At 51.4% G+C, this 115891-nt stretch overlaps 4 protein-coding genes and 1 long non-coding RNA gene across 11 annotated transcripts; 1 reads left to right on the top strand and 4 right to left on the bottom strand.

Annotated features, from left to right (window-relative positions):
* Positions 1 to 27475: 27475 nt before the first annotated feature.
* On the top strand, positions 27476 to 52724 carry FMNL1 (formin like 1). Of its 6 annotated transcripts, XM_072746982.1 has the most exons (28): positions 27476 to 27728; positions 36618 to 36701; positions 38243 to 38356; positions 39050 to 39123; positions 39514 to 39597; positions 39919 to 40056; positions 40323 to 40340; positions 41651 to 41759; positions 42469 to 42545; positions 42756 to 42849; positions 43774 to 43848; positions 44157 to 44267; positions 45383 to 45532; positions 46019 to 46120; positions 46255 to 46510; positions 46753 to 47067; positions 47253 to 47377; positions 48166 to 48368; positions 48850 to 49084; positions 49291 to 49359; positions 50252 to 50332; positions 50416 to 50545; positions 50663 to 50826; positions 51073 to 51174; positions 51293 to 51388; positions 51662 to 51770; positions 51928 to 52026; positions 52258 to 52724. In XM_072746982.1, exons 1-27 carry the CDS (start codon positions 27600 to 27602, stop codon positions 52017 to 52019), a joined length of 3336 nt encoding a protein of 1111 aa, XP_072603083.1. In that variant the 5' UTR covers positions 27476 to 27599; the 3' UTR covers positions 52020 to 52026; positions 52258 to 52724. The 6 variants fall into 6 exon arrangements, with proteins under 6 accessions (XP_072603083.1, XP_072603086.1, XP_072603085.1 ...); XM_072746985.1 differs by lacking the exon at positions 51928 to 52026 and having other exon boundaries at positions 38243 to 38326; XM_072746984.1 differs by lacking the exon at positions 40323 to 40340.
* LOC112910693 (uncharacterized) lies at positions 45007 to 46828 on the bottom strand. Its single transcript, XR_011999617.1, has 4 exons — positions 46768 to 46828; positions 46323 to 46583; positions 46002 to 46072; positions 45007 to 45511 (listed from the first exon to the last, which is right to left on the bottom strand). It is a non-coding gene; the product is annotated as an uncharacterized lncRNA (long non-coding RNA).
* Positions 52725 to 52775: 51 nt separating the features above from the next.
* LOC112910681 (uncharacterized) lies at positions 52776 to 56515 on the bottom strand. Its single transcript, XM_025986927.2, has 10 exons — positions 56509 to 56515; positions 56016 to 56070; positions 55591 to 55815; positions 55424 to 55473; positions 54432 to 54575; positions 53990 to 54061; positions 53785 to 53905; positions 53401 to 53579; positions 53135 to 53293; positions 52776 to 52920 (listed from the first exon to the last, which is right to left on the bottom strand). The coding sequence occupies exons 1-10, from the start codon at positions 56513 to 56515 to the stop codon at positions 52784 to 52786; spliced, it is 1149 nt and encodes a 382-aa protein (XP_025842712.2). The 3' UTR covers positions 52776 to 52783.
* Positions 56516 to 57628: 1113 nt separating this feature from the next.
* SPATA32 (spermatogenesis associated 32) lies at positions 57629 to 69410 on the bottom strand. Its single transcript, XM_025986928.2, has 7 exons — positions 69266 to 69410; positions 69011 to 69157; positions 68756 to 68902; positions 60709 to 60763; positions 59759 to 59813; positions 58431 to 59425; positions 57629 to 57798 (listed from the first exon to the last, which is right to left on the bottom strand). The coding sequence occupies exons 1-7, from the start codon at positions 69408 to 69410 to the stop codon at positions 57714 to 57716; spliced, it is 1629 nt and encodes a 542-aa protein (XP_025842713.2). The 3' UTR covers positions 57629 to 57713.
* On the bottom strand, positions 68552 to 115088 carry MAP3K14 (mitogen-activated protein kinase kinase kinase 14). Of its 2 annotated transcripts, none has more exons than XM_025986844.2 (16): positions 114893 to 115088; positions 89635 to 89910; positions 88391 to 88460; positions 86498 to 86708; positions 85775 to 86392; positions 84671 to 84808; positions 78012 to 78141; positions 77644 to 77775; positions 77056 to 77160; positions 74911 to 75074; positions 74285 to 74435; positions 72345 to 72719; positions 72073 to 72179; positions 71494 to 71638; positions 70603 to 70703; positions 68552 to 70241 (listed from the first exon to the last, which is right to left on the bottom strand). In XM_025986844.2, the coding sequence occupies exons 2-16, from the start codon at positions 89888 to 89890 to the stop codon at positions 70077 to 70079; spliced, it is 2868 nt and encodes a 955-aa protein (XP_025842629.2). In that variant the 5' UTR covers positions 89891 to 89910; positions 114893 to 115088; the 3' UTR covers positions 68552 to 70076. The 2 variants fall into 2 exon arrangements, with proteins under 2 accessions (XP_025842629.2, XP_072603088.1); XM_072746987.1 differs by lacking the exon at positions 114893 to 115088 and adding an exon at positions 96061 to 96174.
* Between the last annotated feature and the right edge of the window lie 803 nt (positions 115089 to 115891).

The following is a 115891-nucleotide window of genomic DNA, read 5'->3' as shown; positions in this document are numbered from 1 at the left end:
CAGTGTCTTACTTCCCTCATGCCCATTTGCCTTCCAGCATCTTCTTGGTCGCCTGGGCCAGGAGAGAGAGGCCCACAGAGGCAGGTATTTCACAGGAGTGAAGAGTCCCACCACCCCTGTGTACCCTCGCCCCCTTGCCCAGATCCTCCTTTCTTCCCCATCAAGGACTCCCTCCACCTCAGCTGGAAACTCCCATGTCCAGAGGGTACAGGAGGAGTCTGCAGCAAGTGAAGAAGAGGGGTCTGTGGTGAAGTAAGGAGTATGAGAGAAGAGGGTGACCAGTTCCCACTGCTCCTGTTGGGTATAAGCAAGGATGGCACTGGCCCTTTAAGTGGGGGTGCCAGCCCGTGCCCTCCCCCAGCCAACCCAATTCGTGGGCACACTGAGCATGTGCAGGAGCTGTGCAAGCGCAGGGGAGGGAAGTGGGGGGATAGATTCCGGAGGGAACTCCTCACCCCCCCTACTTCCTGTGGCTGCCCCCACTCTCCTTCCTGGGTCTGACAAAGGAGCCCATGGTGCTCACCCAATCCCTTCCCCCACCCCAGACCCCTGTGGGTGCTGCCCTCTCCAGACTCTGGGTGTGCAAAAGGTGAAGGGCAGGCCCTTTGAGCCCCGGGAAGTCGGGCAGCCCCCCTGCTGCCCTGAGTGACACACACGCACACTCAGCTCAGTGCCATCCTCACTTCTGTGATGTGGGCGGTGGATAATCTTCCTGCTGCTTAACATGCTCAATATCATTCCATTGGCACCAGGGTTTTTAAAAGAACCGTCTACCTGTGACGAAGCTCTGCTCTGAGAATTAAAAACAGCTAAAAAGATGAGGTCCCTGCCCCCTCCCCCAGGAGCTTCCAGTCTAAACTCAGAGGAAGCAAAAGGCTTGGCTCGAAGGTGGTTAGTGCTTATCCAATTCCCTCTCCCTGGTTCTCGCCCTTTCCCCTACAGGCAGTTGGCTCCCCAAGTCCAAGGCTCAAATTCTGCTGCCTCAACAGGCTGCATCCTCCAGACCACCCTTCTCTTACCATCCCCCCACATCAAGCCACCCTGTTTCCCCAATGCCCCCCCCCCACCTCAGCCCGCCTTCACCTTCCCGCTCTCCCCCTTGGCATTTGCTCTATTCTTCCTTTAATCTCTTAGCTCCAGGTACCCTTATTTCTTACTTTTTTTTTTTTTTTTTTTAAGATTTTATTTATCCGTGAGAGACACACACAGAGAGAGAGGCAGAGACACAGGCAGAGGGAGAAGCAGGCTCCATGCAGGGAGCCCGACGTGGGACTCCATCCCTAGTCTCCAGGATCAGAACCTGGACTGAAGGTGGTGCTAAACTGCTGAGCCACCCGGGCTACTCCCAGGTACCCTTATTTCTAAAGTTCACATAACAGAAAATTAACCACTTTAAAGTGAACGACTCAGTGGCATTTAGTACATTCCCAATGTGTGCAACTGCTACCTCTATCTAGTTCCAACATTATCACCCCAAAAGGAAATCCCTGTCCCCATGAAGCAGCTACTCCCCACTGCCACCTTTCTCTAGCCCAGGCAACTACTAATCTGTCTTCTGTTTTTATGGATTTAGTTATTCTGGATATCCTGGTGGTAGAACCAAGAGGGAAAGATGGGTTTCCTGGGACCTGGATCTGAAATGACCTGGGAAGACCTGAGGGCCTCTTGTAGAGGGAGCACTGTACCAGGAGGCTCGAGACCTGTGATCCAGAAGCATCTGGATTGCTCAGTGGTTGAGCATCTGCCTTTGGCTCAGGGCATGATCTTGGGGTCCTGGGATCAGGTCCCACATTGGGCTCCCCGCAGGGAGCCTGCTTCTCCCTCTGTTTATGTCTCTGCCTATCTGTATCTCTCATGCATAAATAAATAAAATCTTAAAAAACAAAACAAAACAAAACAAAACCTGTGATCTATCCCAGCTCTGCTTCTAACTCAGGGGCCTCCTCTCCTTTGTTCAAGGGCATGGGGGCGGTACTTCAGGCTAGTCCAGGATCAGGGCCCTGGAGGCTCCTATCCCTGGCCCACGGGGCTTGTGTCTAGGAGTAGCTGCCAGGCCTGAAAAACAGAACACACCTCCTTGATCCTCTTGGCTCCTCCTCCCCGCGGGGTCCAGGCAGTGCAGGTGGCTGGGGGACAGTGTGATCACTACCGTGGGTTTTGGGGTCAGATGCATGAGATGAGGGATCTTTGGCTTGGAGAAGTTGAGAAGCTAGCAGCCAGTTCGTCTGATTGTGTTTGTGCTGTTGACCACTGTGTTCTCCTGTCTTCAAAGACATAAAATAAGTTAAGGTTTAGCAAAGTGCTGGTGGTGTGGGAGTGCTCTCAGAAGGAGGCAGCCATAAATTTTACTACTTGCAGGGTATTGTGTAATCAAGAAACCAAGAGCTCCATTCCAAGGTGGTTCTTGGGAGTTCCTCTGGCCACCCCCTTCCCTTATCTTTTGGAGAGCATTTCCTCCTTGCCTTCTCTACTGGCCTCCCTAGGATGACTGCTTTTGTGGGGGCTACGAGGGGCTGCCTGGAGCTTGAGCCTTTAGGGTAGGTGGGAGTGAAAAACATGGCTTCCTTCTCCCCGAGATAAGATGTTAACTGTGGCCTTCACCTGGAACTCAGTTCACCCATGTTTCCACTGCTGAACGTCCACTCCTGCCCCCAAACAGAAAGGCCTTTGTGAGCCCAGAGAAGTGAGGGGATGGCACAGGCCTTGCCTGGCAGTGGGACAGAGTAAGCAACTGGTTCCCAGTTGGCCATGGTGTCCTGGCTGCCTGTGGGCATGAACATTCCAGAGCCCACCTGCCCCAGAGATCCTCTCTGGACCCCATCCAAGATGGGCTGCCCAGATCAACCCTCAAGGCACCTGCTACCTCCCACCTCAGGACAGCCAAGATGGGTGCCCTACTGTGCTTTGTCCTTAACCCAGTGGCTCTGAGAGGAAGTTTCCAGGGAGATTAAGTTGTGAGGGAGACATCATGAGCAGTATGGGGCATCTAGACCCTGCCTCAGCCAAAGCCTGTCATTCCAGGGACAAGGAAGGGAATAGGGTTTCCAGGGATGCCTGGATGGCTCAGTAGTTGTGTGTCTGCCTTTGGCTCAGGTCATGATCCCGGGGTCCTGGGATAGAGTTCTGCATTGGGCTCCCCGCAGGGAGCCTGCTTCTCCCTCTGCCTATGTCTCTGCCTCTCTCTCTGTGTCTCTCATGAAGAAATAAAAATAAAATCTTTAAAAATAATAAAATAAAATAGAAAGGGGTTTCCACGGGCCCATAATTCTCCTGGCTCTTATTCCTTCCACCTCCCTCCCTAAGACTCTCCTTAGGCTTCCACACACCCAGTCAGCCAGTTCAGACTCCTTGGCCACAGTGTGAGGACCTGGTCACAGGGCTGTAGGCTCCCACACCTTCATGCCTGGAACCAGCCCTGTAGTTGCTGGGCTGGCCTGCTCCCTATCTTCCCACTGGGTCCAGGCCTCACTGTCCTTCTAGCTAGGACCACTGCCTCCCTTTGTTTCTCAATCCCAGCCTCAGTTATTCCCTCTTGGGCCTTTGAAAAAGAGGATATTTTTTCCTTTGGGCCCCTGGTCCAACTGTCCTCACTTGTAATTTCCATCAGCTGTATTTGTAGCCACAGGCATTTCCTGAGACTCATCCCACTCCCAGGATCCCCCCTGAACAACTCTAGCTTCCTGACCTCCCTGGGCAGCGCTCCTTAGCTGCCTCTCCTCCCCCCCCCCCACAGGCTGCAGGGAAGGCCCCTCTTTCCCCCACAAATGGGTACACAAGTGTGGTCCTAACACCCTTGGAAAAAAAATTTTCACCATCATTTGAAATTCCATGTTTGTTGTAAATGACTTTCATATGTGTGTTTGTGAGTTTTCTTGTCTACTAGTTCTCCATCTTGTTTTTTAAAAAGATTTTATTTATTTATCTGAGGCCAGGGAGAGAGCATGAGCTGGGAGGAGGGAGGGGTAGAGGGAGAGGGAGAAGCAGACTCCTTGCTGAGCAGGGAGCCCCATGAAGGACTCAATCCCAGGACTCTGGGATCATGACCTGAACTGAAGGCAGATGTTTAACTGACTGAGCCCCTCAGGCACCCCTCCATCTCATTTTTTTTTTTTTTTTAGAGATATATGTATTTGTTTGAGAGAGAGCACACAAGCGAGGGTGCTGATAGGGGGAGGGGCAGAAGGAGAGGGAGAGAGAATCCCAAGCAGATTCCACACTGAACATGGAGCTCCCAACTCAGGCTTGATCCAGGACCCTGAGATCATGACCTGAACCAAAATCAAAGATCTGGCATTGGACCCACCTAGCCATCCATGAAGACCCTCCGTCAAATTTACTGATAAAACAGTCACACTTGAAAAATCAGTATGCTGCATAATATGCTTTAGTATCTGATAGCTCTATTCTCTTCTCTTTTTTTTTTTTTTTACTAAAGATTCCTGCATATCCTTAGATTTTTTTCCAGAGTACATTTATTTATTTATTTATTTTTATTTTTTTAAATTTTTATTTATTTATGATAGTCACAGAGAGAGAGAGAGAGAGAGAGAGAGGCAGAGACACAGGCAGAGGGAGAAGCAGGCTCCATGCGCCGGGAGCCCGACGTGGGATTCGATCCCGGGTGTCCAGGATTGTGCCCTGCCAAAGGCAGGCGCTAAACCACTGCGCCACCCAGGGATCCCCCCAGAGTACATTTAAAAGCAACTTGTCCAGATCCTCTCCCCAAAGCATGGGATATCTCCCATATCTACCTATAACCTATCTATTTACCTACAAAGATACAGATAGATATGCAGATACAGACATAGATGTACGTATCTTCAAGAGATTTCTAGACGTTACCTAATTCAACACTGATCATGAGGATTAAATATCTTTCTAAATCTGTGACTCTCTCTCTTGTATTAACTATTTTTAAGGGTATAGTTCAGTGGCATTAAGTGCATTCACATTGTTGTGCAACCATTTCCAGAACTTTTTTTTCTTTTCATGTGCCCAAACTGAGACCCTGTATCCATTCGACAATAACTCCCCATCCCACCCACAGCCCAGCCCCTGGCAACCACCATTCTTCTTTTCTGGAAGCCTTTTGAGATGATCGCTTCCCTGCTGCTTTCAATCCAGCTGGAGTCCAGTTTTTCTCTCTCCTTGCAGAGCTCCTTTGTCCAACAAATTATTGCTTCTCAACTTGACTGCCCATTGGGATTACCTGGGAAAAAATTTTAAAGTTCCGATATCTGGGTGCTACCCCTAGAAATTCGTATATAATTCGTTTGGGGATGCTGTCCAGGTATCAGAGTTTTTAAGGCTCTCTAAGAGTTTCTCCTGTGCAGCCAGGGCTGAGAACCACACTTTCTAAGAACTCCAAATGTTCTCTCTGCCCAGCTGTCTGTGGCCACACGTCCTACGTGTGGGGTGCCTCTCACTTGCCCACATCCCTAGGAGGACTCATAGATGTCATGACCTCTAGTGTGCAGATGCCAAACAGGGAGGTAGGGTGTTTGGGGAGCCTAGAAAGGCATGGGTGTGGGCAGAGCTCAGATTAAAGAGGAAGGAAAGTAGGGATACCTGGGTGGTGCAGTTGGTTAAACTCTAACTCTTGGTTTTGGCTCAGGTCCTGATTTCAGGGTCGTGATCTCAAGGTCATGAGCCTGCATCAGGCTCCATGCTCTGCAGAGAGGCTGCTTGAGATTCTCTCTTCCTCTGTTTGCCCCTCCCACATGTACTCTCTCTCAAATAAATAAGTAAATCCTTCAAAAAAAAAAAAAAAAAAAAAAGAGGAAGGATGTATTTCCATCAATCTCCCCAGAGACTCCTGACCTCTGAGAATGAGCCAGGGCTTATGAGGTGAGACCAGAAAACATGCTGGAGGGCTCCTCCAGCAATCAGATTTTGAAATCTTGCCTAGCAAAGATCTGTTGCCTCATTGCCCCAGCAGCAAAGCTACCCACAGTGTGTGTGTGTGTGTGTGTGTGTGATGACTTCTGCCCCATATGGGTGGGGGGAGGGGAGGACTCTGGACTGTGAATTTACCCAGGCCTCCTTCTACTGGCATCCATCTGTGAACAAGTGCGTGTATGTTTGCCAGGAGTTTCAGAATCCAATGCTATCCTCGCTTCCCTTTTTAGTGCCTTTTTGTTTATCCCTCACCCATTTCTTCTTGCTCCCCCAGAGCAGAGGGAGGAAAGGATGGGGCCACTGGAAGGCTTGGGCAGGGAGGGTTCTCTAGAGCCAGCTGGGCTTCCCCAGGGAGGAAATTCAGAGCCCAGACTCTACCCGGGTTCAAATCCTGCTTTATTCTGCCCACAGCTGCTCGCTGCCCACACACAGAAAGGACAAGCACCTTTGCCATTGCCTGCTTGGACATGTGCATCCTCTCTGCTGGCAGAGATGGCATGTCTCACTGGAAACACCAACAGCACTATTTGTTCATCCAGCAGATACTCACTGGGTGTTTAGTCTCCTAGGGCTGAGGGAACAAAGCATCATGAACTGGGTGGTTTCAAACAATGGAAATGTATTTTCTCACACTTCTGGAGGCTAGAAGTCTGGAACAAGGTACAGGCAGGGCCATGCTCTCTCTGAAACCTGCAGGGCAGGAAGTCTTCCTTGCCTTTCCTTAGCTTCTGGTGGTCTTCTGGGAGTCTGTAGTCTTCCTTGGTTTGCAGCCACATTACTCCAATCTGTGTGTGTCTGTGTCCAAATTTCCCCTTTATATAAGGACACCCTACTGCGCACTTTGGTAGCACTATACTAAAATATAAGGACACCCTAATTACCTCCTTTCAACTTGATTACCTATGTATAGACCCTAGTTCCAAAAAAAGGTTGTATTCTAAGGTATTGGGGATCAGGATTTCAACATATCCTTTTTGTGGGTCGAGGGACTCAATTTAGTCCATAACTATGGGTATTTGTCCATGCTGTGCCAGGCACTGTGGCAGGCACTGGGGTTGTCACAGTAAGTTCTCTGGACACAAGCTCTATCCTCATGGACCTTATCCTCTCTTGTGTCTTTTTGCCTATAGTTTCTTTCTTTCTTTCTTTCTTTCTTTCTTTCTTTCTTTCTTTCTTTCTTTCTTTCAGTAGGCTCCACACCCAACATGGGGCTTGAACTCACAACCTGGAGATCAAGAGTCCAAAATGTTGCACCAACTGAGCCAGCTGGGCGCTCCCCACTACCTATATCTTCTTATTTAACTTTTTTTAAGAAAAGATGTATTTATTTATTTGAGAGAGACAGAGAGTGCCAGGGGAGGGGCAGAGGGAGAGGGAGAGAGAATCTCCAGCAGACTCCCCATTAAGCATGAAGGGCGACATGGGGCTCCATCCCACTACCCTAGGATCATGACCTAAGCAGAAATTGAGTTGGTTGCTTAACTAAGTCCCCTAGGTGCCCCTTAATTCTAACTCTTATTCACAAATCACTCTGGAGTGTTCAAACCGATTTCTTTCACATGAGTTTATTTGTGTGATATGACAAGATTCCCCATTTCTTGAATAGGGAGACCAAGTCTTGGAGAACTGAAGTGACTTGTTCAGGGTCACAGAACTAACAAGTAATAACACAAGTTAACAATCAAATTCAGCTCTTGCTAGATGCCAACCAGTGTGACTTCACACACTTAGTCTCATTTGATCCCCACAAACAGGATGAGGAAATTGAAAGTTGCCTAATGCCATGAGGCCAATAAGAGATTGCACTAGGACTTGAACTAGATGGTCTAGCTCCTGCTTCCATGTTCTTTGCCACCACCATATGGTTCTCTACAGTGAAACACGGCCTTGTACTTTTTTGCTGCTCTCTGCTCTACAACAGCAAGTCAAGCCTGATTACTCATGTACCCTCCATGCCTAGCAGGGAGCCATCTCTTTGTTCTTCCTTATCTAACTGCTCTGAAGCTCCTTCTCTCTTCCTCTTCCTTCCTGTTCCCTCTTACTCTGGACAAAGTTGCTTTTTCAAATGTTTTATTTATTATATACAATATTTTAGATATATGGGATGCCTGGGTAGCTCAGTGGTTGAGCGTCTGCATTTGGCTCAGGGCATGATCCTGGAGACCTGGGATCGAGTCCCACATCGGGCTCCCTGCATGGAGCCTGCTTCTTCCTCTGCCTATGTCTCTGCCTCTGTGTGTGTGTGTCTTTCATGAATAAATAGGTAAAATCTTAAAAAAAAAATATTTTAGACATAAACACTCATGTGCCCACCACCCAGTTTAAGAATTAGCAATATTGCTATTACTGCTGAAGCTCTAGCATCTTATCACTCCCCAATTTCATCATTCGGCACCCTAGGTTGGGCACCCAGAATCCTAGATTGGTGACAATCATTTCCGTGCATCTTTAGAAACACAGAGCTGCTTTTGACAGACAGTAAGGCATTTTTGAGCTTAATTCTTGATGAGAAAAGGTAGCAGAAGGTTGGGATCAAGGTGGGGGTGTAGCTTGAGCCAGGTATCTTTTGCAAATATGTATTATGCCAAAATAGTTCAGAGACAGAAAGGCATATAGAATGAGAGAATGAACCCCCCTGCTTAGGAAATGAAACATTAAAAATGATCCCCAGGGTTTTTCTCCCTCATGGAATCCTCCCAGATGAACCTCCCACCTCAATTTGGGGCTTATCCTTTGGAGCTGAATCTTGGGGGAGAAGCAGTGGGTTAGAGTCGGCTGTGGGTAGGAAAGGACATTACTAGCAGAGAGAACAGCAGGGCAGAGACTCAGGAATGAGTTCAGGAAGCGAATGTTGGACCTGGCTGGCAAGTTGGGGAGGAGAAGTGGGGAGCTTGGGGAGGTAGATAAGCAGCCATCCTTGCCCTCCTTGGGGACCTCCCTTCTGAATTTCCCTCTATCATTGCCCTAATCACACGGAATCCTAATTATTTGTTAGCATGACTCTGAGATCCTAAGGGTAGGGACCCTATCAATCATTTTTGCCACCGCAGCATCTGACACAATAGCTGCCACAAATGGGTTTTTTATCAAATGTTAAATTGGTTAAATGAGTGAACGAGTAGCTGTAGAATTGATTTCAGCCTGCCTTGTGGGGGTGGGGAGCTACTAGGGGCAAGAAGACAGTCTGAATGGGAGGGAAATCTAAATGGGATTTTTTTTTTTTTTTTTTTTTTTAGATTTTATTTATTTGTTTGACAGAGAGAGAGAGAGAGAGAGAGAGTGCACAAGCAGGGGGAGCCAGAGAGGGAGAAGCAGGCTCCCCACTGAGCAGAGAGCCCAATGCTGGGGCTTGATCCCAGAACTCAGGGATCATGATCTGAGCTAAAGGCAGATGCTTAACTGACTGGTCACTCAGGTTCCCCTGAATGGGACTGTTTTTAAAGAGAATCGTCATTTTATTACTTAAACTGCAGGATGCTACTCCCTCCATCAGTGCTGCCAAACAGAAGCACCTTGCTTCTTAATGCCTATCAGTAGGGTGAAGATCTGCTGTGTAGACAAGTGTACGATGATGCCACGGATGACCAGATGGGCTTCTGGCAGCTTCCGTCACACCAGTGTCGTTTGAAACCCTTTAAACTATTAGCTCTGGTTGGTGGTAAGCGAATTATCAGCCTCCCACAGAACTGGACCTATTTCTCTTCCTTAAAAACAATCCTCAAAGCCTTTGAACTGCTACCCCGTGTACTCACTATGCCGTTAACTCTGCTTACTGCTGTACCAGCTGCCCAGCCCATCGTTTGCATTCCTAGAAGCCCCTCTCAGGGCCGGCATGCTTGGGTGGGTTTTGAGTGGTGAGAAGTGCTTTTCTCAGAGGCTGCATTCCACACGGGGCCTAACAGATAGAATGCTTCTGCAATTAGTGGCATCTCTTTGCACACAAAGAATTAATGTGCTGAAGGCTGTTTGCTTGTTTTCTCACCCCAGCCAGATGTGCTCCACAATCCTGTTTTAACCAAACCTTGGCTTAGAAAGTCCCCTTTTCCCACGGAGAGGACAAATGTGCTAATAAAAAAAAAAAAAAAGATGAAAGCATCAAGATATCATATAAATAAATCTTAAAAGGTTTAGGATAAAGAGCAGGTTACGAAAAGATTTTGGCAGCGTGATTCATAGAAATTTAGGCTACCAGATTCTGAATGTGCAGAGTGCTGATGAATGAAGTCGCTTTGTTCCTTGCTTCTCTGTTTCCTATAATTCAGTTTAGATACACAAAGTGCTGAGTAAGTCTGGGGGTTCCTTTGTTGCCACCCCTACACAGGTGCCTCCCAACTTGTGGAAGGGTGAGGAGGGGTGTTGTGGGGCATGCCCTGTACTTGTGATTTGTTGTGGGAAGACTTGACATGAATCCTGGCTCTGAGGCTATTACTGGCCCAATGATCTTCAGCCACCAAACATTTATTGAGTACCAGGCACTAGGTTGGCACAGGAAAGACAAAGATGAATCAGACACAATTTCTTCCCTCGCCTGCATTTGTTTTTGTTTTTTAACACTGAGGAGTATTTTTATTTTTTATTTATTTTTACTTATTATTTTTTTTAGAGAGAGAACATGGATGGGGAGGGGCAGAGGAAAGGGAGAGAAAGAATCCTAAGCAGTCTCCATGCTCAGTGCAGAGCCCAATGTGGGGCTCCATGTCATGACCTAGAGATCATGACCTGAGCTGAAATCAAGAGTTGGACACTTGGGGCACATGAGTGGCTCAATGGTTGAGTGTCTGCCTTTGGCTCAGGTTGTGATCTCAGTGTCCTGGGATCAGGCTCCCCACAGGGAGCCTGCTTCTCCCCCTGCCTATGTCTCTGCCTCTCTCTCTGGGCCTCTCATGAATAAATAAATAAAATCTTAAAAAAAAAAAAAAAAAAAGGAGGGGATCCCTGGGTGGCTCAGCAGTTTAGCGCCTGCCTTTGGCCTAGGGCCTGATCCTGGAATCCTGGGATTGAGTCCCACATAGGGCTCCCTGCTTGGAGCCTGCTTCTCCCTCTCCCTCTCCCTCTCCCTGTGTCTCTGTCTCTTTCTCTCATGAATAAATAAATAAAATCTTAAAAAAAAAAAAAAAAAGGAGTCAGACACTTAACTGACTCAGCCACCCAGACGCCCTGAGAAGTATTTTTAACTATAAAATAAGTCAGGCAATCAGGAAAGTATAAAGTAATAAGAACAATAAAATGAATAGCTGATAAGAACCACCACGTTTAAGAAAACTAGAAAAATGTGTGAAGTGTCTCGGGAAGTTCTCAGTCCCCTCTCTACCCCTAAAATGGTAACTTTGTTCTGCATTTTGTATTTATCATCCTCCTGTATGTCTGCTATTTGTACTATCTAGGTACGTATGCTTAAATAATAAGTAGTGGTTAAGTTTTTTTTTTTTTTTGTAAGTTTATTGTTTGTTTGTTTTTTTTAGTAATCTCTACACCCACTGTGGGCTCGAGATCAAGAGTTGCACTTTTTAAAAAAGTGGTAGGCACTTTTAAAACTTCTGTGGGGGCACCTCGCTGGCTCAGTCAGTGGAGCATATGACTTTTGATCTTGAGGTCATGAACTTGAGCCCCATGTTGGGCATAAGGTTATCTAAAAACAGTTATTTATTTATTTATTTATTTATTTATTTATTTATTTATTTATTTATAAATACTTAATTTATTTATTTGAAAGAGAGAGAATGAGAGAGAGAGCCTGAGCAGTGGGGGGCAGGGGAGGAAGGTGCAGAGGTAGAGGGAGAAGCAGACTCCCCACTGAGTAGGGAGTCCGATGTAGGGCTCTATCCCAGGACCCTGGGATCATGACCTGAGCCGAAGGCAGATGCTTAACCAACTGAGCTGCCACCCAGGCGCCCCTGGGCTTCTCTTTTTAAAGTTCAACTCTACTAGGCACTTTATAGGCATCTTCTGATTTTCCCATTACATTTAACCCATGGGTAGGGTATTTCTGTTAACTCTGTTTTACAGATTAGAAAACTGATCTTTTTTTTTTTTTTAAGATTTTATTTATTTATTCATGAGAGACACACACACACAGAGAGGCAGAGGGAGAAGCAGGCTCCATGCAGGGCGCCCGACAGGGGACTGGATCCTGGTCTCCAGGATCACACCCTAATCTGTAGGCGGCGCTAAACCGCTAAGCCACCGAGGCTGCCCTAGAAAACTGATCTTGAAGAAGTTAAGAAACTTCTTCAAGGTTGCCCAGTGAGGGCTAGAGTAGGTCTCCTGGGTGTTGCTGTCTCCAGCCTCTGTGATCTGGAGCCCAGTCTGGTAGGGGTAGGGGACCCACAAAAACACATCACTGGAAGCTGGTGAGACACATGCTATAATTACATTGTGCAAGTACAGTGGTGGCCCCAAAGCTAAAGGAGGTTGATCCCACTGAGTGAGTCAGAAAGGAACTACAGCGGAGCACTCCACTGAACTGCATCTTTGGACAAGTCAGCTAAGAGGAACAGTGCTGATCTCCAGTGGTCCTAGTGAGGACTCTTAAGTGCTGGCATCCAGGAAGGCTCCAGGTACCTTATACAAAGCTGGTGCTTGGTGGAGGGTTGTTGAAGAAATTAGTGAGTGTGTGAGGTGGGGAGAGTTTGACACAGTTATGGTCCTTCCTGGAACCAGGGGATGGACCAAATGACCTTTGTATGCCCCTTTAATCCTGAGTCTGGGAAGGCCAGGGGACAGCTGGAGTAAAGCACCAGCTCCACCATCCCAGGCAGGGAAGACACTCCCCCCCCCCAGCCCACCTCCCCAGCCCATCCCACTCTACTATAGGGGTGCTGTGTGAGAACAACTCCCTTCCTTCCTTCCTTCCTTCCTTCCTTCCTTCCTTCCTTCCTTCCTTCCTTCCTTTCCATCCTCCCTTCCTTTCTTGTTTTTAAAATGTATTTTAGTAATCTTTACACCCTGTGTAGGGCTCAACTCAAGACCCTGAGATCCAGAGTCGCAGGCTCCTCCCACCGAGCCAGCCAGGCAGTGGAAGAGCAAGTCCTCTCTACCCAGGGGGAAAAAAACACCACAGCGCTTCTCCCTGCCCTCCCCAGCACCCCGTTACCCACTCCCCACGCCCATCCCGATCCCAATCCCCCGCCCAGCAGAAGGAACTGGACTCTTAGAGCAACAACTTCTTGAGAAAGGCCTAGGCAGGCTGGGGATGGGTTGGGGAGGGGTGTGTTTGTTTTGAAAGCCTGGGGCTGCTCAAGAGTAGGAGGAAAAGGAGGAAGAAGAGGAGGAGGAGGAGGGGGAGGGGAAGAAAGGAGGAGGTGGAAGAGGAGGGAGCGAATGGGGGAGGGGTAGGAAGAAGAGGAGATGGGGCAGAGAAAAGGGAGGATTAATTTGCTGCTCAGACTTTAGGGCCTAGGACTGAAGCCTCTTCCTGCTCATCCCCTCCCTGCCTCCACCAGGCGTCATCCTAAGCAGTTGTCTTTGGGGCATCCACGTTGGGGGAGGGGGTGGGAAGTTAGACCCCGGGAAGGACGAGCGAGGCTGCTTACAGACCCTGGTGGGCCGGGCTCTGGAAGCCACTCGGTGGGCTCACCCCCTCCAGGTCCCGGCGAAGCCTCTGCCAGGGTCCGCCGAGCTGGCCCAACAGCGGCACCTGCTGGCCGGGGCGCTCCCTGCGGGGCGGGGCGGGGCTCCCCCTCCGCCCTGGGGGCCCAGCGGATGAGTCACTCGGGCTCGGGTCCACCGCTGCCTCAGCTGTCGGGGTGAGGAATGTCCCCAGGCAGCGGCCTCGGCTCCTCCGGTCACCACCTGTGCCCCTAGTTCTGCCTTGCGGACCCAGGACCCCAATCCAGGACCAGCGCTGGGAAAGAGCAGGATAAATGTCCCTGACTTCAGAGCTCATGGTTGTAGACTTGTGTGTGTGTAACTTTTTTTTTTTTTCGGGGAAGATTTCAAGCTCACAGGAGAGTTGCAAGAACTTACAAAGATCCACCACATACCACTTACCCAGTTGTTAAAATATACCATATACCAAAATATCCATATGCCATCACCAGTTGTTTAAAAATTTTGTCCCATTTGCTTCCCCTCTGTGTGTTTTTTTTTTTTTTTTTTCTCTCTTGAGAGTGGCAGTCATTGTGCTCATTTGCTCATAAATACTTCAGCGGCTATTTCCTAAGACTAAGGGCATTCCCTTACATAACCACAGTAGACTTCCCAACTTTGGGAAATTTCACATTGATACAATACTTGTAAGTAACCTACTGTCCATATTCCAATGTTATCAATTAATTCACTAAGGTCTCTCTTTTTTTTTTAAGATTTTATTTATTTATTCATGAGACACACACACACACACACACACACACACAGAGAGAAAGAGAGAGGGGGTGGGGGCAGAGACATAGGCAGAGAGAGAAGCAGGCTTCATGCAGGAAGCCGAATGTGGAACTGGATCCCAGGACTCCAGGATCACGCCGCCGGCCAAAGTCAAATGCTTAACCGCTGAGCCATCCAGCCATCCAGGGAATCCCTCACTAAGGGTCTCTTAAAGCATTTTTTCCTTCTAGTGTAGGGTCCAAGATCAGGATCACATGTTACATTTTTTTTCAGCCTCTTCAACAAGGAGAAATTCCTTGTCTTTTTCTGACCACATTTTTTCAGAGTAGAGTCCTCCTGCTTCTTTTAATTGAGTACCCCTCAATTTGAGTTTGTCTGGTGTTTCTTTTTTTTTTTTAAGATTTTATTTATTTATTTGAGAGAGAGAGAGAGAGAGAGCGCGTAAGGGGGTATGGGGCAGAGGGAGAAGTGGACTCCCCGTGGAGCAGGGAGCCAGATGTGAGACTTGACCCTAGGACCCCGAAGTCATGACCTGAATTGAAGGCAGACGCTTAACTGAGTCACCCAAGTGCCCCTGTCTGGTGTTTCCTTATGTGTAGATTCAGGCTACACATCCCTGGTGGAAATACTACATAAGCCATGTTCTTGGGGATTGGAGTTTATGGAACCCCTGAATCTCTAAGGACTAACCCCAGAGTTATCTGTATAAACTCCAATCAGATTTTCAACACGGGTTAAGAACGACAGTATCAATTATATGTTTTCTTTCTGTTGATGGTAGGTTAAGGCTCTGCCCCTTTTACTCCCCTTCCCTCCCTCCTGCTTCCAAACTTTGCCTTTGAAATTCAGCTACTCCTGTTGAAAGCATTATCCTTTTTGAAGGCCACTAGGGGTACCTTAAGTGTCTAGGGACACCCTAATTGTCCAACTCAACGTCTTCACAGTCCTTATCCTCTTGACCACCTCTCAGGGCCTGGGACTCACTCTCCTTCCTGAAACACCCCAGCAAATAACCGAATGGTAGCTGGTGCCTGCTGGGGACTCTGCAGGTCCTGGTTTTTCTTGTGGCCTCCTAAAACCCAGTGGAGGCTTCCTCCCACTTTTGGTCTGCAGAGATGGATCTCCAGACTTGTGGGAGAGCTCAGCCTTTTCTTCTTTCTTCTTCTTCTCCTTCTTCTTCTTCTTCTTCCTTCTTCCTTCTTCTTCCTTCTTCCTTCTTCCTTCTTCTTTCTTCTTCTTTCTTCTTGTAGGCTCCACACCCAGCGGGAGGGGCTCTAACATCCTGAAATCAAGACCTGAGCTGAGAGTCAGACCCTTAACCCACTGAGCCACCCAGGCTCTGCCTTTTAGTGGCATCCACATCCCTTTCTTCTTCATCCATTTAGTAGTGCAGCCCTGAATCTCCTCTCCTGTCCGGGCTGGCCCTGTGGATGCCTTTTAGCTTCTAAGATTCCCGAAAGGAACTGTTTACTTCTCTTCCAATCTGTAACCTCATCCTAGTGCCTATTGTGACTCACCAGCTCTCTGTCACCTGCGATCCAAGCATGAGCTACTTTTCACCCTTACATCAAAGCCATATCTTTCCTCTAAAAGATATCTCCCCCACCCCGCTTTTCTCCTGATCTGTTGTTTTGTATTTATTTATTTATTTATTTATTTATTTATTTATATTTATTCATGAGAGACACAGAGAGAGAGAGAGGCAGAGACACAGGCAGAAGAAGAAGTAGGCTCCATGCAGGAAGCCCGGGACTCAGGGCCTGAGCTGAAGGTAGACTGAGCCACCCAGGCATCCCGGTTGTTTTGTTTTTAAATCTGTAACTGGTCTTCAGTTTTACTGTCTCTTTCTGATGTACCCAGTTGGCCATGGCCCTCTGGCTCCACTTGATCCCTCCAACTACCAGGCTTGAGTCTCATAACGTTAGCATGGCCCCAGCATCTTGAGTCTTGGCAGTGGATCCTTCCAGACTCGCATCCTCCCCCTTCTAGGTCCACGCCCTGCATTCCTATCACACCAAATCTGTTGTGTTTCTCCCAACAGATCATTGCCACTGGACTTTTGCACAGGCTTTCTCCATTTGAATGATCATTCACCACTCTTTATCTACCTCCTCCCACTAATCTGGTCAAATGCTCTAATGTCACCCTCTCTGTGAAGATGTCCTGACATCCTTTGGCAGTTCTACCTTTACATCTGGGAAACAGGGGTCCAGCTCTGGCATTCTCCAGCCATATCCCTCCCCACAAGGCAAGGAGCCCACTGGAAGCACTGCTTCACCTTCTAGATCAGAGCTGTCCAATAGCATTTTTTGTGGTAATGGAAATATTCTCTATCTACACTGTCCAATATGGTGGCCACTAGCCACATGTGGCTATTGAGCACTTGGAATGTGGTTCACTGTAACTTAGGAATTGACTTTATAATTTTATTTAATTTTAAATAATTCAAATAAAAACTTAAATAGCTATATGTGGCTAGAGGCTACCATATTGGGAGAGCACAGAACTTGTCCATGCCTTAGGTACCTGGGGTCTTGGGGTTCCCTGCCCAGAAGGCCCCAAGCCCTGTTTCCAGGGCTTGCAAAGGCTATGTCCCAGATTTATTCTTCTAAGGAAAGACTGTGTAGTTGGTGTGTATATGTGGGTAAGGGTGCTGTTTATGGGGTTGTGGATGGGAGTTGGATATGTGGCATATGTGTATGATTGTGGATCCTCTTCATGCAGTGCAGAACCTGGAGTGAGAAGGGGGCACTCTCCTTGAACTGTCATGTTCCAGTGGATAGTCCTGGGTTTTTTTTTAAGTAGGCCTCATACCCAACATGAGACTCAACTCATGACCCCCAGATCAAGAGTCACATGTTCCACCAACTGAGCCAGCCAGGTACTCCAATCCTAGAATTTTTTTATTTGAATCGGGTTTGCGGGTCCTCTTTGAAGATATATTCTTCTTCTTCTTCTTTAAAAAAATATTTTATTTATTTATTCATGAGAGACATTGAGAGAGGCAGAGACACAGACAGAGGGAGAAGCAGGCTCCTCGCGGGGAGCCTGGTGTGGGACTTGACCCCTAGACTGGGATCATATCCTGAGCTGAAGGCAGACGCTTAACTGCTGAGCCACTCAGGCATCCTGAAGGTATATTCTTCTTAACGGGGTAAGAAGATAAAATTGTTGGCTTGATTTATAACTTTTAAATATTTTGATGAATTGTAAGTGGACTCTAGTTAATTTCTGGCCCTTGACCCACAAGTCTCAGGAGTAGAGGTTTTGTTTGTTTGTTTGCTTTTTAAAGATTTATTTATTTATTGGGGCATCTGGGTGGCTTAGTTGGTTAAGTGTCTGAGCCTTTGGCTCAGGTCATGATCTCAGAGTCCTGGGATAGACCCCATGTTGGGTCCCTGCTCAGCAGGGGGTCTGCTCTCCCTCTGCTCTTCCCCCCTTTTCATGCTCTCTCTCTCAAATCATTTTTTATTTTATTTTTTTAAAAAGATTTTATTTATTTATTCATGATAGACGTAGAGAGAGAGAGAGGTAGAAACACAGGCAGAGGGAGAAGCAGGCTCCATGCCCAGAGCCTGATGCGGGACTTGATCCCGGGACTCTAGGACCGTGCCCTGGGCCAAAGGCAGGCGCTAAACTGCTGAGCCACCCAGGGATCCCCTCAAGTCATTATTTATTTATTTATTTATTTATATTTATTTTTTTAAAGATTTATTTATTTATTTATGATAGACATAGAGGGAGGCAGAGACACAACACAGGTAGAGGGAGAAGCAGGCTCCATGCAGGAAGCCCGATGCGGGACTCGATCCCAGGACTCCAGGATCCCGCCCTGGGCCAAAGGCAGGTGCTAAACCGCTGAGCCACCCAGGGATCCCTCCTCAAATCATTTTTTAAAAAAGATTATTTTAGGGAGAGAAAAGCATACATGGGAAGGGGGAGGGGGAGAGGGAGAGGCAGACAGGAGACAGATGAGGGGGGAGAGGCTTGTGAGATTTCAAGTGGGGGTGTGGAGGAGGCTGGATCCCACCACTTGGAGATCATGACCCTGAGGTCCTGAGATCATAATATCGTAAAATCAAGTTGGAAGTGCCCAACTAAGCCATCAGGAGCCCCTCAGAAGTGGGTTTAAGGTTAGTTTTATCACTAACTAAGCCTCTGGCCCACAGAACCTCCCCTCACATCCCCCACTGTAGGCTGTCAGCTCTTCCCAGGCAGGCCTGGGTCTAATTCCAATCTAATAGAATTAGAGAATTCTATTCTACTAATTCTGGTGCCTGGTACGCTGTTGGCCTACCATAAATCATCATTGAATGATGAGTAAAGAGGTTCAGCTGCTTGCCCAAGGCTTTGGCTCTCATTACAATGGCTGGTGGGGCAGCTGGCTGTTTGGGAGGGGGATCTTTGAGAGCTGGCTGGCCCTGCTACAGGGAAAATGGGCCAAGGGAGCTAGGCCCCCAGACCTGGGGTTCCCGTCTCTGCTTTGCCATTTTCTTGACCTTGGACAAGTCACTTTCTGAGTCCCCATCTCCCTTTCTGTGAAAAAATGGGGCTGGGGGCACCTGGGTGGCTCTGTGGTTGAGCATCTGCCTTTGGCTCAAGTTATTGCTCAAGTTGTTGCTCGAGTCGTGATCCCAGGGTCCTGGGATCGAGTCTTGAATCAGGTTCCCTGCAAGGAGCCTGCTTTTCCTTCTGCCTGTGTCTCTGCCTCTCTCTCTCTCTCTCTCTGTGTGTGACTATCATAATAAATAAATAAATAAATAAATAAATAAATAAATAAATAAATAAATAAAATCTTAAAAAAAAAAAGAGGCTAATAATGCCAACCACAGTGTGTTACCCCAAGGATCAAAGTAAATGAGATCCTCTCATAGGCCCAATGCCTGGCATTCAGCAGGTCTTGCATAAGTGTCCATTTAGTTAGCACTTACTGTGTGTCAGCTGCAGGCGCAGTTCCCCATTGTAGAATGGGGAGCACCCTGCTGGGCCTGAGTGCTCCCAGGGGCTCCCTCAACACCCCTCTAGCTTGGTGGCTCTAGGCACCTGTGTGCCCCCTTCCTGGTGGCTGCTGGCTGCCTGAGGCCTCATCTGCTCCAGTTAGTGTGGGCTATAAACACAGAAGACCACATTTTTCATTTTGAGGGGGCTAGCAGAGCTGGCTGAGCCAGACGAACAGACAGACCAAGGTAGGAGATAGCTGTGGTCTGTGGCCTCTCAGCTCAGACACCCTAAAGCTTGAGAGGGGATCAGATACCTTCTTGGCACATCCTTTGGTGTTAACCAAAAAGCTTGTCCCCGCCTCCCTCGCTCAGGGGCAGTATGAAAACAAGAGGGCAACATGTGTTTGCATCCTCCTGGCTGTGTCATCCTCTAGCTGGGTGACTTGAGCTGTCCCACTGGTGGCAGCCTCAGTGGTCTCATTAGGAAAATGGGATGAGGATAATCTCCATCTTACAGGACTGTGGGTTGTAACGCATCCTTTGTTACATCTCTTCCCAGCCTCTGTGGTGACCTTGAAATTCACCCCATCATTGGGTCTTCACTGCCTCCTTTGACCCCAGAATTAACTACTGCCAAGTTTCTCTTACAGACACCTCTCACTCCACAAACTACCACTGAGGCTTTATCCTCCTCTTCCTCCTGCCATCATTAGAACCCTCTGTGCCAAGGACTTTATATGTAATATTTTTAAGATTCTATTCCAAATATTTTCAATTTCTGTTAGGAGGTCTTCAACCCATGAATTATTTAGAAGTGCATTTTTTACATTTCCAAATGCATGGGGTTGTCTTTTCTTTTTATGTTGTCTTTTTATTTATTTATTTATTTATTTTTAGGATTTTAAGTAATCTCTACATCCAACGTGGGGCTCAGACTCACAACTGCCGAGATCAAGAGGCGCATGCTCTTCCAACCGAGCCAGCCAGGTGCCGTTTAATTATTGATTTCTAATGTAATTATATTGCTGTCAGATAATGAGGTCTGTTTGATTGTTTTGAATTGGTCAGAACTTGCCTTGTGATCTAATACATGGTCACTTTTGTAATTGTGTGCCTGAAAGCAAAAGTGTGTTTACCAGTTGTGGACAGGAGAAATCAGAGTATTCAATTAAGTTAAGCTTGCCATTTGTATTGTCCAAACCTTCTACACACTTACTGATTTTTTGGTCTACTTAAACTATCAATTCCAGAGGGAGGTGATTTAAATCTTCCTTTGTATTGGTGGACTTGTCTAACTTTCCCACTCTTTTATGATTTTGAAGCTATGTTATTAGGTGCATATAACTGTAGAATGGTTATATGGTTACATATATATATATATATACATATATATACACGTATATACATATTATATATATATATATATATACACGTATATATATATATTTAAAGATTTTATTTATTTGAGAGAGAGAGAGAGCCCAAACAGAGGTGGGGGTGGGAGGAGCAGAGGGAGAGGGAGAAGCAGGCTCCCCGCTGAGCAGGGAGCCTGATGTGGTGCTTGATCCTAGGACCCCCAAGATCATGACCAGAGCCTAAGGCGGGGACACCCAACTGACTGAGCTACCCAGGTGCCCCTATGGTTATATATTCTTGATAAATTGAGGCAGGCCAGTATCCTACTCTCTCTCTCAGTAAGGAGGGTTTTTCTCTTTTCATGTTTCCCCAAGTTTGTTACCTTTTGGGGACCGTTGACTTTTGAGAGGGACAGATTGTATCTGCTCCAATCTTCTATCTTATGAGGCCCCAGGTTTTGTCTTGTTCCATTTTTTTTTAAAGATTTCATTTATTTATTCATGAGAGATACAGGGAGAGAGAGGCAGAGACAGGCAGAGAGAGAAACAGGCTCCATGCTGGGAGCACGATGCGTAACTCAATCTCGGGACTTCAAGATCAGGCCTTGGGCTGAAGGCAGATGCTTAACCTTTGAGCTACCCAAGTGTCCCAAGTCTTGTTCCATCTTGGATTTGTGCCTTTGGGGATTTTCTTTTCTTGCAGGCTTGGGCTTGCATTGAAAATATCACACACACACATGCATACACACACACTTTATCTTTTCTCTAGCACTTCAAATTGTTTTGTACTAGACGGGTTTATCTGGACATACAGTCCACCTTATTGCTGGAAATAAAAGTCTCTGTTAGCTCTTAACTTGACATTTTACTTAATATTTAAAACAATCCTATGAAATCCTATCACCATCTTTTCATAATCAGAAAACTGAGGCTCGGGCAGCCTGGTGGCTCAGCAGTTTAGCGCTGCCTTCAGCCCAGGGTCTGATCCTGGAGACCCGGGATCGAGTCCCACGACGGGCTCCCTGCATGGAGCCTGCTTCTCCCTCTGCCTGTGTCTCTGCCTCTTTCTCTCTCTCTCTGTCTCTCATGAATAAATAAATAAAATCTTTAAAAAAAAAAAAGAAAAAGAAAACTGAGGCTCAGGGGTTTTATGACTGAGTTCAGACCCTAGCTCTGACATTTACCAGCTGTGTGACCTTGAATAAGTCAGTCATTTAAGAGGACACTGAGGGGCGCCTAGATGGCTTCGTCAGTTAGGCATCTATCTGCCTTTGGCTCAGGTCATGATCCCAGGGTGCTGAGATCAAGTCCCATGTTGGGCTCCCTGCTCAGCGGGGAGCCTGCTTCTCCCTCTCCCTCTGTTCCTCCCCGCTGCTTGTTCTCTCTCTCTCTCTCTCTAATAAATAAATAAAATCTTAAAAAAAAAGAAAAGAGGACATCAAGCTCAGAGAGCACAGCAATATGGCCTGCCTTGCAGGGCTGCTGTCCCATTTTGAATGACGTGTGGAAAGCCTCTGTTGTGGTGTTGATGCTTGGAATACATCTGTGACCATCTAACCTGTGAACATCTGGCTTATTTCCAGTCTTTAGTCATTGCTGTCTACAAGGAAGGGACATGTGCCTGGTACTGGGGCGTGTCCTCTCTTCCCTGGGTGATGTTGACAAGGATAGTACAGTGTCTGCTGGAGACTGGTACCTGGTAGACCAGAAAAGGCACATCGGCTGAGATTCTGACTCAGATGCACTACTAGGTTTGGGCACATGTGTCACCTGGGGTATGGTTCATGAGGTATTCCCACCCTATTCCCCTGCGTTGTCCTTTGGCAGGTCACAGAGACAGGACAGTGGGGTTAATTCCTTCATCTACCGTAAGTTGCCAATAAGAGGGATAGAACAGCTCTCTTTGGTTAGCAAGCAACTGGCTTTTATTTTGCTCTTTTTAACATTTTTCTTTTTAGATTTTATTTATTTATTTATTTATTTATTTATTTATTTATTTATTTATTTATTTATTCATGAGAGACACACAGAGAGAGGCAGAGGCAGAAGCAGGCTCCATGCAAGGAACCTGATGTGGGACTTGATCCTGGATCAAGGAGATCTCCTGGATCTCCAGGATCAGGCCCTGGACTGAAGGTCCAGTGTTAAACTGCTGAGCCACTCTGGCTGCCCCTTTGCTCTTTTTTTTTTTTTTTAAGATTTTATTTATTCATGAGAAGCAGAGAGAGAGAGGAAGAGAGAGAGAGAGGCAGAGACACAGGCAGAGGGAGAAGCAGGCTCCATGCAGAAGCCTGACGTGGGACTTGATCCTGGGTCTCCAGGATCATGCCCTGGGCCAAAGGCAGGTGCTAAACTGCTGAGCCACCTGGGCTGCCCCTTTTTGCTCTTTTTAAATAGGTAATAAATGCATATGGTTAAAAAATCAAGAGAGTTTAGAAAGATGCATTGAGAATTGTTGCTCCCCTCCTCTGCCTTGTTCACCCTGTTTCCCTGCACCTTATAAGTTACTACTTTTGTTCCTTTGCTGACATAAATTTGAGCTAATAATACATTTATTCTTATTTCCACCTCCTTTTCTCACACAAAAGATAACATATATACTGCTTTGCACTGTATTTTTGCTTCAAAATAAATCCTGGAGATCTTTCCCTATTAATATCTGACAGGTTCATTTTTTTTTTCACATCTGCGTATCTTTTCATTGTGGAGATGTACCAGAGCTTATTTAACACTTCATTGTTCAGTAGAGTAGCCACATGTGGCTATTTACATTGAACTTAGTTATAATTAAATCAAATTTGAAATTCTCTTCCTCAGTGGCACTGGCCACATTTCAAGAGCTCAGTATAGCTATTTGTGGCCAGTGGCTATCATGTTGGACAGGATTGATAGAATGGAACGTTTCCATCATTGCAGAAAGTTCAGTTGGATTGCTGGTTTCACTGATTCCCCATGACCAGACACTTGGCTGATTTCCAATGTTGAGGCAGTTCAGTGATGATGCTGCTCATCCCTGGGATGCAGGAGAGCTAGCTGAGTGGGAGCTAGTTCTGGGCATGCTAGGCCTTCAACCTTAGATCTCAAAATCTGGGAGGCTCCTGCAAGAGGAGGGCTATTGAGTTTGGGGCAGGGGCTTGACCAGGGCCTGGAAAGGAGAGTGGCCCTAAGGACAGGTTTCCTGCTTAGCTCTAACTCTCCACTCCCCACCCCCCGCCCCCCATCTCCAGCAAAATGCAATGCTGTTTCCTTTCATTCCCGATTTAAGTCCTACAGTGCTGATATAGGGGCAGAAAAGACAGTTTCTTTCTTGGAGACAGAGATTGTTACCTGCCTTGTGACAAAGACTTTCAAATAGGCCTCAATAAACATCAAAAGGCCTTATAATAGGGATGTCTGGGCTCAATGTCTGCCTTTGACTCAGGGCGTGATCCCAGAGTCCTGGCATCGATTCCTGCATCAGGCTTCCTGCATGGAGCCTGCTTCCCTCTTTGCCTATGTCTCTGCCTCTCTCATAAATAAATAAATAAATAAATAAATAAATAAATAAATAAAATCTTTTTTTTTTTAAAGGCCTTATAATAGCTATAATATAATAGAGTGAAGATGTGGGAAAACAGGCATCCATTCCTGGGGGGTTGCAAATTAGTGCAGATTTTTTTGAGGGCAATTCCAAATCTATCCAATTTCCCAAATATCTACCCCCAAAAACCTTTGACTCAGCACTGTTATATTTATAAATTTGTCTTATGGACACACACATAAGTACAGACACATATATGTACTGAGATATTTCCTGACGGCAACATTGTTTGTTGCAACAAAAGACTGATACAACCTAAATACCCACTAGGAGGGGAATAGTGAAATAGATTGTGACACATTCAGACGATGGAGGACTATGTAGATTTTGTAGAGGCAAATATATTATTAAGTGAAGATAACAAGATGCTAAGTTGTGGAGTATGTGCCATCATTTGTGTCAAACAAACACACACACACACACACACACACAGAGCCCAAAACATCTCTGGAAAGATGCATTAAAACGGTCTTTCTTTTAAACTGTGCACATGTATGTATTACCTTAAAAAAATTTTTTTTTAAGAGGCACCCCCTGAGTAATGGGGCAGCAGGCAGAAGGAGGGAGATTCCTGGGGAGACCTCCATCACCCGAGCTCCGAGTGTCCCCAGTGACTGCACAATTCCTCCATCGGAGGTGACAAGACCACAAAGGTTCAGAAATGTCACCCACGCTGTGACTCCATCTCTATCACCTCTGGAGGCCTCGCCTTGTCTTAGCTGTCATACCTCCTGTGCCCAGCAGGCGGAAGCACAGGCCCACCAAAGCATTGGTTCCAAACTTCACCAAGCAACCCTTCTAGGATTTCCTCCTCTGTGGACCACGATTGGAAAGATAACTTCCTGCCAAGCCAACCAAATTTATTAGGTGATAATTGATTAAGTTCTCTCCCTTTTTTGTGCCTCACTTTTCTGATCAGGGTGCACGCAACAGAATGTAGGCTTGCTGAGCTCATCATTTTCCATATAAGAGGTTCTACTTAGCCCAGCCTTGTTTCCACCAGGCCTTGGGTAGCAGTGGTTGCCAATGGCCAGAGCATCCCCAGGGTTTGAGGGCTCAGGCTGGCAACTACTTCATTAGAGGATCCCCACCCTGCTCGGATTTTCAGCTGTGGCGCACCACTCCCACCCTTCTCCTACCCACTCGAAGAAGTAGTTCTGGGCAAGAGGAAGCATGAACACCTGGCACTGATCTGACTGATGGCAGTCACTCCCCCAGATGTGTTTAGAGTCTGTCCCTTGCTGGGCTGTGAACAGCCTAATACTAGGCAGTCTTCACCTGCCATAGATTCTCCAGGAGTGAGTGCAGGGCTGGGCATAAAGGTTTGTTGTTAAATGGAAAGAAAAAAAAAAAAAAAAAGGAAAGAGACAAGCATTGAGGGGACTGGGGACTAAATTCTTTAAAAAGGAAGGAAAAACAAAAAAAAGGAGGTCCTAGTTAATCTCAAGGGCATGAACTCAGTGGCAAGACTGGACCATCCTTGGCTGAAGATAAGGGTAGGAGCCCAGAATGGATCACCTTCTTAGCATGCCCAAGGAAAATCCTGCTTTGTCTTATCTTATGGGTCCCTGGCTGGTACATGAAATAAGTAACCGCACATCTCTCACCCATCAGAGGTGCTGGTGACCTTGGCAGGAGAAACACTTATATCAGGTCAGTCTGGGGGAAGGGGCTGTTTCATCCCAGGGCCTTCCTTAAAATTAGCTAAATTTCCCAGCTCCTGCTTAACTCCTGGTTCTGAATGGGGCTGGGGGTGGGGGGGTGGGGGGGTTGTAGAAGGAAGAGGAAGCTACAAGGGGAAGGGACACTTATGGCCTCTGGCCTGGCCTAGAGGAAATCCAGGGCTCATTTAGCTCCCTCCTCAGTGTCTTGGAAGTGCAGGGAGGGCAACTGCGGATCTCCACAAATTAAATGGGGGAAAGAAAGGAGCAAGTGAGAGAGAAGAGTCTCAAATACGGGTTGGAGATGGATGTCTCAGACCTGGGGTTCTAGGGCCCTCCCAGTACTCACTCACCTTTCTGGTCTACCCTGGATGAGAGGGGCAGTGGGGGCTAGGAGAGGGGCTCCACGGCAGTGTGGATTTTGAAGGTGAGCACAGAGGAGGCCAGTTTCTAGAAGCCTCTTGTTAGTTGTGTGCCCTTGGGCAAGTCACCTAACCGCAGGGAGCCTCAGTCTCCCATCTCTAAATGAAGACATCAACACCTACCTTCCCTGGTCATTGTCGGCATGAATGAAAGAAGACCTCTGGAAGCATTTCTGTAATTGCTAGCCTTCCGAGATTGTTATTCGCCAAGGTGAGAGGCCACCCTATGTCCCTGGAGGTGATAGCGTCAAGGAGATGTGTTTTTTTTTTCCCTCCTCTGCGGTGCCTGGTCCTCTCTCAGCCTGGATGTTGGCTTTAATCTTCTGTTCCCCAACCGCGAGCTTCTCCTTGAGACTGCCCCGGGGGTCTCCAGATTCTTGCACCTTGTCTTTTTTCCACAGGCGCCCCCATTCTCCCACCCTGGGGAGGTCGGCAGGCGCGCACAGAGTTGGTCCGGTGGGGGAGACAGGTCGCGGGGGTCTCCGCTGGCCTGGATCTGCGACGCCCCCCCACGCCCTGCTTTGGGGTTCTCATTTGCAGATGGTTCCCCCTGGTCCTCAGCTCCGCGGAGGAGGAGGACAGAAACAAGGGGTGGGGGGCCTGGAAGGGGGTTCCCACCTTCTCTGTCGGGAATCCGAGAGGGAGACCCAGACCTTGCGCCCCAGCGCCGCACGGTCATGGGTCCCCCAGCCGCGCTCGCAGCCGCTGGCAGTCGTCGCCAAGGAGGTCGGCCCCTCCGGCCCCCCGGGCCGTGACCCCCCCCCCCGCCCCGCCCCGCCTCACCCCGACCCCGCCGATCCCCTGCTCCGGGAGAGCGGGAGCATGCGGTTCTAGGACCCGGAGGCGCCGCCGCGCGCGCCGCCGCCTCTGCCTCGCCCCGGCCGCCTCCCGCTCCGGCAGGTGAAGCGGCGCCCGCCGCCCCCCCTGCGGCAGGTGAAGCGGGGCGGCGGCCCCCTCCCGGCCGCGCCCTGGCGGCGGCGGACCCCCGGCCCGCGGCCCGCGCCCGCCCCCTCCCTCCAGCCCGCCCCCCGGGGGCCGGGTGCGTCGCGGCGGCGGCGAAATGCGGTTTGCGCGCTCGGGGAGCGGCAGCAGAAGTTCGAAAATCGCCGAGGGGGGAGCCCGCGCCGCAGCTTCCTGCCCCCGGCCCAGCCCTCTGGCCCCGGCGGCCGGCAGCCTGACTTCCTCCCCCCACCCCGCAGCTCGCCGCCCGCTCCTCGGACGGGGCCGCCCCGATGGGACGCCGCGCCCCGGCCCTCGCGCGCCGCTGAGCCGAGCGCCGCCGAGCCGAGCCCGCGCGCCGCCGCCGCCGCCGCCGCCGCCGCCGCCCGGCTCGCCCCCCAGGCCCCGAGCCGCGTCCCCCGCGCCCCGGAAAGCTGGATTTCCGAGGCTGGAGGCGCCTGGCCGACTGGGTGGGGACCACCATGGGCAACGCGGCCGGCAGCGCGGAGCAGCCCGCGGGCCCCGCCGCGCCGTCCCCCAAGCAGCCCGCGGCGCCCAAGCAGCCGATGCCCGCGGCCGGGGAGCTGGAGGAGAGGTTCAGCCGGGTTCTGGTGAGTGCGGCGGGCGCGCGGGGCGCGGGCGGGGGGCGGCAGGGGCTCGGCTCGCGTCCCCGCCCCCGGGGGCTCGGGTACCGCTTGGAGATCCCGGCCCGGTGGCCGCCCCTACAGGACGTGGGAATGACAGTGGCTTCTTCTCAGAGTGACTTAGCACTCTCCCCCCAAAACTTTGTTCTGCAGTCGCCGGGTCTGCCTCCCCGAGACACCCCCTTCCCCAGCGCTCCTGGGTCTAAAGGTCTCAACGAAAATGTCCTGCAGGAAGTTGGGAGCCCAGCACGCTAAGGGGTCCCGGAGCATCCCCTGCCGCACTGCACTCAGGCCCACCCACCGGGCGGTCAGGAGCATCTGCTTGTGTCTCGGGGCCAAGGTGGAAGGGTTACATTTTCATGTCCTGGGAGCTGGAGACTGCATTCAGGTGTCTGCTCCTAATTCGATGGTGCCTGGGCTGCTGGGAGCTGGGTTCTCGGATCATGCAGACGGAGGGGAGTGTCTGTTTCTCACCCCCTACATGTCCAGGAGAGATTGTCTGTGGGTTATTATCTGGGGCATATCCTCCAGCCCACTGAAGGGATTAAGGTTAGGAGGGTCGGGATGGGTTGGTCCACTCTGGCTTGGTATGGTGCAAAAGTCTGGGAGCACCCCCTCCCTTCCCCACTATCACCTGCTGGAGGAATGGGGGGGGGGGGGGCAGGGGGGGGGTCTTGGAGACTTGGCCCCTGGGGAGAGAGCCATCAGCTGTGGCTGAGCCTGGAAGCAGTCAGGATGTGTTTGGGGAGGGGCTCTAGAGCAAAATCAGGGCTCCCCAAGACTCGGTGGGAGGCAGAAGTAGGGAGGGGGAAGGGCCACTCATTTTCACTTCCCTCTCCCTACATCAGCCCTGTCCCAGGCTCCCTTCTCTAATTGTCTGGTGGCCTGTCTGCTGTCAGCTCCCTTGCTGGACTCTGGATGACAGGCGAATGAGGCCATGCTTTTTCCCGGGGGCACTTCCGAGTCTAAGCAGGCTGGCACTGCAGGTCTGAGGGTGAAGGCCCAAGGGAGGCACAGGCAGTAGAGCAAGCCTGGCTGGTGGCAGTGCTCAATTCTTTGTCCCCTCCATCTCCTTGGCATCATTTCCCTTCCCTTGCCGGTCATTGGACTGTACTTGCCAGATCCTCTGCATGGCCCCTCATAAGAGTTCCTAGAAATCTTGGCTGCCCCCTCCCAGAAGGAAGGCTAGGAGGGGTTTGGAGGAGCTTTGGGTGGGGTGAGGTCTGGTCTATCCTTTTGAAGGCACCTTGCTTGATTAGGGGAGAGGGAGAGACTCTGAGGGACACCTCACACCTGGCCAGGCGCTGATTACCCCCATCTGTCCACCTGCTTTCCCTTCCTCAAACCCATGGCCTGGCAAAGCTGAGCTGAGCAGGTGGGGGAGGGGCAGAATGAGGAAAGTTGGTCTCTGGGGGGCCATCTGGGGAGCCTGAGTTGGTGGTGGATCCCTGGACTCTGGCCAGGCTGATGGTGGGGGATATGAGTCTGTCTTTCCCCACAACTGTGTGTCTGTGGACAGGGGTGTGACAGACTGGCAGGGTGAAGTACCGGCCCCAGTTAAACACATTCTAATGGGGAGGAGCTGTGTGAATAATTCAGACCAGTGGGAAATCCAAAAGTCAAATGGTGAGGTTTTGATGCATGTGTACTTCTTGATTGCCCTGCTTGTGTTTTGGCCTTAGCTCTGATTGGCTGAGTCTGATGCTAACCGCCACTGGGAGTCCCTGAGTACCGGGGCATGCAAGGCAGAGGGCCAGAGCTGGGTCTTAGGGGGGAGTTAGGTAGAAATCTAGGGCAGCAGCACCCATTGGGGCTCAGCTTTCCACCCTAGCCCACAGAAACCCCAGTGTGTTTCTACTCTTGGCCTTCTTTCCGGGGAGGGATCAGCCTGTCCCTTGTCCTATGTGAGCAGAACACAACCCATCCAAGGTTGCTCGGCTAAGAACCTGGCTCCCCTCGCTCCCCACCAACAGGGACATGAGCCCCGCCCTGGCATGACAGCTTTGGCCCCTGCCTGCAGCTGCCTGGGCTATGTCTTTGGCTAAACCCACAGGCCTGGCAACCAGTGTCGCAGGGCGTGCCTCCATCAGCACTGCCTCCTGGCCAGAGGGGAGTCATGTCTGTAGTGAATGTCTAAGAGGAGAAGAGCCTCAGACTGCTGAGAGTGATGGGCCCCCCACCCCCAGGAATCTCTGATTCTTGATGGGAAAAGCATAGCCCCTTCAGATGTTGTCACATGGCCCCAGGGAAGCCCTTCCTTTCGCTATTCTTTTTAAAAAAGATTTTATTTATTTATTTGACAGAGAGACAGAGATAGAGAAAGCATGAGGGGGGACTGGAGAGAGGGAGAAACAGACTCCCCCACTGAGCAGGGAGCCCGATGTAGGGCTTCATCCCAGGACCCTGAGATCATCACCTGAGTGGAAGGCAGACGTGTAACCGGCTGAGCCACCCAGGCGCCCCTCTTCCTTTTGCTTAATCTCAGCCCTTTGGTTCCTGGTGGGGAATAGGATCCTGATAGCCAGTCCTTGGCTCCTGGCTGTGGGACCCATCTTGTGGGTGGAGGGCACCCCCACCAAGGCCCACAGCCAGGTAGGAGAGGGAGCCTGCTCCCCCTTTTCCTATGGTGGCCTTTCTCCCATGCAAGGGTGGGTGGTGGGGGGCTACCGTTCCAAGGAGGCTGTGAGAGAGACAGGTGCCCCTGCTTAAAATGGAGGTGGGGAGAAAGCAGGTTGAGCCAGGGTTTCCTACTGCTGCTTTAGCAACAGCAGAGGAGCGATGGCTGCCCAGCGACATGGGCCTGCTGTCATGGTGGGAAAACTAGCCCGCCAGGCTGCACGCTCTCACCTCTCCTATGCCATGCCCAAGGCTTGTGTCTCCCTTGTAGACTTTTCCCTGTAAGGGTCGGCGCTTGGGATGAACAAGGCACTCTTTCCTGGCCTTCCAGAAGTTCCATGCTTACAGCGGCTGAGCATAGGACACCTCTGATTTGTCTGGTCAGGGAGGAGCCTGTAGCCTTGGGACTCGAGGACCAGGGGAAGTTGCCTGGATGTGGTGCTTGAGGCTGAGAGTGATGCTGATCCACGTGGAGGCCAAACCAGCTGGAGACGAGTTTGCCCAATGGGCCTTGCACCCTGGGTGGCCCTCAGCATGTGCCCAGGGATGTAGACATTTGGTGAGGCTATATGGGGAGGTCAGATCCTGGGAGTCCTGCTTTCATCTGGACCCCTTCCCTGAAGAGCAGAGGTAGACTCCATTCTGTTGGCCGGTGCCCTTCTCTGGGATGAGACAGATGAAGTTGGGGACATGTAGCTGTAGGGGCACTCAGGCCCTGTACCTCTTATCTCTGGGGTGGGGTGTCTTACACAGAGAATCTCAATGGGGCTGTGGCCATGTGGGCAGATGTTGGGCTGGGCAGGAGCTGTGGGTTGACATTCTTAGGCAGGGCTGGCACGTGCTGACCCCGGAAACCCAGGGATGTGGTAGGCATGATTCACAGGGACATCTGGGGCCAGTTGGCAAGGACCTGGGTGAGATGGGCAGGAGCAGGTGGGGCTGCTCTGGGGGCTACCTCTGCATTTTTCCTGGGAACATGGAGCCCTGGAAGGTGGCTCAGGCCTGCCTGCCTCTGGGAGGGGCAAGGGTTATTAACGGGAAAGGCAGAGTAGCTTCCTGAGCTTCGGGGTCATTCTGTTGTGGGAATTGGGTTTTGTCTTTGCCACTTATTACCTGTGTGACCTTGAGCAAGCTCCTTAACCTCTCTGAACTTCAATTTTCCCCACATGTAGAGAGAGAATGCTACCGGCATATGCTGGCCTCCTAGGATTGTGGAAAGATTGATTTTGCCCTGACATAGAGCAAGTGCTCCAGAAACTCTCCCCGACTGTGAGGAAGGGGATGATGTTGGAGTGGATAGGATCCTCTGCATACTGGAGGCCTTCTAGGCCCTCCAGACTGTGCCTTTCCCCCCTTCCCATCTCCGTTACCGAGACCAACCAAGGTTACCAACTTCAGTCCTCACAGGCCAGGCTGCCCTCGCTGCCATCACGCAGGTCAGCAACAGTGAGGCCTAGACCGAAAACTGCCTTGGCCGGAAACCACCAGAGGGAGGGCCCACCTCTCCTGGAGGGTGGGGCAGTGGTGCTAACGGTAGCTGTGTGCACATGGGGAGGGGGTGGGGAGGCCTCCACTTCCCTCTGAGAGACGGTGTACTGGGGGGGGGGTTCCCCAGTGAGTAAGAGCTCAGTGTGGGCAACAACAGGAAGCGTAGGGTGCTGGGTGGCAGGAAATGGGGCTGGCTGTTCCTGGTTCCTCAGATGGGGGTACTGGGGCCAGACTGTCTGCAGAAGACCCCTGGGGGCTTAGGACCTACATTTCTCCCTGTCTCCAGTGCTCTTTCTTCCAAGGAAACTGAGTCTTCTTACCTGCTTGCCAGCCAGCTCAGCTTGGGCAAGCGACTTATTTGCTATGTGCCTCAGTTTCCCACTTGTGAAATGGGGATCACAATAGTGTTTACTGTGTAAGCTTCTTTTTGAGTTTTTTTAAATTTTTAAATGTTTTATTTATTTATTTATTCATGAGAGAGAGACAGAGACACAGGCAGAGGGAGAAGCAGACTCCATGCAGGGAGCCTGATGTGAGACTCGATCCTGGGACTCCAGGATCATGCCTTGGGCTGAAGGCAGATGCTTAAGCTCTGAGCCACCCAGGTGTCCCTTTTTTGAGGTTTAAATGAGTCAGTAGATAAAAAGCACTAGGAATTGCACTTAATGCAGAGTGAACGTTTGGGGAATATCTATCATTGTTGCTGTAATTCCCCAACCATTGTGGATTGAATGGGCAGTGCCTGCTGCCCTGGCTTCCACCTGGCTTGTCCTTATCCCTGCCATGGGGACTGTTCCACCCCGAGAGGAGAAGCTGTGAGCTTCTGGGGGTTCTTAGCTCCTAATCCCAGGGCCAGTCACCCCAGAGCCCTCCTCTAAGTCTGGGATTGCCTATGGCAGCCCCAGAAAAACCTATATACTGGAATTTTAAAACGTGGACAAAATTGATTGTTTTTGGAGATACACTGAAAGCTCTAAAACCAAGGTTGAGGGATGCCTGGTGGCTCAGTGGTTGAGCATGTCTTCAGCTCAGGGAGTGATCCCAGTCTGAGGATCCAGTCCCGCATTGGGCTCCCTGCAAAGAGCTTGCTTCTCCCTCTGCCTGTGTCTCTGTCTCTCTCTCTGTGTCTCTCATGAACAAATAAATAAAATCTTAAACACACACACACACACACCCCGCCCCCAAAGGTTGAGGCCATGGAAAGGTGGGTGGAAGAGGGATGGATGAGGAAGTGGGGGACACCTCCTGGCTTCTGGGCTCATCAGGCTGTGGAGCCCCCATAGGGCTGGTCTGAGCCTGGGCTTGGAACTCTAGTTTAAGGGCATTTGGGGACTCAAAGGACCAGACGTCATGAGGAGAGGGTGGGCAGGTGGGTTGGGACATAGTCTGAGCTTAAGCTGAAAGTGAAACCAGAGGGTGTGGCTGTGTCCAAATACAGACTGGAGCCCCTCTGCCTCCAGGAACACCTCTCCAGATATCAGCACTTGGGGGAGAATGGGTCAGGCTGTGCTTGCAAGGGGCTGGTCTTGGGGGAGCAAGGCAAGAGGTTCCTCTTGTGCCTGGAGAGGTAGGGGCAGGGATGGAGAATGATCCCCACATGTTCTAATAGAAAGATTGGGGAATCAGCTCCTTTTCTTGGCCACACCCTCAAAGATGGATCTTTTCCCCTCTTCCTCTGACCCAGAGCATCGAGGGCAGCTGGGAATGGGGGGCTGAAAGGTCAGCTCATTTTTGGCGAGCCTCAGAGACTGGTCCATGTTATCTGGATGTCTTACACACTTCTGCTCATCACCTCATCCCTCACCTTGGGGTCTTCAGTGGGCTCCCCCCAACTCCCAATCTGTGAAACACCTCTTCACAGTGTGTATCACTGAAGAGTATTATTACATCAAAACACAGCTTCTTGCTGGGTATTTCCAGGAGCTCTGAGAGCTGCAAGGCGGGGCGGGGGGGGGGGGGGGGGAAGTGTGCCTGTTTTATGGAGGAGGAGGCTGAGGGGTTTGGGAGACAGTTGGCTAGGTGGGCTCAGAAGCTGGGTCCCTTGAAGCCAGCGCAGCTTCTTCCTCCAGCTACGTCTCCTCCCAGGAGGCAAGTGTTTCTCCTCCCCTCACCTGGACTCGCCTATTTGGGCCCCGCCAGCCCACCTGCTGCTTGTCCCCCTGCTGCCGCCCCCTTGCTGGGGACCCTGGGCCTGGGGTCCTGGTTTCTGGGAGCATGTCACTCCACCCTGGGTGAGTGGCTTTCTCTGCTTCCTCCCTCGCTCCTTAGGGTCCCTGGCTCCTCGGTGGGCACAGCCGAGGAACAGCTGCTAATTAGCGCTCAGCGCTGTCAGAGCTATTTCTGATTTCTGAGCCTAAATTTAGCCTGTCTGGCAGGCTGGCGCAGCCCCGGGGCTTGAGCACACCCAGGTGGGTAAGGGGCGGAGGAGTGCCCTCCCTCCACCGACCGCTGTTGGGATGATGGACCCCACAGCAGAGGCTGCCCTCTCCCCAGTAATAACTGTGGGGTGGCCCGTGGGAGTGGGTTCAGAGTCAGCGCTGGGCTCAAAGCCAGTCTGGCTCCCGGCTTCCGGGCTTTGTAACCTTGGGCAGGTCAATCTGTACTTGCACCTGTACAATGGGACTGCTGGTGCCGGTTGGGGTGATTGGGGCAGAGAAGGTGTCCCCCGAGTGGAGGGCTCAGCGTGGTGCCAGGCGTGGTGAGCGTCCAGGCAGAGATGGCGGGTACCCCATCTGTGGAGGATCATTATTATGATTAGTTGCTTCTCCTAGAAGTGCCACTGGGGCTGTTCAGGGAGCCAGACAGGGCCCTGGGGTCAGTGAGGCCCCAGGAAGACCCATGTTAGGAAGCTTCTGTCTCCTGGAAGGCTCAGTTGCTGGGGCTCAGCCATCCCCCTCACTCCTCACTCTCCTTCCCCTCCACAGCCTCTCTCCTGTGTTGGCCAGCACTCAGTTTCCCTGGCATTGGCTGCCTCCCCACTTCCTCCTTTGCCCTGGCCTTCCCCCCTCTGCCCCGTGCCCCCCCCCCCCCCCCCGCGGGATGAGGATGGAGCAGGAGAGAACAAGGAGAGAGAGAGAGAGAGACAGCGAGACAGATCGAGAGAGAGAGAGACAGACAGACAGACAGACAGACAGACAGGGATCCAGAACGGTCCAGGTCCAATGGAGGCCTTACCCCAGTTCCAAGGGCCCTGCCTGGGCAGTCTGGCCTGTGGTGGCACGAGCCGGGCTGGCTATTGGCAGCTTGGGGGAGTGCAGCAGAGGAGACAGCAGCGGTTTCCTTAATCCAGGGGCTAGCTTTCACAATGGGGAGAAGAATGACGTAGCCCCATTGCCAGCTGGCCTGGGGGGCCTGGTGGGTAGCCAGTTTCACCTCTCAAGTGGGGCTCTAGCCGGAAAGCTTGGGCAATGGGGGCTGAGAGCACCCAGCTTCCTGTTGTCTGGGACTGACCCAAGGCAGTGATTTTTTTTGGGGTGAGGTCTGGCCAGAGCCCCAGAACTAGGCCCAGCACCCCAGAGAGGAAGCTGGCTGAGGAGCCTTGGGTGGGTGTGGCCCCTCTGTGCTCCAGCTGTGGCCTCCTTTCAGGCTCATGTGACTGAGGACGTGTAGACTGAGCCTCCAGAGCTGGTGACAGGGGCCTTTTGACTCTGGGCTGGGGATCCCTGGGGACTCCCACGTCCCCAGCAGGGATGGAACTCCTTGAGGGCAAGAACTGTCTTTTGGGGCCTGACACATAGTAGATCTTCTTTTAACCTGAGGTTTGCCGAATTGGGGTAGACTGGCATCATCTACTGTGTCTATCAGGAAGACAAGTTGAGTTCCAGGGGTGGGGGGCAGGGATCCCTGAGTGCGAGCAGCACTGGGCAGGACCCTATAACTGCCCTGTGAGGGGGAGGAGGACCAGGCAGAGTGATGCTGACCTTTCTTAGCTCTTGAGGGGAGTCCCAGCCTGGGCTACCAGCACCACAGACCTAGCATGTCAGCGGCTGTCCCCAGTTCCTGTGGCTGGGTGACCTTCCCCAGGAATCCCCCTGGCCCCTGCAGCCATGACGCACCTGCTTGGAATTCCCTGCCTGACAAGTTCCCTTGGCTTGTCCCGGTCTCCTCCTTCCAGAAGTAATGAGGAGGGATGGGGCCAGGGAGGGATGAGGAGGAGACTGCCATTGCCATGCTTGCAAGAGGTTTTCTGGTGTTTGTGAGACACTGGTGCCCTAGGCTACAGTGAGAGTCCACGTGGTGTTTGGGGGCATGCAGGAAGGGGGTCCAGTCCGAGCCTGGCTGCACTTGAGCCTGGCTGGAGGTGGATCCTGTTAGCTTCCCACCCAAATGGAAGAAGAGATTATACCCCCTCATTGCACATGGGGAAGTGAGTCCAGAGGAGCCAGAGGCCCCAGGAAGTTAGGTTGAGAACCCACGCTCTTACCATCATGGCAGATGTGTCAGGGAGGTGGTGTATGGATGACAGAGCCCAGGCCCCGGGGTCAGGCTGACTCCGAGTCAAATCCCAGTGTCACTTTCTAGCTTTGGGGCCTAGGCCAAGGTGCTCTACCTTTGGGCCTCAGTTTTCTCATCGGCTGATGCTTATCTCCCAGGTGAGAGGGTGACAGGTGTATGTGTATGACACATGACAGGTGTCCTGTGTATGAGGTCTCCTAGGGAGCTGACCCCTTGGGCTTCTCTGAAAATGCCCATGCCTTGCTCCTCACACTGGGCTCGGGCTCAGAGTCTTGACCTTGTCCTCCCTTCCCCCAGAACTGCATGAACTTGCCACCGGACAAAGTGCAGCTGCTGAGCCAGTATGACAACGAGAAGAAGTGGGAGCTCATTTGTGACCAGGTAGGTACCAGGCCCCTTCTGGCATCAGGGTGCCCTGCCCTGGCCAGGCTAGGGCTGGCAGGAGAGGGGACCCTGCCAGAGGCCTGTGTAGCACCTGCAGAGGGGGCTAGGGGTATCTTCAAGACTCTAGGATCTCCATCTCTTGGACATGGGCCTCCCCAGGGACCTTATGAGTCCCTGGCAGGGCTGGGTCTGCCCTCGGAAGAGCTGGCAAGGGGCTAGTGCAGGGTGCTGGCCAATGCAGCTGGGGCGTGTCACCACCCTCCTTGCTAAGCTTTTTGGAGCAGCCTCTGTTGACCCTCCTGCTCTGGACTGGGGAAAAGGGGGCAACCCCAGGGTTGGGCATCTTTGACTTCATGGGAGGTGTGAAGGAAGGGGCGGGGTCCCTGTCTTTCTTTTCCTTGGCCCCAGAGGAGCTACTGTCAACCAAGCAACAACCTGAAGGTATCCAGTAACCAAGCGGCAGAGCAAGAACCAGAATCCTTGTCTCCTGGAGCTTAGTTAGGCACCTGGGTTTGCCACCTTCATGGCCCACTGGGTGCCCTGTCTCTGCAGCTTCTAGGGCTGCTGTCCGTGGTAGCAAGGAAGACCCCTCTCCCAGTGCTGGGCCAGGGTGGGGCCTGGCTGCTGCAGTGATTCAGTGAGGGAGGGAGGCTGGGGGTGGGGAGTTGGGGAGCAAGGAGCCTCCCCTGGGAGCCAAGGCTGGGCCTTTGGCTCCTGCTAATGGACCAGAATGGGATGAGCCGGCTGTGCAGGAGTCTGGGGGGTAAAGGCTGGGCTGTGGAGGGAGGGTGGGGAGCTGCTTCTAGAGGCTTTGGGGCTGTGGTAGGGATCCCTGCTAATTGACCTGGCATTTCAGGTTGGGGGCTCAGAGGCCTGGGAGAAGTGGGATATTGAGGAGGGTGGCTGGGCATAGCTGAGGGATCTGGGTTGGGAAGGATGGGAGGGAGCTCCTCTGGGTAGGGCCCTCTGATATGGCCCCTGCTTCTCTGTGTGAGTGGCTATCGGAGTCCTGGGGGAGGCAGGGGAGTTAGGGGTTGCTCTGTTGAGCATGGAAGATGAGCAAACACATGCACAGGTACCTACCAGTGCAGCTCGGGGCTAGTGTGTGGCCCAGGGTGGGCAGGTGTGTGACCTGGGGAAGGCAGGTGTGTGATCCAGGGTGGGCAGGTGTGCAGCCTGGGGAGGGCAGGGGAGCTGGGAAGGTGCCACCTACTGGCAGGTCTGAGACCCTCTACCCAACCCCCCTTGCCCCCCCACCAGGGTGGGGTGTGGGGTAGAAGTGACACCTCCAAACTACCCCTCAGGACTGTGCTAGGGCTGTGGCTTGTGAGGCCATAGTGGGGAGCAGAGGTCCGGGACTGGGGTCTTTTAAAGTGGCCTGGCAGGTGGCTTGGTTAGATCTTTGGTATTTCAGAGGGGTCTTAAGATAGCCTAGGACCTGGGGTCAGAGCTGAGAAAGGGATTCCGGGGCGAGGGCTGGTCCTTCAGCCTGAGGTAGCTCTGGCTGGTTCCCTGGACACCCCGTTCCATTTTCCCAGGAGCGGTTTCAGGTCAAGAACCCTCCAGCGGCCTACATCCAGAAGCTGAGAAGCTACGTGGAAACGGGTGGGGTCAGCCGAAAGGTAGCAGCGGACTGGATGTCTAACTTGGGGGTATATGTCTCCCCCTTTTTCTCTGCCCCACCGCCACCCCTTCTAAGCTCTGGGCAGCCAGAGTAACCATGTGAATAAACTCTTTGGTGGGCTTGTGTATGAGTGTGTGTGTATGTTTCCAGGGGACTGAGAGGGCCCTGGGCAGGCACCTCTGCATCCCTGCGTGTGCTTCCACAGATCTGCTTGTGTGTACTGTACTGTGTGTGTGCGTGCATGTGTGCACACTGTGTGGCCGTGTGTGGATATGTATGTATACTATGTACTTTTGTGTCCACATATGGTTGTGTGCCCTTGGGTTCATGTATAGGTGTGGGGTGTGTGTGTGTGTGTACCTCATGTGTCCACGTATGAATGCATGGGTGTCTTATCTGTGTATCCAGGGTGCTTGTGTATGGATGCATATGTGTGTGTGCATGGCCAGGGTCTTCATATATGAATGTGCATGTGCCCTGTGGCTGGCTGTGTGCGTGTGCGTGTATGTGCGTGTATGCCACATGTCTGTGTGTATGGGGCTACGCAGAGCCTGAGAATGCTTATCCTGCAGGCAGGTGTGTGGAGGTGGTGGGGGAGGCTGAGCGTGAAAGGCCAGTCGTAGGGGGAGGGCAGGGGCTGCTGGCTGCTGCCTCAGGGCTCAGCAGGCCTGTGGGAGGCCCCAGGCTTCACCCACCAGACTCTCCTGTTCTTGATCCCCAGTTTAAGAGGCGAGTTCAGGAGTCCACACAGGTGCTGCGGGAGCTGGAGATCTCCCTGAGGACAAACCACATTGGGTGAGCAAGGGCTCAGATTTCCATCTTGGAGCCTGGGGGAGCTCTGCCTCCAGGTAGTTCCTGGGGCTTCCCCTTGCTACTCCGCTGTCACCTCCTTGCCCCCCAACCCCCATGCATAGGCTGCGCCCGTGGGCCACTTCTGGGTTGGCTGTCCAGTGCAGCTTCCCTGCCTCCTCTCTGCCTACTCTCTGCTCACACCTCAAGGCACAGTGGGGCTCTGGATCCTGCTTGAGCCCCCTGGCATCCTCTAGTGCCACTGGCTCTTCTGAGGTTGGGGCTGGCTGGTGTCCTGCGAGGGGAAGGGCAGGAGCCCTGGCTGTGCCTGTTCTGGGCCCACTCTGGGCAGGACCTCCCCACTGGCTGGAACTCAGGGAGCCCTGTGCCCTGCAGGTGGGTGGAGGAGTTCCTCAACGAGGAGAATCGTGGCCTGGATGTGCTCCTCGAGTACCTGGCCTTTGCCCAGTGCTCCGTCACGTAAGCCCCCTGCCCCAGCCCTCAGGCTGCTCCTCAGAGCCCTGGTCCACGTTTCCCTGTACTTCATCCACTCCTCTGGCCGCATCCACCCTGGGCTCACACACACCACACCCTTCACAGTGGGTGATGCCCCTTTCTAAGGACCTGCACGGATAGAGAGGGATGTGGCCTGGGATGGCCAGCTGGGACCTGGGTGGCTTACTTGTCTGTCCCATCATTCCCTGGCCCCCTCCTCTGACTAGCATGGTACCTCAGTTTCCCCCGCCCCTCCCTAAAGTGCCCCTGTAGCATTGGCCTTCAACCCCACTTGAACCCCTGCAGGTATGACATGGAGAGTACGGACAATGGGGTCCCTGGCGCAGAGAAAAGCAAGCCGCTGGAGCAGTCGGTGGAAGATCTCAGCAAGGGTCCTCCCTCGTCCTTGCCTCCACAGCCCAAGAGTCGCCACCTGACCATCAAGTATGTGGGTCCCATCACCCCTAGACCCCTGCACCCTCCCAGCCCTACCCCAGGCACCAGGGGGTGGTGGGAGGGGCAGCCTGGCATTGAGGATCACTGTAAGGGCCTCAAGCAGGGCTTGGGAGATGGATGTGCTAAGAAGCCTTCCAGGGATGGCATCTAGAAACTGGAATCTGGGTGGGTCTGGGATGAGGACGGTGTTTCTGGGTTGGTAAGACCTCCCTGGTACCTGTCTAACCCCCTCTTCTTTCCTGTGCGGCCTCCAGGTGCCCCCCCTCTCCCCGGTACGTAGCCACCTGGGGGCAGGTGCATGCCTGGTTGGCTCCCTGGGTGAGGGTGGGGTAGGGTGTTCAGTTGACACCCCTGGGTTCACCTGCTGCGGATAGGCCACCCCACCCTAATGCAGGACATCCTGCTGGGAGGCGGGGAGAGAGAAGGAGACACCCCTGGACCTCACATGGTCCCTGGCTTCCATCCTTCCCACTTTGGTCTAAGGGACCAACTTCATATTAAGCCCAAAGCTCTCCCAGTATGTTTCTTTGTTTGCTCATTCATTCATTCATTCATTCATTTAACAGATTTTTTTTTTTAGCATTTCCTATGCATCAGGCATGGTGGCAGGTGCTCAGGAGACAGATCACCCTGCTCTGGGGAGCCCTTGGTCTAGAAGGGGACAATGTATGACAGGCTATCATGGAGGTGTGACTGGGAGCTCTGAAAGGGGAGGTGGCTACTTCCTGGGGCATCAGGAAGGTTTTCTAGAAGAGATAGCATTTATGTCTCACAGATGGATACAGGCTTTACAGGCAGTGATGGGGACAAGGAGGGGCATTCCAGGTGGAAGGAACAGCATGAACAAAGACTCAGACATATTTGAGCAATGACAGGAGAAGGACGATGTGGCAGATGGAAGGAGGAGGTGGGGCTTCCCAGTGTTGTTGGAAATGTGATAAAATTGTCAAGAGGCACTGATGTGGAAATCCTGATTGGCAGTTCTGCCACAATGAAAAAAAATCCCATATTTTCTAGCAAAGAATTATCAGGGACACTCATAGCACTTACTATGTATCAGGCAATGTTCGAAGCTCATTTCATAGTCCCCAAAACCCGATCAGGAAGGTACTATTATTACTATTCCTATTTTACAAGTGAGGAAACTGAGGCACATATAAACTTGCCTCAGAAGCGGTGAGCTGGTATTTGAACCAAGGAGTCTGAGTTCAGAGTTGGCCTTCCAAGATGGAAGAGAAGCCCATGGGGCTGTGAGCGCCACCTTGTGGAGAGCATTTCCGTGGTGACTTCCAAGCTTTGGTGGTCTTCCCTCTTTGGGCCTCTACCACAACACAGCAACCCTTTTGATGCCAAGTTGCTGTTAAGGTTCTTTGCCTTCCTGACCCTCTCCGTACCCCCTTGCAGCATGCCAGGCCTGAGGCCTAAGGACCAAGGAAGTCTTCCTGCCCTCAGCTGGCCTCTTGGATTGTGTGGATGGGAATCAGTGGCCTAATGTTCCAAATGTGCCTTCTGAGGGTGGGGTGGGGGTGGGAAGCCAGGAGTAGGACTCTAATCCCAGCTGCCCCCTCCCTCCTCCACCCAGGCTGACCCCTGCCCACAGCAGGAAGACCCTGAGGAATTCTCGCATTGTTAGCCAGAAGGATGACGTCCATGTGTGCATCATGTGCTTGCGTGCCATCATGAACTACCAGGTTGGTCAGTGGGGACAAGGCACTGTGGGATCTGGGGAGCTGGGCCTGTCCTCACTGGGAGCTGCCTAGGCCGCTGAGGTTCAGGGACTGACTGTCCCCTGACCCTGTTCCCCATTGGAGAACCCTGGGGATGGGGGCCATTGAGGGTCTTGAGGCTACTGAGTCATGAGGGGAAGCCCAGATTCCTGTCCCCTTCCGGTCAGGTCCTCTGGAGTACCCTGGACATGACTGGGGGCATGAACCAAGGGAGTCTGAGTTCAGAGTTGGCCTTCCAAGATGGAAGAGAAGCCCATGGGGCTGTGAGCGCCACCTTGTGGAGAGCATTTCCATGGTGACTTCCAAGCTTTGGTGGGGACTAATGTGGGGACCTAGGCACACCCACCAAGGAAGGCTCGACACAGCACCCTCATGGAGAGCAGCTCTGGGTTACTTTGTTTGGAGGAGTGGCTGGTGGGGCAAGTGCTCCTTCACTTAGCAGGCCTTTGAGGGCTCACTGTGTCTGAGGTGCTGAATCCTGACACTGGCTTTTGAACAAAGTTATTTAAAAAGGGGGCCCAGGCTTTGGCAGCCACAGAAAAGGCTATAGTTGGGTATAAAGAACTTCCCAAGCTTGAAGACAGTGAGAGACCAGAGTACAATGGCACTGCTAGCAGTGCTGGCAGTCCTGGGGGTCTGCCTGGAGGAGCTGACCTTTCCTTTCTATCCCTAGTCTGGCTTCAGCCTCGTCATGACCCACCCAGCCTGTGTCAATGAGATTGCTTTGAGCCTCAACAATAAGAACCCAAGGTGAGGTCCGGGCCCCTCCCCTTTCTCCACATCTAGATTATCCTGCCACTTTACCCTTTGTCTACTCTGGTCCCCAGTTCTCAGGACTACTGACCAGGCTTATTCCACCTCTATTCCCCATCAGTTGCCCTGTTCTCCCCCAGCCAGACCTACACCCACCCTTGTTGAGGGGCCTGCTTTCAAGGAATAAACTGGCCCTTCTGTCCCTAGAACCAAGGCTCTGGTGCTGGAGCTACTGGCAGCTGTGTGTCTGGTGCGGGGAGGGCATGATATCATCCTTGCAGCCTTTGACAACTTCAAGGAGGTACTGAAGGCCCCCCACCCCAAACACGTGCTTGTTCTCTAGTGCTGCTTGCAGGCCTGTTGCTGGCAATTGTGGCCTCTTCTGGGGACAGCTGGGAGTGTTGGGTGGGCATTTGGGGAGCACAGGGTGAAGATAATCTGGGATGGGGAAGCTTTGGAGGGAAGGTGCTAGGTCATATAGGGGCACTGTCTGGGGTGACAGGGACAACTATGGAGGTCTGCTGAACCTCTGACCCTCAGCCTGGCCAGATCCAAAGTGTACTTGGTCCATGCATCTCAGAGTTGCATATATACATGTCTGCTGACTCTGGCTAAGTAGATGCATAAGAATATGATGCATAGGGGTGGTATATGGTCATTAATTTCTTTCATGAATACTTGTTGAGTGCCTACTATGTATCAGGCACAAACTGAGCACTTGGGATACATCAGTGAGCAAAAGAAACAAAGAAAGCAAGGGAGGGCAGATAATAATATACAGTATACAAAATGAGCAGGTTATGTGTCTGAAATGATGAACACTCTGAGGACTGAGTCCAGGCCGCTGGAGGGACAGGAGAAATGGGTTGCAGGGTGGTCAGGGAAGCTTCATGGAGATGGTGAAGTTTGAGCAAGGCTGTGAAGGAAGTGAGAGGCTTGGTGTGGTGGCAATCTTGGCTAAGAGCAGGAACAGCAGGCAGCTGGAACAGCAGGTGCAAAGGCCCTGGGGTGGGAAGGTGCCAGGATACCAGTGTGGCCAGTGTAGTAAGTGAAGGGAGGGCTGGGGAAAATGGAGAGGGAGGGGAGGGGAGGTTTTGAGTGGAAGAGCGACATGGCCTGACTCAGATTTAATGTGGAGGAGCCTGTAGAAGCACAAAGGTGGTGGCTACAAATGGCTTAGGAGGTATGTCACTGGGCCCTAGTGACAGCCATTCTCCCCACCCAGGTGTGTGGGGAGCAGCACCGCTTCGAGAAGCTGATGGAGTATTTCCAGAAAGAAGACAGCAACATTGATTTCATGGTGAGCTCAGAAGCCCAGGCTGGGCCTGGCCACCTTCAGTGTAAGGAGCAGCCAGGGGCCTGGGGTATCTGGCTTCTGGGCTCTGCTCCTGTGAATTGTGAGGACTGAGTGGTTTGAGGGTGGGGGAAGGGTGGATGTCAGAGATAGGGAAGCTGGAGGGAGGGGGTTGGGGGGGCGGAGTATGGGTAGGGACAAAGCTGGGTTAATGGAGTGAGAAATGGGGAAGAGAAGAGACTTGGGAGTATATGGGGCACAGAATGTATGCAGCACTCCGGCCCAGAGACCTGCCCATGGGCTCTGCTCCCCAGGTGGCCTGCATGCAATTCATCAACATCGTGGTACACTCTGTGGAGAACATGAACTTCCGTGTCTTCCTGCAATATGAGTTCACCCACCTGGGCCTGGACTTGTACTTGGAGGTGAGCCCTGCATCCCCCTCACTGGGACTCCCTGCATCTCCCTCACTGGGACTTAACCACTCGTCAGCTGCAGAGTAGGGCTGTGTGGTTAGCAACCTGGGTATTGAGGTCAGGCAGGTCTGGTTCAAATCCCGACTCTGCTTCTAAGCCCATGTGACTTTGGATAGGTTTCTTCTTCTCTCAGAGTCTCATTTTTTCCCATTTATAAAACAAGAGACTCATAAAGGTAATGATGACTCTATAAACAGAATGAGGCAGGACATTTTCTGCCACTTAATAGGCCCACTGTCCCTGGAGCTATTCTTGCAGGCATTGGAACAGGCTCTAGGTCACCCCGGGTCTGGCTTTTGGAGCATCATTCTCAGACAGGTTCTGACTCAAGCACATAATGGAGAGCACAGAGATATGGGGCCGAAGTGGGAGCTGGCTCATGTTGGATGGACCCAGGTCATAGGGGAGTTCCTTACCCTGGGGAAGGTAGACCGAGGGTCTTGGTGCTTCCTGGTCCAGCCTAAGCAGAGAAGCTGCAGGTCCCCTGATTCCTTTGGGGCGCTTCTTGGAGGAGCAGGACATTTGGGATTGGCTTTCTAGAGGCCAAAAGGTGAAAAGCTGGCTGGAGTCATACAACCATACAAGGGGATATTAGTCAGCCATATAAAGGAATGAAGTACTGGTACCTGCTACCATGTGGATAAACCTCAAGAGCATTTTGCTAAGTGAAAGACACCAGACACAAAAGTCCAAATACTGCATGATTCCTTTATATGAATGTCCAGAAGAGGTAAGTCCACAGAGGCAGAAGGTAGATTGGCAGTTGCCAGCAGTTGGGGGAGGAGAGAATAGGGAATGACTGCTAACAGGTACAGGGGTTCTTCTAGAGGGATGAAAATGTTCTGGAATTAGACAGCAGTGATGGTCACACAGCCTTGTGAATATACTACAAGCTACTGAATTATATGCTTTAAGATAATGAATTTTATGGCATGTGAATTATAACAATAAAAAATAAAAAAAGCGGGCTGGGGCTCGGGCCCCATCTCATGCTGATGGTGGGGGTGCATACTGGAAAGACCCCTTACATTGGGCCCCACCCTGCTCTTTCCGTCTGGGGACAGAGGCTCCGGCTCACAGAGAGTGACAAGCTGCTGGTACAGATTCAAGCATACTTGGATAACGTTTTTGATGTGGGTGCGCTGCTGGAGGACACCGAGACCAAGAATGCTGTGCTGGAGCACATGGAGGAGCTGCAGGAGCAGGTGGCCCTGGTGAGAGCTGCTCCTGAACCTGCCCCCCCCCACCCCCCACTGGGCTCAGGCATTGGTTCTGGGTGGGAATAGGGGGTAATCGTCTGCCGGGCCCCTGACCTAGACCTGAATCCAAATCTTGAATCCTGTGGTGTCTTTCTCAATGAGTGTTCGCTGGGTGCTGGACCTCGGAGGAAGGCAGGCGCCTCCTCTCCCTGCGCTCAGATCCCAAACCTGGCTTGGGTGTAACGAGGTGCCCGGTGCCCCTCTCCGCCCGCCTCCCTCCTCAGCGGTGCCTTGGTTCCTCCTCCGGAGAGAACGTCAGTGCCCTCAGGATCTCACCTCCTTGGCTCCGGCTCCAGGCTTAGCCCACCCGCCAGGCACCCTGTGCTAAGCGCATCCGGAAGCCTCCCCCAGCCCCGGAGGCAGGCCTGCCTGCTGCCGCCCCCTCAGCGGCGGCGCCAGTGCCCAGCGGCGGGTGGGAGCTCACCATGTGCTGTGCCACAGCTGACGGAGAAGCTTCGGGACGCGGAGAACGAATCCATGGCCAAGATCGCCGAGCTGGAAAAGCAGCTAAGCCAGGCTCGGAAGGAGTTGGAGACCCTGAGGGTGAGGCTGGGGCCCGGCTTCCCGGAGCCGACCCGTGGGGGCTTCTGCAGGGACACCTCCCCTGCCGCGGCGGGAGGGTGGGGCTCTGTGCCCGGCCTGTTGGTAGGCACTGACCCCTCCCCCGGGGCTCGCAGGAGCGCTTCAGCGAGTCGACCCCCATGGGCGCCTCCAGGCGTCCTCCTGAGCCCGAGAAAGTGCCTACCTCCGTGCCGGCGCGGCCCTCGGCCTTAGAGCTGAAGGTGGAGGAGCTGGAGGAGAAGGGGTTAATCCGCATCCTGCGGGGGCCGGGGGATGCCGTCTCCATTGAGATCCTTCCCGTCGCCGTGGCAACTCCGAGCGGCAGTGATGCCCTGACTCCTCCAGGAGTGCCCACCGGCTCACCCAGCCCAGGTGCGCAGGAGCTTCAGGCTGGGCGGGGTGGGAGCAGGGGAACCAGGGTCTGGAAGGGGAGCCCGGGACATCTCTGCGGAGAGAGCAGGCAGAGGTAGGCTCGGGGTTGTGGGCGTGGTCAGGTGGTGGTGGGACGGTAGGCGTGGGCTCAGTGCGCATGTGTGGGGAGGGGCGGGGCAGACCACCCAGGCCCCGAACTTGACACCCCCTTTCCCCTCTCTTGGGTTCTGGGTTCTCTCCAGGCTCAGATCTCCTACCTTCGGCAGAGCCGGCTCCTGGAGCAGCACCCCCGCCGCCGCCACCACCACCACCGCCCCCACTTCCCAGCTCCTCCTCCCAGCAGGAAGCCCCGCCTTCAGCACCCCCACTGGCCTCACCCATCCCTGGCAGCTCGGATCCCCCGCCCCCGCCCCCACCGCTGCCGGGAGGCTTGCCGCCCCCACCCCCGCCGCCACCGCTGCCTCCCGGTGCAGATGGACCAGTGCCTCCGCCACCTCCACCGCCTCCAGGAGGTCCCTCTGATGCTCTTGGAGGGTCCGGCCCAGAGATGGGCCCGGGTGAGTGGCCCATCCAGGGCTGGGGGGAGATATGGAGGTGCCCCGACCTCAGTGTCCTCCAGGACCCTGTGTATGGGGGCCTCCTTTTGCCTCCTGCCTGTCCTGTCAGGCTTCTCTGGGCCCTGGGTCTCTCCAGCCACCCCACCCTCATCTCCCTAGCACTCACCACTCCATCTATGTCCCAGGAGTAAAGGCCAAGAAACCAATACAGACCAAGTTCAGAATGCCACTCCTAAACTGGGTGGCCCTGAAACCCAGCCAGATCACAGGCACGGTCTTCACGGAGCTCAATGATGAGAAGGTGCTGCAGGTGAGTACGCCCTGCCTAGCTTCCAGTGTGGGTGCCAGAGGAGGAGGGGACTTGCCTGGATCGTGCTAGGTCATCTCCTCTACCCCTTTGTACAGATGAGGGCATGGAGGCTGGGGATGGGTGTTAAGCTAAACTGGATTAGTGTATCTGATAGGCAGTATATCTGGACTCCCCAGGAGGCTTTCCTAACTCCCTCACTGTTTTCTTTTTTTCCCTCACTGTTTGAGGGCACGTCTGGCCTCTCTCTCTTCCTTTTAAGCTTCTTTCTCACCACCCACACAGAAAACTAGGGCTTCAACTCTTTTTTTTAATCTCAGAGAAAGCCGGGTGGGGTAGGGTGAGGGGGACAGAAGGAGACAGAGAATCCTAAGCAGGCTCCAAGTTTAGCATGGAGCCCAACATGTGGCTCAGTCTCAGAACCCTGAGATCATGACCTGAGCCAAAGTCAGGCGCCTCTAGCCTAATTCTGCTTTTAATTTTCCAAAAAGGATGTGTTCTCTTGCCTCCAGCCATTGCTCATGCTGTTCCTTCTGCCTGGAATGCCCTTCCCTTTCCCCTTTTTAGCCCTGGCAATTCAGTTCTTCCTTCAGCTGTAAGGGCTTGGAGTCTGGGTCCCCAGGGTCGGGTGCTGCTCTTCCTGTGTATCTCCCATCAGGGCCTCTGGTCAAGCCGGGTTACCGGTTTGTTTCTCTGCGGGTGGTGTGGTCAGGGCTGGAAAGATGGGTCAGCCAGGAAGGTATCAGACCCCAGCCCGCCTAGCTCCACCTCCTCTCTCCCTGTGCCCTCAGGAGCTAGACATGAGTGACTTTGAGGAACAGTTCAAGACTAAGTCCCAGGGTCCCAGCCTGGACCTCAGTGCTCTCAAGGGTAAGGCAGCCCAGAAGGCCCCCAGCAAGGCTACCCTCATCGAGGCCAACCGGGCCAAGAACCTGGCCATCACCTTGCGCAAGGGCAACCTGGGGGCTGACCGCATCTGCCAGGCCATCGAGATGTGAGTATCTCTGCCCTGTGCTTGTGAGTAGCCCAGCCCCTTCGCTAGGCCAGGGTCATCAGGCATCTGGTAAAAGAGTCCCAGCTATGAGGCAGAGGCCATCAAGCTTCATGCTAACCCTGGTCGGGGGGTAGAGCTGGGAATCGCTTCTCATTTTCAGGCCCAAAAACCTGAGGCCATATTGTGAGTCACGCCCAGACTGAGACATTCCCATTTCCTCCCTGCCTCCTTGCCCAGCTGTGGGCACTCAGGCCCAGGCATTTACAGCTGGGCTTCTGTCACTGATGTATGACAGGGACCTCAGGCTTCGCAGCCCCCAACTTCCCTGAGTCCTGCCTCTTGGTCCTTGGAACTGTTGGCAGATAGCGAATACTGAAGTTCACTTATTCAGTGGAGGAAGTGAGGGGAGGTGGTAGTCCTACCCTCCAGATCTGGTGGGTGTAGAAGGATAACTACCCCATCTTCCACCACCTTCCACCAGGTATGACCTACAGGCCCTTGGCCTGGACTTCCTGGAACTGCTGACCCGCTTCCTGCCCACGGAGTACGAGCGCAGCCTGATCACCCGCTTTGAGCAGGAGCAGCGACCCATGGAGGAGCTGTCAGAGGAGGATCGCTTTATGCTACGCTTCAGCCGCATCCCGCGCCTGCCGGAGCGCATGGCCACGCTCACCTTCCTGGGCAACTTTCCAGATACTGTCCAGCTGCTCATGCCGGTGTGGGCGGGGCAGGCAGAGCGGTGTGGGCAGGGCAGGCTGAGCGGTGTGGGCGGGGCAGGCAGGGTGCTGTGCTCTGGGTTGGGGAGGCCGGAAGGCAGCCAGCAGCCTGGGCTCCCAGGGGGCATTTAGGAGTCCTTGAGCCTCCCATGGGCTAGCCCCGACCCTGCCCCAAACTTATCTTGCCTCTCCAATCCCACCCCCAGCAACTGAATGCCATCATTGCAGCCTCAATGTCCATCAAGTCCTCTGACAAACTCCGCCAGATCCTGGAGGTGAGAGCCCAGGGCAAGGGTCTGGGAAGTAGGGCCCACCTATGACTCCTTGCCTGTTCTGGGTTGTGTGAGAGGGATCCTCTCTGGGGATCACCATGTGATTAGCAGAGCATCCACACCTACCCAATGGAGTCTGGTGGAGTATCTGGGACCCAGTAGAAATGGCTCTTGGACTGTGACACCACAGCTGAGGAGAGGTCAGCAGTGAAGTTTTGGGTAGGAATAGCAGAGGACAAAATTAGGTATGCTAGGGGGCATTTTGCTGGCTCAGTTATTATGTGACTTTTTTTTTTTTTTAAAGTTTATTCATATTTATTTAAGAAATCTCTGCACCAAATATAGGGCTTGAACTCCTGACCCCAAGATTAAGAGTTGCATGATCCTCCAACTGAGCCAGCCAGGCACCCTGAGCATGAGACTTTTGATCTCAGGGTTGTAGGTTCGAGCCTCGTGTTGGGTGTAGAGATCACTTAAAAGATCTTAAGGGATCCCTGGGTGGCGCAGTGGTTTGGCGCCTGCCTTTGGCCCAGGGCACGATCCTGGAGACCCGGGATCAAATCCCACGTCGGGCTCCTGGTGCATGGAGCCTGCTTCTCCCTCTGCCTATGTCTCTGCCTCTCTGTGTGTGTGTGTGACTATCATAAATAAAAATTAAAAAAAAAAAAAAAAAAGATCTTAAAAAAAAAAAAAAAGGTGTGCCAGGCACACAGATAGGTAAACGTGATGTACATGGGCCATGGACCTGACAGGTCCAAGGAGGTATGCAGTGTGGGCTGAGCAGGCTGAGCATGTGGGGCTTGCTCTTTGCCACGTTGATTTGCACAGGTCATACTTCAGGGGGTTCCCTGGGCCCCACCACCCTGCTGAACTCCTCCCCCCCTACCTCTCCCAGATTGTCCTGGCCTTTGGCAACTACATGAACAGCAGCAAGCGTGGAGCAGCCTATGGCTTCCGGCTCCAGAGTCTGGATGTGGTGAGGGGCACAAAGCGGGGTTCCCTGGCCTGGGGGATGGGGAATAGCTGGTGGCCTGTGGCTTACAACTGGCCTGCATGCAGTTGCTGGAGATGAAGTCCACTGACCGCAAGCAGACGCTGTTGCACTACCTAGTGAAGGTCATTGCTGAGAAGTACCCACAGCTCACAGGTTTCCACAGTGACCTACACTTTTTGGACAAGGCAGGGTCAGGTAGGGGTGCAGGTATCCCATCCTTGGGTGGGGTGAGGGGCTCCGCCCTGGGGAGGGGACATGGGAATGTGGCCTCTCTGATTCCCTGCCTCTATACCGCCCTGCCCTCCCACTCAGTGTCCTTGGACAGCGTCCTAGGGGACGTGCGTTCCCTCCAGCGAGGCCTGGAGTTGACCCAGCGAGAGTTTGTGCGGCAGGACGACTGCATGGTGCTTAAGGAGTTCTTGAGGGCCAACTCGCCCACCATGGATAAACTGCTGGCAGACAGCAAGACTGCTCAGGTGGGCCAGGGCTGGCCAAGAGCGCTGAAGGTGGGGAGTCTGGGGTGGGGGATGTAGGCCGAGAAGAAGGCCGTGGTGGGGGATGTAGGCCGGGAGGGTCAGGGACACAGTCGGGGATGAGGCAGGGGGTCCACCTGCCTGGCAGAGCAGAGATGATGTGGCCAGGGATGAAGTGGCCAGGGTCTTAAAGGCACACAGAACTCCTGGGGGTGGGTGCTGGTGGGTCTGACAGGCTGTTGCCCACAGGAGGCCTACAAATCTGTGGTAGAGTACTTCGGAGAGAACCCCAAGACCACATCCCCCTCCATGTTCTTTTCCCTCTTTAGCCGTTTCATCAAGGCCTACAAGGTATGTGTGTCTGGTGGGCATTTTGGCCTCTCCACTTGGGCAGTGCGAGGGGTAGGGGACACTTCTCTCTGAGGGTTGGATAAGACTCTCCTCATGGAGACCCACTTTGGCCCCTCAGAAAGCTGAGCAGGAGGTGGAACAGTGGAAGAAGGAAGCAGTAGCCCAGGAGGCAGGTGCCGACGCCCCGGGCAAAGAGGAAGCCCCAGCACCCAAGGTAGGCAGTTGTGCCTGAGCTCAGCACTTTGCAGGGATCCTCATCCCAAAGATCTGGCCCCTTTCCACACCCTCCTTTCTATGAATAGACCTTGCCCAAGGTGAGGATGGTACTTCAGGAACCTGGGATGGGAATGGCTTCCTTCTGCTCCAGCCTGCTGTGGGGGACCAGGCAGGCAGATGTTCTAGGGTTTGGTAGCCTGGGGAGAGGGGATTCTGGAGCTAGAGCTACACACCTTCCATTACCAACTCCTCCTCCCCATCACCACCCAAGGCCCGGCGGCAGCAGATGGACCTCATCTCTGAGCTGAAGCGGAAGCAGCAGAAGGAGCCACTTATCTATGAGAGTGACCGTGATGGCGCCATTGAAGATATCATCACAGGTGAGGCTTTGGCTGGGCCTGGCCTGGCCTCTGTCTGTCCTTCTAATGCTGTCCTCCCTCCTCCCCCACCCTAGGGGTCTGGCTGCCTTACTGCCTCTTGCTTTTTTTTTCTGTCTTTTTTCCCTTTCTTTCCCTCCTCCTCCATCCTAACCGTCAGTGCTCAAGACGGTGCCCTTCACGGCCCGCACCGGCAAGCGGACATCCAGGCTCCTCTGTGAGGCCAGCCTGGGAGAAGAGATCCCTCTCTAGCCCTCAGGTACCTGGGTAGCCTGGCCTCTGACCCCAGAAGCTGCCCGCAACCCTGGGGGCCCTCAGGGGATTGGGTCATGCTGTCCTCCCTGGGGCCACACATGGCTGGGGTGTGCTTGAGCAGGGTCTGGTAAACATAAACACGGCCCCTACAGGGCTGAGGTCTGTGCCCTGGAGCTGTGGTCCTAGCCCAGGGGCAGACTTCTGAAGGGTAAGTGTCTCTCCTCCTGGCTGCCAGATCTGCGGAATCAGCCCTACATCCGCTCAGACACAGGCCGCAGAAGTGCTCGCCGGCGCCCTCCGGGGCCCCCCCTGCAGGTCACCTCGGATCTCTCCCTCTAGCCCGCAGTTTCTGCTCATGGACTCAGTGGGGGATGGAGGTTGGCAAGCCATGGCACGAGGAAGGTGGCCCTCAGCTCGGCTGGGCCTGGGCGACCCCCTCTGGCGCTGCCACCTTCTGAGATGGGCCCACCCCAGGTGGTGGGTGTGGGGATGGGGGAGCGCAGGGGCGTGGTGGACGTGCAGCATTGCTGGCTGCTCCCCCAAATGCTGCTTGCAGCACCCCTCACCCCCTAATAGCCATACTTAGCCTCAGCCGGAGCCTGGCCTGTAACTTATAAAGTGCAACCTCGTGCTCCACCCTGAGCTCCGGGAACTTTCCATGGACCTTATTTTTATACAAGATTAATAAAGATGTTTGCAAAAGATGCGTGTCCGCTCTGTGCCCGCCCACCACACGCAGCCTATTTTGCTCCACAAACGCTTTACTTGTACACGTTTTTCATAGCAGGTTTCTGCAAACAGGCTGGCGAAGGGGAGAAGGGCTGCTGCTGCACTAGAGTTGGGGGGGAGGGAGCCATCCTCGAGGGGCGTAGATAGTCTAATGGCTGGCCCACGAACTCTGGGGGAGGGGGGGCGTGCGGAGGGTCAAGGGGGCTGCTTTCCTTGACACTCCGGGTTGGTGCCCCCTTGGCCTTCCTTTCCACCCGCCCCGCCCCCAGTCCCGCCGCCTGCCCCGCTACCCTGCCCTCTTTCCTTAGGCTCCGCCCCAGCCTTGGTCCAGCGTCCCCGCCCTCCGGGTCTCCCGGAGTCCCGCCCCCGCCCGCGGCTCTCACCCAGGCTGAGGGACCTCTGGGTGGACCCGAGTTTGTGGCGGCTGGGCTGGCAGGACTTGGGAAGGCGGACGTCGGGGAGTGGGGCTCGGTTCCGCGTCCGGTCTTCTGGGGGTGTCCGCCCGGCCAAGTTAGGTATCTGGGAGTAGGGGCTGCGCGCACCTGGCCCCGGGGAGGCCGGGAGGAGGACAAGGAGAGGCTAGTCCTGCCCGCAGGTCCCGAGTCAGGGTTGGCCCCTCCGGTGGGTCCCCGCCCGGCCCGGGGCGCACCTGCTTTGTGCAGTCTGTGCAGTGAGCGCTCCAGCTCGGAGCCCGAGAGGCCGCCCAGGCGCGCGGCCTGGCAGAAGAAGGTGAGGCTCGCGTGAGTGCGCACCGCGCCGCTGGGGCCACGGGCCTGGCCCTTCCAGCCTGGGTTCAGCCGCAGGGCCCGCTGCTTCTTCGTGTAGTAGCTGGAGGGGAGGGGGGGCGCCCCCGCCTAGTCAGACCCCGCCTCCCCCCACCTCTGTGTCTGGAAGGCCGGGAAACCAAAGCACGACAGGAACGGACCCAGAATTCAGGGCTCCTGATTCTGGGGCAGGAGCCTCAGGGCACCCGGCCCCGCGGCAGCATCTGCTCCCCCCATCCTGGGCCCTGAAGCTGGGGACAGGGGCTTACCTCATCACTTCCTGCACCACTTTGTGGGGCAGGAAGCCCTGGCTCATCAGCTTGAACAGCATTTCTAAGAAAAGGGTTTGCAGGCCCTGGGGGTCATAGAACCGGCTGTTCCTCACCTGGCCTGGGGGTCAGAGATCAGAGGGGAGGGTGAGGAGGAATCTCCCCTCAGTCCAGGCCTTCCCACTCCACCAGCCTTGCCCCTCACCCAAGCACTGAGCCAGGCGGTGGCTGTCAGTAAGGACACCCAGGAAGTCTTTGAAGCTTACAGTTCCGTCACCTGGGAAGAGAGAGAGAGGAAGGGGTTTTGTGGGTACCTCCTCTGCAGAAGGCCTACCCTGCATATGCTTTAGAGGCTTGTTTGCAGTTCCTTCCAGACATCAGAGAATCCAGTCCCAATTCTAGCCAAATGTCAATCCCAGTTGAATGGGGGAGAAATAGCCCCTGCCCTGGGGGATCCCCAAGTCAGGATGAGGATTAACATAGCAGAAATATGTTTAGGGGCCATGGGATAGATGTATTGATCAGAGCGGGCTTCCTGGAAGAGGGAACATTAAAATAGGACCAGGCTAGGGAGTCTGTGGGCACAGGAGACATTCTCCAGGGCCAGAAGTGAAGGAGGACAAAAGGCCAGGGGTGGGGATACCCACCATCCAAGTCTGCCTGCTGCAGAGCCTCACACATCTCCTGTGGGCTCAGCTGGATGCCCACATTGCGCAGGGCAGCTTTCATGCTGCGCATGTCCACAGTGCCTGTCGGGCTGGAGCTGAACAGTTTGAAGATCTCCTGGAATGCTGAGGGCAGGGAGGGAGGCAGGGAACAAGGTGAACCCACACACAGGGGCCCAGAGATCGGCCCAGTCTAGCTCAGAATGGGACTGAAGACTTGGGTCTCTCCAACACGCAAGACATTTGGGGGGCATTATAACATTTAAAGAACAACAGTGGCTACTGGGTGTTGGCATTTGTTAAGTTTTCCGTTCAATTCTCATGTCCAAAACCTGTGTTTGGACATGTTGGTATGAAAAGACATTCAAAACTTATGTCCAAGGTCACATCACCAGGAGACTGGGCAGGGCTGGCCGTTAGACTCTCGCTCTGGAGCTGCAATGCTCTGAGGCTCCAGGAGCCCTGCTGGCACCTGGCATTTAGCAGGCACTGAAGATTAGTGATGGTGAGTAAAATTACTCTGCTTTGAGGGGCCCTTGCCAATATTACAGTGGCATTGGGCCCCCAAATGTAGAAGTGGTTCCTTATACCCCTGACCCCATAGCCCCAGAATCTAGGGGGGGTGGGGAACTCAGATTATTTTTCCCTATCCTCTCTCCCAATTTCCTTCCTCCCTTCCTCCTTCCATGCTGTCCATCTGTCCATCCATCCATCCATCATCCAAATACCTTCCTATCCACCAATCCCTCCCTCCCTTCTTCTTTTACACACACACACACACACACACACACACACACACACACACACACATCAGTGAGCCCTGGAATTGTAAAGATTAGCCAATTAGCCTGGCATTGAGAAATGGTTACAATATGATTGTTTCCAATGGCCCCAGACTCTGGGGAAGTGACCCCTTGTAGTTCTGCTGTGAGTATGCCCTCATTCTCCCCTGGTCCTGGCCCTGGGGCCCTCACCTGCCAGCAGCCGGGCTGTCAGGGGTAGCAGGTTCTCATCTGCAGAGCTGCTTCAGGAGGAAGAGAGTGGAAAGGAGCTTTGCACCCGCTGCAGAGAGATGTCGGGGCCAGGCAGGCCTTATTCCAAACCCAGCACCTCAGGCCCGCTCTGCAGTCCCTGCCCTTACCTTTGAGACCCTGCACCTGAGCCTGATTTCACTGAGCTGGTAGCTGCAAGGTGCTTGAACCCTCTGGCCCTCCGGGAGCACTGCTCAGCCCCTGTGGCCACGATGGATGCTGGCTCCCTCTGGGCCGGCAGGGCAGTGGGCTGCTGAGGCCTCCCCTTCTGCATCCTGCAGAGCTGCTCCTCTCCTGGGTCCTGTGTGGGCAGTCTTCGAGGCTGCTGGGGAGGCCTTGGAGGCAGGGGGAAAACAGGGCTGAGGGGCCCCGGCCACCCGGGGGCTCAGACTCCAGGGACCCTGAGACTAGGCTCAGATCTACCTCCTCCCAGCTCCCCCCTCCTCCCCCAACCAGCTTGCACTCACAGTCCCTTATCCAGGGGATTCTGCAGGCAGAAGCTTGTACCAGCAGACCCTTGGCCGGCCCTGCTTACCTGTACGCTCCCTGTGCCGACGACAGGGATCTCCTGGTCTTCTGCCTTCGGCTGCCTGAAAGGCAGAGTCACAGGCTCTGAGGCTGGTCCAGTGTCCCAGGCCCGCAGCCCCCCAGGCTGGTTCTGGGTTGGACTTTAACATCTTTTGGCAAGGGTGCACTCTCCCTCACCACAGGCCTGCTTCTCTTGGCAGGGCGACCTGCTGTTTTACTCTTTTGAGTTTCTGCTCCCCTTAAAGCATCCGAATTTGCAACTCCACTCCAGAAGCTAACACAGGCTGGCAGAGGCCCAGGGAGAAGCAGGCCTTAGAGTCCCGAAGTTGGGCTTTGGGAAGGAGGGGTCTAGCCCAGGGTGGGCCTGTGACCCACCTTACCCCAGGTCCCCTGGGAGAGAAGGATCTCCTCCTCCAAACCAGGTAAACTTACAAATCATAGTTCACAAAATACTCCTGGAAGATGTTCCCCAACAGCCCAGTGCCTCCAGGGATACTCACTCTGCATCTCCTCCTCCTTCCTCTTTCCAGTTTCCTGCCCCTGCCCCCCCACTCCATTCCCAACTGTTTAGCCTTCCTAATCTCACCCTCCTAGGCCTTGGGCACCTCCCTCTTCAGCCTCCTCTCAAGGCAGGGCAGGCTCTTGGGGATCTGCGAGGCCGAGCTTTCACTTGACAGTGAGCCTTGGCACTGCTGGGTCTGGAGGCTGACCAGGGCCCTTAGCTGTGGCTCTGCCCCCCCCTCCCCTCTCTCCCCGACTTCCCTTATCATGCCCATGTCCTTCCCCACATTCTGAATTCCCTTCCCTGCTTTGCTCCCAGCTCTCCTCTTCCAGATCTTTCTCTGGAAAGACATTGCCTGTCCTCCCCCAACATGGGGAGACTTGTGCATTCGTGTGTGTGTTTAGCACATGTGTCTGGCTAACAGACATGCGTGTTTATGTGTGCTTGTGCACCTGGGACGTGTGGAACTGAGTGGATGTGTGTATGTGTGTGCCTGTGTGCTGTATGAATCAGCGGCTGGTGTGTGTGTGTCTGGGCTGCATGGGGAAGTACATCATTACATATGGGCTCTCCCCTACATTTTGAGATACTTCTAGTTCCAGGCTGTGGCCCCTAGCGGGGCAGTCCTTTGGCTTCTTTCTTCCTGCCCCTTCCAGCCCCTGGACATCGTGCCTTCCCCATGCCAGGCCCCCACACTAGACAGAACTCCCTTCAGACTCGCCTCCTTGCCCAGCCAGCCCACCCCCAGGAGGTCCCCCCTAAAATGATCCCAACACAGCTTCAGGCCTAGAGGAAGCCTCGCTTCATGACCTAAGACACCCAAAGCCTCAGAGAGGGTGCCAAGGTCTCCCCGAGACTGGTCATGAGCCTCTGCCGCAGGCTGAGAGGTCTGGACAGGTGTGAGTGAAGTGGAACAAGCCAGGGGCAGTGAGTAGGGGCTGAACATGGCTGGGTGAGCCTCTGGGGACGGGCAGAGCAGGGGGGCTGGGGTAGCTAAAAAATGAGGGTGGGTTGAAATTCATACCATACAATATGTTAACTAACTAGAATTTAAATAAAGTCTTGAAAGAAAAAAAAAACGGGTGGCATCCCTAAAAAATCGAGACCAGGACACCACAGCCAGGTAAGCTCACTAGTCCAGAGCGTTTGCACAAACAGTCTGAGCCGGAGGCCAGCACTGGAGGCTTTACTGGTTTTGTCTAGTCATTTCTCTGGGGAAGTGGGGGACGACACCTTAAAATGGATTTTCAGCAATAATGGACTCCCTTTCCTGGTTCCCGGCACCGAGCTGCAACGCAAAAGAGAGAGTGTCATTTGGGCCCCAGTGGCAGGGTCGGGGAGAGGGGTGAGCCCAGAGGCCTCTGAGAGGAGGCCCCCGGGGTAAGAGGGCCTCTTCCTGCTGCACGCTGATAGGCAGCTGACCTTCTGTGGTGTCCATTTGTCACCAGGAAGCCAGGGCCGCTGGAGAGCCGTGTTCCCTCACACCATGCTCCACAGAGGGGTCCTGGACGTGGGGCCATCAGGTTCCCAGCGGGGCGGATGCTAGCTTAAGCATTTCTCATGAGAGTGAGGCCATCTACCCTCTGGGAACCAAGCTTCCTAACCCTAACTTCCCATGCTGAACCCAGGTCCTTGCCTGGGCCGAGATGCTCACCCTCCATGGTCCCTGGGGCCTCCTCCAGCCCTGGCCCTGGCACCGAGCCTCAGTGCACTGGAACCTTGTTTCCAGCAGCCTTTATGAAGTCACTGAGTTTGAGACATCACAGCGTGCCCCATCCCCTACCTAGCCCCTCATTCCATTTCCACCCCCCATCCAGCTGTGTGAAGAGTGGGCCCGCCCATCCTGGAGCACCCCCTCTGGTGGGAAGCCCATCCTGGAGCACCCCCTCTGGTGGGAAGCCGTGAGCCAGCCTCACTTACTCTTTCATGTCTCCTTGAGGCAGAGGGGACATGGCCGGTGGCTGGAGAAGCTTCACTTCTCCTTTAATGGTGGCCCTCTTGATCCCCGGCTTGCTGAAGTCGAGGTAAGGGTGGGAGAAGTTCTTGTCTTGTGGCTTCTGAGCTTTCTGTGACTCCCTGGCTTTAAGTGGTGGTCTATCTGGCAACTCCTCAGTGAGCTTTTTCTTCTCGGGCTGGTCCACGGCCACCTGGGTGGTGGGATCTGTAGAAGGCGCCTCGGCCTTCTGGGGTGGAGCTTTGATCATGTGCTCCAAGTTGGGCAAGTCCATCTTGCTGGAAGAGGCCACAGCCAAGGAAGAGGCAAAGTTGACCAGCTCTTCCAGACCGATGGCTGGTGAGATACTGGAGGAGGATGGGTAGGGGTTTGGTAGCTGTTGGGAGTCTGTGGCTGGCGGAGCTGGCTGGGCGCTGGGAGTCTGGAGCTGCTTCTTGGAGCACGTGGTGTCCTTGGGGACAGACTGCTGGCCCAGATGGCTAATGGTCTTACCTTTGTTCTTGCCCAGCTGAGTGTCAGTTATCCGTTTCAGGCTGTGCTCCGAGGCCTGGATGAGTTTGTCTGCCCAGAAGAGGTGCTTAGAGGTCTGCACGCAGATAGAGCGATGGTTGGTGGACACCTGGTCCTCCTCTGCTGAACTCAGGTAGCTGGAATTTGGTCTGATGCTCCACTGGCTGATGTCGGGCTGCATGTCGGGCTGCATGTCGGGCTGCGTGTCGGGCTGCGTGTCGGGCTGTGTGTCGGGCTGCGTGTCTGGCTGCGTGTCAGGCTGCGTGTCGGGCTGCATGTTGGGCTGCGTGTCAGGCTGCGTGTCCGGCTGCGTGTCGGGCTGGAGGGACTCTATCCTATACTTGAGTTGCTCGGAGTCCTCGGCCTTCGGCTCCACCTCCAACTCCAGTTCTGGCTCTAGATCCAGGCCCACCTTGTGTGGGGGCTCTAGTTCTAGCAATTCTTTCTCCAGCTGAAAAGTTTCAATTAAAGCTGAGGAGGCCTTGCCCCAGAGGTCCTTCCTGGTGCCAGTTCCCCGGCCCTCTCTCCTGCCTTCCTCCTCGCACTGCCCTACCCCCTATCGCTCACTCCCTCCCCTCCACTTGCCTCTTTGCAGAGACCTGCCTGGGGCAGAAGGCAGGGTGGGGTAGGTGGTGAGGGTGGGTGTGCAAGAACATGCCAACACTGGCCTGGTACAGGGGCCTGGAATTGCCAAGGATTTAGAGGATTTAGGGAAGATGGGCCTTATAGAATCGAGCCCCTTACCTACCACTTCCCCATAAGAGGTGCCCCTGCCTACTGTTACCTTGATCTCATCTTCCTCTTGTACCAGCTGGAACTGGGGTTGGTTTTTGCTACCCCTAAAACAGAAGGAGACAGAGTGGATGACAGACCTCCATGGGGTGGGTGGGGTGACTCTAGGGGGATGGAGGTCTCTGGGGGCCTCAAGACCCCCCCCGCCCCCGCCTTGTACAGGAGCTGGCAAGATATCCCTGGCTCCTCCACTCCCTTCACATCTCTGCATCCACCAAGAATTCTGGACTAGCATTTTCAATCTTTAGCGAGTTTAGGAAGTGCCTGGAGAGCTGGCCAAGTTGCCCCCTACTCCAAAGAGGGATCCGGTTAGTTGGAGGTAAGGCCCAGGGTTCTTCATTTTAATCAAGTATTCCAGTGAGCCAATGGAGCTCGCTTGGAGAACCAGTGCCCAGAAGTTGGCTCTCTATGGATGAGGAAGCCCAAGGCAATGCCCTCCTCCTGACTTGCCCAACCCCAGCTTGGCAGATCTGAAAGGCAGAGGATGTGTGTGTGTGTGTGTGTGTGCATGTGTGTGTGTGTGTGTGTGTGTGTGTGTGTGTGTGTATGTGTTTAGGATCCCTTCAATTCTTGTTGGCAATTTGCTGGCACCTGGGCCAGTGCCCTCAGTACCCAGCCATTGGGACTCCCTCTCCTTCCTCGGGCATTTACCTGCCCACTCTCATCTCGGGTGGCTGTGTCCTCAGAGCAAGGCAGAAGGGGTCTGTTCCCATCTATGTCCCCGAGTGAGCCCCTCCACCCCTCAGCCATTACTAATGTCAGGGGCTGGAGGCAGAAGCAGAAGAGCGATGGTAGGACTCTCCCCACAACACTGCCCTTGGGGAGATTGTGGAAAGAAGCAAGAGGAAAGGAGATCCTGGGTTGGGTGTGTGTGTGAGAACTTGGCAGTGGTGGCAAGGGGTAAGGGTTGGTGGGCCTGGAGGGTGGGGGCTTGGCTCTCACTGTGTATCCACAATGTCCACTGACTCCTTGCCACAGCAGGGAAATCCATTGGCACCTGGCAGGGAGAAGGAGGTGAGGGCAGGGGAGCTGTAGGTGGGGACCTCCCTGGAGGGTTCTGGAGCCTGGGCAGGTGCTGCTGCTCCAGCTACCCCCTCCCTCCCTCCCTCTCTTCCTCCCTCCCTCCCTATCCTGCATCTCAGCCCTTTCCCTCCTCCTCTTCCATACTGCCCCTCACTCCCTGCTCTGTCTGGTGTCATCAGCCCTGCCCTCCACATCTGTGCCCCTCCATGCTCAAATCTGCCTTTCCTTTATCTCTCCCCTATCCGTCACCGTCCTCCACAAGGATGGATGCTAACCGGCTTCACTGCCATTATGGAGTGCTGCCAGCCCAAGCATTGTGTTGGGCACTTTCTGTGCTTTATCTCATTAATTCAACACACACACAAAATGAGAAGAGGTTCATTTGCTCAAGGTCCCTCAGCTGATGGTTGCCGACATCAGGAACTGAATGCAGGTTTGACTGAAGAAATTCTTAACTCTCTACTCAGGAGTCTGTGACTGTATGGGGATCCCCCTCACCCCCAAACCTTCCATTCCTACTCCTCTGCCACCTTTCTCCACTCTTCTCTGGCCAGGCTTCAGATCTGTCACTCACCCTAATCCCGGCCCCTCCTACCCTGAAGCCCTTCCTCTCCTCCAGACTTTTCACCCTATCACATCCTGGGGTCACCCACACCCCAGTGCAGGCCAAGGTTCTCACTCCTAGGCGTTTGATCTGAGGTGACGCTGACAGCAATCTGATTTCTGAGTTCCCATCATTCTCTGCAGAAGAGACTGAACAACACCTTCGGGAAGGTAGGTGTTTCCCTACCCCAGTAACCTCCCTGGAGGTTTGTATCTTTTACTGAAGAAGCTGCTTTTTCATCCTCTGGGGGGTTGGAGCACCAGGCTTTCCCATTCTCTCTTCCCCGGGGTAGTAGATGAGGGTTGATCGTGGACCTGTCATGGCACTGGGAAAGCTGGATCCCCCGAGCCTCAAGTGTGGCAGGAAATGACAGCCTCAGCTCTGGCTAAGAGTTGCTCCCAGAATTATATCCAAAGGATCAGAATGTGCCATGGCCTCTTTCTAGAAATGTAGAGGCTGTTTCTGCATCTAGGATTTGGGCACATCCACATTCCTCCTGGGCCTGGGCATCTTGGCCAGGCTAAGAATGTACTTTCACGGATAGGCTCCCAAGAGCCAACTCAGTGGTCTCTGGAATCTTCTACCAACTTGACTGCCACGTTCTCTTGGCTTCCTCCCCACGTCTCTCCATTTCCAGCTAATATCTACCCCCCAGTGCTGCTTTTCTCCAGGCCTCTTGGCTCAGAGCCTTCCTTTGTTCACTTTTCAAAATTTCCCTGGACAATTATCAACACCCATGGAAGCCTAAAACTCTTCCATGGAGAGCAACTGGGTGTGGATAGGAAGAGAAAGTGTTATAGTATGAACCTCATCGTGGCACTAGGGGTTGGAAGCAAAAGTCTGAGGTTGACTCAACTAGGGACCTCTATGCCCAACTTGGGAATGTTCTATTAGGGATTCAGGTGACCTTCTGTAGTGTGTGAAATGATTTGTTTCCAACTGCTGATTGTTGTGTATAGAGTTGTATGTCCTGTAACCATCCTAAAGTCCTATCAGTTCTAGTTTTTTGTTTTGTTTTGTAGATTCCATAGAGTGCTCTACATAAACGATAATGTGTATGACTAGGGCGCCTGGCTGGCTGTCAGTAGAGCGTGTGACTCTTGATCTCAGGGTCATGGGTTCAAGCCCCATGTTGGGCGTAGAGATTACTTAAACAATTTAAAAAAATTATGTGTGTGACTCAAGAGAGTTTTACTTCTTCCTTCCCAATCTGGATGTCTCTTATTTCCTTTTTCTGCTTTAGTGTACTGAGAACAATGTTTAGTACAATGCTGAATAGAATTGAGAGTGGACATCCTTGCTTCGTTCCTGACCTTAGGGAGAAAGCATTCAGTATTTCACCATTAAGTATGATGTTGGCTGTTTTTTATGATGCCCTTTATCATGTTGAGGAAAGTTCCCTTTTATTCCTAGTTCACTTAGTTTTTACAAATTTTTATTCTTTTTAGAGAGTGTGTGTGTGTGTATACAAAGGCAGGGGAGGGACAGAAGTAGAGAGGGAATCCTGAGCAGACTCCGTGCTCAGCACAGAGCCTGATGGTGGGCTTGATCCCACGACCCTGAGATCATGACCTGAGTTGAAATTGAGTCGGACACTTAACTGGCTGAGCCACCCAGGCTCCCTTTAGTTCACTTAGTTTTTAGTTAGAAGAGATGTTAGATTTTGTCTGATGCCTTTTCTGCATTTATTGAGAGGATTATATAGTTTTTCTGTTATATTCTTTTGTTTTTATTTTATTTTTTAGTAATCTCCTCACCCAATATGGGGCTCTAACTCATGACCCTGAGATCAAGAGTCACATGCTATTCTGACTGAGCCAGCCAGGTGCCCCTGTTTTTCTTTTATATTCTGTTATTATATGTTACATATAAGATGCTATAACATGAATAATGCTATATGTTATTGTTAATAATTCTCTTATTTATGGTGAAGTAAGTTTTGAATGTTAAAATCAATCTTATATCCCTGAGATGAATCTCATTTGGTCATAACGTATTATCATTTTATACTGTGTTGAATTTGATTTGCTAACTTTTTAAAAGAAATCTCACGTGAGGTTCATGAAGTATATTGGTGTATAATTTTCTTACATTGTCTTTGTCAGACTTTGATATTAGAACAATGTTGGCCTCATAGAATGAGTTGGGAAGTATTCTTTCTGCAGTTTTCTGAAAAGGTTGTATAAAATTGGTATTATTTCTTCCTTATGTTTAGCAGAATTCACAGGTGAAGTGTGTGAACCTGAGCCTGGAGTTTCCTTGTCCATTTCATCTAAGTTGGTAAATTTATTGGCATAAATTGTTCATTATATTCTTTATTATTCTTTTCATATCTGTAGATTCTGTAGTGATGCCACCTCTTTCATTTCCCATATTGGTAATTTTTGTCTTTTTTCTTTTTGTCCTGTTTAGTTTGGCTAAAGATGTCAATTCTGTTGATCTTCTTGAACTAGACAGAGATATGTCTGTTTCCTGCCTGATCATACTAAAGTGACATCTGCCAGGGAATCAGTCCTGCAGTCCCCAATCAGCTTTTTATGATTTCACTCTTAAACATGAACAGCCAAGCATCACCAGACATTTGAGGAAACTGCCCACATGCAATTGACAGATTAAGAGAAAAGATGACTCTAGATTACCAGAGGTTATTTGGGAAACAGAAAGGAGCTTTAAAAATACCTAAACCCTTAAGTGATTCTGGGATATAGAAATTCAACTATATATATTACATGCAAAAAGCAAGAACAGGATGCTCTTAAAAAATTAGGAGAAAGAAAGAGCTTTTGGCAAAAAGACTTGGAAAGTAAAACAGAAAATCTTCCCAGAAAGTAGAACCAAAGTATCAAGACCATGTGAGAGAAAATGATCAAAAGGCAGTACGGTTCTGAGTTATAGAAAGGAAATCCAGAAAGAATAGAGAACATAGAAAAGGAAAGAGACATCAAAATTTTCATGAACTGAATGATGTCATTGGCTTAAAAGGGTTCACTGCACACTCAGCATTATAGATGTCAAAAGATCCTTGCTGTGAAAGTTCATTTGCACCAGGAACAAAGAATTCTTAAATGCTTCTAGAGTAGAAAAACCAGTCACCTGCAAGGGGAGAGGAATCAATTATACTGACAGCAGAGTTAGCAACAATGGCTGCCTTAAAATTTTTGAGGAAAATGTTTTTTAAAGTATAGGTTTATATCCAGCCAAACTATCATTTCAGACATGGAATGACTTACGAAATTTACTTCCTCTTTTTTTTAAGGAAGTTATTTGAGGATGTGCTAAAAACAAAATAAAAGGTGTGTAACAAGACAGCCAAGAAGGAAATAGTGGTCCACCCACTATTAGGAAAGCAGCTAAGTCCTAGGATGTTAACTGTAGAGTGGCAAGATGATGAAGGGTTCTGGGTAGTAGATTTCTGAAATAAAGAAAACTTGACAGAATAGTTGACTAGATGTAAAGGTTGAAAACTAAGACTGATAAAACCAAAGAATATAAGGAAAAGGCAACCAGAAACTCCAGGAAAAACGAAAAGCTGTCTGAGAAAGAAAAAGTAACTGTGGTACCTTTATTGGTTGTGCAGTCAACAGTAGTTATGTAGTCACAACAATTCAGGGTTTCAACTTTCAGAATCAACATATAAATAAAAATTGAAAAACATAGTTGTGGTTATAGGACAATGTAAGTGTTACCAACCTTGATAAAAATACAGGTTAGAGTTGTTGGGAGGTGGGAGGGAAGGAAGAAAGCTGAAGGGAAAGGTAGGGGCACTAAAAACTTCATCTTACTATGTGTGGTATCAAAAGATATTGTCTAAAGTGATGAAAAATAAAGATATAAGTATATTAAACTTACAAAAGCATCAGCAGATCTAAAAATGATGTTGGGAGGATGGGGAAGGGTGGATCCATTAGAGCAGGAAGGTGATAATGTCTAGAACTGATAAACCAAGAAAGATAGCTTGTAGAAAAATAAGAAGGTAATTAGACAGAAAAACAGTTCAAATGAAACAATCCTGGTTGTTCTGAGGAGTGAGCCTGGGGGTGTGCTATAGAGGATACTTGCTTTTCATCACTGAGTAAGCTCTTCAGTGCTATTTATTCACATGCATAAATTCTTTGATAGGGATCCCTGGGTGGCGCAGCGGTTTGGCGCCTGCCTTTGGCCCAGGGCGCGATCTTGGAGACCTGGGATCGAATCCCACGTCGGGCTCGCGGTGCATGGAGCCTGCTTCTCCCTCTACCTATGTCTCTGCCTCTCTCTCTCTCTGTGTGACTATCATAAATAAAAATAAAAAAAAAATAAATTCTTTGATAAAATTAAATGTTGAGCCCTTGAATAAGGGCCATGCACTGTTCTAGGTGACACAGTGATGAACACACACAGCCTCTGCCCTCTTGGGGCTTCCAAGCCTGTGGCTGGGACCACAGAAGCTCCTCCAATCTCTATTTATTATTCCCACTTCTCCTAAGCTCTAGACTCAAACTCCAGTCACCAATTGCACATCTCTCCCTAAAGGTATCTCTCGCTGGTTAGGGCCTTAGATGTCTCCTATCTCTGAAATGTTCCTTGCTTTCTGTTGTGATGATGCTCAGGGCTTTGCTTTCTGGAGACCTTCAGAGCTCCAACCCTTGTGTCTATCTCCTCCAGTTGCCTCCACCCACTCCCTGCAGACCTCTGAGCACAGGACCCCTTGCTGACCCTTATTAGAGCTGGGCAGACTGTGTGGGCTGCCCATTTTGAATCTCTGATCTGCAGCACACAGAGCCTGCAAGGTGGATGCTCAGCAAAAGTCTGTGCAAAGAAATGAATTCTTCATCCTTCTCACCCTCCCAGACCATGTGGCTTGTCCTCTATTTTTCACCTCAAAGTTCCCACTCTTCTATGTCCAGATTTGAGTGTGGCCTGCACGATTTGTATGCCTGACCCATCTTCCTTTCTAATCACTCAGATCTTGGTCACTCCTCTTCCCCTGATAATCCTTTATGCTAATACCCAAATTAGAAACCTGGGTAGTGACCCCCCTCACATCCCCAGCTTGACTTCCCCTACCTCTGATGTTGACCTTGTACAGGTCCCTTTCTCCATCCCTACTGCTTCTCCTCATCTCCCAACACCAAAGTCAACACAAACCTAGGACTAACTACCTTCTGGCTGAGTGCTTCCCATTTTGCCTCCTCTGTGCCCAGGTGGTCATGACTCTGCTCTCACAGATGAAACTGCACAGGTCACACATCTGGTAAGAGCAGTGCCTTGACCTGAAGAACCCAGGTCTGACTGGCCACTGTGTTCTTTGAAATCTCTTTAGGCTTCTAGCTGGACCACTGCAACCATATTTCCCTCCAATTTGGGCTTCTTAAAGACCTCAGAGTGAGCCTGCTGTATCACACCAGCCTCTGGTCACATCCAGGCTATAGAGTGGCTTCAAAGATCCTGTATGGTCTTGCCCTCTGCCCTCTGGTTGCATCTCCTGGTAGCCCGCTCCTTCCTTGCCCCGAGTGCAAGCTCCCCCAAAGCACAGCTTTTGTGCCTAAGTGCCTTTGCACCTGCTATTTCAGACACTCAGAAAGTCTTACATCTGGCAAAATCCTACTCATCCCTGACAGGCCAACTCACCTCCCCAGTGTCATCTTCTGTGTGACAGACACACCTAGCCGTCCTACCCACATTTTAATTTTTAGTTAACTCATCAGACTCAGGGCCTAACACAAGACTAAGAGCTGAAGGGGGTGCAATAAATGTCACAGGAGTGATTTAAGGTGTCTGCATAAATTTGTCACCCCACGAGTTTGGGAAAGGGAAAAGCTGCTCTCTGGTTGTTGGTTCTTGGCACATTTTTAATGCTGGCCCATGTCCTGGGAGAGAAGGTCCCAAGAAGAAAGCCCCTATTTCAGTGGAGACCTAAAGGGCACACAGCTTTGCTCATTGCTAGAGAAGAGTGCAAAGGCCAAAGGAGGCCAGTATTTGTGGAAGCCAACTGCTTCTCTCTGCAAAGCCTCCAATCGTCAGCCAGGAACAACTGAAGGTGATTTGGGGGTTATGAGCGGTTTGGGGCAATTCATGAGTCGTTGTGTGGGCCCAAGGCCACCGCGGCTTCCGCGTGCCCAGAAGCCCTCCAAGAGTCGCCAGAACCTGCGGCCTTTACTCCAAGGTGTGCCTGCGTGCCTGTGCGCACAAGCTCGTGCACCGCGCGGGGCCCAGGGCCGATTCCCCGCCCCGCCCCTCGCCTGCCCCGCCCCGCCCCTCGGCGCCCGGCCCCGCTCCCACCTGTCACCCCCATGCTGACCGAGGCTCTGTCAGGGAGGCGGGGAGCGGGCTGGTGGCTGCTGCCCCTCCGCCTCCAGTGCGCTCTTTGGTTTGCGGGCTTTGGGGGACGCCGGAGATGCTGGGGGCGCCGGCGCCTGTGATGTCGCCGTCTCTGTTACGTCCCTGGGAAAGACGCCCGGGATTCCCGGTGGCGTGTGGGCGGGGCGGCCGTTGGGGGGTGTCCCCCGGAGGGGCCGGAGCGCCCCCCGAAGACGTGGGCTGCGGGGCTCTTCCCAGCAGGCCCAGAGGGAGGGCCACCGGTAAGCTCCGATGGCCTTGCTCCTGCCCCCTCCTGCCGTGCAGGACCCCTCCGGCCTTGACCCCAAGTGTGCACGTGCCCAGGCAACACACACATACATACTTGAGCAAGACTTCAGGGAGTGTGGAGCCAGATTTGACGAGGTGCCCTGTGTGTCAGTGGCATCCATCCTCAGATGGGCCCCTGCCCCATCACCCAGGAACCCACTCCTGAAAGTCACCTGGTCACTCAGGGCTGGGAGAGGGCTGGGCGATCTTTGTTCTGGGCTCCTGGTGTGCTCCCACCTATCCACCTCAGGACATTGCCCAGGCCTTCTCGACCTCTCTTCCTCAGCCTGGCAGTGTTTGACCAGGGACTGGATGGGGCAAGATGCCACTGGCTGGAGCATCTTGCCTAACTGGTTTGAATGGATAGGGCAAATATAGGACTGGAAGCTTTCACTGGGAGGGATGGTGGGAAAAGTAACCTCACTCAAGGGCTACAAACAGTTGCTGCCAAAAATAAAGGGCAGCCTTGACCAGATCCCACCAAGAAGGCACAGGGAGGCAGCTGTTAGGATCTGAGGTAGGCAAGAGTGGGGACAGCCATGCCCTAACACATTTGTCATCACCCCAAACTTTATTGCTTACAAAGAGTACCACCCGAACTCTGCAGTACCAAGGCTGCAGCTCTTTATGTGCTGGGGGCTGGGGTCTCTCCCTGGGGAGCAGAATGGCTCGATGTGGATAGCTGGACAGAGGCCACCTTGGCAAGACATGGGGATGAGCTCTTCCCAAGGAGGACTCCCAGGGGACACCCCTTACCTCCAGGAGCGGAGGCTAGCAGGCCCTCACACAAGGATTCACAGTTGATTAATGCTACATGAGTCCTGATCAGCCCCCCTGCCCGCTGAAGAAGAGACTGGGTTGGGGAAATGGGGTAGGTGGTGGTGGTGGTGGTGGGGGGCTCATCTTAAAGAAATCCAGAGGTTTGAGGGGTCATGCGCATGGAGACAGGTCAAGACTCGAATCCCTTCACCCCATCTCCTGGCCTGCTTTTGCGCATGCAGAACCACTGACCTGCCCTCTTTGAGGGCAGCCATGAAAGTGCTTTGAGGTCATCAGAGTGCAAAGTGCAGTTGGCATTGCCCCTGAGAGAGGGGAAGGGCAGGGCCAGTGTGAGTGTAAGGCCTGGGCTGTGTCTCAGGAAGCTGGTGTGCACGATGTCTAAAGCCGTGGCCAGAGGGAAGAGTAGCGCTCACACCTGCTACTTTCTTCCACATGGATGAGATCACACCCCATCCTCAGACTGCTCCCGTCGGCCAGGGCACCTACCACCCTTCACTTCTACAGATGAGGTGGCTGAGTGCCAGTGAGTGATGCGCAGGGCTGGGTCTGCAGCCAGGGCTCGAGGCCTGCTGCCCTGGGGAAGACTGGTGGCCAGCAGCAAAGGGACATGTGCTTGGGGACTGAGAACCATTTCACTTAGATATCTGTGGTCCTGGGCGGAAGCTGAGTTCGGCTCTGGACCCGTGCTGCTACACCCTGACGGTGTGCCATTGTCGTCTCCCAGGGAGACTTCCCAGCATCAGGCGTGGCTCCTTCCCTGACTCTGTCAGAAGAGTTTCTAGATCTAAAAAGAGGCTTCGATGGCCACAAGAGGGTCAGAGGGCTCCCCTTTAGCTCAAGGATGGGTACGCTTGCTGCCTCACTCCTATACTGGACCTGAGTATGCATCCTCAGGCACTTGACACTCTCCCACCTGCTCTGAAGCCGAGGGACTTGCTCACCCCTCCTTGACCTAGGCCGGAAGCTACTCTACCCTGACGGTCAGCAAGTGGTCACTGATCCAAACACGTCAGGTCAGCTTGTTGTCTAGACCGGGGCAGAGAAGACCCTCTTTGTTCCCCACGGGAGGAGGCCTCCTGCCTCCCTCCTCCTCCTCATGTGGGCACGAGGTGTTCTCCTGGCAGGGTCTGGCAGGTCACAGGAGATCCTGGGAGGCATTCTGCTTGTCCCTAGGCCCACCGCTGAGCCAGGGTTGGCAGATCCCCAGGAGCGGGCTGAGCCCGTGTGTCAGGGTCAGCACTGAGCACCGAGAAGGCAGGCTGCTTTAGAAGAGTGGAGCCAGTGGTGGAAGGCTGGGTTACGGCCTATTCTCCAGCTGGCCATGCTTGACCCTCCAGCTCCAGGCAAAGCTGCCATCAGGGGCCAGGGTGCACTGCAGGTCGATGCCCGAGTCCGGCACCTCCATGTCATACCGCACGGGCTGCCCATCCTTGGTCACCAAGCTGAAGGCTGCGGCTGGGATCTGGGGGCAGAGCAAACCAGCAGGCCTGAGATCGTGGCATGGGGCTCAGAGGCTGCCTAGAAGGGCAAAACTGGGGTCTCCTGAGGCGGGGCAGTCTCCCTCCAGCCAAACAGGCAGTCCTGAAGGCATACTCTCGCCTTTAGTCCTGGAGGACTCAGAGAGTCTCACCTAGCCTGAGGGTAGGTCCTGAGGACTCCTCAACTGCCATTGTCAGGCTCACCCTGGGACCTTGGGGGATCTCTGAAGCCAACCATTCCCTCCTGTACCAGTTCTATTTATTCAAAAGCCTTCCTCCTGGAGGGCTGGGCCAGGTACACTGACTGCCGGGACTCTGCCTCTAGGTGTATACCTGCCCCCTTACCTGGCTGCTAATGCCAGTTGCGATGTCCCCCACCTTGACCCGGTGAAACTCTCGGATGTGCAGGTGTTCGCCATTGAGAGACTGTATCTGGATTTTCACACCTAGAAGGCAGGCAGCGGGACCCATCAGGAGAGTGGCTGGAGGCTCCCTAAGGAGCCCCATGCAGAGGGACGCAGCATGGCTCTGAGGAAGCTGACTGACATTTAGGCTGGAGCAGCCCAAATGCTATACACGTGCTGGCTCTTCCTGGTAGTCTTCTATCAACACCTAGAATTTGGCTTGCACGATGCAAAGAGCTAAGCCTGGCTCTGAAGGGGAACTAGTATTTCAACCTGCACACAAAGCAGAACGGAAGCGGGAACAGAGACTCCGAAATTAGCCTGTGGGCAATTCAGGCCCACAAGTAATGTTGTCTGAGCTGGGGTGGCCGTTGGCCAGGCCGTGGGGGCTTGATCCGTGTGTTGTGTCACACTGGGAAGAGGCCTGTCAAAATTCACCATGTAACCTGTGCAGCCACACTTAAAAACATCTTATGACTTTAAATCCCGGGGAGGACCCAGCAAACTTGCTGCTGAGTTCTTGATGAAAATGCTCATGAGGTCTTATTCCTCCTTTTCCCTTCGAGACATTATTTCTTGACTCTAGGCCAGGAGAGGCTGCTTTGTGCCCCAAGCAACGAGCCTTCTGGAACTCCCCATTGGCAGCCCATGAGGGGCAATGGTCCTTCACTGCCCCACCAGGAAAGGCTCTTGGGCAATCAGGGCCTTTGCTCTAAACTGACTTCATGGCCAGTCTGGGCACCAGGTGCCTTCTCCCCTACCTCCCAGCTCCCTAAATCCAGGCAAATCAGGTACTGCGGGGGCTGCTGAGCAGGCAAGGGTTGGGCTGTACCATTGAAATAGCTCGGAGTGTCAGTGGGCCGCCCCCGGGCCAGCACCATGTCCCAGCTGGAGCTGCGAGCCTCTGCCTGGCTGCTCCACGAGTGCACGCCGGAACTCAGGGTGTCCCGTGAGCTCTGAGAAGCCTTCGACGGGTTCTGAAACAAGAGTGGATACAACTCAGGCCCCCGGACTTGGGGGGCCGTCTCTGGCCTTGGTCGGATTTGGGGCACAGGGGCTCTGGGCCCTCCTTCAGGGTGAGGGACTGCTCACATCCTGGGCTGGAGTGTGGCCCTACTGGGCACTTTGGGGGCAAAGCAGGGGGCTGAGGTCATGAGGGGTTCCTGGGCTGGAGGAGGGTGAGGAATATTTCTAGGGGGACCCAAGTCCAAATCTTCCCATTATCCCTAGCAGCCAAACCATTCCCCAATTCCCAGGTGTGTGGAAGACAGATTATCTCACTCTGAGAAAAGATGCCCCCCCTGCCCTGGTGGGGAGCCTTTCCACAAGGAAGGAGTGACTCCCTTCAGCCTCCCTTTACCAGCAGGACACAAAGTTCTGGGCTGTGGCTCTGGGTCCACGGCCCGCTTACCTTCTCGCTGTCGTCTGATAGAGACAGGCTGTCGATGCTGAGGCACGAGAGAATTTGCTCCTGCTCCTCCAGTGAAAATGGCTGGGACAGGCTGTTCAGAAATAATTCTGCAAGGAGAGGCAGAGGATGGCTGTGAGAGACTGGGAACGGCCCGGCCCGTCTGTGTGTCCGGCCACCCGGACTGCAGGAGTGGACCTCTGGGGGAAGGCGCCCATGCTGGCTGCAGAGGGAGGGGAGCACAGGCCCCGGGGCCGTGGCCAAGGCTGCCATACCTATTTCCAGCTGCTGCAGTTCCTGCTCAGGTAGTGTCGCCTTCCGCTCAGCTGAGCTGGGGTTTTTGGCAGGGGTCGGGTCCAGGGAGGACAGAGGCAACGGCTCCCAGGTCTCAGACTCCTCCTTGCCCCAAGTCAGGCTCGGAGACTTGTTCCGCTCTGGGGGCTCTGGGGGCAGCGGAGGTTGGAGCTGAGGGGCCCCGCCAGTAGTGTCCTCAGTTGGCTGGGGCCCTGGAGCCTCAGGTGAGAGCTCCCTCGGCTGGGCTTGCAGGGTCCGATGACAGTGGCCTTGGCTGGGCGGGGCCTGGACTTGGTGTGGCAGCGGACGTCTTGGCTCTTTGTACTCTCCCCTCCAAGGACTCCTCAGGCCCCCCACTGTAAAACAGCACAAGTGGTGAGGCAGAGACAGGCCAGCCCAGACGCTGGGCCAGGCTGGGCGGCCTTCCTGAGCACAGGGCTGGAGGCAGGCAGCGAGGGAGGACTCTTGTCTCACTCAGGGACACAATTCAGGAGGGCAGCGTGTGGTCTTGGAGGAGGCTTCTTCCCTAAGATGGCCTTCTACGATGGGAATAGGACAGTATTTCTGTCTATGCCATCTTCCTTCTAGGTCATAATCACAACTTTAAAAATGACAGAAATGGCTCCAAGGAAGGACTCTGTCACTAGTAAAGAGAAGATTTAAAAACAGCTCTGAGTAACACCAGCTTCGAGGTCCCATGTAAACTGGCCTCCTTGCCCCCCCCCCCCCCACTGCCATCTCTCTTGCCCTCCCTCTCTGCAGCTGGTGCTTCCTAAGGGTGCCATTTCTCTGGAGTGTGGTAACAGGTTTATCTATGTTGGTGGGGGGTGGGGGGGGGCAGGAGGGCATGCAAGGTCTCTCTCCTGTTTTATTTATTCCCCTTTCATTCCCATAACCAAAGCCATTCCCATGCCCACCTCCTGGTGACAATCTATTATGTTTGATGTGTCACTTTGGGTTCAATCATGCTTTTAGCAAAGTCTGTGTTGTTTTTACTGATCAATATTGAATTTGCTGGGCGCCTAGGTGGCTCGCTCAGTTAAGTGTCAGCCTTTGGCTCAGGTCATGGTCCCCCAGAGTCTGGGGATGGAGCCTGGAGCCAGGCTCCCCTGCTGAGCAGGGGAGCTTGACTTCTCCCTCTGCTCCTCTCCTGACTCTTGTGTTCTCTCCCTCTTACACTCTCACTCTCAAATGAATAAAATCTTAAAATCTTAACTTTTAAAAAAAATTTACAAAAAAGGCATCGTGTTTTCTATCCATCCTCTTTTTTACCTGGCACTATGGTTTTAAAATCCAGCCGGTTGTTCTGTGAACACTGACTTGCTTTAACTGCTGCATGGCGTTCCCTGTGACACACCCTGCCTACCACCCTTGCCTTTGGCCCCTCCGCTCTCCCAGGAAGGGACACGCCATCGCACCCTACTCCCCTCCCACAAATGACTCAGCAGCATGCATCCTCAGCATGTCCCCTTAAGGATCTGGTGAGAACCTCTTTGGCATGCCGGGTATGGAGTGCTAGGTCACAGGTCTGCAGATGTCTGCGAGTGCTACCAGGTGCCCCCCAGCAGAGCCTAAGGGCTACTGCCCCATCTCCTCACCACCACTTGGTGCTATGAACTTTCTGCCTTTTCTCACTTAATGGCTGGAAAGTGGTACCTGGCTTTATTTCACATTCACTGATGACTAATGGGCTTGAGGCCCCCTTTGTATGTTGTAGTCCCTGTCCCCCATCTTTGAGCAGCGAGGCGCAGTACAAAGCACTTCTACTCACACTACCATCTTCTAACAAGCCCAAGGCGGGTGTCATCTCTATGCTCTAGATGGGGACACCAAGGCTCTGAGAGGTTGAGAGGTCCTTGCCCTTGACCACAGCACTACCCTGTGGGGTCCCGTGCCCCTACAGCCAGTGGGGGGCTCTTACCATGCTGCAGCGCCAGGCTGACTTTTCCCCCCAGCTCCACTGCAGACGCACGGCGGCCAGGCTCTTTCCTCAGCCCCTCCTGGATGGCCTGGGCAGTGAGAGGGGCGCAGGAGGGTGGGATCTCCCTCACAGGCGGAGGCTCGCTGGCGATCTGTGGGTCAGAAGGCAACATGTGTGGCCTGTCCCCCCTCACTTCCCAGGATCCAGCTTTCTGTTCTTGCTCTTCCCCACTCTCCCCTACCCTGGGGTTGGTCAAAAAGACTGGAGAGGGCTGGGACTTTTCCAAGGAAAAGGAGAAAAGGGGCCAGGTAGGCCAGGCCAGTGCCAGACGGCAAGGTGCCCATGACCAGCCCATCGGAAGGCAGCAGAGATGGCACAGTGTATGAGTGGAGGAGAGCCCCGACCTGCCATGAACTCAAGGGGATCCCTCACTTAGGATCTCTCCTTGGGCCTGCAGATTTGGGTGGCAAGTATTTTAGCTAGGATCCCGCATTTATGATGAGGCCTCTTCCTGTTGCCATCTGCCACCCAAGAGCAGCCCAAATGGGGGCCACCTTAAGCGTGCAGCCTGGGCCCTGTGGCCCTGCTGGCTCTCCCTCTTCGCCATCCCAGGTGCCGTCACTGACCTTGAGGCAGAGTGGCCCTCTAAAGTACTGGGTCCAAGGGTGGCAGCCGTTGAGCATGTGAAGCATCATGCAACAGCTGCTCCAGACATCCACCTTAGCATCACAGGGCTTGCCCATCACCACCTCTGGGGCCATATGGGTCTCCGTGCCAGGGATGTAGTCTCCTGAGAAGGTGGGGTGAGACCGGAAAGCCAACTATGAACTTTGATGGGTAAGAGCCTTGGCAATGACCCCCTCTCCCCCTGGCCACTGAGTCAATTCGGTGAAAATACCTGGAAAAACCTAGAATTTATCTCTGTTAAAGTATCTCAGACAGAAAGGAAGCTTCCATATCAAACCTGCTGGGGATGAGCTAAGTCAGGGGTTCCGCTGGGAACTGGTACAAAGAATACATCACCCAAAATAGGGGCTCGGCCCTTTGGACCAAATCTTTAGAATGCTTTTTTTTTTTTTTAAGATTTAATTTATTTATTCATGAGACACACACACACACACACAGAGAGAGAGAGGCAGAGACACAGGCAGAGAGAGAGGCAGGCTCCATGCACAGAGCCTGATGCAGGACTCCAGTATCACACCTTGGGCCAAAGGCAGGTGCTCAACCCCTGAGCCACCCGGGTGTCCCTTTAGAATGCTTTTTAAAATTGGGGAGGGGGGGATCCCTGTGTGGTGCAGCGGTTTAGCGCCTGCCTTTGGCCCTGGGCGCGATCCTGGAGACCCGGGATCGAATCCCACGTTGGGCTCCCGGTGCATGGAGCCTGCTTCTCCCTCTGCCTATGTCTCTGCCTCTCTCTCTCTCACTGTATGCCTAACATAAATTAAAAAAAATAAAATAAAATAAAATTGGTGAGGGGCCTGGACATTGAAAATCAGGTTGCAGGAGCCTAATTAATGGTTTGATGTTCCTGAAATTTTAGTGAGTGGGAAAAAAACCCCAAAAGACTTCTACGCATGAAAGACTAGAAGGATCAATACCAGATATGAAGTTTTCCCCCCCGCTTCTGGTGATTTGAATTTTTTATTTTTGCTTAGTTCTACTTTCTACAAAAGATTTTAGAAAAGGATTATTTTTGTAATAAGAAAAAAACTCACTATTTTAAAGTGAAGGGCAGATGTCCGTTAGAATTTACGTCTTTAGAATGATCAACACAGTCCTTTAATAACAGAATCACTTCTAAAAGATTGTTTTTCTTTTGGTCAAGAAGAAATAATTTTATGCTTAATGCTCTAAATGAAAAAAGCAAAGTATAGGGGCGCCTAGGTGGCTCAGTCAGTTAAGCATCTTGTCTTCAGCTTAGGTCCTGGGATCAAGCCCTGCATCGGGCTCCCTGCTCAGCCAGGAGCCTGCTTCTCCCTCTCCCTCTCCTGGTCCCCCTGCTTGTGCTCTCTCACTCTCTCTCTGTCAAATAAATAAATAAAATCTTTAAAAAAAAGTGCAGGGCACAAAATTGGGTTATATCAGCCTTAACTTTGTACAGGTAAAAAAAAAAAAAAAAAAGAAAGAAAGAAAGAAAGAAAGAAAGAAAGAAAGAAAGAAAGACAACCTGGAAGGAATTATGTAAAATGTTCATGATCATCTCTCCAGTTAAGAGGAGCAGAGCGGGCTCTATTCACCTCTTCTAGACCACGTGACTCTGTAGTTGCCCAATATTTTACAATGGATGTGGATTATTTTATTTTATTTTTATTTTTGATTATTTTAATAATCTAAGAACAAACATTTCTCCAGCTACAGAGCCTCGACCCCCCATTAGCCCTCCTGTTGTGCTTCCAGAAACCATGCTCAGAGGTCCAAGAGGGCCACGGCCACAGGCTGGGAGCACAGCCCTCCATAAAAGGCTACAGAAGATGGCTGGAGCTCTGAGGGTGCCTGGGCAGGAGACCTGGAGCAGGGCAGTCAGCCTTTCTGTTCCCTTCTCTGTGGAACAGTAATATCTGAAAATATCAGCATCTGATGCTCATTCCTGTGTTGAAACCTAACAAAAGCTTTCTGCGAACCTAGAGTTGTGGAGGGCTAAAACAGAATGGTATACAAGGAGCACTTGCATCTCTGTTACTGACTGCCATTCCAAGCGCACAGGAGACCTGGGGTGACTGAGCAAAGGCCCCTGCTAGTCTTGGAAGGGCAGTGGAGGCGGGGCTTACCCGTGACCACGGACTTCCCCAGCCCGTTGGGTTGAAGGCACACGGCATGGCCGAAGTCACAGAGGGCTGCGCGGCTCCCATCGCTGGACAGGAGCACGTTGTCAGCTGCAGGCCACCCCAGAGAAGAGGAGGAACAGGTGAGTCAGTGTAGGCCCCAGCCCACTCTGGACCTCCAGGGAGGCAGTTCCTGGCCAACCCTACATGGCAGCTGCTGCTTCTGATTAGTTTCATTAGTCATGAGGAAGGGAAGGGGGTGATCAGCTCAGGCTAGAGGCAGGGAGAAGGCAGATCTCTGAGGTACAGGGACAGAGTTTACTCCTGGGGCTGCTGCCACTCAGCTCTACTGTCCCCCCGCCTTCTCCCAGTGGTCATGGGCCTGTAGGAGCTGGATCTGCCACTGGCAGCTATGGTGTCAGGCTGAGGGCTTGGTCAGCACACTTCCCCGTCCCACCAGCATAGCCCTATCGGCCAGACTCAGGCCCTGCCCCAGGGGATGGCCAGGCAGGCCCAGATCCACGAGGAAATCAGGCAGGATGAGGTAAGAGAGGAGCTAGCTGGGGACCAGGGCGGTCGGGGCATGAGCCTCACCTTTGATATCTCCGTGCAGAATCCTTCGAGAGTGGAGGTATTCCAGCCCTTCTAGAGCCTGGCCTAGGTAGTAAAGGGCCCGGTCCTCTGGCAGACAGCCCTTCTGCTTTATGAGCTGACCCAGCGAGCCACCTAGGAGACCAACGGCCAGTCTTTATGTGGGGCATTTCCAGGTCTGCAGGCAGGCCAAGGGCAAAGGCCTTTGAAGGGCAGCTGGTGGAAAAGAGGCCTTTCCTGGCCATGTCACAGGGTCAGAAGGTTAAAAAATGGAATTACTAGGGACCAAGGTCAACCTGGGCAAGACGTGGGGAAACCCCAAGTCTTGGCTCTGAACTATGACAGGGGAAGAGTGGCGCCTGGCTCCTTACCTTCCAGCAGTTCCATGAAGATGTTGACCCAAGGACCTTCCTTCACAGCTCCATACAAAGGGACGATTCTGGGTGAGGTCAATCCCGCACACGCCATCAACTCCTCTGCCCGGAACACTTCGATGCGCACCTGGCAGGGCCCAGAGGTCTTTGTGAGTCAGGGTGAGTCCTAGGGCCATTTCCCTGGCATCCTGGCAGGACCCTTGGTGCTCCCTGCAGAGACTGCTAATGTTTCCCGTGTTGACTGTGAGGCCAGGCAGGGCCCCGGTGGGGCTACTGGACTCTGAAACTAAACTATGTACCCTGGGGGTCATGTTCAACTTCTAGTATGTGGTTAAAGTTCTGCACTGCTGATGTGTGTGGAAACAATTAGAATCACACAAAAACTACAACCCTATCCAGAGCCTTGGCATGCTGCCCACCCTCAAATCTGCCAAAAGCAGAATTTTTTCTCCCCTAGCCCAAATGGCCAGGCCATTTCTAGGATGCGGGACCTTTTGTTTATCAACATTTGTGTCTATTCCCCAGAGGCCGGGTTTCCATCTTATCTGCAGCCAGAGCCGATGCAGCCAAGATCCTGGCTCTGTCAGCACCCTTCTCAGCGCTTTTCTCAACTCCCAATTATTTGTCTTTTCCCCTGAGGATGAAAATGTCTATGTAGATGGAGTAGTGCTTGTTTATTCTGTTTGCAGCTGTTTCCCCAGGATCTTGGCCTAAGAGCAGCTTCTAAGGGGGAGTGGCTTGGCCAAGGCTCCTCCCGCAGGGACCACCCACTCCTTTGTGCAGGGACCAGCACAGCAGGGTGGGATCCAAACATCCTAGACAGACTCTGGCTTGGCCATTTCCAAAGGTAGATTGCTTCCCCTAAGCTCTGTTTCCATATGCAAAGGGAGGTGACAGTGGTATCTGGTCCCGCATAGAGGGAGGACTTGGAGGGATGATAACCAACAATCAACACCAGGCCTGGCAACCAGTGGGTGCTCAGGAAATGTCAGGTGTCCACTTCCTCCAGGTCAAATAAGGGCGGCTCATTAAACACCTGGAATTCTAACAGAGGCGTGTCCTTTCTGGCTGCAGCTGGTTCCTGAGTTAGCTTTGAGAGGTACCAGCAGGGGGCGCCAGTGGCAGCAAAACCAGCCTGGAAGAAACCAGTCAGGACCTGCCTGGCAGAGCTTTGCTTGGAGACGTGCTGACTTGGCAGGAGCTCTGCCGATGTGGGGCTTTTGGGCTTTTGGACTTTCGCCTATCAGTGGAAAATGTCTTCTGGTTACAGAATATCTGGTTTGGTTAATCAACTCGCATAAACTTTGACTCTTTGTCAGTGTTTCCAGCTCTGAAGCCGAGCTGGAATTCACCAACAGGACTTGCACTAGCAAATGTCTTTAACTCTCTGGCTCCCAAGCTGTGAGCGGAAGCACTCTGGGGCACCCCTGAGGACTCAGCAGGGCGCCGCAGGGTGTTTGACATTTGAGGGAAGCAGCAGTGATGGCTATCTTGTGGGGCATCACAGAAACTACTTGCTCAAAAGAGTTGTTTCAGCATTAGCTTGCGCTCCATTCTTTCCACAGATCTTCCTGGAGCTAGGTTTCTGGAGGGGGCTGTGATAAAAGTACTTTAGGGGGGAAGTGTGGACCAGGTGAGGGTGTCCAGCTGGATTTCAAAATTTGAGAATTGTGCAGTGCCCAGAGAGGCATACATCCCGTTAGGAATTATGGTTAAGAACAGAAGAAAAAGGTTCTTTGACTTATATGCATTGTTATTCAAATGACCACTAAGTTGTTAGGTTGAACACTACCTTATGGGCAGCCGGGGATGGGGGTGGGGTGGGGTGGGCGGTTTAGCGCCGCCTTCAGCCCATGGCTGACCTGAAGACCTGGGATGGAATCCCACGTGGGGCTCCCTGCGTGAAGCCTGCTTTTCCCTCTGCCTGTGTCTCTGCCTTTCTCTCTCTCTGTCTCTCATGAATAAATAAATAAAATCTTTTAAAAAACCCCACTATTGTTTGACCTAAAGGGAGCTTTAATGTACTTGTTTTGGTCTGAGGTGCCATGAAAAATTTCTGACACTAAGGGCTGCGAAGCAAGAAAGTTTGGGAACCTCTGCTTTAATTATTAAGAAATCCATAAGTCCTTGGGAGTGTCCCAGCAATGTTAAAAACATTCTCACCCAGGACCGCCTGGGTGGCTCAGTCTGTTGAGTGTGTGACTCTTGATCTTAGAGTTACAAGTTCGAGTCCTAGATTGGGTGTAGAGACTACGTAAAAATGAAAATCTTAAAAAAAAAAAAAATTGTCACTTAGACCCAAAGGGGTCAGAGGGGATGCTTCAAAACGCAAGGTGCCAGTCCCAGGGAGAACAAGCAGAAAGAACAGGCCAGAGGGAGCTGGGTGGGAAGAATGGACATGGCCCTCCTGTCCCGGCCAGCTACCCATCTGGCCCACCTCTCCTTCCTGGACTTCAGCATCCACATCAGGGTGGCGGGATCGAGCCTGGTGAGGGTTCCAAGCTCAGCACTCAGCAGGGAGTCTGCTTGGGATTCTCTCCCTCCCTTTCCCTCTGCCCCTCACCCCACATGCGCATAGATGCCCTCTCTCTCTAAGTCTTAAAAACAAAACAAAACCACTATTTACTGCCCATTTAACACACACCGGGCACAGTTCTAAGCACTTTGTAAGCATTGGTATTTGCATCTTACGGCAGCCTGTGGGGCAGCATTCTCACTGTCCTCATTGTACAGGCAAGGAAGCTGAAGTCTGGATAAGTAACTTGCCCAAGGTCACTGGCAGAAAGTATCAGAGCTGGCATCTGGGTTGGGGAAGCCTGACTACAGAGCTGCCAGCTACCCTGCCTCACGAAGGCCTTTCCAGAAGTCTGGGCTTTTCATCTGGGATGTTTTCACATCCATTCAGGAGTGAGCATACAACCCACCCCCTGGGGGGTGGGGAAGTGTGGTCAGCAATCACCTAACTGCCAAATCCACAAGCCACTTCTCTCCGCTTAACTGCCTGCATGCTGATGCTTAACTGCCTGCATGCTGATGCGGGCATTGATTTTTCCTTCTTGAGACTCTCCCCTCTTGTTTGCTTATTTATTTATTTTTAAAAAGATTTTATTTATTCATGAGAGACGGAGAGAGGCAGAGACATAGGCAGAGGGAGAAGCAGGCTCCTCACAGGAAGCCTGATGTGGGGCTCGATCCAGGACCCTGGGATCACGCCCTGAGCTGAAGGCAGACCTCAACCGCTGAGCCACCCAGACATCCCTCCCCTCCTGTTTAGTATTTGTGTCCATTTTATTACATCAGTGAAAAAAGGGATACTCGCAGATCTGTAAATTCTTTTAAAGATTCCAGGAACATAAAGTATGTGAAAGTAATGAATAACTAACACAGTACCGGGCATGTAGTTGTTCGACGAACAGAGGGCTTCCCATTTATTTCTACCTCCTCAGGGAGATATCTTCCCCTTAATCCTAGTTCTGCGTTCTCAACACTTGTCCAGGCTGCCCGTGCTCATGTACCTCATTGATGGCTGCTTCTACCATCTAGACCATGTAAGCGTCCCTCCCTCACGACAACCCGAGCTCTTTTGGGGCAGGTGTGTGGATTCTGCTATTCTGTCTCCAGACCCTGGCAGAGTGTCTGGCACAGAGCAGGTCCTTGGTAACAGCTGGCTGGATTTGGCTAAGGCCACACTAACCCAGATCAGTGGAAGAGTCAAGAGGAGGCTCCCAGAACGCCATGCTTGAGCCAGATGTTCTGAATGGTTCTTAACCCTCTTTGGGCCACAGACCCCTCTGAGAATCTGATATCTGATACAGACTTCCCCATCCACAATGTGTGTGTACATATGCACCACATACAAGCACACCACAGAATAAAGTTCCAGAAGTTGGTGCATTCCATAGTTTTACCTGCTGACTAGGATATGAACTTCCACATTGGCTGATAAAAAAGCACTAGCGAGATGTATATGTACCAATAAGGAAATGTGACCACAATATACTATTACATGAAAAACATGGCACAACTCTAGAGCACAATCTCATTTTAATAAAACAAACTATATGCTTATGCGGTCCCTGGGTGGCTCAGTCAGTTAAGTGTCTGCCTTTAGTTTGGCACAGGTCAAGATCTCAGGTTCCCTGGATGGAGCCCCTGTCCCAGGCTCTCTGCTTCTCCCTTTCCTACTGCCCCTCTATTTCCCCTCCTCATGTGCATGCACACAAACAAAATCCTTAAAAGATAAACTACGTGTTTATATAAAGTCTAAAGGGATTTATGTCAAAGGGCAGGTGCCTCTGAGAATTGGATTGGGGAACAGGGAGACTTTTGTGTTTTAGGGTATCATCTGAATTCTTTTATAATGAGCCTATGTTTATTTGCAACTAAAAGATCAAACTAAACCTTAAAAAACAAAACCCTCTACATTAAACCCCAGACTTGTGACCAATCAGCATCTGACCTGAGGCCACTAATGTTCTACAAGGAGGACCAAGGAAGTGCTGTTGTACCACATGCTGAATCCTCAGGGAGCACTGGGGGGTGTACAACTTACTCTAACCCCTTGTGCAGACTGACCTCTGACCCCTGCTCCCTCCCCCAACCCTATCCTCTTGGCAGGGAACTATTTTTCAGATCTTTCAGCTGAAAATCCTAAAGGACACCAGTGCCTGCCCTACTCCCCCATCCCCTTGCCTGTCCCCTGGACCGCCTTGTTGGCAGCTGTGTGGGCTGAGAGCAGCCGGTTCTAGCGGGCCTGGGGAGCAGCTCTGGAGCTTGGGAGCCCATTCGTTGTGGTTGGAGCTTTTCCGCCTGCCATGGGGAGGTGAGAAATGGAGTATCTGTCCTCTTCTACTATATCAGGGTTGTTTACCTTGTTGCCTGGGACTCAGAGAACCTCAGCAGGGCAACAGCTGAGAAGCCCAGTGACTAAGCTCTCCCCAGCACTGGGCACTGGTTTCCAGGACACTTCACACTCTCACTCTCCTCCTACCCACCTCTCAGGAGGGACAGCTGAGCCTTCTCCGATGGCCTGCGGGGGGGACCTGCGGCTGAAGAGGTCAGGCACGTAGCCTTGGCATCTGCAGCGGAGAATGATGACCCACGCTGGCAAGGACTCAGCATTGCCAGCACGTGCTCCAGCCAAGGGCGGGTGGCAGGGCTGGAGTTTGCTTGTTTGACATACTATGTCTGAAGTTTGGGGTAATACCTACGGATAGTCCCCTTTCGGCCTATTACCCGGGGGCCCAAACTCTAAACTTTAAACATCCCGGCCCACATACAAGCCAAGGCAGCTAGGTTATTCATGTCACAATTTGTGTCCTCACCACTGAAAGCCACAAGCACCCGTGACCACAGCAGCAGTGGTGTTCACTATGCATGGTGCCTGAGTGTGCCGGCCCTGCCTCGTCATCCGGCTATTTCGTCTTCTCTCCTGGGGAATCAGAGCATCTGCGACAAAACCCACTTGAAAACACGATCCATGGAACTCCTGGGTGGCTCAGCTGTTAAGTGTCTGCCTTCAGCTCAGGGTGTGATCCTGGAGTCCCGGGATCGAGTCCCACATCGGGCTCCCTGTGTGGAGTCTGCTTCTCCTTCTGCCTATGTCTGCCTCTCTATGTTTCTTATGAATAAATAAAATATTAAAAAAAAAAAGAAAAAGAAAACAAGATCCACCATTGAACTAGTTTATTTCCCTTTATCATGGGTCAAAAAAAATGGCCCATGGAAATCTTTCTCATTTCTGCCTCAAAGTCCTGGGTAGTAGCACTGAGGCCGAGTTTGGGCCAGGGACAAAGTGGCTTCCAGTTAAGGTGAGCTGAGAGTTGAGGTAAGAGAAAAGACACCTGAAGGAGCAGGCCCAGTACCAAGGTCTGTGTTCTGCTGCCACTGGGCCTGGACGGGGCCTCAGTTCTAAGCCTAGCTGTGTGGCTTTAGGGAAGGCACACTACACTCTCTGGTCTCTAGTTTTATCACTGGTGAGATGAGGGAGCCAGAGAGGAGATTCACGCCTCTGCTTGCACGGAATCCTAGGGGTACAAGTCTCCTTCCCTTCCTCCTTCCTAAAAAGTGGTTCCCAGCTGAACTCTGAAGCCAGACCAGGCTGGATCTCTTGCTAAGTCTCATTTCCTCATACCATCAACCTCCCAGGACCTATTATTCCTGCCAATGGGAGGCAGATCCCAAACCTGAATCAGATAAGACCCCCAGTGCACAGCCTCATCCAAGAGGCATCTGTTAGGTAGAGGCCACTGCTCTGGTTATTACCTTCTGGCCCAGGTGTGAGCAGCCCCACCATGTGCTTTAGGGGTTTCAGCTCAACACAAATTTCACGATGAGCCAACTGTCTTCCAGGTCTGGACTTGCCCCCAAGGGCCCTGGCATCAGGAGTGGCTCAGGACACGTGCACACTTGCATACTCCCGACATACACGCAGACCAAATACAGCTCCCAGGCCGGGACATGTGACTGAGACTGTTCCCTTCCAGTTCCAGCTGACCCCAGGGTACCCAGCAACAGCCACGCTCTGTTAGTAAATCAGAGCCATGGCTGCCCTGTGATTGCTCTTGAAAGAAAGCAGCAGGAATACAACAGGCCACCTGCCTGGCTTCCCTCTGCAGCCCCCAGAGCCTGGGCATACCTTTTTCTCTTTGGCATACCTTTTTGACAGCACATTGGAAGCCAGTCTGCTTGTCCTCCATCCTGTGCACCTCTCCAAAGGAGCCTCTGCCCAGGCAGGGCTGGCGTGTGGCCCAGTGGACCTCCTCTCGGTACTCATAATCCACCGGCTTGAGTTTCTGGGGTTGGCAGGAGAGAGAGGCCCATTTCAGTGGCCAGGGCAGCAGAGGGACAAAGGGTTACAGTGAGGAAGGCTCTCTGGGTGGCAGTCCTTGCCAGACTGCTGGGGTAGAGCCCTCATAACTAAAGACACCAGTGAGTATGAGGCAAGGCTCTGCAGGGGCAGGACCAGACGGGGTTATAGGAATATGCTGAAGGCAAAGGAGAGCTTCGCAGGTGGCCCAAGTCAAGTCGATCCTTGTGATGAGATATCTTTCTCCCCAGACTGGTGGTTGTGGGACAGAAATGGAATTGTCAACAACCTTGAGAGTGAAAAAATAAAGCTCAGGAGCTATAAGGTAAAAGAAAGAGAAGGACCATGAAGAGGGTTAGGGGACAAGGGATCTGTCTAACAGGCATGGAATAAACCCCAGAAACTTAAGCCTGGTAAAATTATTTAGTTACAAAGCTCTTTAGCAGAAATCAGGGTGGGGGCCGTGGGGGGAGAGGTAGGTCAGGGGCTAGTGCAGATGGGCAAAATCCTTGTCTTTCATAGCAGGGGAGGGGAATAAGCATCCGTGGTTGATGCGGACAATTCCTGTTCCTCAGTATATGCATCATTCATAAAACACACACACACACACACCAGCAACAGCAGTAATGAGCTAACCAACCAGAAGAACTCAGAACAGAAATATCTAAAAAGCCTTGAAGAGTGACCTGGAGGTGAAGTGAGGAATACTTCCCCTCACCAATGCTATGCACTTTCCTAGTATCTGATGTGTTATCATGTGTGTGACTGATGTTGTTGATAAAAGAGCAAAGACCCTCCCTCCACTCCCCTCACCAAGTGGGAAGGGGAGACCAAATTTGGCAGGTTTCCAGTGATGCTTCTTCCCCCAGAGCAGGTCCCACCTGACTGTCACCCACTGCTCTTGGCCCCAGAGTGGGTGGTACATGTACATGTGGTTTGGGGGATTGCTTACCTCAGTAAGCAGGACACCCTCGCTGTCCTCTGTTTCAGGGCTGGGCTTCTGGGGGTTGGAACCTCCTGCCGACCAGGTCTTGGCCAGGCTGGCCAGGCTGTGGGCCTGGCCTGAGCTCACACTGCCTTGCAGAGCGTGCACCAGGTACTCTTCCACAGAAAACTTTTCACACGTGCCACGGGATGGGCACCTGGGCTCCAGGCATGGGCCAGGCACAGGCTTCTGACTGTCTACACAGGCCAGTTTGCCCAGGTGAGGGCCAGACAGGGGCTGCTGACTATCTATACAGGTCAGTTTGTTTAGGAAGAAGGACTCTAAGGGGTGAGGTTTCCAGGGCTGGAGAGGGTGGAATGGGAAGGGATGGGGCAGTCTGCTGTAGGGGAAGGGGTGGGCAGGCTGGGGCAGGGGGCCGAGATCCTGGGGGTGGTGAAGTTTCCACACATGATTTAGGCATTGCAAGGGGCTGATCAGTTTATGGAGTTCTGATCGAGGCAGTGCTGGCCGTAGGTCCTCCTCGAGTTTCTTAAAACACAATTGGCCAAGGCCTGGCTCTTTCAGAGGCTTGGTGAACTGGAGGGCGTTTCTCACATACGAGGGGCCCAGCGGAGATTCATCTTCCTGTGGGGGGAACACAGGCCTCAGGTCACAGGACCAGGCTGAGGCACCAGTGCCATCCTGTAGGCTCCATGAGCCTAGGGTCTGGGCTGTGGTTGCAGCTCCTACCTGCACAGGTACTGTGCAGCTCTCCTGCTCTGGGGTTCTGGGTAGGGGTTTGGCCAAGGCCACTCCTGCTTGAGCCAGGGACTTCGAGCTCTTCTTCTTGCGTTTCTTCTGGGCTTTGCTGCGGCGCTTCCCCTTCCAACACACACGGGCCATCTTGCCCTCGGTTGCATGGGCCACATTGTTGGGGATCTGATCAAGACTCTCGGACTGGCTGTCAAAAGGGACAGATATGCATGTTGAATGTGAGGAGGCAGGAGGGCGGGAGGGCTCAGGGAACTGTGGTCAGAGTTGTAGAGACCCTGAGGTCAGATCCTAGCCTAATGAGTATGTGTGTGAATATGGGAAAGCTCCTAAACCCCAAGGAATCTTGGTTTTCACATTTATAAAATGGATGTAGGATTTCCTGCCATGCAGACGAAGCTGGGGTATAAAGGCTCATTTTAATGAAAAGCCTACCTCAGCGCTTGATCCCAAGGCAAGCTTCCAACAGACAGCAGTTAGTACTACCGTGATGGGGTGCACGCTGCTCTTGGGGGATGGGTAGACACAAGGTTCCCTCAGGGCTCTCCAGAGTGGGCTGCCCTGAAGAGGTCCCAGGGTGGGGGACATGTGACTCGGAGGGCCACACTCCACAGCAGGTATTTTCAGCTCTGACGAAAGCTTATTTCTATTGCCTCTGGACCAAGGGACAGTTGAGTTTGGGCACCTTCACCCCCAAGAGTGGACCCTGCGATGAAGATCCGTTCTGAAAAGGTGGGGCTGAACTCTTGGCTCCTGGAGATACCTGGTTTCTGGGAATATAAGTTGCTGCATAAACACAGACACTGTGGCTGGGCTGCTGCCTGGGACAGGGGGGGCCTTCCCTCCCCAGACAGCCCAGAGACTATCACTGTGGTTCCAAGCTGGCTTTTACCCTTGCTAGCTAAGGCAAGGCACTGGCCACAGAAAAGTATCTGAAAATGCCACTGCCAAACAGCTGTGGAGCAGATCACAGCCTCAGCTACCCCCCAGTGTCCTCACCTTCTGCTCCTCACAAAGGAGGCCAATTTATACCAGTCCTGTGGGGACTGTTAAAGGCCTACGGCCCTCTCTCAGGCCGCTGAAAGAAATGGGTCCATCAGAAACCCCCAACCCTGGGCCAGATGGCATTTGGGGCAGTAGAAAGCATTTGATCAGACTCTGAGCATTTTTGGGTTCAAGGGCAGCAGCTCTCCCCACAAACTTTTTTTTTTATTCACTAGCATTTTCCAAATCCCAATTATAAAAAAAGTCTGCCTGTTGGTAGAGGAAGAACTGCCTCCTGGTTCAGCTGCAGTTGTCTAAAAATTTTCTTTGGGGATGGAGAGCCGGGGAACACACTGAGCCTCACTCTGGGCTTCCTTTCTTTGGGGCCACCTAGCTGCCAATCTGTCTGTTGGTCCCCTCCTCTCCAAACCCTCATCCCTCCTTGTGTGTCTCACAGGAGAAAAGACAGCAGCAGGTTTCTCCCACTGTTAGAGGGGCCCCTCAGAGGCAGTGGAGCCTGCAACCGCCTGCAACCACAGTCATGGTCACGCATCAGCGCGAGAGTGACTCCTGTTCCCAGCACCCTCCCTACTGATGGGAAACGGAGGGAGCAGCAAGGACTCTGAGGAGAATAAACATCAAATGTCAAGCTGAGGGGACCAGAGGCAGTCATCCACATGCCCGTGAAAAGCTTTTGAAAAGCTTCTTTGGCTGACAGAGCAGTTCAGCCAGGAAAACCTGGATGGGTTCCAGGCGAGGAAGGCAGGTGCTGGAGGAGGGAGCCAGGGGTCACTTGGGAGGGGGAGCGGGAGCAGCCCAGGAGCAGAGCAGTGGGGGAGGGAGGACACCCTGTTGGTTCCCTGGCTCCCATACCCCTGGCCTCCTTACCTGTACTGCTTGGATCCTGCGATGAAGATCCGTTCTGAAAAGGTGGGGCTAAACTCTTGGCTGTTCTCACCTTGTGAGTAAAGAAAAAGAGGTTGGCGGAACGGAAAGGAGAGAAAGAACAGGAGCATCTTCCAGATGCCCTCTTGGGGCTGCTGCTCCTCCTGCCACCGGGGGCTCCTCTCATTTACCCTCACCCCAGCCTCCCACTGACCAAGAGCAGAGGGCATACGGATAACGGGGGTCTGAGGGGTGCCCACCTCACTTCACTAACCATGGTGCTTGAGGGAGCTCTATACAACACACCCAACACAGGGGTGGCACACGGTAAGGGCTCAATAAATAGCAGCTATATTTGTACGTATATGTACAAGTATACATGTACTTGTATATGTACAAGTATATATACCTGTACATACATATGTGTATGTGTGTATTGGGACCATTACGTCACCCACTGTTGTTTTAATTTGTATTCGCTCATCTCTCCTTAAAACCAGACAGAAGGGAGTGGAAGGCCGAGGAAGGCTGTGTGTATGTGGGAAAATGAGCCATCAGTCTCCCCAGGCTGGACCCCAAGAAACCTCGTTGAGAGGGTAGTGTGGAGAAAGGAGGACTTCTGGCCTTACCCAGGGAGTGCACTTGGAGTTTCTCAGGCTCTGGTGGCAGCCACCATGCCAAGTCATTTAGAAGTACCATGAGTGGAAGCAGAGAGGACCGGACAGGCCCCACCCCACATCGGCCTATGTCCCCTTGACTGTCCTGGCAGGCCGAAGAGCAGGTGTTCATTCTCTGGGGTGGGGCCACCTAACCATGGAAGGTAGTGAAGGGCCAAGAGGCCCCAGAGGGGCTTTCCAGGAGCCCTGGCCTTTCCTGTCTGGGGCCTCTCCAGAGATGCTCAGGCTGCCCAAGGTCATACCATAAGGCTAATGGCCTGCTCCATGATCCTGCCAAGAGCCCCAGGACCTGTGAAGCCTCCCAGCTCTCTTCCCCTACTCTGGTCAAGATGGACAGAAGCCTCCATGCACCACTCCTCCCTTCTGTGTTCTGGTCCCCGGGACCATTACAGCTTACTTCAACTTCTTCTTGGCTTGCCGCCCCCCACCCAGTTGTATCTTGTGAAAATCTCAGATAGTGGTCACCCTGACCTCCCTCCCCTGTGCCTTGTCACCCTTGCACAAGGACTGCACCCATCTGCAGGCCCGCCCACCTGCCCTCTGTCACCAGCCCCAGCCCGCGGCCCTTACATTCCGCCTGGGCGATGATGGAGATGGCGGCCAGTCCTCCCTCGGAGCCTTCCTTGGCTGTGCCTTTGGTGATCACGTCGTTCAGGATGTCCCACTTCCCGCAGAACACAGGGCTCTTCTCCACAGCCTCGAGCTTGTTGACGGGGCTTGGCTTCTTCCCCATTGCCTGTGTCTTCTCCTTGGCTTTGGCGAGCTCTTTCTGCTGCCCGGCTGCCGAACCAGGGGCACCCGGGCAGGCCATTTCCATCACTGCCATCTCCCAGGCTCACGCTCACCCTGAGGGACCAGAAGCAGAACAGGCTGGGTTGGAGGAGAAAAGCAGGGGAGAAGCTCTCTGCCTCTTTATGCCTGATATTTATCTTCCAAACACCCTAAGTGGCAAAGGATTTGATCTTTCTTGTTCCATGTGGCATGTGCCCCGACCCTTGGTCCTACTAGCACACGACCATAAACTGACTCCTCCGCTCTGCCCAGCGAGGAGGATTCTAGCCCACTTCCTCCAGGATAGCCACAGCATAAACATCTGGGTTTGTTCTGTCTTGCTTTTATAAATAATGGCTGAAACCTTTTCTGTTGTTTTTTTTTATGGTGGATTTTTGCTCCCCCAGAACATGGTGGTGGATTCCATAACTTCAAAACTGCCAGTTACCTCACTGATTCTGCACAAACCTTGCCTTCTTAAAGGACATGTCTACACTGGTCACAATGGCTTTTCTCCAAATGGGGAGAATCAAGTTCTTGTTCCCTAGCAGAAGTTAGATGTATGTACATGTATGCATGCGTGAATATAGATTTATGTGTGGATATATACATTATACACATATATATGTAAAATTTTTCAAAGTCTAAAAATTAGCATGCAAATGGCAGCGCCAGCACTTGGCTTCCTTCCCAGGACGCATCTGTCTGTGGCCTTCCAGAAGGAGCTGACATGCTTCCTTCTGTAAGGTCCATACTCATTTGCTGGAAACCTCTCCTAGGTATCATTTTCCTTTCAGGCAACCTTAGTAGTGGAATTTATATTAGAGCTCCCAGTGCCAACCTATACCTCTAGAAATCTGAAGACAAAGCACAGGGCTTCACCTCTCTCTGGCTTCTATCTCCAGCAGCCCTGTGTATTCCCTGGAAGCCCCAAGGGAGAGAACCCAGTGCTGAGACCAGCCTGTGCAAACAGCACATAGACCAGGACTGTCATGAAAGAGATTTGCGCCCTTCTGGGATTGCTACCATGTGGGAACCTTTTTAAAGACCAGGCTTGTGAGCTCCCAAAGTGCAGGTCCCTCCTGGGTTGGGACTTGCTTTAGAACAAGCCTGAGAAGGCATTCAGACAGGTTTCAGACAGGTTTTTAATAGGTGCTCTCTGTTGGCAGGCTGGTCTCAAGCTGTTGCTAGCAGATGGAGTCTTCCCTGCTGTAAATGCACTCATCCTGGAACACACCTCCATTTGCTCTTGGGCCAGGAAGGTAGGCCGTGTGAAGGCAAACCTTTACACTGCTGGCCCTTTGCCCTGTGAGGCCAGAAGCTGACATGGGACGGTGCTGGCCATCTCCAGGCTGAAGCCTCTTCCTTTTTTTTTTTTTTTTTTAAGATTTTATTTATTTATTCATGAGAGACACAGAGAGAGAGAGGCAGAGGGAGAAGCAGGCCCCATGCAGGGAGCCCGACGTGGGACTCGATCCCGGGACTCCAGGATTGCGCCCTGGGCTGAAGGCGGCGCTAAACCTCCGAGCCACTGGGGCTGCCCTGAAGCCTCTTCCTACTGAGTCTGTGTTTCTTCAAGAGCCAGGAAGCACTGAACCAGCTCAACTGGTGTGTGTGTGCGCGTGTGTGTGCAGATGAAGGTGGGATGGCCTTGTTGGTCACTACTACCTTGATCCTTCCATCTCTGCCTTCAAGGGTTTGCTTGATGGCTTTGAACTCAGAACAGTAGCACTTTAATCTCCTTTTCACTTGAAGAAACTGATGCTAATTAGGCGGAGACTTTGCTGAAGGTCACCTAGCCTTGTGTGGCACTGCAGGCCCAGGACCTAGAGCCCATAGCTCCAGGCTGTGCCACCCCCTCCCCAGATCTCCTGGGCTCCAGGCAAACACAAAGGGGAAACTCATGGCCCTGCCTGGTCAGAAGGGCAGGGGTGGTGCCCTCGGTGTATAGCACAGTGGGGCACAGATGAGGTGATTGATGTTGGCTGAATGGGGGCATCAGAGGATGACCTTCAGAGACAGGATGATCCTGAGCACGGGGGATGAAGACAAAGTCTCATCTGAGGAGTGAGAGAAATGAGGCCAAGCTGTCATGGGTTGTTGCAAAGGCACTCAGCTGTTTGAGATCTAGCTGCGCTTGCGTTCTCACGGCCTGTGTCTGTGGGACGTGGCTCATCCTCAGCTCCAGGCCTCCAGAGAGGCTGGGGGGCTGGCCCTCACCCCCAGGAGCTGTCCTGTTGCTTTGGCAGTTAGCCAGGCCACTGGCCAGGGGCCCTGATCCCCCCCTCCACAAGCATGCTGGGCTCCCCAGTCCCAGAGAAGCTGAGTTCGAGGCAGCTGGGCCAAGGGTCCCCTCTGCAGTTCCCTGATGACTCATCCAACAGCCTGGCAGGCAGAGAGAGGAACAAGCAGGCTGTTGAGAAGCTAACCCAGCAGCTGGCAGCTGAACCTGTGAAGGGCACGGGAAAACAGGCTGACCCTCACCTCCCAGGGGCACAAAATCACAGCCTGGGAGCTGTACAGCTTCTCCTGTGCCATATGACCATGACTCAGACCCTCACTGATAGTCTCTAAGTTCAAGAAGCTATTCTCAGGATACTCTGGCCTGACAACAGCTCTCCTACACATTCACACATGTTTGCTCCCTCCCTCCTTCCCCATTTCTATAAAGGTTCTGGCCTATAAAAAATAGGGTTCTGTATTAAGCCTGGGGCTGCTGGCCAGGCAGCTATCCTAACCCTGGGCTTTGCCCCTGGCTTGTTGTCCAGACCACTGCTTTGCAGCATTGCCCCTTCTTTCTCTTGTAGCTTGCAGGGAGTGAAGACAGACAGTTGTGTCTCTGCCTTTGAAGACAAGTCAAAATCCTGATCCATTATTCAGTTGGGATGCTCTCCCCAGTTCCACTTAGGCCTCAAATGCATCCTGCTCCTCTGCTCTGTCAGAGCTGAAGATGTGCATTGGCAATAACCAAATCCACTTAGCTCACCTACAAGGCTACAGAAATCAAAGGGGAAAGGAAAGGTGTGTTATTTAAATGTAATTTATTCTTTTAGGGCCTGGTGCATATACACTGCTTGTCTGTCTGCTATGGTGCCTCGATGACCCCCTGGAGAAGTCTGGGGGTAGGAGTGACTGAAATGACAGAGCAACCCTTGGGCATATCTGTATGACATGCCTGTTGTAGGAAAGGCTTCTAGGCCCTGAGACAAATTTGGCTCCCTCACCAGCTAGTAAAACTCTTCTGTCCAAGTTGGGGAATTTTTTTTTTTTTTTTAAAGTAGGCTCCATGCCCAGCATGGAGCCCAATGTGGGGCTTGAATTCATAACCCTGAGATCAAGCCCTGAGCAAAGATCAAGACTCAGACCAACTGAGCCACCCAGGTGCCCCCAAGTTGGGGAATTCTTAATGTGGGTTCAAGGACAGTTTCAGGATGGTCTGTGAGCCACAGAAACTATATACAATTTTTATTTTTACAGGGAAGAGGTCCACAGCATCCATAATATTTTCCAAGGGTCTGATGTTCCCCAGAAGGTTGCTGTAGTCTCTTTAGAAGATCAAGGCCAGGGTTAAATGCCCGATTCTTGCACCATTCTTCCATGCCAAAGAAGAGCTCAATAAGGGATGCCTGGGTGGCTTAGTGGTTGAGTGTCTGCTTTTGGCTCAGGGTATGATTCTGGGATCCCAGATCAAGGGCCACATCAAGCTTCCTGTGAGGAGCCTGCTTCTTCCTCTGCCTCTGCCTCTCTATCTCTGTGTCTCTCATGAATAAATAAATCTTAAAAAGAAGAAGAAGAAGAAGAAGAAGAAGAAGAAGAAGAAGAAGAAGAAGAAGAAGAAGAAGAAAAAGAAGAACTCAATAATGTAGCAGTTTCCTACCTGACTGCAAGTTAGAATAACCAGATAAGTTCTAAAATGCACTTGCCCTAGGCCTACTGAATTAGTTGGTGGGAATTGGCCCAGAATCTGTACTTTTGACAAATTCTCTGGGTGATTCTGATTCCAAGGGGCAAGAGACTACCATTTGACCCCTGGTCTGTAAGGTAAGGCTGTGTTGTCCAATATGGCAGCTACTAGCCACATTGTGGCTATTTATATTTAAAGCAAATAAAATTAAATATGATTTAAAAATAAATTCTTCAGTTACACTGGTTACCATATTGGACAGAGCATATAGAGAATATTTCCATCACTAGAGGAAATCAGACAGTTCTTGTTTAAGGCTATGAAAGCAATGTTTTCTCTGAGAGCAGAATTTCTGTTCCTAGGATTCTGGGACAGGACTGGAATTTAGGCTAAATGAATTACTGATTAACTGGAAGGTACAAAAATACGTTTTATTTTGATCTTCAGTGATAACCTTCATATTTCAGTTCCCTTTTTTAGTAAGTGCAATAAAAACACCAGACTAGGAACCAGAAGATATGGGTTCTAGCCTTGGCAACTTTTTTAAAAAAAGCAATGGGATCATTTTTGTCAAATGAAATCATAGCTCAAAGCCCAATATATAAAAGGGCTAGAAGCATGCGAATGACATGTAACTCACATGAGAAACAGCTGCTCTGCTAAAGAAGGTGGGCAGGAGCCCCACATGCTCAGCTTCCCTTCATCTACCAAGGATTTCTGTGGAATCCTAGGTCCTCTCTTCTGAGGAAGAGAGCTTGAAAACCTAGTGACCTAGGAAATATTCTGAGGTTCCTTTTAGTTCTCCAAATGTAACTGATTTGTCAGGATCATTTGAGGGCAAGATGACTAATTCAGAATGATCACTGTCGATACTCACTAAGCACCCACTATTATTAATCCCATTTTCAGATGTGAAGACTAAGGCCTGGAGAAGGCAGTGGCCTGCCGGAATAGCCACACAGTTACAAGCTGCAGAGGTGGGGCTGGACCCACGTGGATGTCCCAAGCCTGCATGCTCAACCTTGAGCAGGACACAGAGATTCTTCTCTCAGCTGCTTCTGACTCGTTTTGAGGACTGGATGAGGCAGAGGACATGAAATGCGAGTTGGCCTGCCTGGCCCACAGAAGATGTTGAATGAAAGTTCATTCTCTTGCCCCTCACCTGCCTCATATATGCCATCACTGAGACAATGGGACTCCTCCATGTTGGTACCACATAGTCAAGGTATTCAGCTGTCGCTAAGGCATTCAACACACTGAATCTCGAGTCTCTGTATATAAAAGGGAAATAAAAATCTCCATTTTATGGGGTGCCTGGGTAGCTCAGTCTGTTAGGCATCTGTCTTCAGCTTGGGTCATGATCCTGGGGGTTGCTGGGATCAAGCCTCATACTGGGCTCCCTGCTCTGCCAGGAGCCTGTTTCTCCCTCTCCCTCAGCCTGTTGCTCCTCCTGCATGTGTGCTCTCTCTCTGTCAAATACACACATACATACACATAACACATACATACGTACATAAATCTTAAAAAAAAAAAATCTCCGTTTTATAGTGTCATCTTAGAAATGTCCACTGAGGGACCAGGGCAGACCAGGGCAAATCCCTCTCATGACTATTTCAACTGGAAGTAAAAACTTGTCCTCCTCTGAATGCCCAGAGGGGACAGATAGCAGAAGTGGAATGACTCAACTTCCTTAATAAGATATTAGTTGAAAACCAATCTTATTCTGATGCTTCCTCTTTTAAGCCTTCAGCTTGCCTGGCCACTAGGGCCACACTGGGTTGGCTTCTGCCTATCAAGAATGAGGGGCTGTGCAGGAAGGGGAACCAAGGTCAAGTGCCAGGCAGAGTGAGCTGGCCTGGCAAAAACAGCCATCTGGCCCAGCAGATCCAGAGATCCTCAAACACGCTCAGACCCTGGCTCCCCTTTCTGCCCTGCCTGCTCTCCCCAGACTTCCCCCACCCCCAGCCTCTGTCCTGGCCAGTCTGCTCCTCTCACTTGCCTGAGCACAGCAGCAATGGGTAAGCCTCAGATTCTTTTCCTTTGCTCAGCCTGTTGGTCTGGTAGAGAATGCCTTCTTCCTTTATTAACATCTATCCTTTATAACTACTCTGCCCTCAGTGAAGCTCCTGCATTTGTTCCACAAGTGTTCAGAGAGTGCCCCCTAAGTGCCAGGGCCTCTACTAACCAGGATCAATCATTCAATGTCTTTTGTGCGTTCGGCATGCATTAGGTGCTTTATCCACTTTATTGCTGAACCTCCTGGAAACCTTGCAAGGTGGGGGATAGTATTGCCATTTTTAAAAAATATTTTATTTACTTACTTGACAGAGAGAGCACAAGTAGGCAGAGGGGCAGGCAGAGGAAGAGGTAGAAGCAGGCCCTCCACTGAGCAGAGCCTGATGTGGTGCTCAATCCCAGGACCCTAGGATCATGACCTGAGCCAAACAAAGGCAGATGCTTAACTGACTGAGATACCCATTTGCCCCTATTATTCCCATTTTATTTTATTTATTTTATTTTATTTTTTTAATATTTTTTAAAATTTTTATTTATTTATGATAGTCACAGAGAGAGAGAGAGAGAGAGAGAGAGAGAGGCATAGACACAGGCAGAAGGAGAAGCAGGCTCCATGCACTGGGAGCCCGATGTGGGATTCGATCCCGGGTCTCCAGGATCGTGCCCCGGGCCAAAGGCAGGCGCCAAACCGCTGTGCCACCCAGGGATCCCTATTCCCATTTTTTTTTTTTAAGATTTTATTTATTTATTCATAGATACAGAGAGAGAGAGGCAGAGACACAGGCAGAGGGAGAAGCAGGCTCCATGAAGGGAGCCCGACGTGGGACTCGATCCCAGGTCTCCAGGATCACACCCCAGGCTGCAGGCGGCGCCAAACCGCTGCGCCACCGGGGCTGCCCCCTATTCCCATTTTATAGATGAAGAAATTAAGGCTCTATGAGATAAGCTGCCCGGAGAAACAAATGAGGCCTAATTTATACAATGAGATCATCTGCCATGGGGTTACTGCTAATGCTTCCTGGCAACCAAGGGATGCCAGGGACCAAGGGATTCCCAGCTCCATTCTAGAATAAAAGCTTATTGGCAGAGGTACTGGGCACCTCAAGCAGTATTACTACCCATGTTGCTATCACTGTTCCTATTTCACCCATGGGTTTGGCCCACTGTTCATATTAATTGCTTAGCCTGTGTAGGCAGGAAGCACAAGAACTAAAAATGAGGGGTCTCTAGTAAAAGCTGAATCAGCAATAAACTGGTCCAACTTCTAGTTCGGTTACACCACCACATGTACCTGGGATGTTAGGATTTTTAACTTGATTAGTTTTAACAGGTCACTCCACTATCTTCAAAAACGACAAGACTACATATAAGGCACACACACAGAAATGAGAATTCCAGGAAAGATTACTTTCACTGAAAGATTCACTGAGGGATGATGTGCTTTGGAAAGTAGAGAAGCAGGATGCAAGAAACCATGGATGGCACAGGAATCTATATGATATGTGGGGTCAATTTAATTAAGAGTGGAATGTAAAAAAAATAGTTTAAGCCACCTTTAAACATTAAGTTCTAGAAAAATAAGCAAGGAAGAAAGGTGGGGGGGGGGATTGTTCAATGAATGGGTAAAGAGTGATGAGCCTTGTAGTTTTGTGAAATTTACATATAAAAATGTTTACACTATATTATTAAAAAACTATAGTTAAGTATGTAGGTTAAAATTTAAGAGTAACTAACTATGGGTAGCCCCGGTGGCTCAGCAGTTTAGTGCTGCCTTCAGCCCAGGGCGGGATCCTGGGGACTAGAGATCAAGTCCCACATCAGGCTCCCTGCATGGAGCCTGCTTCTCCCTCTGCCTGTGTCTCTGCCTCTCTCTATGTCTCTCATAAATAAATAAAATCTTAAAAAAAAAAAAAAGAGTAACTAACTATAAGAATAGAATACAGGATGCCTGGGTGACTCAGTCACTTGAGTGTCTGACTCTTGGTTTTGGCTCAGGTCATGATCTCGGGGTCTTGGGATCAAGCCCCGTGTTGGGGGCTCTGCACCTGGCATGCAGTCTGCTTGAGGTTCTCCCCCCTACCCTTGCCCCTCTCTCTGCTTGTTCGTACACTTGCTTTCTCTTTCTCAAAATAAATAAATAAAATGTTAAAAAAAAAAAAAGAATAGAAATACAACTCAGTTTCTAAACCAGAAGGTCAAAAAAAGAAAAACAGAAAACTTGATCACTCTAACAAAAGGCAAGGAAAGGGCAGCCCGGGAGGCTAAGTGGTTTAGCACTGCCTTCAGCTCAAGGTGTGATCCTGGAGACCCGGGATCAAGTCCCATGTCGGGGGATCCCTGGGTGGCGCAGCGGTTTGGTGCCTGCCTTTGGCCCAGGGCGCAATCCTGGAGACCCGGGATCAAATCCCACATCGGGCTCCCGGTGCATGGAGCCTGCTTCTCCCTTTGCCTATGTTTCTGCCTCTCTCTCTCTCTCTCTCTCTGTGACTATCATAAATAAATAAAAAATTAAAAAAAAAAAAGTCCCATATCGGGCTCCCTACATGGAGCCTGCTTCTTCCTCTGCCTGAGTCTCTGCCTCTCTCTCTCTGTGTCTCTCATGAATTAAAAAAAAAAAAAAAAAAAAAAAGGCAAGGAAAGAAGGGAAAAAGTAGCAAAGATAAAGGACACTAAGTGTAAAATGAAAACAGAAATGAAGGTGGCAGAAGTTGAAATATTAATGCAGCATTAACCATGAATAGATTAAGCCCACCCACCTATTAAAAAACAATCAGGATTTTAAAAGGTCCAGCTAGGGGCACCTGGGTGGCTCAGTGCATACAGTGCATACGCTGTTCAACAACATCTGCCTTCGGCTCAGGGCATAATCCCAGGGTCCTGGGAGCGAGACGCACATCACAGGGAGCCTGCTTATGTCTCTGCCTCTCTCTCTCTGTGTCTCTCATGAGTTAAAAAAAAAAAAAAGAAAAAAAGGTCTAGCTAGAAGCTTACTAAAAGAGACAAAATAAAATTACATAGAAAGACTGAAAAAGGATGACAAGAGATATGACAGCTACTACTAACCTAAGATATGTAATATTCATATCAGACAAAATTTTTAAGATGAAAGTATATAACTTCTATGCACCTAATAAAGAGCCTTAAAATCCAAAGGCTGGTGGCAAGTTGAGGCTTTATGGATGAGTGAGGTCTCTGCTTTGGAGTGTCCTGTCAAATAGAACTGCAGAGTCTTATAACAAAGCATTCTTTGAGCATAGGTTGGGTCTGCTGGGGGTTGGGCTCTGTGCTGAGTGCTGGGTATACACTGGAGAAGACGACCCAGTCCCCTGAGGAGTTTATCGTCTACTAAGGGAAAGAGACAAGTAGTCAGAAAATTACAATACAGTATGGTCACACAGCAGACACAATGGGAACACTTCTTGGGATGCCTCGCTCAACCTGGTGGGTGTCAGGAAAGGCTTCCTCAAGTCCTCAAGATAAGTCTCAAGGGGTAAGCAAAAACTGCCCAAGAATAAGGAAGAAGGTATTCCAGGTGGAGGGAATAGCAAAAGTTAAGGCACAGAGGTGAGTCGAGGAAGAGTCACAAACAGCGCGAAGTTGCTGGCAGGCAAAGCCTAGGTCACACAGGGGTTAAATTCTTAGCGAGAGGGGTAGAATTCAGAGGCAGAGTTCCAGAAGGAGGAACCTACAGGGTAGGGGCAGATGGTGGATGTGGGTTCTTAAATGTAAACTGTGCCCTGGGGACAGAACTCCCACCCTATCTCCCCACCAGGGCTGACAATATCCCAAGCTACAGGCTTCTGGGAGTCTTGCTGAATTTCTTCCCCCAGGCAGAGAGGCTGAGTGGGCACCGGGACCTAGAGCTATATCTGAGGAAGGAGGAAGGAGCACTCTGAGTGGAGGCTGGAAGAATTTCCAAACCTGCCTGGCAGGCCAGCTTGAGGCCTGCTTCCCAGGAGAGCAATTTCTGCTTCAGCATTTTGCATTAAGAAGGATAGGAAATGTGAATGCAAATCAATCATTAAAATCTTCCGGATCAATTTTGAGATAAAAACCCGACATGCCCACAAGAACTCAGTCTTGCCAACTCCACAGGTCAAACTGTTAGGTAAATGAAACAGACGGAATGAAATTTCTGACCGTCCTCCAGATGCCACTGCACGCCTGTCCAAGTTGGCTAGCAAAAACAGCACAGAAACACTGCTGTCTACAGGCCCCTTCAGATGGTCAAGGCATGGGGTGCCTGGGTGGCTCAGTTGGTTAAGCGTCTGCCTTTGGCTCCGGTCACGACCCCAGGGTTCTGGGATGGAGCCCCACATCGGGCTCCCTGCTCAGTGGAGAGTCTGCTTCTCCCTCTCCCCCTGCTCGTGCTCTCTTTCTCTCTCTCTCATATGAAAAATTTTAAAAATCTAAAAGAAACAAGCAAACCCAAATGGTGAAGGCAATCGCCTCATGTCTACTTTATTAGCATAGGTCTTACCTACTTCCAGCTCTTCCCTGACCTCCTCCCAGCCCTAGCTAATCTTAAAACATCTCATCCTTAAGATAACCTCAAGTTCAAAGACATCTGCTGGTTCTGCACTGCTTACGGGCCCAGTATCAACTCTGTGGTCCATAATCTGTCTGACCACTGTTTCCCCAAATGCACAGGGTTTGGTTCCGGCCAGTATGATCTCTCCACGTGACTTGCTCACTGCTCAAATCTACAGGTCTCTGGGTGTGCCATGTCCTTGTGTGGGCCACCCTGCACATCCTTCTTGTCCTTCACTGGGTGAGCTTGGACTTAGGCCTCCAGGAAGTCCCTCCCAACAGCTTCACTGCTTCACCGCACTGACGCCTCCTTTTCTGACTGCCTACCGCACGGGGCTCTCCTCACTCCCCTCACTCTCACCCAGGCCCTTAACCACACCCTCACCACCCCCTAACTCATCAAATGAAGCACTGCAGATGAAAGAACTCTGGAAACAAGAAAGCATATTATACCAAGAGAAGAGAGCCATTTCTGGTGTGCAAAACTCAGAGAATGGTGTCTAGGTAATGGAGCAAACAGAATTGTGGAAAAAGATGCATCATCAGTGATGCTCACTGTCTACTCTAATAGTAAAAACTGGAACAAAATATCTAATGGCGGGGGTGAGTAGGATAAGTATTACATAAACCATGGTATATCCATTAATAATGTTTACAAATAAAAAAATAATGTTTACAAATAAGTTTTAACTGTATGGAAAAATGCAAATGGGACACAATATTAACAGAGAAAGGATTCAGAGTTATATCTAGAGTATGACCCCACCTAGCCTGTCTGTAGACTCCATCAACCTTTATAAAAATGCAGACTGGGTGCCTGGATGGCTCAGTTGGTTGAGCTCCTGACTCTTGGTTTTGGCTGGGATCATGATCTCAGGGTTGGTTGTGGGATTGACCCCATGTCATGTTTGGCATGAGTCTGCTTATCCCTCTCCCTCCCTTTCTGCCCCTCCCCACCCTGTGTGCATGCTCTCTATCATCAATCAATCAAGTATTTAAAGGATTAAGATAAATATAAAAGCAGACATCTAGCACAGACATGCAGCCATGGCTCAATTTTGGTGTTTTAATATATTTACACACACACACACACACACACACACACACACATATAATTTTACAGTTTTCTAATTTGTCCACATGTTTTTCAGCAAGCATGTATTACTTTTCTCCATTTTCATTTTTTTCACAATGTTTCCAAGTGTTTAAAAAACAATACAGAAAGGAGATACAGTAAAAAATCTAAGTCCTTCTCACCCTTCTCCCATCCCTCTGAGGGGATCCCAGTGACTGGTTTCTTGTATATCCCCCAGAGATGTCCTCTGGGGGGTATTACTTTTATCATGAAAACAAGCTACCATGAGAAAAGGGTCTTGTGGCCTGGGATAAGAACTGAGGGGGCATCTGGTTCACAGTTGTGAGTGGGGCTTAATAAATTCGTGATAATAAACACCACCAGCCCACACCATCCACACTGGAAGCCTGGCCAGAATGTCCATGGCTGGTCTGTGAGTTCTAGCAGCAGGGCTACCAAGACGGAGGGCTGGAGATGGGCAAGTCCGTCCCTCCTGGTTTTGGTTTTCATTTCTGTCTCTTTCTTGTTTCCCACTGGGGGCTGTGGGTTTTATCAGTTATGACTCAAGAAGTAGGAAGGTGCTCAAAGATCAGCCTTCTTTAACTCTGACGGCCACGGCTTCCTCGCTTTTATTTCTAGTCATTGAGGCCAAGTGCGTGCAGTAGTTAAGCCCTGTGCAGGATGTTAAGAAATGCTTGTGTGGACAAGTGGCTCCACAGAGAGCAGGACACACAGCAGAACTGGACCTGAGACGAAGCCACCAGCCCCCACTTCCCCTGATCATGTCACAGGTGGGACTTGAGGGTCAGTCTGAATCTGGGAACCTGAAAAAGGTGAGCTGTTCTGACAAGTCTCTCCTCCCTTCCTTATTTAATATCTGACCCTCCTGTATGTTTTTTCAATCTGTATTTTGTTTTCAAATACAAAAGTAATACTTGTTCACTGTAAAAATTTCAACCATACAAGGTGCTTAGAGAAAAAAAAGAGAACTTTACCCCATTCCTTCCTCCCTACAAGATGATGTAAATCCTTCTAGTACTATTATATATATATATATATATATATATATATATATATATATATAGTTTGGGGTTATTTTTAAAAGGAACATGGGCTTATACATATCTAATATTCTACAAGGTATAGCTTTCACTTAACAATAGATCATGGAGAGTGCCTGGGGTGGCTCAGTTGTTTAAGTGTCCAACTGTTGATTTCAGTTCAGGTGATGGTCTCATGGTTGTGAGATCAAGTCGCCAGCTGGGCTCCATGCCCACCATGGAGCCTGCTTAAGATTCTCTTTCCCTCTCCTTCTGCCCCATCCCCTCACTCCCTAAAAACAAAATTAAAAAGCCCCTAGCAAATAACAAAAAAACCCCACAAGAGATTATGGATACTGTCCCCCTTCAATGTATGTAGATCACTCTCATTTTTCTTAATGGCTCCATAAGATTCCAGGGTATAAACACACTATCATTTCTTCACCTATCCTTCTATGATGTTCTTGCAAATTGGTCCCAATTTTTCATTCATATAAGTACTACTGCAAAAACAAAATAAAATCAAATCCCCCAAATCCTTTATTTACTTCTTTGTGCACTTGTACAGGTAAATTCTACGTGGTAAATACCTGGAACCGGAATTTCTGGGGGACCCTTTGCACGGTCACTTGTTTCTATGTGTCATGAAAGTAGGCAGCCTTGGTCAGTCTGGGACAGGTGGTTCACAAATATTATATTAGTTATTTGCTAGAAAGATGCTATCCTTGCCTTTAAGGTGCTTATAATCTAGTTGGGGAGAATGGCTGGCTGGATAAATGATAAAGGAATCACAAAATGATCTAGGGGTCAGAAAGGCCCTTGGAGGTCATTTATTCCAACATATCACCTAATAACCCTGAGGACAGCCACCTGGCTACATAACAGGATGTATAGAGTCCAAAGGTCTGAGTTTGAACTGCAGTCTAACACTCCGGTGTTACCCAGGTTACCTGGGTGACCAGGTGTAGATCACTTACTCTGAGACTCAGATGTCTCGTCTGTAAAACAGGGATGTTTGAACGGAAATATCAGGATTTTACAGGACAATTAAGTGCAAGAAGCGATCTTTAAATGACCAATACTGTGTCTAGAACACGGTGGGTGCTCTGTAAATGTTAGCAAAACCTCCAACAAAAAGAAAGCTGATACAAGAAAAGTCCTTTCCAGGACTGGAAGAACCAGTTGCTTGAAAGGCCTTGCCTCTGCAGAGCTGAAATCCACCTTGCAAAGCCTCTAGCTAGCAGTCCTCGTGTCAGGAGGAAGGTCTGGAACGGACACTGTCAAATAAGAGGGGAGAACCCCCAGACCAGAAGGGTAAAAGTAGTCAGCAAGACAAGGTCAGCCTACGAGGGGGATGTTCTCTGAAGCGCATTCTGCACTTGCTACTCGCCCAGTCTCTCCCTCTGCTGGCAGTGCCTCAGCCCCAAATGGACTGAGGAATGAGATGCCGGGGCATGATGAACCAGGACCCAAAATTCCTTGACAGCTCAAGTTGAAATTAGCTGTCCTGTGGACTTCTTTGGGTATTTTCAACAATCTGCTGCTACATGTATACACATTAATTACACATAGGCTGGCTGTCAAAAACAATAAAAATAATGGCAGCTATTATTGCTTGCTGCATATTAGGTAATGCATGCGCTGTTTCTTGGACCCTCCCAGAAACTCTGTGAGTAGGGCGCTAATATTATTCCCTTTATATGGACAAAGAAACTGAGGCTCCGGAGCTCAAGTAGTTAGTCTGAGGCTACTGTACAAGGAATCAGCAGAGGCCGGATTTGTGCAAAGGGCTCTTATGTCAAAGTACATACTCTTAGCCATGACACTATTTTCACGTGATCTAAGCTTTAAAAATTGAGACCCAAATGCAGAAGCTGCCACAAGCCAAAGGTTTGTTAGTGAGAAACCCAGGGACTGACCCAGGAGGAAGCACCTCAATTAGGGGCATAAATATAGCCAGCCTATGTTCTGGAAAAAAGCAACTTCAAAATGGCAACGAGAAGGAAAGATTCCAGGCTGGACACATGGTAGGCCAGAGTTCCTTAGCCTACCCATGCTCAGCTTGGGTATCAGGTCATGCACTTGGGCCCACTGCAAGGACCAATTCTAGGACAAAGTTCAAATTTACCATGCATTTTAGAAGGCCTGGCTCCAGGCTATTTTACTGTGGTTTTTGTTGTTGTTGTTTGTTTAATAGCAAAGCCCTGAGCATCAGATAGTATTTTCATAAATATGGTCAGTACTTTATCTCTGGGCCCCTGACAAAGGGCACTGTATAAGCTTTAAAAGAAAAACGTTACATTGACTTGAGTCCTTGCATGAGGAGAGCCAATAGCATACCAGTAGAAGATGCCACTGGAGGGGTGCCAGGGTGGCTGTCGGTTAAGCAACTGCCTTCGGCTCAGGTCATGATCCTGGGGTCCTGGGATCGACCCCCACATCGGGCTCCCTGCTCAGTGGGGAGCCTGCTTCTCTCTCTTCCCCTGCCTGCCACTCCCCCTGCTTGTATACTCTGTCAAATAAATAATGTCTTTAAAAATTTTTTTAAAAAAGGGGGACACCTGGGTGGCTTTGCGGTTGAGCATCTGCCTTCCACTGGGGTCACAATCCTAGGATCCCAGGATTGAGTCGCACATTGGGCTCCCTGCATGCAATCTGCTTCTCCCTCTGCCTGTCTCTGCCTCTCTCTGTGTCTCTCATGAATAAATAAATAAAATCTTTAAAAAATAAAATAAAAAAATAAAAAATAGTAAAAAAAAAAAAGAAGATGCCACTGGAGCATCATTGATCCACATAGACAATTATGGAAATGGTATACAAGAGAATTGGGTAGGGGGAGTAGCAGTGAGGAAAAAAACTCCCAACCATTTGCATGCCTTATTTTATATAATAACCAGCAGGAAATTTTAATGTATGTTATGTCAAAAAAAATTTCAAGTGTGTTTTGTGGGTGTTTTGTGTCATTGAACATCTTGGTTAAGTGGGGCTGCAGTGTATACACTATTTGGTAATGATTAATTTCCAAAGATTACAGTGCCCTAAACTGCCCCTGACACTAAAATCATGCCAAACACAATCAGCTTTCTTTTGATGAGTCAAAATGCACTTCTGGAACTGATCAGGCCTTGAGGTCATCACTACAAGCAACACTGGGTTATAAAAAAAACAGTTCTCCTTCTTTAACCTCCTGAACTGGATTCTGAGCACGGAGCAGTTCCCTGGGCTGTGGTTAATCCCACTGAAATACAACCACTCCCCTCCTCTCTCAGTTTGTGACTGTTTTCCCAGGTGGGACCGGCTTCAAGCAGCGTCTATCAGTACACAGAGCAGATGGAGAAAGACAGGTTCAGCCTCCCCATGAGGGAGGAGGCTTCAAGTTCATTGTACTCACTGGTGACTGGTTTTGAAATTGAGGAACTAGTTTGAGGAACTTCAAAATAAACAAGAAACCCAAACAACTCGGCTTTCCACAGAAGACTTCCAATGCATGGGGGTAAATGGAAGGAAGCCCATAGTCCAGCTCTGCTTTTCTGGCAGTGGAGCCCTGATCACAGCCTCATTTCAGATGCTGCCCTGCACACCCTTTGACAGACTGGTCTGAGTGACAACATGAGAGGCCAAGGTGACTTTGATGTGTCCCTTTATAATACAGGGTCACATTCTTGCCCTCCTCCAGGAAGGGAAGAAAGGCCTGGGACCTGTGGTGTAACAGAATATTCAGAGAATCTCAGAGTATTACTTGGTAAAGGAGGGGAAACCAGGAATAACCTGTGGCTCTTTCAGTCTTTTTTGGGCCAGCTGGGTCTAGAAGGATGAATGTGGATGCTGGTCTTGTACTTTTACTCAACCACAGATACCCAGCCAGTGGTTCCCATGCTCCCATGCTGCACTGGCCAGTAGATGCCATGGTGACCAAGACAGACAAGGTCCTTGCCCTTGTGAGGCTTTCACCACTGTAACCCTGGAAAGGCTTTTCTGGAATGCTGAACTCGGTTACTAAGAAGCACTGTCATGGGTCAGGCTTTGAATCATTTGCCTATGAACCTGTGTCAGAGTGGCACCAAGAATATGGGATTTGTCACTGTGTCACTGCCTTCTCTATTCCAGCCTGGAAGGCTAGGATAAGTCAGCCATCTCTTTAATAGCTAGCTACCTGTCGTTTGCTTCTGCTCTGAACTACGTGTAAGCACACATTTCTCCTGACTGTGCCTTCACCTCTGCAAATGCTTTCCTGTCCTCCGAGACTGCTGAAGTTCCCAGATTGTTCTCAAGCTCCTTTTCTAAGCTGACAGATCCCACCCAGACACCTGCAGAATGGGAGGCAGGGCTCCTCTGTGTGTGACAGTGCTGGGTCAAGCTGAATAAGGACCACTGGGCTGCGATGCCTTCCTGGCTCCTCTCCAGCCCCCACAGTTGTGGTTCAAGATTTAGCACCTGCAATGTCTGTCTTCCCCCTGCCACAATGAGATCCTCAAGGGCAGCATCTCCATTATCCTCGTTTTCATATTCTAGCACCTGCCAGAGACTGCCACATGTGACATTCTTGGCAAGGGCTCACTGAAAGGATGACTGATGCTCTCCTGAAGAATATATGAGTATCCTGGCTCTAAGAGCCTGGCTGGTCTGGCATCTGAGTGTCCCGACTGTCCATTCACCTGGTGAGCAGAGCAGTAGGCAGAGCCTGGTGATCAGGGTGGTCTGTATTCTGACTGCACCCCAGCAAGAAAGTGTCATGCAAGCTGGGTACTGAGCCACCCTTGTCTCCTTTCCTAAATGCTGACCTTGATACCCAATTATTTCCAATTCTTTGAGAAGATGACCCTTCTACAATGGACAACATCCATCTGGGCTCTGATGTGCACATATATGCTCAATGAGAGGTGGTACACAAATCTCTGCCTTTTACAATTATCTCTATAAAGCTATTCCTGCCTCTCAAAGTACAGCATCTGCCAACAGTACAGTCCCAAGTTGGGACTACTGAGCATGGGCTCAAGGAACCTGATTCATCCAACTATTTCTTGGGCCAAAGGAGTCTATTTCAAATCTTAATTGGTAATAGCATCCTCATGAGCTTGGCTAAGACTCTCTTTCTTTCTAAACCTCCCACTCATCCCTAGTATTGGCCCGTAGATGAGTATTGACTACTTCTAGCCCAGTAAAAGGAAATGTCAATGAGAGCAGAAGGTGGGTGGTGAATCTCAGATACAACAGCTCTTTTTTTTTTAAGGGGATTTTTAAAAAATATTTTATTTATTTATTCATGAGAGACACAGAGAGAGCAATAGAGGCAGAGACACAGGCAGAGGGAGAAGCAGGCTCCATCCAGGGAGCCCGTCGTGGGACTCGATCCGGGTCTCCAGGATCAGGCCACTAAAGGTGGCACTCAACTGCTGAGCCACCCTGGCTGCCCCTACAACAGCTCTTCATACTTACAGGGGCCACCGTCCAGATAGGACATCATGCTTTGACCACAAGGAAGAGCTTCTTCACTGAGAATTGCTTGGATAATCCAGTTGGAATGACATCTGACTGCTCTGGCTTTTCTGATCACCTGCATGCCATGGGCAACCTATCTCTTCTTCAAGTGGAAAGATGCAGAAGTATTTGGGGCCCAGTGGGTTTGTACCCTCACGATCAATCATTAATAGTAACTGAATGCCCACTCTGGGTAAGATACTGCTTGGGGAGGTAGGAGGGTACCCTAAAGGTGTGGGCAACCTTTGAGACTTCCGGGTAACCCTGCCCAGAATTGTATTTTCTTATCAACCTTGACCTCCTTTTGGTTACACAAACTCATGGTATAAGGGTGTCAAGTGAATAGCTTTCTGTTGACTTTTTCTTAGACCCAGCTGCTCTGGCTCCACCCTTCCCAGGTCTGGCAGAGCTTTGCAGAAAGGCTGACAGTGATGGGGTCAGGGTGGGGGAATAAAAGAGGAACTAGTTAAAAAATCCAATTCCTACTCCAGGAGTAGCTCCTTTGTTCAGTGGCAGCACAGCACAGTGGAAAGAGCCCAGACTTTAGTTCAGATTTTGCCATTAACTAGCCATGCGGCTTTGTGCTACTCACTCTGCTTCCTTGGGCCCTCATTTTCTCTTCTGTTAAATAGGGGGGTTGTGAATAGTAAAGATCATTTCCAGGCTGTAATTCTAATAGCTCTTTCTTGACAGACTGGTTAAGGTCTAAAGGTCACTTAACCATGCTTGCCTGAAATGATGGCTGGCTAGTTCAGATTGATGGGGTGTGCCTATGGGCTGAAGAGAAGTCTATGACCACCTGTAAGGCAATGCTAGTTCTTTCCCTGAGGCTTCAATAATGTCAAGCCCTCTTTGTGGGACATTGCCTACAGATGTCCCTGACCATTAGCTGTCGAGCTCAACACCAACTATACGGGTCTAGAAGAGTTCTGAAGAGACTCTTTGTCTTGGTGGATGCCTGGTCATGGCCTTAGTGGGAAGAGGGTGAGCAGAAGCCATAGCAATCAGAAACTGGGGGGCAGGTATGGCTTAGGACTTTCTTCTGCCACTTCTTTCTGAGCCCAAACACTGGTCCTGGATATGTGGACAACTGAAGTGGTGGTAGGCTTGGAATGACAGTTCCCTCAAGTCCAGGGTTTAATCTAGCCTTTTCAATCATCGGAGTTCTTCAGAGCCCTTCAACTCAGGTCGTAAAAAGAAAGGCAGGTGGAAAAGGGTTCCCCAAAAGGTCTTTTACACCAAAGCACAGTTTGCTTTCTCTGCTCCTTGCCAAGGGGTTTCCCAGCTCCCTGGAGCCAAAGCTCCCCTCCTGCTTCCTTGCTGACTGTCACTGGAAGCGGGCCATTTTCCACCCTCAAGGTAGCTGGACTCAGGAGTGCAGTGATACTGCTGATCTGGGTTCTGTGCCTCATTCACATGACCCCCCAGCCAGGGGATCCATCTCTCTGTTGGTTGGCAAGCCTTGGGAGCCTCCCATTTGTTTCCTTATTCCTGCCTCCAAAGCCCTTCAGCTGAGAAAGTGATCTTTGGCAGAGGGCTTCTTTTTTTTTTTTTTTAAGTTTATTTATTATTATTTTTTTAGTACTCTCGACCCCCAACACGGGGCTCGAACTCACAACTCCCAGATCCAGAGTCACATGTTCTTCAGACTGAGCCAGCCAGGCGCCCCAAGGCAGAGGGCTTCTTGACAAGTTCTGCTCAAAACTTCCTCTGCAATTTGGCTGGGGAATAAGTCGCCTGTCACCTACACCCCTGCACGGGTGACTCACCTTCTAGAGAAAGTGCTCTGCTCACCTAAGCAAAGCTGCCTGGAAAATGACTAAGGCACCTATCAAATGCACTCTGTGAGGCCGACCAGTTAGTGAGCTGGGTCCAGATATTTTGCCTCTCACCTCCAGTCTGAAGTCAGTGTGGAGCTGCCACTCCAGGCCTGCTGGTTTCATTTTCATCTGAACCGAGCTCCACATGAGGCTTGACATCCGGTGATCTATTTTTTCTAAAAACTAGGTTCACTTTAGAAATGACTCTCTGGCCATGAATACAGCTTCCCCAAGAGAAAACAAAATGTTATTTAAAGGGAACGTCAGCCTGGTGGGAGCCTATATTTTTGTTTCGTATTAAGAAGAGGACAAAGGAATTTAAAATGTAGTATGAAACTTTTTCCCTTGGGTGATTTAAAGGAAAATCTGCAAGTCCCTGACTACAGGGACCCCCAGATATGATACTAGCAATAAGCTGACAAAGAGGTATTTATAAGGGGAAAGGGTGGTGAGCTGGGGGTGCCATGCAGTGGTGAGAATCTTACCCCACAGAACCGAAATCTCCCTCTGAGTCTTTCAAAGAACAAGTCCTTGTTGACTTATATTCTATATAGTATTTTCCTATTTTTTATCTTTAGAGCTAAGGCTAGGACCTACTTTACCACATGGGGGTGGGGGCAGAGGGAATCCTAGGAAGGACCAGCCCCGCTTCTGGCTGAGAGTCCTGGGCTTAGGATCACCAGCTCTGATGGGGCACAGCCTGGGCCTCCATAGGCTCCTTCAGAGGGTGGTGAGGGCAGTATTTAGTATGTGACAGGGACAGCATGACAGTGAAACTTCTATGCAGAAGAAACATCCCCCGGAGATCCTACTGAGAAAATGACTCTGCTCTGTCAGGCAGTCTGATCCTTCCTGACCTCATCTTACAGAAAAAAGGCAACTAGGACCATTGCTATTACTACTACCACTACCACCACCACTACCACCATTTCTAGCTGTCATGTTCTGCGGCTTATTATGTGCCAGGCACTGAGCTCAGCACTTTACATGTATTCTCTCATTTTCTACTCAAAACAACCCCATGAAGTATTTCTGATCCCATTTATAGATGAGGCATCCGAGCCGAGGGAAGTGAAGTGATTTGCCTGAGTCACACAGGCAGACAGTGGCAAACCTGGACCTGACCCAGGTCTGTCTGACTTGACAGGCTAAACCCCCACATCTGACATTGGAGATACCGCAGACTTGCTCTATTGCTCCGGCTAAATCACTTGACTACTCTGCCTTAATGTCTGCATCTATAAAATGAAGATAAGCAGACTCGTCCAGAGGATGTGCTCTTCATCTTTCAGCCCTTTATTAATAAGTAATTATGAATAATCAACACCAGGTAACAACTGTTAGCAATACTTATTAATCTTTTTAAAAAATATTTTATTTATTTATTCATGAGGGACACAGAGAGAAAGGCAGAGACACAGGCAGAGGGAGAAGCAGGCTCCATCCGGTAAGGCTGATGTGGGACTTGAGCCCAAGACCCCGGGATCATGATCTGAGCTGAAGGCAGATGCTCAACCACTAAGCCACCCAGGTGCCCCAATACTTATTAATCTTAATACTTGTTAGGTTAAATAGAGAAATAAAGCAGCCATCCTGGTTTAGTTACATTCAAAATTGCCATGTTTCGGGGAAAAAAACAATTTAGGGGTTCCTGGGTGGCTCAGTTGATTGAACATCTGCCTTTGGCTCAGGTCATGATTTCAGGGTCCTGGAATTGAGCCCAGCCCCACGTAATGGGGCTCCCTGCTCAGCGGGGAGCCTGCTTCTTCCTCTCCCCTGCCCCTCACTCTTCTTGTGCATACTCATGTGCTCTCACTCTGTTAAATAAATAAATAAATAAATAAATAAATAAATAAATAAAATCTTTATTAAAAAAAACACACAAAAAACAATACCCCACCCCTGACCCCACCCCTCATTTATCCTTTCATGAGTAAGTTAGTAGAGAAAGCAGTGAACTAGAGGTCAAGAAATGTGGGTTTAGATTTTGGGCATGACAATGATGTCTTGAGTAATCTCATCCACTTTATTCCTTCTTATGAGGCTTGCCTTTCCAGATCTTTGGCTCTGCCTTTCTTTACATGAGTGTTGTAAGAAAATACCAAAAAAAAAAAAAAAAAAAAAAAAAAAAAAAAAAAAAAAAGGTTACAAGGTACCATAACTCTTGATGCCATATAATTTTAAGATATTTATATCAGGAGAATAAGGGGTTAAAGGATGTAAAATTGCAAGCCAGGAAGAGGATCTTTTAAACTAGAATACAAAGAAGGGCACACAGGCCACAGGCCACTCAGGAAAAATGACTTTTCTCTGTAGTGTCACTCAGGTAAATAAGACAAACCCAGAACTGAAGGCTCCAGACCCAACACACTTCAATGTTTCACTCAGCTCAACTGAAATGTTCTACTACACAATGTGTCCTAAGTTTAGCCTTCTATTTCTAATCTACGGCTTTCAACATTTCAGTCAGCATCACCCAAGTAAATGCAAAGCCTTCACACGTGCATCACTTCACTCACCCCACCCCTTGAGGATGCTCAGCCCCTACTCCTTTTCCTTCTTCCCACGGAGTGCAGAGGCCAGAGGGCCTTTGTATCCTTATGGTTCCCCAAACCCACGGACATGGAATTGTCTCCCTTCCCGCCAATTTCACACCAGTGCCATCAAAAGTGCCCATAATGCTCAGATGTTTCCAGTTTAACTGAAATACTAAAATGGGGCAAACAGGAAGCATCAGACACAACTGCGGTAGTGACTTATTAATCACGAAAGCAGAATTTTAGTTGCATTTTAACCTTTTGCCAGGAAAAAAAAAAAAACCAGCTTTGAGATGATGGTAGCCTTTGGTACAAATATGCTGCCTATATGAGTATCAAGCTGACTTATACTTTTAATTTAGGACTGAGTTGGGTTCTACACTTCTTAACTATCCTCCCGGAAAGAGCATCTGTCAGGCCAACCACTATGAATCTGTCACCTCTTCATCAAGGCAAGGCAGACCTGTCAGAAAAGCTCCTGTGCTGTCCACTGAGACAGGAAAAAAAATAGGAAATTAAAAATGACTTCACAAGCCAAAGTGATAGAATGCTCTTAAGAGGGTACCAACAGTGAAGAAAACAAGCCTGGATGAAGCTTTGCTTTTCCCATCTCTACAGATCTCTCACCAGACCTTGGCCAGGATGAACTGTTACCATGAACCAAAAAAATCACAACAGTTGCCTGGATTTGGACAACCAATCAGGGAAAGCCTGCCTCTCAACATTAAATGATATACAAACACTCCAAGCAGATCACAAAGGAGTCAGTGTTCAACAGGAGAACCAAAATGAGGAACCAAACCTCCATCTGTTGAGGCGAAACGGCCAACCAGACATTTTTGTTTAATAGATGAAGGCTCATTTGGCAGGGTCTCTGTCTGTGGTGCCGCTCCCACAAACCCTAACAGACAATACCAGAGGCAAAAACTCCCCTTCAGAACTGCTCCTTATAATCTGAAAAACAGTCAGAAGGTGACCTAAAGCTTGGCAGCTTATTGCTGTCTGATTTTACAAAAGTGTGGGAACATACACCTGGGTATGTATTTCTAAAATTAAAGTCAGAGACTATATAACTTTTATTTTGAGATCTTCTGAGAAGTTCACCACACCCTTCAAAATAAGTGAGGATGTCTTAAAGATGTCAGAGGTCTGGCATCACTGCACCCAAAGAACTGGCCTTGACATCACTTAAAAAACACCAAGAGTAACCCCAAATACATCATAAGCAAGACAAGCACCTGTCCTCTCCTGGTAAGAGCATACCACACCAAACGTCTCCCTTATTCTTCTTCTTGCAACTAAGTCCCATAATGTGGTGGTCCTGGCCCAGGGGAAGGAAGCTGGTTAAGACCTCAGTGGCCCAGGCTCCTCACCCTGAGTCCGAGCTATGAGGCATAAGGCAACATGAATACCACCCACCCCACCACCTGCCTCAGTACCCTCACCTATCAAACTGGACAATACTGTCTATGTCTTCACCCAGATATCTGAAGGAAAAAGGAGGTTATAGGTATGAAGATACAAAGTTTAAAAAAAAAAAAAAGAAAAGAAAAAAAAAGAAAAAAACAAAAACCATCACTAATGTTAAGATACTATCTCCCTGTAATGTTTCAGAAAGACCATGTTTCTAGTCAAGGGGTTTTCAACATTTTTCCTGGAATGAGCTTGAGACTGCTATTTTGTACTGGGCCCCACTTCTCATCACTTAACTTCACTTGCTTTTAGATTCCTTAATTAAGCCACTGGTGTTCACACTTTCCAGTTGACAAAAATGATTCTACCGTTCACACCACTGATTTCTGTACTCTTCTCCAGCCATCCTCTTCTTCCCCACATGACCCCGGTCCACCTTTTAAGACCCAAGGCAAAATTTTAAACTCTAATTAGGAAGGAAGCGCCTTTTTTCTGAAGTTACCCAGCACCGAGGAGGCTTCTGGGCAGGTGGGACTCTGCCCTGTACAAGAGGCCTCTTTCTGCCTAGTGACCCGTGGGCTTTCAAGATGGGAACAGCGTACCGGGGCCCACAGAAGAACTCCTGAGTGGGGCGGACACAAGGCTTACAGAGGCTCAGGGTGAGAAAGAGGATGCTGAGCGTGGCCAGCACTGCCCCGCGCGGTGCCAAGGGCACGTCGACTCCTTCTCCCCGCCTCGGGGTGTGACCGGAGAACTTCCCAAGGGAAGGCCGAGGGTTTCACTGCCAGGGCAGGTGGAGGGCGCACAGCCCCGAAGCGCTCGTGCATCGCCACGCCACCGTCCGTCCCCGTCCCCGCGCCAGGCGAGTTCCCACCCCGGGGGTCCCCAGGAGAGGCGCAGGAGGGGAGGGCTTGGCTGCGGCGCAGCGGAGCGCGGGGAGCAAGGGGGTGTCGGGCAAGGGGAAGCAGGGCGCCCCTTCGCGCGCTCTGGGCGCGTGTGCGGCCTGCGGGGGTGCGAGGCGAGCACGGCGTGCGGCCGTGACCCTAGCGGCGTGGTGCGAAGCGAGCGCTCGCGGCCCGCCGCCGGAGGCCCCGCGCGGGAGGACCTGACCCGCCGCGCCGCCGACCCCCACCATTCCGGGCGGCCGGCCCGGCGGCGGCCCGGTCCCAGGCGGAGGGGCGACGCGGTCCCCTCCGCTCCGTGGCGCCCCGCTCCGGGCCCCGGGGTCCCGCCCAGTCACCTACCGGCCGAGCGCCGATCTCCCCAAGCAGCGAGTGTCGCGCTCCCCTCGCCCGCGATCTCCCGCCGCCGGCCGCCGACCGCTGGGCTACGGGACTGCTGTCGCCCAGCCCCGGCCGCGGGCCCCGCCCCCTCGCCGCCTTCCCGGCCGCCCCCGGGGCCACGCCTCCCCCGGCGGCTGCAGATTTGCCTCGCTTCGCGCCTCCTGGCTCGGGCCGCACCTCGACCTTGGCCCCGCCCCCCCAGGCTAACCAATGAGAAGGCGCGTCCAGGCTGGTCCCGTCGTCCAGCCCTTAGCGAAGATTGGCTAGGAAGGCCGCGTTTCCAGAAATGGGCACTATTTCCGGACAGTGTTTATAGAGCAGAGATTGCTAGGCGGACAGATTGACAGAAGGCGGAGGCAGCCAGGGTGTTGGTGTAACCGCACATGCGCACTGGCCTTCTGGCAGTCTTTACGTGTTGCGTGCTTCTGGAGGTTACGGGAAGGAAGGGCGGCTGTGCGCATGCGTGGGCACCCCCAGACTTGGACTAGGGTTACCTTGGAGACGGCGAGGCGCTCTCCCACCCCGGTCTGGTTCTGCTTCCTCTTTGCACTTAGCCCTGGCGGCTGGGGAAGGTGTGGCGTGAGGTGGGGGGGTGGGGGAGTGGTGGTTCAAAACGCTTTTATTGAGCACTTACTGTGTGCTTGGCGCTGTAGAATCTCTGAGGACGAGTAAGACAGGTTCTGGTGCCTTCCCTTGAGAAGCTTGGGGAGCCCAGGGCCTGATGGACCCAGGTCTGATGAGAGAGCTTGTGGATGGCTTGGTGCAACCCCTTCGTGCAGCCAGAGAAGCAACGGAGTGGGAGCGCTGCGCGAAGCATTTCCCAGCTGGGTTTACAGGTTATAGGGCCAGAGAGAAGACTGGAACTTCACCTGTGCGAGAAAAGGGACCTGGAATCTGAATATGGTCCAAGGTGTCAACAGTGCTTCTTTCTGAATGGGGGAGTAGGGAGTGGTTAGGGAA

The sequence above is a fragment of the Vulpes vulpes genome, chromosome 2 (assembly GCF_048418805.1).
Source record: "Vulpes vulpes isolate BD-2025 chromosome 2, VulVul3, whole genome shotgun sequence".
NCBI lineage: Eukaryota > Metazoa > Chordata > Mammalia > Carnivora > Canidae > Vulpes > Vulpes vulpes.
Note: the sequence above shows the minus strand (reverse complement) of the source record. Positions and strands in the feature narration are given on the sequence as shown.

Bases quoted from the DNA above. Each gene is read 5' to 3' on its own strand.
- FMNL1 (XM_072746981.1), top strand. From the start codon at position 27,600: ATGGGCAACGCGGCCGGCAGCGCGGAGCAGCCCGCGGGCCCCGCCGCG. The intron at 47,068-47,252 runs GTGAGTGGCCCA...TCTATGTCCCAG, and splicing joins CGGCCCAGAGATGGGCCCGG to GAGTAAAGGCCAAGAAACCA. The intron at 50,546-50,662 runs GTAGGGGTGCAG...CCTCCCACTCAG, and splicing joins TTTGGACAAGGCAGGGTCAG to TGTCCTTGGACAGCGTCCTA.
- LOC112910681 (XM_025986927.2), bottom strand. The intron at 55,474-55,590 runs GTAAGGGCAGGG...TTCCTCCTGAAG, and splicing joins TCAGGTGCAGGGTCTCAAAG to CAGCTCTGCAGATGAGAACC. The intron at 53,580-53,784 runs GTAAGCCCCTGT...CCTCCCCTCCAG, and splicing joins GTGGTGCAGGAAGTGATGAG to CTACTACACGAAGAAGCAGC.
- SPATA32 (XM_025986928.2), bottom strand. From the start codon at position 69,410: ATGGTTCTCAGTCCCCAAGCACATGTCCCTTTGCTGCTGGCCACCAGT. The intron at 69,158-69,265 runs GTAGGTGCCCTG...CCACGGCTTTAG, and splicing joins ATCTGTAGAAGTGAAGGGTG to ACATCGTGCACACCAGCTTC. The intron at 57,799-58,430 runs GTAAGTGAGGCT...TTTGCGTTGCAG, and splicing joins CCTCAAGGAGACATGAAAGA to CTCGGTGCCGGGAACCAGGA.
- MAP3K14 (XM_025986844.2), bottom strand. From the start codon at position 89,890: ATGGCAGTGATGGAAATGGCCTGCCCGGGTGCCCCTGGTTCGGCAGCC. The intron at 88,461-89,634 runs GTAAGGGCCGCG...TTTACTCACAAG, and splicing joins CATCATCGCCCAGGCGGAAT to GTGAGAACAGCCAAGAGTTT. The intron at 77,776-78,011 runs GTAAGGAGCCAG...TTGGTCTCCTAG, and splicing joins CTTCATGGAACTGCTGGAAG to GTGGCTCGCTGGGTCAGCTC.